At 48.7% G+C, this 117,952-nt stretch overlaps 11 non-coding genes across 11 annotated transcripts; all 11 read left to right on the forward strand.

Annotated features, from left to right (window-relative positions):
- Positions 1–1,250: 1,250 nt before the first annotated feature.
- Positions 1,251–1,323, forward strand: TRNAR-ACG (transfer RNA arginine (anticodon ACG)). Its single transcript has one exon. It is a non-coding gene; the product is annotated as a tRNA-Arg (tRNA).
- Positions 1,324–5,224: 3,901 nt separating this feature from the next.
- Positions 5,225–5,297, forward strand: TRNAR-ACG (transfer RNA arginine (anticodon ACG)). Its single transcript has one exon. It is a non-coding gene; the product is annotated as a tRNA-Arg (tRNA).
- Positions 5,298–24,154: 18,857 nt separating this feature from the next.
- TRNAR-ACG (transfer RNA arginine (anticodon ACG)) lies at positions 24,155–24,227 on the forward strand. Its single transcript has one exon. It is a non-coding gene; the product is annotated as a tRNA-Arg (tRNA).
- Positions 24,228–28,141: 3,914 nt separating this feature from the next.
- On the forward strand, positions 28,142–28,214 carry TRNAR-ACG (transfer RNA arginine (anticodon ACG)). The gene has a single exon. It is a non-coding gene; the product is annotated as a tRNA-Arg (tRNA).
- An 8,772-nt stretch (positions 28,215–36,986) lies between these two features.
- Positions 36,987–37,059, forward strand: TRNAR-ACG (transfer RNA arginine (anticodon ACG)). Its single transcript has one exon. It is a non-coding gene; the product is annotated as a tRNA-Arg (tRNA).
- A 3,877-nt stretch (positions 37,060–40,936) lies between these two features.
- Positions 40,937–41,009, forward strand: TRNAR-ACG (transfer RNA arginine (anticodon ACG)). The gene has a single exon. It is a non-coding gene; the product is annotated as a tRNA-Arg (tRNA).
- A 3,900-nt stretch (positions 41,010–44,909) lies between these two features.
- On the forward strand, positions 44,910–44,982 carry TRNAR-ACG (transfer RNA arginine (anticodon ACG)). Its single transcript has one exon. It is a non-coding gene; the product is annotated as a tRNA-Arg (tRNA).
- Positions 44,983–62,314: 17,332 nt separating this feature from the next.
- On the forward strand, positions 62,315–62,387 carry TRNAR-ACG (transfer RNA arginine (anticodon ACG)). The gene has a single exon. It is a non-coding gene; the product is annotated as a tRNA-Arg (tRNA).
- Positions 62,388–65,858: 3,471 nt separating this feature from the next.
- TRNAR-ACG (transfer RNA arginine (anticodon ACG)) lies at positions 65,859–65,931 on the forward strand. The gene has a single exon. It is a non-coding gene; the product is annotated as a tRNA-Arg (tRNA).
- A 4,508-nt stretch (positions 65,932–70,439) lies between these two features.
- On the forward strand, positions 70,440–70,512 carry TRNAR-ACG (transfer RNA arginine (anticodon ACG)). Its single transcript has one exon. It is a non-coding gene; the product is annotated as a tRNA-Arg (tRNA).
- A 3,870-nt stretch (positions 70,513–74,382) lies between these two features.
- Positions 74,383–74,455, forward strand: TRNAR-ACG (transfer RNA arginine (anticodon ACG)). Its single transcript has one exon. It is a non-coding gene; the product is annotated as a tRNA-Arg (tRNA).
- The last annotated feature ends 43,497 nt before the right edge of the window (positions 74,456–117,952 follow it).

Genomic DNA, 117,952 nt, shown 5'->3' on the forward strand with positions numbered 1-117,952 from the left:
ACTCGTCCTCGGCATCCCCCAACACGAACACATCATCCGGCACCGGCGTAACCTCCACTGGCTCCCCGTTAAAAAAAGAGTAACCTTCAAGATACTCACCCACACCTACAAATGCCTCCACAACACCGGACCCCAATACTTCAATGACAGAATCTCCTTCCACATACCCAAGAGGAACCTCCGATCTGCCGACCTCGCTCTCGCCAAACCCTCGCGCATCTGCAGAGCAAGAACGGGCGATAGAACCTTCTCCTACATAGCGGCCAAGACCTGGAACAGGTTGCTGATTAACATCAGACGCGTCCCCACCCTGCACATCTTCAGAAGACCCTGAAGACCAGGCTCTTTGATTGACCGGAGCTACCCTCCACACCCCAGCACCAGGCGCTCAACGCCCATTGGACTCACAGGGCTTCTGCCCCCCCCTCTCTCCCCCGTCGTTTGTGGCAGCCCGGGATGAGACCGCTTCCCGGGCACACACACAGCCGCAGCCGAGTACTTCACAGGTCTTTAACAGACCTTTTGCTTGTTAATGAGGCTTTGATGGTTTTCACCCCTGCTTAGAGCCCCTGCAGCTCCACTCTGCCTTTTGCTTGAAGAAACAGCCCCCCCCCCCAATTTTTTTCTTAGCCCCCCCCCGAAATTTGACTCTAGTTGCGCCTCTGTCCAGCACCATGAGACCCTCACGGGTGAGTAGCGCGCTTATAATTTCCCTGTTTGATTGAAGCCAATAGTCGTGGTAGTTGTAAGTTGTAGGTGTAATGTTAGTTGTTCTATATCTAAATGCAATGACAGAAGCAGCAAGATACCAGTCCGGCAGCACACTCTGCTAAGCACGGAGCCATGGGTTTGTGTATAGCATATAGTAGTTTGTTCGTAGTTCTAAAGTAGTACTGCAAAATGTTACATATTGTTATATATAACGGCAAGAATTGCAAGATGTCAGGCTCCAGCGGCATTTCTGCAGTTTCCCACGAGGGCAGCAGTCACCTCTACATTGTAGTAGAGTGAGCAGGGCTCTTAAGCTCCACAAACCTATAGGCTGGCTTCAGGGCAGTGATATTGTACTTAGCTCCTCGAACTGTGTGTTTTCTATTGTTAAAGAGGAATGTCTAGAGTACATCGCCACACTCTCACTGCCACACAAGCTTGTATTCCCTCTGCACGAGCCCGCCCTCGAGATGAAACTGATGAGGCGACTCCTGTCTGTCCTATTTTAGACCCTTGTTGTGACGTCAGCCTTCAGCAGCGGGCCAGTGGCGCAATGGATAACGCGTCTGCCTACGGAGCAGAAGATTCCAGGTTCGACTCCTGGCTGGCTCGATTGTGGCGGTGCCTTTTTACATCCAGCAATATAATAATACAATCATGTAGAAACATTACAAGAAAATACATCCCGTCGATAGACCATCGAGTTCAGCCCTGTGTGATAGTATCAGAAACGAATCTGTAAACTGCGTTACACAACAGCTAGGCAATTGAATTAAAATACATACCGGGAATTTAACGCCAATATTTTTATTTTAAAGTGAGCCATTCACAGTTTCTCTAGAGGTCTGGTTTTTAACTGCAAAACAGGTACCTCGATTTGCCGAAAGGCCCAATATGTTCATGGAAAAATAAATGATAGGGATTTTGTGAAAAAGCACATTTCCTGGCGTGCTCTCGGAATAGGCTTGGACCGTCATGAGGGCTGTCACGGCCGCAGTTGCAAGTGACTTATTCCATTTAAATTGGGCAAAATAACTTGGCCTCTGAGATATTGGCGCATGGCCACCGCTCTAGAAATATAAATAACAAAGGTATTGTGTGGGAGGAACAGTCGTTCTTTGCAGTTGCGATGTCTCACGTTGGTGCAAACAGTCGCATTTCCCGCCACACCGCGCCTGCGCACTTGCACTGCAGCAGAAAAGAGCGAGTTAAGTCGCGAGTTTTGAATGGCTGTTTCCGATCAAACCGAAAAGACTTTGATCCAATCAGAGCAGGGGACACAATATGCCAAGTGACGTCACTACTCTTTGCCCCAGAGAGCAGCAGGATGTTAAAGTTTTGGTGACTTCCATTGCCCAGATATTCTGTGAGTTCCTTAAAATAAATGCTTGTGAAAGACACATATAGCGCACTATTCTAGTTGAACCACATCTAACAGCTCTTGGAGCCACCGGCAGTGTGGGGAGCGGAGGGGGGTACAGCGTGTACTTTATATTTGTTTTCTTGAAACATGACTCACTGGGAGCGGTGTCAACGCGCGCCTGACGCTGCTCCTTGATGCAATACACCGTGTGGGGTGTGCACCTCCTACATTCGGGGAGCTCACCCTTTGCTCCTGTAGGTTCCCACTTTGGCTTTGAAGGACATGCTCACGCTCTAAACTGTTCACTCTCCACCCTCCCTGGAATGTGCAGCTCTATAACTCCGCCCCCACGCCTGTCCCCCAGGAAGGGCCTGCGGCGCAATGGATAACGCGTCTGACTACGGATCAGAAAGTTCCTGGTTCAACTCCTGGCTGGCTCGAACCAAGGCTTCTTTTAACATCTTTAGAAGAATACAAAATTAGCTAGCATTCGCGCCAAGAATTTTCAATTCTATTAAGGACACGGAGGCGAGGATTATGCTTCTCTTTCATTTACTGCAAACAAACAGCAGCCAATAATTTGGTATGAAATTCCTCAACATAATAAACCCACACTGATACCAGTGTTGTATTTATCACAAAATGCTCTCAGAGGGCATCTTAGAAAAAAGACTAAGTCCCTCGTGTCCAGCTGGCTTGTCTGCATCAGCCTGCCACACACAGGCATGTTTCTGACCCCCTGAGGTGGGACCACCTATGCTCTCGTGGGTCAGGGACAAAGACAGCTTGAGGTTGAGGTGCTTTACACCTACCCCCAAGCATGTTGACTGGAAGGATTCTACCCAGTCAGGTCAGGGGTTGCTCCCTACTGAAAGGAAGGGGACGTACAAGTGGTGTAGTCACCCTAAAACCCTAAAAGGCAAGTAGCCCATTGGCTACCAGCAGCTAGTGCCTGAAATACCCCTAAAGTCAGTATTTTGGGGCATCCCTAAACCTTGATGGTCAAATTCCTGCAACCAACGAAGAAGACGCTGTGTAGCAAAGCTTGAAGACGACAACTGACTTTGCCCCAGCCCTACTGGCCTGTCTCCAGCTTGAAGAGCCTGCGAAGAAGATGCCGACACCTGTCCTCTGGCAAGGGATTTCCAAGAACTCCAGGAAGACTGCCACTCTTTAACAAAGACCAGATCTCCAGAGGACAGCGGCCCTGTCAAGAAAACTCCAACTTCAAGGACTCAAGATCCAAGCGGATCTGTAACCCCTGCCCACTCTGCACCAGACGCCCATGGCCCAAGTCTGAGTGGCTTACCTGTCCAATTAAGTCTCCCCAGCGATCGAGACCTTCATTCCATCAGTAGCTGACCTCTCCTGGACCCCACAAAGTTGCCTGCAGCATCAACACGAAGGGTTCCCCTGACAATGACCGTCTCCTGTAACGAAAATCCGAGACCAAAAGGCCCCTCTGCATCCTCAGGCCCCCGACCTTGGAAAGCCCAGCCGACGGTGCCCAGGCCTTGTCCTCCATCCCAACTTACCGGTCCAGCCAGTGGTCACCTCTATCCAGCCTCCTGTCCCGTGGCTGCAGCCTCTTTGTGCGACCGAGATCCTCCATTCGTTTGCAATGGGTGTCTGACGCTGATTGCACCCGGCCGCCCCTGTGCCGCTGGTGGTGTAGATTTGGTGCTGCCATATGACCTGACAGATCAACACCGTCGCCTCCAACTGCTTCAACACCCTCCGCATCCTCCGAAAGGCCTTCAAATGGATCCCCCACGAATCATGGAAGACTGTTACCCACGCACTCATAACCAGCAGACTGGACTACAGAAACACAGTCCATGCCGGGATAAACAAGTCTCCGCTCCGCAAACTCCACACCATCGAGAACACCGCAGCTAGACTCGTCCTCGGCATCCCCCAACACGAACACATCATCCAGCACCGGCGTAACCTCCACTGGCTCCCCGTTAAAAAAAGAGTAACCTTCAAGATACTCACCCACACCTACAAATGCCTCCACAACACCGGACCCCAATACTTCAATGACAGAATCTCCTTCCACATACCCAAGAGGAACCTCCGATCTGCCGACCTCGCTCTCGCCAAACCCTCGCGCATCTGCAGAGCAAGAACGGGCGATAGAACCTTCTCCTACATAGCGGCCAAGACCTGGAACAGGTTGCTGATTAACATCAGACGCGTCCCCACCCTGCACATCTTCAGAAGACCCTGAAGACCAGGCTCTTCGATTGACCGGACCTACCCTCCACACCCCCCAGCACCAGGCGCACAACGCCCATTGGACTCACAGGGCTTCTGCCCCCCCCTCTCTCCCCCGTCGTTTGTGGCAGCCCGGGATGAGACAGCTTCCCGGGCACACACACAGCCGCAGCCGAGTACTTCACAGGTCTTTAACAGACCTTTTGCTTGTTAATGAGGCTTTGATGGTTTTCACCCCTGCTTAGAGCCCCTGCAGCTCCACTCTGCCTTTTGCTTGAAGAAACAGCCCCCCCCCCCAATTTTTTTCTTAGCCCCCCCCGAAATTTGACTCTAGTTGCGCCTCTGTCCAGCACCATGAGACCCTCACGGGTGAGTAGCGCGCTTATAATTTCCCTGTTTGATTGAAGCCAATAGTCGTGGTAGTTGTAAGTTGTAGGTGTAATGTTAGTTGTTCTATATCTAAATGCAATGACAGAAGCAGCAAGATACCAGTCCGGCAGCACACTCTGCTAAGTACGGAGCCATGGGTTTGTGTATAGCATATAGTAGTTTGTCCGTAGTTCTAAAGCAGTACTGCAAAATGTTACATATTGTTATATATAACGGCAAGAATTGCAAGATGTCAGGCTCCAGCGGCATTTCTGCAGTTTCCCACGAGGGCAGCAGTCACCTCTGCATTGTAGTAGAGTGAGCAGAGCTCTTAAGCTGCACAAACCTATAGGCTGGCTTCAGGGCTGTGATATTGTACTTAGCTCCTCGAACTGTGTGTTTTCTATTGTTAAAGAGGAATGTCTAGAGTACATCGCCACACTCTTACTGCCACACGAGCTTGTATTCCCTCTGCACGAGCCCGCCCTCGAGATGAAACTGATGAGGCGACTCCTGTCTGTCCTATTTCAGACCCTTGTTGTGACGTCAGCCTTCAGCAGCGGGCCAGTGGCGCAATGGATAACGCGTCTGCCTACGGAGCAGAAGATTCCAGGTTCGACTCCTGGCTGGCTCGATTGTGGCGGTGCCTTTTTACATCCAGCAATATAATAATACAATCATGTAGAAACATTACAAGAAAATACATCCCGTCGATAGACCATCGAGTTCAGCCCTGTGTGATAGTATCAGAAACGAATCTGTAAACTGCGTTACACAACAGCTAGGCAATTAAAAATTTGCAAACATTCGTGACAAGAATTTTCAATTCTATTAAGGACAAGGAGGCGAGGATTATGCTTTCTCATTTCTTTAATAGAAATGCCCAGCAGCCAATCAAAACAGTTTATAAAACGAAAAAACTACAGTACCCATGAGTACCCGGGTACCACGTGACAACCATAGAGTCTCTCCTATAAAAGGCACAACAGTAGATAGTACGTCCTCTTTCTTTGGTGAGGAGCAGTTCAAATGAAACATGAAATCCAATGGAAAAAGAAGCAAGCCAGGAACCAAGTCAATCAGCCACAGTCGGTGATCATCCTGACGTTAGAAACACAGCAAACGCCGAACAGAGGCAGGCAGCAGATGATCCAAGCGGAGTAAACAGGGTAAACAGTAGAAATCACTATTTCGGGTCAGAACCTGAAAAGAAAAGTATAGCCGTAATACTCATCCAATAAAGAGAGTGAAGGCAATAAAAGGGAAGGGTAAACATGGAGAAATACAATGCATTGTCATAAATCAAATGCCACTGTGACAATGATAAACATGATAATCAGACATGAATTTGGGTGGGATAATCCTCGCCTCCTTGTCCTTAATAGAATTGAAAATTCTTGTCACGAATGTTTGCAAATTTTTAATTCTATGTCAGGACAGGAGGCTCCGATTATGCTTGTTCAAAGCTGATCCACCACAACAGAAGCAATATGTTCAATAGGCTTGTAATAAAACGTTTTGAACATAGAATCAGAAGACCAATCTGCGGTTTTCATGATGTCCAGTAATGAAACACCCATCGAGAACGCTTTAGAGGCCATGGCCCCGCGAGCCGAGTGAGCACCAAAAATGGAAACATCAATTCCAGCCTCAGATAAGAGCCATCTAACCCAGCGAGCTAATGTAGCAGGAGTAACAGGACGAAAAGGTTTTTGCAAGGCAATAAGTAGTTGACCCTGTGTATCAGAACGTAAAGGTGCAGTACATACCTCGTAATCCTTGACACATTGAACAACGCAAAGGTTGGGATGATGAGGAAAGGAAGGATAAATAACCGAAGAGGTAGCAGTCTTGGTGCGTTTAGAGATTAGAAAAGTGACACCCTCAGGTGTAAATCTTCGACCTGCCAAGTCTAACGCCCGCACGTCAGACACTCGTTTACAAGAAACGAGACATAACAGCATAGTCAATTTAGCAGAGAGCTGTTTACGAGAAAGTAATGAATTAGGAGGCCAAGCCTCCAAAAATCTCAAAACAATGGAGACATCCCAAAGCGAGACATATTTAGGGCACGGAGGGTTCGCTAGACGAATGCCCTTAAGCAACTTGGAAATTAAAGGATGTTCACCCGCCGGTTTGCCATTAATGGGAACATGGGCGGCAGAGATGGCGGAGCGGAAGTTGTTGACCGTACGATAGGCCAGACCAGAAGAAGCGAGAGAAGCTAGAAAATTAATAATCAGAGCCACATCCGCTGAAGCGGGATCAACTTCCCGCTGAACACACCAGTCACACCAACGCTTCCATGAGGCTCTATATCTTTTGTGAGTACTGGGAGACCAGGCGTCACTGATGAATTTGGAAGCGTCGCATGAAAGGCCTGGGAGCGACCAGCGATCCCCGAAATTCGGCACGCCAACAGTAGGAGATTGCCGGATAGAACCAGGGGATGCGGATCGCCTAGGGGATCCAGCAACAGACTCCACTTCTGGGGAAGAAGGAACGGAACCGCACAACACATCTCCAGAAGGTCCGGGAACCATGGTTGAGCTCTCCACAGCGGAACAATGAGAATCAGCTCCGTTTGAAAACGTTTCGAGTAGGCCAGAACCCTGGGAATCAACATGAACGGGGGAAAGGCGTAGCACAGAGTGGACGGCCAAATCTGAAGAAATGCATCTGTGGCCAGGGCTTTCGGGTCCGGCCTCCAGCTGAAGAATAGAGGGAGTTGAGTATTCAGGCGAGATGCAAACAGATCTAGGTGACAATGACCCCAAGTCCGACGGAGAATGCGAAAAATGCGCGGGTGAAGGCGCCAATCGCTGAAGTCGCGAAGATGGCGAGAGTTCCAGTCCGCAATCTGATTGCGGCAACCGGGAAGATATTCGGCAATAACTGTGATCTTCTGTTGAAGACAGAAGTGCCAAAAATCCTTGGCGATCTCCGCCAAAATCTTGGATCGTGTTCCCCCCAACTTGTTGACATACCGGACCGCTGAAACGTTGTCCATGCGGAGAAGAATACAACAATTGGTCTGATGAGGGGAGAAACACCGAATCGCAAAAGACCCCGCTAGAAGTTCTAGGCAATTGATGTGAAGAGACAGTTCCTGGGGAGACCAGCGACCCCCGGTAGAGATTGGTCCGCACCTGGCTCCCCAACCCCAAAGGCTGGCATCCGATTCTATCACCAGATCCGGAGCGGAGCCGAACAGGGCTCGTCCATTCCAGGCCTCCATGTGGTCCAACCACCATTGCATCTCGCTCTTCGCATCCTCGGAAAGAGGAATCAGATCTGAATAGCGAAGACCTTTTTGGAGGTGACGAATCTTCAATCTCTGAAGTGCTCTGTAATGCAGCGGACCTGGGAATATCGCCTGAATTGAGGACGCTAGGAGACCTACTACCCGAGCTAACGACCTCAAGGACACAATCTGTCTGGAAAGAACAGACCTCAATTCTCTCTTGATGTACCGAATCTTTTGGCGTGGTAATAAGAGTTGACAGGATAGGGAGTTCACTTGAAAACCCAGAAATTCGATTACTTGTGTAGGATTCAAGATAGACTTTTGCGGATTGACTAGGAAACCCAGGGATTGTAGAAGGTCGATAGACCATTCCAGATGGGTTAATACTGTGAGGGGTTTGTCCGCCATGAGAAGAATGTCGTCGAGATAGATTATCAGGCGGACACCCCGAGCACGCAGACATTCCACTACCGGCCTCAGAAGTTTCGTGAAGCACCAGGGTGCTGACGAGAGGCCGAATGGGAGAACTGTGTATTCGTACCATATTCCTTGCCAACTGAATTGAAGAAAACGACGATGAGGCTCGTAAATGGGAATGGAAAGATAGGCATCCTTGAGGTCGAGCCGAACCATCCAGTCCCCTTCGCGCAGAAGATCGCGCAAAAGATGGATTCCTTCCATCTTGAAGTGTCTGTAAACTACACCTCCGTTGAAATCCTTCAAGTTGAGGACCAGACGATTGCCACCCCCTTTTTTCTGAACCAGAAAAACATTGCTGATAAACCCGTGAGGGTGGGGGACAGTTGACCTGATTGCCCCTTTGGCGAGAAGGGAGTCTATCTCTGCCGAAATAAACTTTTGGTCCTGAAGAGAAAAATGGAGAGGAGGAGGGGGGAGGGATTGATGTTGGGCCTGATAGAATTCTATTTTGAAACCCTGAACAGTTTGCAGAACCCAAGCATCGTTGGAGATTTGACGCCAGTTCTGGAGAAAAGAACGTATTCTGCCCCCCAGAACCACCTCGGAAAAACAAATCAAACTCACCTGAGGTATTAGAGTCTTGGTAAGCACCTTGGTTGCCACCGGAACGGCCTTTCCGGAATTGACCTCTTCCTTTTCGGGAAGGATAGAAGTTTGAGCGGGTGTTGTACCCGGAGTCCTGACCCCCGCCTCTCTGGGACTGATAACCTCTCTGGGAGGAGTTATTGGAGCCACGGCCGAACGAGCGTCCCCTATGTCGTCCGGCCCTGGCAAAAACCGGACGAAGTGCACGCTTGATAGAAGCTTGCGCCTTGTCCAAACCACTGAAGGTTGCTACAAATTTAGTAAGTTCCTTAAGGAACGGTTGTCCAAATAAAAGACCCTGTGCCACCGGGCCAGACTCGGAAGTTGAGAGTTCCGCCAATTTCGGGTCAATCTTTAGAAGAATAGAGCGGCGACGCTCACTAGAAATGGCACAATTTGCGTTGCCCAACTGGCAAATAGCCCTCTGAGCCCATTCTATGAGTTCATCTGGATCCACAAGAGATTCTGCTTCCTTGGCCTGAAATCCGAGATCAAGGATCTTGGTGAGGGGTCCCATTAAATCCAACATTTTATCTTGGCAGGACCGCCAAGATCTGTCCAGACCCTTTTTAGGGTCCTTAGCAAATTTCTTGAGATAAGAAAGCATCGTGGGGTCAATTTCAGGAGTGTCTGCCAGGTGATCTGCGAGATCCGGGCGAGGGCACTCGGAGCGGAGGCGAGCTCTAACCTCTTTTTCAAAAGGTTGTCGGATGTGCGCCTGGACATACTCAGCTACTGCAGGAGAAGGAAGCCATGAAGATGAATGGGGGTGATATATCTCCGAAGGCTCAAAGGTTAGGACTTGCGGGTGAGTAGGAGCGTCCACATAATGCTCCTTGCGAGCTTTCTTGCGTGGTGGAGGGACATCCTGGTCAGATGAGGAAGAAGGAGGACCGTCAGAATCAGTGTGACAGGCTGCCGAGGTAGAAGCGCCTACCAAAGGACTTGAGGAAGCCTTTTCTGAGGCTAGAGTTTTAGCCAGACGTTTGAAATCCGCCCTGTGTGGATTTATGGGGGATTTGGAAGAGCGAGAAGAAGGTAACCAACCTTGCTGCTTTGCATATTGCGTCAAATGACGCTTCAATGGGTTAATAGCGTGGACCAGGGCTTTGGTAACGGGGTGCTGAACTCCTTGGTCCAATGCTTCGACTAAATCTTGCTCAAGGAAACCTGAGCTCTCCTCTTCGTAAGAGTAATCCTCTTCATCAAAGTACTCCTCCATTTTTCTTAATTTCACTGGAAAAGTGAAAGTAATGCCCACCAAATGACAATTTAATGTCAAGTAATATTACAATGCCAAAGCACAATTCAGGGGGAGTGAAAAACCCCACAGCAAGCCAATTAATGGACAGAAAAAAGGCTGACCAAAAATAAATAATTAAATTAATTGTGGAGGGAGGGCTTGCTGAGTCACTCTAGGCAGAGCCTATGCGTAATTATACAGCCCCAGGCCTTTAACCAGCAAAGGGCGTCGATGGGGCTGAAGAGAAGCTGAGGCAGTGGGCAGCGGTGTGGAGAACAACCGATTCCTGTGCTCCGTGTGAAAACACGGTTTGTAAACAATGAAAATGGCCGCCGCGCATGCGCGGAACGGCCGCCTCAGTTCGTATGCAAATAGAGAAGCACGCGCGTTAGCGCGAGCTTCTCAGCCCCTATTCTCCCACTCCACTTAATTCTGGACACCGACGCTCGAGCGAGCGTCACGGTCAAGGGAGGTGAGCCCACGCTCCCTGCATGCGCGCCGCGCGAAGCGGAGTAAACGAAATAAGCGAACCGGGACAGCGCGCAACAATGTAGCAACAGCTAATACAATTCGGAAGCGAGCGCGTCCCAACAGAAGTGCACAGATAATAATGCAACAATGTAACAATTATAAATGGAAAAAGGCACTTAACTGGCTGCGGAGCAGCAAAGAAAGAGGACGTACTATCTACTGTTGTGCCTTTTATAGGAGAGACTCTATGGTTGTCACGTGGTACCCGGGTACTCATGGGTACTGTAGTTTTTTCGTTTTATAAACTGTTTTGATTGGCTGCTGGGCATTTCTATTAAAGAAATGAGAAAGCATAATCGGAGCCTCCTGTCCTGACATAGAATTGAATTAAAATACATACCGGGAATTTAACGCCAATATTTTTATTTTAAAGTGAGCCATTCACAGTTTCTCTAGAGGTCTGGTTTTTAACTGCAAAACAGGTACCTCGATTTGCCGAAAGGCCCAATATGTTCATGGAAAAATAAATGATAGGGATTTTGTGAAAAAGCACATTTCCTGGCGTGCTCTCGGAATAGGCTTGGACCGTCATGAGGGCTGTCACGGCCGCAGTTGCAAGTGACTTATTCCATTTAAATTGGGCAAAATAACTTGGCCTCTGAGATATTGGCGCATGGCCACCGCTCTAGAAATATAAATAACAAAGGTATTGTGTGGGAGGAACAGTCGTTCTTTGCAGTTGCGATGTCTCACGTTGGTGCAAACAGTCGCATTTCCCGCCACACCGCGCCTGCGCACTTGCACTGCAGCAGAAAAGAGCGAGTTAAGTCGCGAGTTTTGAATGGCTGTTTCCGATCAAACCGAAAAGACTTTGATCCAATCAGAGCAGGGGACACAATATGCCAAGTGACGTCACTACTCTTTGCCCCAGAGAGCAGCAGGATGTTAAAGTTGTTGTGACTGCCATTGCCCGTATATTCTGTGAGTTCCTTAAAATAAATGCTTGTGAAAGACACATATAGCGCACTATTCTAGTTGAACCACATCTAACAGCTCTTGGAGCCACCGGCAGTGTGGGGAGCGGAGGGGGGTACAGCGTGTACTTTATATTTGTTTTCTTGAAACATGACTCACTGGGAGCGGTGTCAACGCGCGCCTGACGCTGCTCCTTGATGCAATACACCGTGTGGGGTGTGCACCTCCTACATTCGGGGAGCTCCCCCTTTGCTCCTGTAGGTTCCCACTTTGGCTTTGAAGGACATGCTCACGCTCTAAACTGTTCACTCTCCACCCTCCCTGGAATGTGCAGCTCTATAACTCCGCCCCCACGCCTGTCCCCCAGGAAGGGCCTGCGGCGCAATGGATAACGTGTCTGACTACGGATCAGAAGATTCCCGGTTCAACTCCTGGCTGGCTCGAACCAAGGCTTCTTTTAACATCTTTAGAAGAATGAAAAATTAGCTAGCATTCGCGCCAAGAATTTTCAATTCTATTAAGGACACGGAGGCGAGGATTATGCTTCTCTTTCATTTACTGCAAACAAACAGCAGCCAATAATTTGGTATGAAATTCCTCAACATAATAAACCCACACTGATACCAGTGTTGTATTTATCACAAAATGCTCTCAGAGGTCATCTTAGAGATGCCCTCTGAAAAAAGACTAAGTCCCTCGTGTCCAGCTGGCTTGTCTGCATCAGCCTGCCACACACAGGCATGTTTCTGACCCCCTGAGGTGGGACCACCTATGCTCTCGTGGGTCAGGGACAAAGACAGGTTGAGGTGCTTTACACCTACCCCCAAGCATGTTGACTGGAAGGATTCTACCCAGTCAGGTCAGGGGTTGCTCCCTACTGAAAGGAAGGGGACGTACAAGTGGTGTAGTCACCCTAAAACCCTAAAAGGCAAGTAGCCCATTGGCTACCAGCAGCTAGTGCCTGAAATACCCCTAAAGTCAGTATTTTGGGGCATCCCTAAACCTTGATGGTCAAATTCCTGCAACCAACGAAGAAGACGCTGTGTAGCAAAGCTTGAAGACGACAACTGACTTTGCCCCAGCCCTACTGGCCTGTCTCCAGCTTGAAGAGCCTGCGAAGAAGATGCCGACACCTGTCCTCTGGCAAGGGATTTCCAAGAACTCCAGGAAGACTGCCACTCTTTAACAAAGACCAGATCTCCAGAGGACAGCGGCCCTGTCAAGAAAACTCCAACTTCAAGGACTCAAGATCCAAGCGGATCTGTAACCCCTGCCCACTCTGCACCAGACGCCCATGGCCCAAGTCTGAGTGGCTTACCTGTCCAATTAAGTCTCCCCAGCGATCGAGACCTTCATTCCATCAGTAGCTGACCTCTCCTGGACCCCACAAAGTCGCCTGCAGCATCAACACGAAGGGTTCCCCTGACAATGACCGGCTCCTGTAACGAAAATCCGAGACCAAAAGGCCCCTCTGCATCCTCAGGCCCCCGACCTTGGAAAGCCCAGCCGACGGTGCCCAGGCCTTGTCCTCCATCCCAACTTACCGGTCCAGCCAGTGGTCACCTCTATCCAGCCTCCTGTCCCGTGGCTGCAGCCTCTTTGTGCGACCGAGATCCTCCATTCGTTTGCAATGGGTGTCTGACGCTGATTGCACCCGGCCGCCCCTGTGCCGCTGGTGGTGTAGATTTGGTGCTGCCATATGACCTGACAGATCAACACCGTCGCCTCCAACTGCTTCAACACCCTCCGCATCCTCCGAAAGGCCTTCAAATGGATCCCCCACGAATCATGGAAGACTGTTACCCACGCACTCATAACCAGCAGACTGGACTACAGAAACACAGTCCATGCCGGGATAAACAAGTCTCCGCTCCGCAAACTCCACACCATCGAGAACACCGCAGCTAGACTCGTCCTCGGCATCCCCCAACACGAACACATCATCCAGCACCGGCGTAACCTCCACTGGCTCCCCGTTGAAAAAAGAGTAACCTTCAAGATACTCACCCACACCTACAAATGCCTCCACAACACCGGACCCCAATACTTCAATGACAGAATCTCCTTCCACATACCCAAGAGGAACCTCCGATCTGCCGACCTCGCTCTCGCCAAACCCTCGCGCATCTGCAGAGCAAGAACGGGCGATAGAACCTTCTCCTACATAGCGGCCAAGACCTGGAACAGGTTGCTGATTAACATCAGACGCGGCCCCACCCTGCACATCTTCAGAAGACCCTGAAGACCAGGCTCTTCGATTGACCGGAGCTACCCTCCACACCCCCCAGCACCAGGCGCACAACGCCCATTGGACTCACAGGGCTTCTGCCCCCCCCCCTCTCTCCCCCGTCGTTTGTGGCAGCCCGGGATGAGACCGCTTCCCGGGCACACACACAGCCGCAGCCGAGTACTTCACAGGTCTTTAACAGACCTTTTGCTTGTTAATGAGGCTTTGATGGTTTTCACCCCTGCTTAGAGCCCCTGCAGCTCCACTCTGCCTTTTGCTTGAAGAAACAGCCCCCCCCCCAATTTTTTTCTTAGCCCCCCCCGAAATTTGACTCTAGTTGCGCCTCTGTCCAGCACCATGAGACCCTCACGGGTGAGTAGCGCGCTTATAATTTCCCTGTTTGATTGAAGCCATTAGTCGTGGTAGTTGTAAGTTGTAGGTGTAATGTTAGTTGTTCTATATCTAAATGCAATGACAGAAGCAGCAAGATACCAGTCCGGCAGCACACTCTGCCAAGCACAGAGCCATGGGTTTGTGTATGGCATATAGTAGTTTGTTCGTAGTTCTAAAGCAGTACTGCAAAATGTTACATATTGTTATATATAACGGCAAGAATTGCAAGATGTCAGGCTCCAGCGGCATTTCTGCAGTTTCCCACGAGGGCAGCAGTCACCTCTGCATTGTAGTAGAGTGAGCAGGGCTCTTAAGCTCCACAAACCTATAGGCTGGCTTCAGGGCTGTGATATTGTACTTAGCTCCTCGAACTGTGTGTTTTCTATTGTTAAAGAGGAATGTCTAGAGTACATCGCCACACTCTCACTGCCACACAAGCTTGTATTCCCTCTGCACGAGCCCGCCCTCGAGATGAAACTGATGAGGCGACTCCTGTCTGTCCTATTTTAGACCCTTGTTGTGACGTCAGGCTTCAGCAGCGGGCCAGTGGCGCAATGGATAACGCGTCTGCCTACGGAGCAGAAGATTCCAGGTGCGACTCCTGGCTGGCTCGATTGTGGCGGTGCCTTTTTACATCCAGCAATATAATAATACAATCATGTAGAAACATTACAAGAAAATACATCCCGTCGATAGACCATCGAGTTCAGCCCTGTGTGATAGTATCAGAAACGAATCTGTAAACTGCGTTACACAACAGCTAGGCAATTGAATTTTATGGCAAGACCGGAGGCTCCTATTATGCTTTCTTTTCTTGCTTTATTCCAATAGCAGCAAGATAAAACTACTCTTCCCAGAAGGCTTGGAGAAACAACTACCAGCCAATGGGAAACAAAGAAGCAAATACTGACCAATCACAACATAGATAGCAGTATAAGGTGTATCGTGACTGCAAACAGCCCTCTTTTCTTGCTGCTCGCAGTCAAGATAAGTACCTTTTTCTGTTATATGCATTAATTTGAAGTACTTTTTGGTATTGTTCGGTTTAACTGTATTATTGGCCTGTGTAGCGCAACTCCGTTGCTTCTGTTTCTTCGCGCTCTCACGCGCGTATAAATCTTTCAGTTTTCGTTTCCCCCCGCGCCCTGCACGCTTTGCCTGCCCCTCGCGCGCCTCTCTCACCGGTCCCCGCCTCAACTGTGGCGCAGCGCTTCAGACCGGCTCCTCAGCTCGACGCGCAGTTACCGGCTCCTCTCCACGCTTCGTTTCTTCCTTCCCTCAGCCATATTTCACACGCCCCTAAGGGGAGGGGTTTTCTATTTTCATACGCCCACTCCTTTTTTCCTCTCATTAACCCTTTCTGGTCAGGTTTTGAGCAGACTCTCTGTCTTTGCTCACAATGCAGGTTTCTAATGAGCCTCATGACAATGAAGGGGACGAGTTCAAAGAGGATTTGAGCTCTTTTATTAATTCCTCAGTGGAGACTGCTGTCGAAGCTTCTATGAAGCGTTTTTCTAAGTCTATGGAGAACTCTCTCTTAAGTGTCATGACCAAAGCAATGGCCCAATCTGCGGGGGATAGCAGAAAACTTACAGTGGTACACTCCAAGGTTTCTTCTTTGGCGTCAAAAGTGGTTGGTGAGTCTTCCTCACATATGACAGAGGACTTGGTTCCTCCCAGGCCTCCTATTCAGGAGGGGTTAAAAAGTGTAGCTGGTAAACGTAAGGCTAAGTCTAACAACCCGGAGGTACCACAAAAATTGGTCATTTCAACAATTTATGACACAGATGACGATATGGGTGACGCCACTGACCTTGATGATATTTTTGATATTGTAAATCCTTCTTCCCCTCCTAAGAAATTAAAACTGGACGCCTTTGCATCGGAACCGGTGCTGGATCCTGACGGTACCCCTCTTTTTGACCCTGCATCTATCAGTCACCCTAATTCTACCGAATGGTTCCCTATTGACCATGTCGGGGAGTATATAACCTCCAGACTTCGTCTCCCTTTAGACAAAACTGTCCGGGCTAAATTGAAGTCCGAGTGTCCCAAGCCCTCTCTCCCTTCTCACATAACTTCTACCCCTGCCATTGATCAACCTCTCCTCACTTTCTTCTCGAAGTTTGGCAAGGATCCGCGCAAAGGCGTGGACAAAGCTTGGTCCTCCTGCCAAGACAAACTGCTTGATTTGGTGGGGCCACTGGCCCGCATATTTGATTTAGCTGAAACAGCTCGCCTGGATGGCTCGGACCTTAATCCAGAGGAGATTTCACTGTGGGTCCAACGCGCTTTTTGTCTCCTGGGCAATACTAATGCGGCCATGACTCATGAGCGCCGCAAAGGTCTCTTAATAAAGTTAGATCCCAAGCTTGCCAACCTTGCCCCCCTCGATCCTGGTGTCAAGGCTGATGGTCTTCTCTTTGGAGATTCGTTAGTAAAAGACTTAAATCGGTTCGTCACCACCTTTGCCTCCTTGGACAAGGCGCAGCAATCCATCAAGAAGGTCTTTCCTTCTCGGGTTTTTGGCAGGGCCGGAAGAGGCAGGAGCCGCTCTACCGGCCGTGGTTTCCAGTCCCAAGGCTCCCGTGGTACCTTCAACTCCAATCGACATGATTTCAAGCCCCAATTTTACCCCCAAAGAGGTCGAGGTTACAGGGGCAGGGGCCAACGTGGCTTCCGCCACAACAACAACAATTCCCAAGGTGAGTGCAGTTATTCCTGTGGGGGGTCGTCTAGCCCTTTTCCTGCACAGATGGCAGTCTCTCACTGCAGATCCATGGGTTCTCGACACAGTCCAAGGTTATCGTATCGAGCTTTACGCTCCTCCTTTTCAACATGTTCTTCCTTCTCCTCTAGTGTTCTCAACCGAAATGTCCCTGCTAGTCACCTCGGAAATACAGGCACTTCTTTCCAAAAGAGCTATTCTAGTTTCCCCCTTCGATCCCTCAGGCTTCCTCAGCACGCTTTTTCTCGTTCAAAAGAAGAACAAGAAGATGAGACCGGTGATCAATCTCAGATTCTTCAATCAGTTCGTGGTTTATCGTCACTTCAAAATGGAGACGATCCTTCACTTACGAGACACTTTGCGTCTCAACGATTGGATGGTCCGCATAGATCTCCAAGACGCTTATCTATCTATTCCTATTCACGAATCACACACAAAGTTCCTCCAATTTCAATGGCAAAACGTCACTTATCGTTTTCAATCTCTGCCCTTCGGACTTTCTTCAGCACCCTGGTGCTTCACAAAGGTAATGAGACCTGTCGTAGCTTACCTACGATCTCTAGGGATAAGACTCATCATTTATCTCGACGACATTCTCCTCATGAATCTAGACAAATCGGCACTATTGAACGATCTCAACACTACACGTTCTCTTCTTCTCGAGTTAGGTTTTCTCCTCAATCTAGAAAAGTCTTCTCTCATCCCGACTCAGAGCATGGAGTTTCTAGGCTTCCGTGTAGACTCCCCCCTGGCTTCCCTCTTTCTTCCTCAATCCAAGATCTCCACGATTCAAACGGAGATTTCCCAGGCTCTGCGCCGTCCACTCATTTCTCTCAGAACTCTGGCGAGATTAGTCGGACTTTTATCGGCCTCCATTCAGGCTATCTTCCCAGGCCCCCTCCATTATCGCGCTCTTCAGCGCCTAAAGATCAGGCATCTTCGGCAAGGTCTCGCTTATTCCGATCAAATAGAGTTAGATCTCGAATCTCACCTGGAACTGCAATGGTGGTTAAACCATTTGGAGGCCTGGAACGGCCGAACCATCTTCGCTTCCGCCCCAGATCTTGTATTAGAATCCGATGCAAGTCTGACGGGTTGGGGCGCCCGTTGTGGACCAATATCGACTGGCGGTACATGGTCAAAAGAGGAGTCCAAATTGCACATCAACTGTTTAGAGATGCTTGCAGGTTCCTTTGCAATCCAGAGCCTAGCAAAAGACAGAGTAAGCTGTACCATCCTCCTACGCATGGACAATGTTTCTGCGGTTCGTTATATAAACCATCTCGGTGGCACAAAATCAAAGGCTCTGGCAGATCTAGCAAAAAGCCTTTGGGAGTTTTGCCTTTCCAACAGACTATCGCTCTCCGCGGAATATCTCCCAGGAGATCTCAACGCTGTGGCCGATTGGCATTCTCGCTTCCTCCGGGATTCCAGCGACTGGAAGCTTCTTCCCTCCGTGTTTCTCTCCCTCTCTCAGTTGTGGGGTCCTTTCTCAATAGACCTCTTTGCTTCCCGTCTCAATTCCCAGTTGCCTCATTTCTTCAGTTGGCGTCCGGATCCTTTGGCTCTAGCGACCGATGCCTTCCTCCAAGATTGGTCCCTTCACCTCAATTATGCCTTTCCTCCTTTTCTGTTGATCAACAGGGTCTTATCGCAGGTGCGTCGCCAGATGACATCTCTGGTAATAGTGGTTCCCTTTTGGCAGTCCCAGATTTGGTTCCCGTCTCTCCTGGAATTGGCGGTAGACTTCCCCGTCCTTCTTTCTCCTTTCCCCAATCTTCTCTCGGATCCTCAGGGCAACCCCCATCCTTTAATGGTCAACCAGTCTCTGACGTTGTCCGCCTGGAAAATTTCCAGCCTTCCTCTTCTGATTTCGTCATTTCACAGGAAGCTTCAGTCTTTATTAGTCGAGCATGGGCCCCTGGCACCTCCAAGGCTTACAAGTCCGCCTGGTCTCTTTGGTCAAGCTGGTGTCTGCAGAAATCTGTCGATCCCGTTTCAGCCTCTTTAAACTTTATGGTTAACTTCTTAGCCTCTGAGGCTAGCTCGGGTAAATCCTATCGTACCATCAATCTCTATAGATCTGCCATTTCACTCAATCATTCCCACATTGATGGAAAACCTGCGGGGGCGCATCCCTTGGTATGCAGACTTCTAAGAGGAATTCGTTTTTCAAAACCTCCTTTGGCTAAGTATTCTAGTTTATGGGATGTCAATTTGGTTTTGCAATTGTTTTCTACCTGGCCTGATAACTCTGCTCTTTCATTAAAAATGATCTCAGCCAAACTTACTATGTTATTATGTTTAATTTCCATTAAACGAGTATCTGATGTGAAAGCCTTAGATGTTTCTTCTAGACAATTTACTCCTACCGGTGTAATGTTTCATGTTCATAAACGTACCAAGACCAATTTACAGTCTGTGTTCTACCCCTATTTTCCCTCCAATCCCAAATTGTGTGTAGGCCAATGTTTAAAAGTTTATGAAAGTAAGACCTCTGCTCTCAGGACTTCCTCCAGCTCCCAACTCCTTATTTCCTTTCGTAAACCCTTTCATCCTGTTTCTGCTGCTACCTTGGCCCGTTGGGTTCGTTGGGTCATGTCCCTGGCAGGTATTGACGTCTCCGTTTTCGGAGCTCATTCCACTAGAGGAGCCATGGCTTCTAAAGCCTTTTGGGCTGGCTCCCGTCTGGAGGATATCCTGAAGTCAGCAGATTGGTCTAATGATTCAGTGTTCCGTACATTTTATTGCAAACCTGTTCTTACTGCTTCTTCTATGGTGGTTGATATGCTTTAAACAAGCATAATAGGAGCCTCCGGTCTTGCCATAAAATGTAGATTTTCCTAATAATTTATGACGGAAAGTCCTAATTTTATTAAAGACACGGAGGCGAGTATTATCCCGCCACAACACTTCTAACTGGTGTTCTCCCTCCCCACAGGAACTCCAGCGCTGCCACCGGCATCATCCTGAGGTCCTCATGGATTCTATCAAGATCATTCCTTCTGATACGGCACCTTCTGTTCTTGGACTGGATCTTCTCTCCGACTCTCCTCTGGTGGTCTTCGGAAAAGAACTTTTTACGTGGACTTTGACCTTTTGCATTTTGTTCTCTGTTTCTCCTTTATTTTTCCATACTCTATGATTGCTCGCATAAGAAAAGAGGGCTGTTTGCAGTCACGATACACCTTATACTGCTATCTATGTTGTGATTGGTCAGTATTTGCTTCTTTGTTTCCCATTGGCTGGTAGTTGTTTCTCCAAGCCTTCTGGGAAGAGTAGTTTTATCTTGCTGCTATTGGAATAAAGCAAGAAAAGAAAGCATAATACTCGCCTCCGTGTCTTTAATAAAATTAGGACTTTCCGTCATAAATTATTAGGAAAATCTACATTAAAATACATACCGGGAATTTAACGCCAATATTTTTATTTTAAAGTGAGCCATTCACAGTTTCTCTAGAGGTCTGGTTTTTAACTGCAAAACAGGTACCTCGATTTGCCGAAAGGCCCAATATGTTCATGGAAAAATAAATGATAGGGATTTTGTGAAAAAGCACATTTCCTGGCGTGCTCTCGGAATAGGCTTGGACCGTCATGAGGGCTGTCACGGCCGCAGTTGCAAGTGACTTATTCCATTTGAATTGGGCAAAATAACTTGGCCTCTGAGATATTGGCGCATGGCCACCGCTCTAGAAATATAAATAACAAAGGTATTGTGTGGGAGGAACAGTCGTTCTTTGCAGTTGCGATGTCTCACGTTGGTGCAAACAGTCGCATTTCCCGCCACACCGCGCCTGCGCACTTGCACTGCAGCAGAAAAGAGCGAGTTAAGTCGCGAGTTTTGAATGGCTGTTTCCGATCAAACCGAAACGACTTTGATCCAATCAGAGCAGGGGAGACAATATGCCAAGTGACGTCACCACTCTTTGCCCCAGAGAGCAGCAGGATGTTAAAGTTGTTGTGACTGCCATTGCCCGTATATTCTGTGAGTTCCTTAAAATAAATGCTTGTGAAAGACACATATAGCGCACTATTCTAGTTGAACCACATCTAACAGCTCTTGGAGCCACCGGCAGTGTGGGGAGCGGAGGGGGGTACAGCGTGTACTTTATATTTGTTTTCTTGAAACATGACTCACTGGGAGCGGTGTCAACGCGCGCCTGACGCTGCTCCTTGATGCAATACACCGTGTGGGGTGTGCACCTCCTACATTCGGGGAGCTCACCCTTTGCTCCTGTAGGTTCCCACTTTGGCTTTGAAGGACATGCTCACGCTCTAAACTGTTCACTCTCCACCCTCCCTGGAATGTGCAGCTCTATAACTCCGCCCCCACGCCTGTCCCCCAGGAAGGGCCTGCGGCGCAATGGATAACGCGTCTGACTACGGATCAGAAAGTTCCTGGTTCAACTCCTGGCTGGCTCGAACCAAGGCTTCTTTTAACATCTTTAGAAGAATAAAAAATTAGCTAGCATTCGCGCCAAGAATTTTCAATTCTATTAAGGACACGGAGGCGAGGATTATGCTTCTCTTTCATTTACTGCAAACAAACAGCAGCCAATAATTTGGTATCAAATTCCTCAACATAATAAACCCACACTGATACCAGTGTTGTATTTATCACAAAATGCTCTCAGAGGTCATCTTAGAGATGCCCTCTGAAAAATGACCAAGTCCCTCGTGTCCAGCTGGCTTGTCTGCATCAGCCTGCCACACACAGGCATGTTTCTGACCCCCTGAGGTGGGACCACCTGTGCTCTCGTGGGTCAGGGACAAAGACAGCTTGAGGTTGAGGTGCTTTACACCTACCCCCAAGCATGTTGACTGGAAGGATTCTACCCAGTCAGGTCAGGGGTTGCTCCCTACTGAAAGGAAGGGGACATACAAGTGGTGTAGTCACCCTAAAACCCTAAAAGGCAAGTAGCCCATTGGCTACCAGCAGCTAGTGCCTGAAATACCCCTAAAGTCAGTATTTTGGGGCATCCCTAAACCTTGATGGTCAAATTCCTGCAACCAACGAAGAAGACGCTGTGTAGCAAAGCTTGAAGACGACAACTGACTTTGCCCCAGCCCTACTGGCCTGTCTCCAGCTTGAAGAGCCTGCGAAGAAGATGCCGACACCTGTCCTCTGGCAAGGGATTTCCAAGAACTCCAGGAAGACTGCCACTCTTTAACAAAGACCAGATCTCCAGAGGACAGCGGCCCTGTCAAGAAAACTCCAACTTCAAGGACTCAAGATCCAAGCGGATCTGTAACCCCTGCCCACTCTGCACCAGACGCCCATGGCCCAAGTCTGAGTGGCTTACCTGTCCAATTAAGTCTCCCCAGCGATCGAGACCTTCATTCCATCAGTAGCTGACCTCTCCTGGACCCCACAAAGTCGCCTGCAGCATCAACACGAAGGGTTCCCCTGACAATGACCGTCTCCTGTAACGAAAATCCGAGACCAAAAGGCCCCTCTGCATCCTCAGGCCCCCGACCTTGGAAAGCCCAGCCGACGGTGCCCAGGCCTTGTCCTCCATCCCAACTTACCGGTCCAGCCAGTGGTCACCTCTATCCAGCCTCCTGTCCCGTGGCTGCAGCCTCTTTGTGCGACCGAGATCCTCCATTCGTTTGCAATGGGTGTCTGACGCTGATTGCACCCGGCCGCCCCTGTGCCGCTGGTGGTGTAGATTTGGTGCTGCCATATGACCTGACAGATCAACACCGTCGCCTCCAACTGCTTCAACACCCTCCGCATCCTCCGAAAGGCCTTCAAATGGATCCCCCACGAATCATGGAAGACTGTTACCCACGCACTCATAACCAGCAGACTGGACTACAGAAACACAGTCCATGCCGGGATAAACAAGTCTCCGCTCCGCAAACTCCACACCATCGAGAACACCGCAGCTAGACTCGTCCTCGGCATCCCCCAACACGAACACATCATCCAGCACCGGCGTAACCTCCACTGGCTCCCCGTTAAAAAAAGAGTAACCTTCAAGATACTCACCCACACCTACAAATGCCTCCACAACACCGGACCCCAATACTTCAATGACAGAATCTCCTTCCACATACCCAAGAGGAACCTCCGATCTGCCGACCTCGCTCTCGCCAAACCCTCGCGCATCTGCAGAGCAAGAACAGGCGATAGAACCTTCTCCTACATAGCGGCCAAGACCTGGAACAGGTTGCTGATTAACATCAGACGCGTCCCCACCCTGCACATCTTCAGAAGACCCTGAAGACCAGGCTCTTCGATTGACCGGAGCTACCCTCCACACCCCCCAGCACCAGGCGCACAACGCCCATTGGACTCACAGGGCTTCTGCCCCCCCCTCTCTCCCCCGTCGTTTGTGGCAGCCCGGGATGAGACAGCTTCCCGGGCACACACACAGCCGCAGCCGAGTACTTCACAGGTCTTTAACAGACCTTTTGCTTGTTAATGAGGCTTTGATGGTTTTCACCCCTGCTTAGAGCCCCTGCAGCTCCACTCTGCCTTTTGCTTGAAGAAACAGCCCCCCCCCCAATTTTTTTCTTAGCCCCCCCGAAATTTGACTCTATTTGCGCCTCTGTCCAGCACCATGAGACCCTCACGGGTGAGTAGCGCGCTTATAATTTCCCTGTTTGATTGAAGCCAATAGTCGTGGTAGTTGTAAGTTGTAGGTGTAATGTTAGTTGTTCTATATCTAAATGCAATGACAGAAGCAGCAAGATACCAGTCCGGCAGCACACTCTGCCAAGCACAGAGCCATGGGTTTGTGTATAGCATATAGTAGTTTGTTCGTAGTTCTAAAGCAGTACTGCAAAATGTTACATATTGTTATATATAACGGCAAGAATTGCAAGATGTCAGGCTCCAGCGGCATTTCTGCAGTTTCCCACGAGGGCAGCAGTCACCTCTGCATTGTAGTAGAGTGAGCAGGGCTCTTAAGCTCCACAAACCTATAGGCTGGCTTCAGGGCTGTGATATTGTACTTTGCTCCTCGAACTGTGTGTTTTCTATTGTTAAAGAGGAATGTCTAGAGTACATCGCCACACTCTCACTGCCGCACAAGCTTGTATTCCCTCTGCACGAGCCCGCCCTCGAGATGAAACTGATGAGGCGACTCCTGTCTGTCCTATTTCAGACCCTTGTTGTGACGTCAGCCTTCAGCAGCGGGCCAGTGGCGCAATGGATAACGCGTCTGCCTACGGAGCAGAAGATTCCAGGTTCGACTCCTGGCTGGCTCGATTGTGGCGGTGCCTTTTTACATCCAGCAATATAATAATACAATCATGAATAAACATTACAAGAAAATACATCCCGTCGATAGACCATCGAGTTCAGCTCTGTGTGATAGTATCAGAAACGAATCTGTAAACTGCGTTACACAACAGCTAGGCAATTGAATTAAAATACATACCGGGAATTTAACGCCAATATTTTTATTTTAAAGTGAGCCATTCACAGTTTCTCTAGAGGTCTGGTTTTTAACTGCAAAACAGGTACCTCGATTTGCCGAAAGGCCCAATATGTTCATGGAAAAATAAATGATAGGGATTTTGTGAAAAAGCACATTTCCTGGCGTGCTCTCGGAATAGGCTTGGACCGTCATGATGGCTGTCACGGCCGCAGTTGCAAGTGACTTATTCCATTTAAATTGGGCAAAATAACTTGGCCTCTGAGATATTGGCGCATGGCCACCGCTCTAGAAATATAAATAACAAAGGTATTGTGTGGGAGGAACAGTCGTTCTTTGCAGTTGCGATGTCTCACGTTGGTGCAAACAGTCGCATTTCCCGCCACACCGCGCCTGCGCACTTGCACTGCAGCAGAAAAGAGCGAGTTAAATTGCGAGTTTTGAATGGCTGTTTCCGATCAAACCGAAAAGACTTTGATCCAATCAGAGCAGGGGACACAATATGCCAAGTGACGTCACTACTCTTTGCCCCAGAGAGCAGCAGGATGTTAAAGTTGTTGTGACTGCCATTGCCCGTATATTCTGTGAGTTCCTTAAAATAAATGCTTGTGAAAGACACATATAGCGCACTATTCTAGTTGAACCACATCTAACAGCTCTTGGAGCCACCGGCAGTGTGGGGAGCGGAGGGGGGTACAGCGTGTACTTTATATTTGTTTTCTTGAAACATGACTCACTGGGAGCGGTGTCAACGCGCGCCTGACGCTGCTCCTTGATGCAATACACCGTGTGGGGTGTGCACCTCCTACATTCGGGGAGCTCACCCTTTGCTCCTGTAGGTTCCCACTTTGGCTTTGAAGGACATGCTCACGCTCTAAACTGTTCACTCTCCACCCTCCCTGGAATGTGCAGCTCTATAACTCCGCCCCCACGCCTGTCCCCCAGGAAGGGCCTGCGGCGCAATGGATAACGCGTCTGACTACGGATCATAAAGTTCCTGGTTCAACTCCTGGCTGGCTCGAACCAAGGCTTCTTTTAACATCTTTAGAAGAATAAAAAATTAGCTAGCATTCGCGCCAAGAATTTTCAATTCTATTAAGGACACGGAGGCGAGGATTATGCTTCTCTTTCATTTACTGCAAACAAACAGCAGCCAATAATTTGGTATGAAATTCCTCAACATAATAAACCCACACTGATACCAGTGTTGTATTTATCACAAAATGCTCTCAGAGGGCATCTTAGAGATGCCCTCTGAAAAATGACCAAGTCCCTCGTGTCCAGCTGGCTTGTCTGCATCAGCCTGCCACACACAGGCATGTTTCTGACCCCCTGAGGTGGGACCACCTGTGCTCTCGTGGGTCAGGGACAAAGACTGCTTGAGGTTGAGGTGCTTTACACCTACCCCCAAGCATGTTGACTGGAAGGATTCTACCCAGTCAGGTCAGGGGTTGCTCCCTACTGAAAGGAAGGGGACATACAAGTGGTGTAGTCACCCTAAAACCCTAAAAGGCAAGTAGCCCATTGGCTACCAGCAGCTAGTGCCTGAAATACCCCTAAAATCAGTATTTTGGGGCATCCCTAAACCTTGATGGTCAAATTCCTGCAACCAACGAAGAAGACGCTGTGTAGCAAAGCTTGAAGACGACAACTGACTTTTCCCCAGCCCTACTGGCCTGTCTCCAGCTTGAAGAGCCTGCGAAGAAGATGCCGACACCTGTCCTCTGGCAAGGGATTTCCAAGAACTCCAGGAAGACTGCCACTCTTTAACAAAGACCAGATCTCCAGAGGACAGCGGCCCTGTCAAGAAAACTCCAACTTCAAGGACTCAAGATCCAAGCGGATCTGTGACCCCTGCCCACTCTGCACCAGACGCCCATGGCCCAAGTCTGAGTGGCTTACCTGTCCAATTAAGTCTCCCCAGCGATCGAGACCTTCATTCCATCAGTAGCTGACCTCTCCTGGACCCCACAAAGTCGCCTGCAGCATCAACACGAAGGGTTCCCCTGACAATGACCGTCTCCTGTAACGAAAATCCGAGACCAAAAGGCCCCTCTGCATCCTCAGGCCCCCGACCTTGGAAAGCCCAGCCGACGGTGCCCAGGCCTTGTCCTCCATCCCAACTTACCGGTCCAGCCAGTGGTCACCTCTATCCAGCCTCCTGTCCCGTGGCTGCAGCCTCTTTGTGCGACCGAGATCCTCCATTCGTTTGCAATGGGTGTCTGACGCTGATTGCACCCGGCCGCCCCTGTGCCGCTGGTGGTGTAGATTTGGTGCTGCCGTATGACCTGACAGATCAACACCGTCGCCTCCAACTGCTTCAACACCCTCCGCATCCTCCGAAAGGCCTTCAAATGGATCCCCCACGAATCATGGAAGACTGTTACCCACGCACTCATAACCAGCAGACTGGACTACAGAAACACAGTCCATGCCGGGATAAACAAGTCTCCGCTCCGCAAACTCCACACCATCGAGAACACCGCAGCTAGACTCGTCCTCGGCATCCCCCAACACGAACACATCATCCAGCACCGGCGTAACCTCCACTGGCTCCCCGTTAAAAAAAGAGTAACCTTCAAGATACTCACCCACACCTACAAATGCCTCCACAACACCGGACCCCAATACTTCAATGACAGAATCTCCTTCCACATACCCAAGAGGAACCTCCGATCTGCCGACCTCGCTCTCGCCAAACCCTCGCGCATCTGCAGAGCAAGAACGGGCGATAGAACCTTCTCCTACATAGCGGCCAAGACCTGGAACAGGTTGCTGATTAACATCAGACGCGGCCCCACCCTGCACATCTTCAGAAGACCCTGAAGACCAGGCTCTTCGATTGACCGGAGCTACCCTCCACACACCCCAGCACCAGGCGCTCAACGCCCATTGGGCTCACAGGGCTTCTGCCCCCCCCCCCTCTCTCCCCCGTCGTTTGTGGCAGCCCGGGATGAGACCGCTTCCCGGGCACACACACAGCCGCAGCCGAGTACTTCACAGGTCTTTAACAGACCTTTTGCTTGTTAATGAGGCTTTGATGGTTTTCACCCCTGCTTAGAGCCCCTGCAGCTCCACTCTGCCTTTTGCTTGAAGAAACAGCCCCCCCCCAATTTTTTTCTTAGCCCCCCCCGAAATTTGACTCTAGTTGCGCCTCTGTCCAGCACCATGAGACCCTCACGGGTGAGTAGCGCGCTTATAATTTCCCTGTTTGATTGAAGCCATTAGTCGTGGTAGTTGTAAGTTGTAGGTGTAATGTTAGTTGTTCTATATCTAAATGCAATGACAGAAGCAGCAAAATACCAGTCCGGCAGCACACTCTGCTAAGCACGGAGCCATGGGTTTGTGTATAGCATATAGTAGTTTGTCCGTAGTTCTAAAGTAGTACTGCAAAATGTTACATATTGTTATATATAACGGAAAGAATTGCAAGATGTCAGGCTCCAGCGGCATTTCTGCGGTTTCCCACGAGGGCAGCAGTCACCTCTGCATTGTAGTAGAGTGAGCAGGGCTCTTAAGCTCCACAAACCTATAGGCTGGCTTCAGGACTGTGATATTGTACTTAGCTCCTCGAACTGTGTGTTTTCTATTGTTAAAGAGGAATGTCTAGAGTACATCGCCACACTCTCACTGCCACACAAGCTTGTATTCCCTCTGCACGAGCCCGCCCTCGAGATGAAACTGATGAGGCGACTCCTGTCTGTCCTATTTTAGACCCTTGTTGTGACGTCAGCCTTCAGCTGCGGGCCAGTGGCGCAATGGATAACGCGTCTGCCTACGGAGCAGAAGATTCCAGGTTCGACTCCTGGCTGGCTCGATTGTGGCGGTGCCTTTTTTACATCCAGCAATATAATAATACAATCATGTAGAAACATTACAAGAAAATACATCCCGTCGATAGGCCATCGAGTTCAGTCCTGTGTGATAGTATCAGAAACGAATCTGTAAACTGCGTTACACAACAGCTAGGCAATTGAATTAAAATACATACCGGGAATTTAACGCCAATATTTTTATTTTAAAGTGAGCCATTCACAGTTTCTCTAGAGGTCTGGTTTTTAACTGCAAAACAGGTACCTCGATTTGCCGAAAGGCCCAATATGTTCATGGAAAAATAAATGATAGGGATTTTGTGAAAAAGCACATTTCCTGGCGTGCTCTCGGAATAGGCTTGGACCGTCACGGCCGCAGTTGCAAGTGACTTATTCCATTTAAATTGGGCAAAATAACTTGGCCTCTGAGATATTGGCGCATGGCCACCGCTCTAGAAATATAAATAACAAAGGTATTGTGTGGGAGGAACAGTCGTTCTTTGCAGTTGCGATGTCTCACGTTGGTGCAAACAGTCGCATTTCCCGCCACACCGCGCCTAGTTAAGTTGCGAGTTTTGAATGGCTGTTTCCGACCAAACCGAAAAGACTTTGATCCAATCAGAGCAGGGGACACAATATGCCAAGTGACGTCACTACTCTTTGCCCCAGAGAGCAGCAGGATGTTAAAGTTGTTGTGACTGCCATTGCCCGTATATTCTGTGAGTTCCTTAAAATAAATGCTTGTGAAAGACACATATAGCGCACTATTCTAGTTGAACCACATCTAACAGCTCTTGGAGCCACCGGCAGTGTGGGGAGCGGAGGGGGGTACAGCGTGTACTTTATATTTGTTTTCTTGAAACATGACTCACTGGGAGCGGTGTCAACGCGCGCCTGACGCTGCTCCTTGATGCAATACACCGTGTGGGGTGTGCACCTCCTACATTCGGGGAGCTCCCCCTTTGCTCCTGTAGGTTCCCACTTTGGCTTTGAAGGACATGCTCACGCTCTAAACTGTTCACTCTCCACCCTCCCTGGAATGTGCAGCTCTATAACTCCGCCCCCACGCCTGGCCCCCAGGAAGGGCCTGCGGCGCAATGGATAACGCGTCTGACTACGGATCAGAAAGTTCCTGGTTCAACTCCTGGCTGGCTCGAACCAAGGCTTCTTTTAACATCTTTAGAAGAATAAAAAATTAGCTAGCATTCGCGCCAAGAATTTTCAATTCTATTAAGGACACGGAGGCGAGGATTATGCTTCTCTTTCATTTACTGCAAACAAACAGCAGCCAATAATTTGGTATGAAATTCCTCAACATAATAAACCCACACTGATACCAGTGTTGTATTTATCACAAAATGCTCTCAGAGGGCATCTTAGAGATGCCCTCTGAAAAATGACCAAGTCCCTCGTGTCCAGCTGGCTTGTCTGCATCAGCCTGCCACACACAGGCATGTTTCTGACCCCCTGAGGTGGGACCACCTGTGCTCTCGTGGGTCAGGGACAAAGACTGCTTGAGGTTGAGGTGCTTTACACCTACCCCCAAGCATGTTGACTGGAAGGATTCTACCCAGTCAGGTCAGGGGTTGCTCCCTACTGAAAGGAAGGGGACATACAAGTGGTGTAGTCACCCTAAAACCCTAAAAGGCAAGTAGCTCATTGGCTACCAGCAGCTAGTGCCTGAACCACCCCTAAAGTCAGTATTTTAGGGCATCCCTAAACCTTGATGGTCAAATTCCTGCAACCAACGAAGAAGACGCTGTGTAGCAAAGCTTGAAGACGACAACTGACTTTGCCCCAGCCCTACTGGCCTGTCTCCAGCTTGAAGAGCCTGCGAAGAAGATGACGACACCTGTCCTCTGGCAAGGGATTTCCAAGAACTCCAGGAAGACTCCCACTCTTTAACAAAGACCAGATCTCCAGAGGACAGCGGCCCTGTCAAGAAAACTCCAACTTCAAGGACTCAAGATCCAAGCGGATCTGTGACCCCTGCCCACTCTGCACCAGACGCCCATGGCCAGAGTCTGAGTGGCTTACCTGTCCAATTAAGTCTCCCCAGCGATCGAGACCTTAATTCCATCAGTAGCTGACCTCTCCTGGACCCCACATAGTCGCCTGCAGCATCAACACGAAGGGTTCCCCTGACAATGACCGGCTCCTGTAACGAAAATCCGACACCAAAAGGCCCCTCTGCATCCTCAGGCCCCCGACCTTGGAAAGCCCAGCCGACGGTGCCCAGGCCTTGTCCTCCATCCCAACTTACCGATCCAGCCGGTGGTCACCTCTATCCAGCCTCCTGGCCCGTGGCTGCAGCCTCTTTGTGCGACCAACATCCTCCATTCGTTTGCAATAGGCGTCTGACGCAGATTGCACCCGGCCGTCCCTGTGCCGCTGGTGGTGTAGATTTGGTGCTGCCATATGACCTGACAGATCAACACCATCGCCTCCAACTGCTTCAACACCCTCCGCATCCTCCGAAAGGCCTTCAAATGGATCCCCCACGAACCATGGAAGACCGTTACCCACGCACTCATAACCAGCAGACTGGACTACAGAAACACAGTCTATGCCGGGATAAACAATTCTCCGCTCCGCAAACTCCACAGCATCGAGAACACCGCAGCTAGACTCGTCCTCGGCATCCCCCAACACGAACACATCATCCAGCACCTGCGTAACCTCCACTGGGTCCCCGTTAAAAAAAGAGTAACCTTCAAGATACTCACCCACCCCTACAAATGCCTCCACAACACCGGACCCCAATACTTCAATGACAGAATCTCCTTCCACATACCCAAGAGGAACCTCCGATCGGCCGACCTCACTCTCGCCGAACCCTCGTGCATCTGCAGAGCAAGAACGGGCGACAGAACCTTCTCCTACATAGCGGCCAAGACCTGGAACAGGCTGCTGATTAACATCAGACGCGCCCCCACCCTGCACATCTTCAGAAGACCCTGAAGACCAGGCTCTTCGATTGACCGGAGCTACCCTCCACACCCCCCAGCACCAGGCGCACAACGCCCATTGGACTCACAGGGCTTCTGCCCCCCCTCTCTCCCCCGTCGTTTGTGGCAGCCCGGGATGAGACAGCTTCCCGGGCACACACACAGCCGCAGCCGAGTACTTCACAGGTCTTTAAAAGACCTTTTGCTTGTTAATGAGGCTTTGATGGTTTTCACCCCTGCTTAGAGCCCCTGCAGCTCCACTCTGCCTTTTGCTTGAAGAAACAGTCCCCCCCCCAATTTTTTTCTTAGCGCCCCCGAAATTTGACTCTAGTTGCGCCTCTGTCCAGCACCATGAGACCCTCACGGGTGAGTGGCGCGCTTATAATTTCCCTGTTTGGAAGAAGCCAATAGTCGGGGTAGTTGTAAGTTGTAGGTGTAATGTTAGTTGTTGTATATATAAATGCAATGACAGAAGTAGCAAGATACCAGTCCGGCAGCACACTCTGCTAAGCACGGAGCCATGGGTTTGTGTATAGCATATAGTAGTTTGTCCGTAGTTCTAAAGTAGTACTGCAAAATGTTACATATTGTTATATATAACGGAAAGAATTGCAAGATGTCAGGCTCCAGCGGCATTTCTGCAGTTTCCCACGAGGGCAGCAGTCACCTCTGCATTGTAGTAGAGTGAGCAGGGCTCTTGAGCTCCACAAACCCATAGGCTGGCTTCAGGGCTGTGATATTGCCCCGATTACTTACCGGTAATCTTCATTACTCCGAGTCCTAGTCTTCCTCGCCACAGTATTCACACATGAGCCTCCGGCTCCACACAGAACTCCAAGTAAACTTAAAAGAGCAGCGCTCTAGTCTCCCCTCCCTCCTCCAATATGGCCCCCAGTGGCTTCAGCCAATCCCATAAAAGGATACATATCAACCATCTCGACCTGAGAAACAAAGCCGCAGACATGAAGCCACCACCAGGGCCGGGAGGGAAGGGAAACTATACTGTGGCGAGGAAGACTAGGACTCGGAGTAATGAAGATTACCGGTAAGTAATCGGGGCATTACCTCCTCGTCCAGTCTTCCTCGCCACAGTATTCACACATGAGCCGATACCAAAGCAATCAGCTTCATGCAAGGAAAATGAGCACACCAAAAGTGCAGTGAAAAACAAAATGTAATATACAGAGGTACAGCAATCAAAGATAACCGCTCAAGGCATCCCCGCAGTCAGGACAGAAGATGCAAATGAAACAGAACCCCCACCCCCAACCTGGAGGCGGTAATGGGACATGAATGCATGAGGTGAAGACCCAGCAGCAGCCCGGCAAACATCCTCCATGGACACCCCATTGAAGGAGGCCCAAGACACAGCAACAGGGCGGGTGGAACGACCCTGAACAGGAAGAGAGGGAACCTCAGAAACCGAAGCATACGCCAACAAAATGGCCTCCTAAATCCAGCGACTGATCGACGAGAGGGAGGGTTTCAGTCCCTGACGCGACAACCATAAGTGACAAACAAGTTGTCCACGTTGCCAAAGGAAGACGTGCGCGATAAATATATCAATAAAGCACGACGAACAACCAAGAGGTGCAACAGGGATTCCTCATCCGAGGAAGGATCAGGACAAAGACATGGAAACACCACCTCAGAAGACCTGTGAAAATAAGAATCCACCTTCGGAATGAACGTAGGATGAGGGCGCCATATCACACGGTCCGACAAAACCAACAAAAAGGGAGCAGAACGAAGGAAGGCACCCAACACACCCATACGTCTGGCAGAAGCAATCGCCATAAGAAACACCACCATGAGTGTTTAAAAACTTCAACCCCACCGACTCCAAAGGCTCGAATGGAGCCAATTGCAAGGAGCGCAAAACCAAAGGCAGGTCCCAAGGTGGAGGACACATGATAGGACGGGGGCGTCGGAAAGAGAGAGACTGAAAAATCCTAGCAACCAATGGCGAAACAGAAATCAAAGGGAGGACATGGAACGCCTGAATCGCAGCCCACTGAGCCCGAAGAGTCGAAATGGCCAAGCCCAGCACAAATCCATCATCCAAAAAACCAAAATGCGAGCCAGGTCCAAAGAAGCCACCGACAGATCGCGACACAGACACCAAGAAACAAAATTATCCCATTGCTTCGCATAGGATTTAAGAGTAGAAGGTCTCCTGGAAGGCTGAATGACCCCAGCCACAGCCAATGAACAGCCAGTGCGCATCAACGAATCCCTCTCAAGAGCCAGGCCCGCAGACCCAAGGAATGGAACACAGGCAGAGGAAGAAGAGCACCCAACAGAGGATAAGGAATGAACGGCAAGGCTCACCCCGGAGACACAGCCAATTCCAATAGCAGGGGATACCAAGGTCGACGCATCCAACCCGGAGCAAGTATCAGCACAAACGACCCCTCCCACTCGATCTTCTGCAAGACCGCCGGAATCAGGGGAACAGGGGGAAAGGCATACAAGAGACCCGTCGGCCAAGGGAACTACAGGGCATCCACTCTCCAGGCATCCCGGCAAGGCATAACCGTGCACGGAACACAAACATTACCATTTGCGAAATCACATAGTTCATGTGACAATCGAAGCGTCTGCCAGTGAGCAGCCATCTGAGACTGGGAAATATTTCCCAACCTCACTGAAGGAAATACCATTGCCTAAACTGTAGGCCGAGCAAACAGAGAATGACCAGGGAATGAACACCTAATCTTCAGATTAAGAGTCTAAGACCTCACCCAACAGGCCATAGTGACTCTGTTCACCACAGGGCCCTGGAAGCCAAGCATGGGCAGCAGGAGAACACACCCAAATACCAAGGCACAGCGCCCCAAAACCGTGGCAGCAAGCCACCCCTCCGTGCACCAAAACACCAGAGACGGTGCCACAGAGAGGAAGGAAGGGAACACCCTACCACCTCACCAGATCAACCGAATGAAATCAAGTCAACAACGGGCGAAGAACTCCCCACACAAACAGAATCCCCAACAACCTCGCGAAGGTGACACTAGAAAAAGAGGGTAACACAAAACCTCGAGGAGCAAGAAGCACCAACCACTAGGCCACAGCGAAACACGCACAAGGGAAGGCCCAACCAGGGCCCCACAAAACGCCAAAAAAACACACATGGCCATACCGCGAGACGGAAGCACCCCCCGGGATTAAGGGGATCCTGTGCCGCAAACCTTAGAAAGCAGATTGTGCAAATCCGCCATCCCAGGACACCTAGACAGCATCAGCAGGAGACCAACCCCTGCCCAACCAGACACATGTCCCACACAGGCACATGACCAACCCTAGAGCCATAGCTCGTGGTACCCAAAGACATAATAAAAATCCACCCCCACCAGGGCGGACAACAACAACAAAACATCCAAATGAAGAGAATCAATGGGAATTGAACCAGTAACCGTGAGATTAAGAGCCTCAGACTTGAACCAATAGGCCACTGAGACTATCGGAACCTTGAGTGCCCGTAGGAGACTCGGCGCCGAACAACAGACGTCCATTGACACCCAACTCAGCGACACTCACGAAATCGACCCCAGGAGGACGAAAGGCCAAAGTGGACCCGCTGGGAGGGCCAACCCGGAACTATGAGTGCAAACAGAGGGTCCCACAACGGAAGCAGTAGCGCACAAAGACAAGCAGCAGGGCAGAACCGCAACAAAATCAGTACACAGAAACCCAACAAACAAAGCACAAACATGCAAACTGTCAGGACCGACTACAAAAGGGTAAAATGGGGGAAATCAATCAACGAAAGGTGTCAGGCAAATACCACAGTAACAGGTGCCTAAAACCCCCCAGGAATGCAAATATGCAAAGCAACAGAAGAACACTCACCCAGAGGACGCAGGTCCCGTGGCACAGCACAACGAGACGGCAGAGTCAAAAAAACGACAGGCAGCAGAAGTGCCCAGTCAAACAACACACACACACAGACGTAAAGCACGAGTCTGTGTCGTAGCGTGATAGAATGGAGCGCGCAAGCGTGCGTGCAAGACACAACAAACGAAAAACACAGCCAGACGGGAAATGAAAGTTTTAGAGTGTGAGTGTTCGCCATCTTATGACACTTTGACAGCATAAGCGGGACTTGAACCCATGTCCTGTGAGACCCATTGCAACCAGAGGTACAAGACTTACCGTTGAGCTGTAGCTCCAGGTCAATACCGAAAGAAACCCACAAGGACATGAGCCAAAAAAAGAGTTGAAGCACACGCTAATAAAGTAAAAGCATAATTGCAAAAGAGTCAGATGCAGCACACAGCTTCTATTCTACTTAATACATTAGCTAAGTTCTTCCACTCCCAACGCTGTGAATTTGGTTAACATGCGTTTGATTGTGTGCAATTTTGTTGTTAGCGCCATTTGCCTTACACACCCTGCGAGTCGCCGTGTAAGGACATGAGCCACTCCAGGGTCACAAATACTGTACAGAACCACGTCCTCCAAGCGCGCGCCCCTGAACCCAGGAACGGGCGAGCGGGCAGCAACATTGGGACCGGGAACGCCAGAGGCAAACATAGCAGCGCGCGGCACCCGGGAGGGAGCGCGCGCCCACCCGGGCCCGGGGGAGCCATATGGAAAACCAGCCCCCGGCGCCTGCCGGGTCAGGTTTCAGGTCAACAAAAGCCAAAGCAAACATAGCACCAATACACACCAGGGATAATTGGAGCCCCGCAGCTGCCAGCGCCGGCCCCATGGAAGCAGCAGTGAATGTAGGCCAGGAGGCAGCCGTGGAACCAGCAAGACAGGCAGCACGGCTTCCGGGGCAGCAAAGGAGAAGCCTCACCGGACACAAGAAAGAACTGTAGCAAGCCGGTGCAGCCGTGGTCGCCAGGAATGCAAAGAAGTAGCAAGGCACAACAACAGAGAAGCCAGAGGTGCAGCACACAGTGAACAAACAAATACGCTGCCCACATGGACAAGGGGACATTCAGACCCCTTTGTCCAGCCTCCTGTACACCCAGGGCTTGCTAAAGCAGAACCCAACCGGTCCAGACCAGACACCGGGGGAAGGAAGGAGGACGGCCCAGAGCACCAACACGGCCTTGGCAGCAGGTAGGAATGTGACCGGGAGCCTCCGGCCCCCAGAACAAACGGACCCGGCCGCGCTACGTCCGCTCAGCAGGACGCACGGTCGGGAAAGGATACAAATACCCCCCAGCAGGTATGAAATACCAACCGCGACAGCGGTAGCAGGACTCGAACACCACTGGAAAACGCCCCGGCGCGCTCCCACAACATACATAGACGAAATCCCAAACACAAACGCCACGAAAGTCCGCTGAAGCAGGACCAGAGGCATGAAGGCAGAAGAAGGGGGAAAAGAAAAACCAATAACAATATATACAAACAACTACTTCCCCCAAACTTAATACCCAAGGGCAAAAACGGGTCTGCTCAAGCAGGACCCCAGCCCCACTTACCTGACCAGCAGGTAACACAGCACTCGGAGAAGTGCAGAAAAAAAGAACAGGTCGAGATGGTTGATATGTATCCTTTTATGGGATTGGCTGAAGCCACTGGGGGCCATATTGGAGGAGGGAGGGGAGACTAGAGCGCTGCTCTTTTAAGTTTACTTGGAGTTCTGTGTGGAGCCGGAGGCTCATGTGTGAATACTGTGGCGAGGAAGACTGGACGAGGAGGTAATGTACTTAGCTCCTCGAACTGTGTGTTTTCTATTGTTAAAGAGGAATGTCTGGAGTACATCGCCACACTCTCACTGCCACACAAGCTTGTATTCCCTCTGCACGAGCCCGCCCTCGAGATGAAACTGATGAGGCGACCCTTGTTGTGACGTCAGCCTTCAGCAGCGGGCCAGTGGCGCAATGGATAACGCGTCTGCCTACGGAGCAGAAGATTCCAGGTTCGACTCCTGGCTGGCTCGATTGTGGCGGTGCCTTTTTACATCCAGCAATATAATAATACAATCATGTAGAAACATTACAAGAAAACACATCCCGTCGATAGACCATCGAGTTCAGTCCTGTGTGATAATATCAGAAACGAATCTGTAAACTGCGTTACACAACAGCTAGGCAATTGAATTAAAATACATACCGGGAATTTAACGCCAATATTTTTATTTTAAAGTGAGCCATTCACAGTTTCTCTAGAGGTCTGGTTTTTAACTGCAAAACAGGTACCTCGATTTGCCGAAAGGCTCAATATGTTCATGGAAAAATAAATGATAGGGATTTTGTGAAAAAGCACATTTCCTGGCGTGCTCTCGGAATAGGCTTGGACCGTCACGGCCGCAGTTGCAAGTGACTTATTCCATTTAAATTGGGCAAAATAACTTGGCCTCTGAGATATTGGCGCATGGCCACCGCTCTAGAAATATAAATAACAAAGGTATTGTGTGGGAGGAACAGTCGTTCTTTGCAGTTGCGATGTCTCACGTTGGTGCAAACAGTCGCATTTCCCGCCACACCGCGCCTAGTTAAGTTGCGAGTTTTGAATGGCTGTTTCCGACCAAACCGAAAAGACTTTGATCCAATCAGAGCAGGGGACACAATATGCCAAGTGACGTCACTACTCTTTGCCCCAGAGAGCAGCAGGATGTTAAAGTTGTTGTGACTTCCATTGCCCGGATATTCTGTGAGTTCCTTAAAATAAATGCTTGTGAAAGACACATATAGCGCACTATTCTAGTTGAACCACATCTAACAGCTCTTGGAGCCACCGGCAGTGTGGGGAGCGGAGGGGGGTACAGCGTGTACTTTATATTTGTTTTCTTGAAACATGACTCACTGGGAGCGGTGTCAACGCGCGCCTGACGCTGCTCCTTGATGCAATACACCGTGTGGGGTGTGCACCTCCTACATTCGGGGAGCTCACCCTTTGCTCCTGTAGGTTCCCACTTTGGCTTTGAAGGACATGCTCACGCTCCAAACTGTTCACTCTCCACCCTCCCTGGAATGTGCAGCTCTATAACTCCGCCCCCACGCCTGGCCCCCAGGAAGGGCCTGCGGCGCAATGGATAACGCGTCTGACTACGGATCAGCAAGTTCCTGGTTCAACTCCTGGCTGGCTCGAACCAAGGCTTCTTTTAACATCTTTAGAAGAATAAAAAATTAGCTAGCATTCGCGCCAAGAATTTTCAATTCTATTAAGGACACAGAGGCGAGGATTATGCTTCTCTTTCATTTACTGCAAACAAACAGCAGCCAATAATTTGGTATGAAATTCCTCAACATAATAAACCCACCCTGATACCAGTGTTGTATTTATCACAAAATGCTCTCAGAGGGCATCTTAGAGATGCCCTCTGAAAAATGACCAAGTCCCTCGTGTCCAGCTGGCTTGTCTGCATCAGCCTGCCACACACAGGCATGTTTCTGACCCCCTGAGGTGGGACCACCTGTGCTCTCGTGGGTCAGGGACAAAGACAGCTTGAGGTTGAGGTGCTTTACACCTACCCCCAAGCATGTTGACTGGAAGGATTCTACCCAGTCAGGTCAGGGGTTGCTCCCTACTGAAAGGAAGGGGACATACAAGTGGTGTAGTCACCCTAAAACCCTAAAAGGCAAGTAGCTCATTGGCTACCAGCAGCTAGTGCCTGAACCACCCCTAAAGTCAGTATTTTAGGGCATCCCTAAACCTTGATGGTCAAATTCCTGCAACCAACGAAGAAGACGCTGTGTAGCAAAGCTTGAAGACGACAACTGACTTTGCCCCAGCCCTACTGGCCTGTCTCCAGCTTGAAGAGCCTGCGAAGAAGATGACGACACCTGTCCTCTGGCAAGGGATTTCCAAGAACTCCAGGAAGACTCCCACTCTTTAACAAAGACCAGATCTCCAGAGGACAGCGGCCCTGTCAAGAAAACTCCAACTTCAAGGACTCAAGATCCAAGCGGATCTGTGACCCCTGCCCACTCTGCACCAGACGCCCATGGCCAGAGTCTGAGTGGCTTACCTGTCCAATTAAGTCTCCCCAGCGATCGAGACCTTAATTCCATCAGTAGCTGACCTCTCCTGGACCCCACATAGTCGCCTGCAGCATCAACACGAAGGGTTCCCCTGACAATGACCGGCTCCTGTAACGAAAATCCGACACCAAAAGGCCCCTCTGCATCCTCAGGCCCCCGACCTTGGAAAGCCCAGCCGACGGTGCCCAGGCCTTGTCCTCCATCCCAACTTACCGGTCCAGCCAGTGGTCACCTCTATCCAGCCTCCTGGCCCGTGGCTGCAGCCTCTTTGTGCGACCGAGATCCTCCATTCGTTTGCAATGGGCGTCTGACGCTGATTGCACCCGGCCGCCCCTGTGCCGCTGGTGGTGTAGATTTGGTGCTGCCATATGACCTGACAGATCAACACCGTCGCCTCCAACTGCTTCAACACCCTCCGCATCCTCCAAAAGGCCTTCAAATGGATCCCCCACGAATCATGGAAGACCGTTACCCACGCACTCATAACCAGCAGACTGGACTACAGAAACACAGTCCATGCCGGGATAAACAAGTCTCCGCTCCGCAAACTCCACACCATCGAGAACACCGCAGCTAGACTCGTCCTCGGCATCCCCCAACACGAACACATCATCCAGCACCGGCGTAACCTCCACTGGCTCCCCGTTAAAAAAAGAGTAACCTTCAAGATACTCACCCACACCTACAAATGCCTCCACAACACCGGACCCCAATACTTCAATGACAGAATCTCCTTCCACATACCCAAGAGGAACCTCCGATCTGCCGACCTCGCTCTCGCCAAACCCTCGCGCATCTGCAGAGCAAGAACGGGCGATAGAACCTTCTCCTACATAGCGGCCAAGACCTGGAACAGGTTGCTGATTAACATCAGACGCGGCCCCACCCTGCACATCTTCAGAAGACCCTGAAGACCAGGCTCTTCGATTGACCGGAGCTACCCTCCACACCCCCCAGCACCAGGCGCACAACGCCCATTGGACTCACAGGGCTTCTGCCCCCCCCCCCCCCTCTCTCCCCCGTCGTTTGTGACAGCCCGGGATGAGACCGCTTCCCGGGCACACACACAGCCGCAGCCGAGTACTTCACAGGTCTTTAAAAGACCTTTTGCTTGTTAATGAGGCTTTGATGGATTTCACCCCTGCTTAGAGCCCCTGCAGCTCCACTCTGCCTTTTGCTTGAAGAAACAGTCCCCCCCCCAATTTTTTTCTTAGCGCCCCCCGAAATTTGACTCTAGTTGCGCCTCTGTCCAGCACCATGAGACCCTCACGGGTGAGTGGCGCGCTTATAATTTCCCTGTTTGGAAGAAGCCATTAGTCGTGGTAGTTGTAAGTTGTAGGTGTAATGTTAGTTGTTCTATATCTAAATGCAATGACAGAAGCAGCAAGATACCAGTCCGGCAGCACACTCTGCTAAGCACGGAGCCATGGGTTTGTGTATAGCATATAGTAGGTTCTCCGTAGTTCTAAAGTAGTACTGCAAAATGTTACATATTGTTATATATAACGGCAAGAATTGCAAGATGTCAGGCTCCAGCGGCATTTCTGCAGTTTCCCACGAGGGTAGCAGTCACCTCTGCATTGTAGTAGAGTGAGCAGGGCTCTTAAGTTCCACAAACCTATAGGCTGGCTTCAGGGCTGTGATATTGTACTTAGCTCCTCGAACTGTGTGTTTTCTATTGTTAAAGAGGAATGTCTAGAGTACATCGCCACACTCTCACTGCCACACAAGCTTGTATTCCCTCTGCACGAGCCCGCCCTCGAGATGAAACTGATGAGGCGACTCTTGTCTGTCCTATTATAGACCCTTGTTGTGACGTCAGCCTTCAGCGGCGGGCCAGTGGCGCAATGGATAACGCGTCTGCCTACGGAGCAGAAGATTCCAGGTTCGACTCCTGGCTGGCTCGATTGTGGCGGTGCCTTTTTACATCCAGCAATATAATAATACAATCATGTAGAAACATTACAAGAAAATACATCCCGTCGATGGACCATGGAGTTCAGCCCTGTGTGATAGTATCAGAAACGAATCTGTAAACTGCGTTACACAACAGCTAGGCAATTGAATTAAAATACATACCGGGAATTTAACGCCAATATTTTTATTTTAAAGTGAGCCATTCACAGTTTCTCTAGAGGTCTGGTTTTTAACTGCAAAACAGGTACCTCGATTTGCCGAAAGGCTCAATATGTTCATGGAAAAATAAATGATAGGGATTTTGTGAAAAAGCACATTTCCTGGCGTGCTCTCGTAATAGGCTTGGACCGTCACGGCCGCAGTTGCAAGTGACTTATTCCATTTAAATTGGGCAAAATAACTTGGCCTCTGAGATATTGGCGCATGGCCACCGCTCTAGAAATATAAATAACAAAGGTATTGTGTGGGAGGAACAGTCGTTCTTTGCAGTTGCGATGTCTCACGTTGGTGCAAACAGTCGCATTTCCCGCCACACCGCGCCTGCGCACTTGCACTGCAGCAGAAAAGAGCGAGTTAAGTCGCGAGTTTTGAATGGCTGTTTCCGATCAAACCGAAAAGACTTTGATCCAATCAGAGCAGGGGAGACAATATGCCAAGTGACGTCACCACTCTTTGCCCCAGAGAGCAGCAGGATGTTAAAGTTGTTGTGACTGCCATTGCCCGTATATTCTGTGAGTTCCTTAAAATAAATGCTTGTGAAAGACACATATAGCGCACTATTCTAGTTGAACCACATCTAACAGCTCTTGGAGCCACCGGCAGTGTGAGGAGCGGAGGGGGGTACAGCGTGTACTTTATATTTGTTTTCTTGAAACATGACTCACTGGGAGCGGTGTTAACGCGCGCCTGACGCTGCTCCTTGATGCAATACACCGTGTGGGGTGTGCACCTCCTACATTCGGGGAGCTCACCCTTTGCTCCTGTAGTTTCCCACTTTGGCTTTGAAGGACATGCTCACGCTCTAAACTGTTCACTCTCCACCCTCCCTGGAATGTGCAGCTCTATAACTCCGCCCCCACGCCTGTCCCCCAGGAAGGGCCTGCGGCGCAATGGATAACGCGTCTGACTACGGATCAGAAAGTTCCTGGTTCAACTCCTGGCTGGCTCGAACCAAGGCTTCTTTTAACATCTTTAGAAGAATAAAAAATTAGCTAGCATTCGCGCCAAGAATTTTCAATTCTATTAAGGACACGGAGGCGAGGATTATGCTTCTCTTTCATTTACTGCAAACAAACAGCAGCCAATAATTTGGTATGAAATTCCTCAACATAATAAACCCACACTGATACCAGTGTTGTATTTATCACAAAATGCTCTCAGAGGGCATCTTAGAGATGCCCTCTGAAAAATGACCAAGTCCCTCGTGTCCAGCTGGCTTGTCTGCATCAGCCTGCCACACACAGGCATGTTTCTGACCCCCTGAGGTGGGACCACCTATGCTCTCGTGGGTCAGGGACAAAGACAGCTTGAGGTTGAGGTGCTTTACACCTACCCCCAAGCATGTTGACTGGAAGGATTCTACCCAGTCAGGTCAGGGGTTGCTCCCTACTGAAAGGAAGGGGACGTACAAGTGGTGTAGTCACCCTAAAACCCTAAAAGGCAAGTAGCCCATTGGCTACCAGCAGCTAGTGCCTGAAATACCCCTAAAGTCAGTATTTTTGGGCATCCCTAAACCTTGATGGTCAAATTCCTGCAACCAACGAAGAAGACGCTGTGTAGCAAAGCTTGAAGACGACAACTGACTTTGCCCCAGCCCTACTGGCCTGTCTCCAGCTTGAAGAGCCTGCGAAGAAGATGACGACACCTGTCCTCTGGCAAGGGATTTCCAAGAACTCCAGGAAGACTGCCACTCTTTAACAAAGACCAGATCTCCAGAGGACAGCGGCCCTGTCAAGAAAACTCCAACTTCAAGGACTCAAGATCCAAGCGGATCTGTGACCCCTGCCCACTCTGCACCAGACGCCCATGGCCCAAGTCTGAGTGGCTTACCTGTCCAATTAAGTCTCCCCAGCGATCGAGACCTTCATTCCATCAGTAGCTGACCTCTCCTGGACCCCACAAAGTCGCCTGCAGCATCAACACGAAGGGTTCCCCTGACAATGACCGGCTCCTGTAACGAAAATCCGAGACCAAAAGGCCCCTCTGCATCCTCAGGCCCCAGACCTTGGAAAGCCCAGCCGACGGTGCCCAGGCCTTGTCCTTCATCCCAACTTACCGGTCCAGCCAGTGGTCACCTCTATCCAGCCTCCTGTCCCGTGGCTGCAGCCTCTTTGTGCGACCGAGATCCTCCATTCGTTTGCAATGGGTGTCTGACGCTGATTGCACCCGGCCGTCCCTGTGCCGCTGGTGGTGTAGATTTGGTGCTGCCATATGACCTGACAGATCAACACCGTCGCCTCCAACTGCTTCAACACCCTCCGCATCCTCCGAAAGGCCTTCAAATGGATCCCCCACGAATCATGGAAGACCGTTACCCACGCACTCATAACCAGCAGACTGGACTACAGAAACACAGTCTATGCCGGGATAAACAATTCTCCGCTCCGCAAACTCCACAGCATCGAGAACACCGCAGCTAGACTCGTCCTCGGCATCCCCCAACACAAACACATCATCCAGCACCTGCGTAACCTCCACTGGCTCCCCGTTAAAAAAAGAGTAACCTTCAAGATACTCACCCACACCTACAAATGCCTCCACAACACCGGACCCCAATACTTCAATGACAGAATCTCCTTCCACATACCCAAGAGGAACCTCCGATCTGCCGACCTCGCTGTCGCCAAACCCTCGCGCATCTGCAGAGCAAGAACGGGCGATAGAACCTTCTCCTACATAGCGGCCAAGACCTGGAACAGGTTGCTGATTAACATCAGACGCGGCCCCACCCTGCACATCTTCAGAAGACCCTGAAGACCAGGCTCTTCGATTGACCGGAGCTACCCTCCACACCCCCCAGCACCAGGCGCACAACGCCCATTGGACTCACAGGGCTTCTGCCCCCCCTCTCTCCCCCGTCGTTTGTGGCAGCCCGGGATGAGACAGCTTCCCGGGCACACACACAGCCGCAGCCGAGTACTTCACAGGTCTTTAAAAGACCTTTTGCTTGTTAATGAGGCTTTGATGGTTTTCACCCCTGCTTAGAGCCCCTGCAGCTCCACTCTGCCTTTTGCTTGAAGAAACAGTCCCCCCCCCCAATTTTTTTCTTAGCCCCCCCCGAAATTTGACTCTAGTTGCGACTCTGTCCAGCACCATGAGACCCTCACGGGTGAGTAGCGCGCTTATAATTTCCCTGTTTGATTGAAGCCGTTAGTCGTGGTAGTTGTAAGTTGTAGGTGTAATGTTAGTTGTTCTATATCTAAATGCAATGACAGAAGCAGCAAGATACCAGTCCGGCAGCACACTCTGCCAAGCACAGAGCCATGGGTTTGTGTATAGCATATAGTAGTTTGTCGGTAGTTCTAAAGCAGTACTGCAAAATGTTATATATTGTTATATATAACGGCAAGAATTGCAAGATGTCAGGCTCCAGCGGCATTTCTGCGATTACCCACGAGGGCAGCAGTCACCTCTGCATTGTAGTAGAGTGAGCAGGGCTCTTAAGCTCCACAAACCTATAGGCTGGCTTCAGGGCTGTGATATTGTACTTAGCTCCTCGAACTGTGTGTTTTCTATTGTTAAAGAGGAATGTCTAGAGTACATCGCCACACTCTTACTGCCACACGAGCTTGTATTCCCTCTGCACGAGCCCGCCCTCGAGATGAAACTGATGAGGCGACTCTCGTCTCTCGTATTATAGACCCTTGTTGTGACGTCAGTCTTCAGCAGCGGGCCAGTGGCGCAATGGATAACGCGTCTGCCTACGGAGCAGAAGATTCCAGGTTCGACTCCTGGCTGGCTCGATTGTGGCGGTGGCTTTTTACATCCAGCAATATAATAATACAATGATGTATAAACATCACAAGAAAATACATCCCGTCGATAGACCATCCAGTTCAGTCCTGTGTGATAGTATCAGAAACGAATCTGTAAACTGCGTTACATAACAGCTAGGCAATTGAATTAAAATACATACCGGGAATTTAACGCCAATATTTTTATTTTAAAGTGAGCCATTCACAGTTTCTCTAGAGGTCTGGTTTTTAACTGCAAAAAAGGTACCTCGATTTGCCGAAAAGCCCAATATGTTCATGGAAAAATAAATGATAGGGATTTTGTGAAAAAGCACATTTCCTGGCGTGCTCTCGGAATAGGCTTGGACCGTCATGATGGCTGTCACGGCCGCAGTTGCAAGTGACTTATTCCATTTAAATTGGGCAAAATAACTTGGCCTCTGAGATATTGGCGCATGGCCACCGCTCTAGAAATATAAATAACAAAGGTATTGTGTGGGAGGAACAGTCGTTCTTTGCAGTTGCGATGTCTCACGTTGGTGCAAACAGTCGCATTTCCCGCCACACCACGCCTAGTTAAGTTGCAAGTTTTGAATGGCTGTTTCCGACCAAACCGAAAAGACTTTGATCCAATCAGAGCAGGGGACACAATATGCCAAGTGACGTCACTACTCTTTGCCCCAGAGAGCAGCAGGATGTTAAAGTTGTTGTGACTGAAAAATTGTCTAGCAAGCGCGACAAAGAATTTTCAATTCTATTAAGGACACGGAGGCGAGGATTATGCTTCTCTTTGCTTTACTGCAAAACACAGCAGCCAATAAAAACAACTTTAAACTCCAGCATACCCCGGAAGTACAACCCCCTCCAGTAGTATGCCCCAATCACTGTCAACACTTTCGTATATAAAGTCCGAATCACGACATCACTTCCTCTTTCTTTGCATGAAAAAACTTTTCAACACAGTCCACCAACTTGACCGTTGAACACTGGACCACCGATTTCTCCATCGACGTGCGTCCAAACTTGAACCTCGAATATCCTCTCCGGAAACGTCGCCATCTGTTCTCTGCCCAGATGAATTGTCTCCCTGATGAGCCGTATCATCCTTGCCGATGCCAGAACTCCAGAACTTCAAGATTGCTTGGTCTGTTCTCCTGAAATGGAAACTGACATCGTAACACCCATACAAAACAACGTATAGGATTATCGGGTGGGTACAACATCATAGTAATTACATAAGAATGCCAACATTCCAACTGCTTGGGTGGGATAATCCTCGCCTCCGTGTCCTTAATAGAATTGAAAATTCTTTGTCGCGCTTGCTAGACAATTTTTCATTCTATGGCAGTCCACGGAGGCTCTGATTATGCTAGTTTAAAGTTGATTCACCACCACCGAAGCTACATCCACAATAGGTTTATGATAAAACGTTTTGAATGTGGAATCAGCCGACCAGTCCGCCACAGTCATGATGTCTTGCAACCGGGAACCCGCCCCCAAAGACTTAGAGGCCATAGCTCCCCTAACAGAATGAGCTCCAAATATGGAAACATCCACCCCCGCAAGACCCATTAACCAAGTGACCCACCTGGCCAGGGTTGCAGATGTGACCGGGCGAAAAGGTCGCTGAAGAGCAATTAACAATTGTCCTGAAACATCAGATCTAAACTCCCTAGTACAATCTTCATAAAACTTCAAACACTTGACCACACACAATTTGCTATGATGAGGAAATGCAGGGTATGTAATACACTGAGAATGCGTCTTAGTACGTCTGGAAATCGTAAAGGAAACTCCCGAAGGAGTAAATACTCTACCTGCCAAATCCAATGCTCGCACATCCGACACTCATCTACATGAAATTAAGCACAGTAGGACTGTCAATTTTGCCGATAATTGTTTCCAAGACAGGGCTTCATTATTCGTCCAATTCCTCAAAAAACGCAAAACCACCGACACATCCCAAAGTGCGGTGTACCTAGGTTGAGGAGGGTTCACTAATCGAATCCCTCGCACCACCTTGCAAACCAAGGGATGTTCCCCCACCGGTCTGCCCTCCACATGCGGATGGCCCGCTGAAATAGCCGATCTAAAGTTATTCACCGTCCGGTATGCCAAACCGGACTTGGCTAATTCCGACAAGAAATTCACGATTAGATGAATATCGGATCCCACGGGATCACTCTGTCGATCACCACACCAACTAACCCATCGCTTCCAAGCTGATTCATATCGCTTGTGTGTGGATGGTGCCCAAGCCTGGGATAAGAAGAAGAGAGTGTCTTGCGAAACTCCCGGCACCTGCCAGCGACGCCTGAAAGTCTCCAGGCCATGAGACCCAGCTGGTTCTGCAACACTAGCGGGTGGCGCAGCCCCTGAGGATCCGTGAGAATGTCCGGAAACGACCGAAGACGCACCGGAGGCGCACAGGCCAAACTCAAGGCGGTTGGAAACCATGCTTGCGCTTTCCAACAAGGTGTAACCAGGACTAGTTCTGCTTTCTGTCTGCGAACGTGAGCCAACACTCTCGGAATCATGGCAAATGGTGGAAAGGCATATAGAATGCCCGTCGTCCACGAGTGAAGAAAGGCGTCCGAGCCGACCGCTAGAGGATCGGGCCGCCAACTGTAGAACCGTGGAAGCTGACTGTTGAGTCTGGACGCAAACAGGTCCAACACACAGGGTCCCCACTTGAGATTCAACGCTTCGAAACTGCTGGGATGCAGTCTCCAGTCGCTGCTGTCCCGCAAATGCCGTGAATTCCAATCGGCAATCACGTTGGACGACCCGGGAATATACTCCGCCGTCACCACCAGACGATGGTCCAGGCAATAATGCCAGAAGTCCTTGGCTATCTCTGCCAAGAGGCGAGATCGGGTCCCTCCGAGTCGATTGATGTATCTCACCGCGGACACATTGTCCATGCGTAGAAGAATGCAACAAGACACCTTCTGCGGGGCCAGAGTTCGAATCGCGAACGCTCCCGCCAGAAGCTCCAAGCAGTTGATATGCAATTTTAGTTCCTCCTGAGACCAACGACCCCCTGTCTCCATGGTCCCGCACCGCGCTCCCCAGCCCCAGCGACTCGCATCTGACTCTATCACGACATCCGGGCTGGAGGAGAAAATGGCTCTGCCGTTCCAGGCCTCCATATGGTCTAACCACCAATTGATCTCCGTACGAGCCTCCGCTGAGAGGGCTATCTGTTGTGCATACGAGAGACCCTTGCGTAAATGCAAAATTTTCAATCTCTGAAGGGCCCTGTAATGCAAGGGACCCGGGAATATCGCCTGAATGGACGCCGCCAACAAGCCTACTAGGCGAGCTAATGTCCGTAATGATATTGTCGGAGAGGCAAGCGCTCTCCTCAATTCCTTCCTGATAACCACTCTCTTCCGCAAGGGAAGAAGTAATTGGCACGTGAGAGAGTTGATCTGAAAGCCCAAAAATTCCATCGATTGCGATGGAATCAGGACCGACTTCTCCAGATTCAAAAGGAAACCCAGATCCTGTAACAGTTGGAGAGTCCAAGCCAGGTGACTCATCAAGAGTTCCCTCGACTGTGCCATAATTAGAATGTCGTCGAGGTAAATTATCAGGCGGACCCCTCGTTCTCTCAACCATTGGACCACCGGTCTCATGAGTTTGGTGAAACACCAAGGGGCGGAAGACAGACCAAAGGGCATCGCGGAAAACTCGAACCACTGGTCGCGCCAGAGAAACTGGAGAAACCTCCTGTGTGGTGGGAAAATAGGAACCGCCAAATAGGCGTCCTTCAGATCTAAACGAACGAGCCAATCCTGCTCTAGGAGGATGTCCCTCAGTAAATGGATGCCCTCCATCTTGAAATGGCGATACACCACCCAAGCGTTGAACTCTCTGAGATTCAACACCAAACGGAACCCTTTGTCCTTCTTCGGGACCAAGAAAATCGTGCTTACAAAACCCCGAGGATGGGGAATAGACCTCACTATTGCACCCTTCTGGAGTAGTGCTTCCACTTCCCTGTCGATGAAACTCTGTTCTTGTAAGGAAAAATGTAGGGCGCCGGGCACCTGACTCTGAGTCGGAGTGGTGTAGAACTCTATGTGGAAGCCCTGCACTGTTTGTAACACCCAGGGATCGACCGTAATCTCCTGCCACCTGTGAAGGAACAACGCAATACGACCTCCCACCATGCATTCTGTGGCATTCAAAATCATTACCTGAATAGGAGTTATCTCCGGAATTTTGCTGTCCTCTATAGGTTCCTCTGTGGCCTCGACCACGTCCACCTCTATTGCGGGAGGGGTAAAACTGCGACCTCTGACCACTTCTGCCTCTTTGTTCCGCACCTCGGGAGGTCTGGTTGTAGCCTCGGCCGGACCCTCGACCTCTAGCGCGTCCGGCCCTATCAAAAACCCCAGTGTGGAACACCTTCTTGATGTTAGCCTGCGCCTTGTCTAGAGCTGAGAAAGTGGCCACGTATTTGCCCATCTCTTTGACGAATTTGTCGCCAAACAGCATGCCATTGGCCAAGGAACCCGGTTCGGTCGTGGCCATCTCCGCTAATTGAGAGTCTATTCTCATTAAGAAGGAGCGCCTCCTTTCGGTTGACAGCGCCACGTTGGCATTTCCTAAAAAGCACAGGGCCCGCTGAGCCCATTCCATAATATCAGAGGTGTCCAATGGAACATTCTGGTTTTTTGCGTTGACCACCGCGTCTAAAAGTTTTGTGAGGGGCCCCGAAACATCCAGTAATTTATCCTGGCACCCCCGCCAGGCTCTATCCAAACCCTTTTTCGGGTCTTTTGCGAACTTTCGCATAAATGTAGCCATATTAGGGTCTAATTCTGGCGTGTCCGCCACTTTGCCAGTCAGGGATGGTCTCGGACATTCCGATCTCAATGTGGCGCGCACCTCCTTCTCGAAACCCTGCCGTAAGTTTACCCCGACATAATGGGCCACTTCAGGACAGGGAACCCACTCCGAGGATCGCGGATGAATAAGACTCTGAGGGTCGAATAATAGATTTTTAGGGGCCTGGCTGTCCTCCGCCTTGTAAGCTGTATGCTTCACCTTTTTTGTTTTCTTTTTGGGCCTCACCGACTCCACCTCCGAGTCAGAAGTGTTAGTAGTAGATGGTAACGATTCATCCGTGGTATAAGCAGCCATGGAACCATGGTCTTTCATAACATTTTTTGCCATACGCGCCAAAACTTTGGCCGAAGACTGCGAAGTGCCTGCGTCACTATGCTGGGTCTTCATTTTCCTCTTGCCATACTTAAGGAGGGGTTTAGTAAAAGGCTTGAGGGCTTTTATCAAGGCCTTGTTAACTGAACCCTGGACGTGGGTATCCAGGGCTTCCACCAAATTCTCCTCCAAGTTTTCAGGTTCCTCATAGTCCTCATAATTATCACACTCTACCCACTGATCCTCCTCTTCGGCGTAGTACGCCATTGCCTGAAGCAGAGAGGGTTGGAGGAGATTCACGGGGGGGAGCAGCCCAGGGGTCTGACAGAACCTGGTCCCTAACAAGAGCACCAACGAGAACAACCTAAACTAAAGGTTCTGTGATAAAATCAAGGTGGAAGGAGAAACCCCAGTACACTCCCCTAGAGCAAGGCTCTATTCCGGTCACACGCTCCGGTAAGCGTTCAATTATTGAGGCCAGAGATGTGTGCAGTCTTTCTGGTCTGTGCGCGAGGAGCCGTTACTTCAAAGCAGCTGAAAACGAGTTCGCGCGCACAGACAGAGCGTCCTGGTAACGACGCGACCGCTCTCTGCGCACGAGCGTGTCGCGTCTGCCTCCTCCTTCTCCACCGCCCCCTAACGCCCGCAACTGGCCAGCGACGCGCGCGCGCTGCGAGGCGCCACTACCTCAGCGAGACCGGAGCCGAGAGCACACGCTTCGGGACCGATTCGCCGATCACGCAACCAGATAACAAGCCTCCAGCACAAGCCTGAAATAGAAGATATTAGCGACAAATATCGTTCAAACAAATATATCCCCACACTCTACCAAACTGATAAAAGGTAAGGGAAAAGCACTTATCTGCTGCTGCAGCAGCAAAGAAAGAGGAAGTGATGTCGTTGTGAGAAGTTGGCCTGATATGTAGTGCTCACTATTCTAGTGATCACTGTGTATCATTCCAAACGACCCTTATTGATGATTGGTTGTAAGTCAACCGTTTAGACCAGCTATCCTAGTAGCGTGGATACGAGCAGTCTTTAGGCTAAACTCTAGAGGGCGTGTTAAGCCGGCTGTTTACCATCACATATACCCCTTGAACGTCAAGTGAAAGGACACCACACAAGTTGTTATGAAAATAAAGGATATTTATTTATAACAAGACTACCCTGGCTCTTTATGAGTCAGGGAGCTAAGCACACTACAAAACTCTTAGAAAATACTTCAGTTGCACAATTTACACAAATGCCCGAAGGGCACGAGAAACCATCTACGCTAACAGTGAAATGCGAGTGGTTAGAGTCTGGAGTTACTGATTCCGGAGTGATCCGATCAGTGGGACTAAACGAAAAAGGAACTGGACACTTGTAGAGCGAACCTGCGATGGAGCACCGAAATGCTCGAGTTACCTAGCCCAGAGGCTGCGGCTGCGTGGGGTTCGGCAAGATGTCGGGAATCCTCGTTGTAGTCTCAGGAGCCTGAAAGAAGAAGTTGCTGGCAGGCGACCAGTGTCGATGTTTCAGCGAGATCCAAGCCTGGATCGGTGTTGAAGGAAACCTGAAAGCAGAGGGGACTCAGTTCTCAACCGCTAGCCAGCGATCGTGTGGGTACCAGGAAGGTACCGGCTGAAGTCACCTCGACCAGGTGAGTGGATGACGTCGGACTCGGCTGTTCCTCGGACCAGGAGGCGCGGCGGCGACCAGGATGGAGGGCGAGCTGTCCCACGAAGGTGTCTGCTGTCGATGATGCTGGGCCCGGGAGTGGGGCAGCAGGTCTTGGCAGTGGCAAACCCACGCGGGGGAGTCAAGATGGCGTCTGGAGTGGACCAGGAGGGTCCAAGGTACTCCTCTGTTGAAGGTGAGCAAGGGCCAGTCTGGAGCAACCAGACCAGTGATGAAAACAAACTATCGTGGTGCGTCGTGAAGAGGGCCACAAGCCGGTCGGCGAGTGGTCGGACAACGCGGTGAACAGCAAGGAGCAGAAGGGCCCCCACGCAGATCTCGTGGATGCTGGGGAGGCGGACTTCGGTGCTGGAGCCGCTCAGGGTTAGGGCTTCTCAAACCCTAGGTACACTCACTCGAGGGTCCCTCGGTGGGCGTGTTAGATAAGCGTCGTGCAGGTTCTGAAGATGGCCGGTCCCGCAGGTCTCGTCACACCTACGAATCTCAGCTGGGCTGACGATGTAGGTCGAGGTCAGAGATGGCAGGGAACCCGGGTCTCGTCGAGCTGGGCAGTCTTGATCCGTGGGAGAGACGTACAGCGAACCGCAAGCGCTTAGTTGGTGCCTGCTGGTGCAGGGTGGCTACTCCTTAGCCACAAGGGAGAGTCTTCAGAAAAGTCAAGAGTTCCTTTCGTGGAAAGTAGTTCAAGATTCAGAATTATCCAATTTGGGAAGGGGACCCGCTCCCACCTTTATTCTAGGAAAAAGGGGCTGGCCCGTGACTAGGTCCTACCTATGGGTGGGACCAGGAGGGGGGTGGTTACACCCCTATCCTTTGTCCGGCTTCGCCCCAGCTCAGGGGCTGGTGTGCCCCCGAAACTGGTTTGAGCCGGGCTATGCACAGTGAGCACTGGGGTGCCACTTGCAATCACCTTCCTTTCAGCCCTGCCTACCTGGGATACACAAACCCTGTCTGGGACGGTGCTAACACCGCCCTCGACAGGAAACCCTGTGTCCAAGCTCCCCTCGCTGGAAGGTCTCCCAGCAGCAGGAGGTCAGACTTGTGTCTGGTGGCAGCATCCATTTTGTGATGCTGAGGATTGAGTCAACTTTAACCGGGGTTCAAGGTTACTTCCATGTCGGGTCCCTCTAGAAGGGTGGAATGCTAACCCCGTCGCCAGAACTGGCGAGGGGTTCGTATTCCAATTCGTATGACACCTTACTCGACATGTTTGGGTGATGCGATGCCAAAGTTAGCAAATAACCGCGAGGATTATAATGCACTTTAAGGTAGTTGGCCCGCGTCACCATGGAACGGCTATTTAGGATTTGGTTCCGCAAGCCGTCGACGGGCTCAGCTCGTGCCAGAGCACCATCTCACATGATTCCCAGCACTCTGCCTTCAGGATTGTTAAGGCCTGCCATAGGAGTGACTGACAGGAATCCATGCGTCCATTTTAGGGTTAGGTATAGGAATACTACACCTACAGCAACGGGTGATTACACCACCTTGCCCCAGCTGTCGTGCAGCCAGTTGTGTCAGATTTGGGCGGCCATCCAGGGGTGGCATAATACATGCTGCAGCCCCTGGTAGGCCCTGGGTACACCGATGCCCTGGATACCTGTGGTATGCTGAGACAGGGACTGACAAGGCGGCCCAGTTCCAATTAGTGGATGCACCTAATGTACATGTGTGTTAATTTCGAGAGAGAACAGCTAGGCTGTGGGTCTGATTGGCAGGCCCACAGCCGGGGAAAGTCGTAAACCAATGAAGCAAAAGCAAAAAAATCTGGGTGATCATAGGATTGCAGACCCTACTCTCCTACAGTCGTGATTCGGACTTTATATACGAAAGTGTTGACAGTGATTGGGGCATACTACTGGAGGGGGTTGTACTTCCGGGGTATGCTGGAGTTTAAAGTTGTTTTTATTGGCTGCTGTGTTTTGCAGTAAAGCAAAGAGAAGCATAATCAGAGCCTCCGTGGACTGCCATAGAATTCCATTGCCCGTATATTCTGTGAGTTCCTTAAAATAAATGCTTGTGAAAGACACATATAGCGCACTATTCTAGTTGAACCACATCTAACAGCTCTTGGAGCCACCGGCAGTGTGGGGAGCGGAGGGGGGTACAGCGTGTACTTTATATTTGTTTTCTTGAAACATGACTCACTGGGAGCGGTGTCAACGCGCGCCTGACGCTGCTCCTTGATGCAATACACCGTGTGGGGTGTGCACCTCCTACATTCGGGGAGCTCACCCTTTGCTCCTGTAGGTTCCCACTTTGGCTTTGAAGGACATGCTCACGCTCTAAACTGTTCACTCTCCACCCTCCCTGGAATGTGCAGCTCTATAACTCCGCCCCCACGCCTGTCCCCCAGGAAGGGCCAGCGGTGCAATGGATAACGTGTCTGACTACGGATCAGAAGATTCCCGGTTCAACTCCTGGCTGGCTCGAACCAAGGCTTCTTTTAACATCTTTAGAAGAATAAAAAATTAGCTAGCATTCGCGCAAATAATTTTCAATTCTATTAAGGACACGGAGGCGAGGATTATGTTTCTCTTTCATTTACTGCAAACAAACAGCAGCCAATAATTTGGTATCAAATTCCTTAACATAATAAACCCACACTGATACCAGTGTTGTATTTATCACAAAATGCTCTCAGAGGTCATCTTAGAGATGCCCTCTGAAAAAAGACTAAGTCCCTCGTGTCCAGCTGGCTTGTCTGCATCAGCCTGCCACACACAGGCATGTTTCTGACCCCCTGAGGTGGGACCACCTATGCTCTCGTGGGTCAGGGACAAAGACTGCTTGAGGTTGAGGTGCTTTACACCTACCCCCAAGCATGTTGACTGGAAGGATTTTACCCAGTCAGGTCAGGGGTTGCTCCCTACTGAAAGGAAGGGGACGTACAAGTGGTGTAGTCACCCTAAAACCCTAAAAGGCAAGTAGCCCATTGGCTACCAGCTGCTAGTGCCTGAACCACCCCTAAAGTCAGTATTTTGGGGCATCCCTAAACCTTGATGGTCAAATTCCTGCAACCAACGAAGAAGACGCTGTGTAGCAAAGCTTGAAGACGACAACTGACTTTGCCCCAGCCCTACTGGCCTGTCTCCAGCTTGAAGAGCCTGCGAAGAAGATGACGACACCTGTCCTCTGGCAAGGGATTTCCAAGAACTCCAGGAAGACTGCAACTCTTTAACAAAGACCAGATCTCCAGAGGACAGCGGCCCTGTCAAGAAAACTCCAACTTCAAGGACTCAAGATCCAAGCGGATCTGTGACCCCTGCCCACTCTGCACAAGACGCCCATGGCCAGAGTCTGAGTGGCTTACCTGTCCAATTAAGTCTCCCCAGCGATCGAGACCTTCATTCCATCAGTAGCTGACCTCTCCTGGACCCCACAAAGTCGCCTGCAGCATCAACACGAAGGGTTCCCCTGACAATGACCGGCTCCTGTAACGAAAATCCGAGACCAAAAGGCCCCTCTGCATCCTCAGGCTCCCGACCTTGGGAAGCCCAGCCGACGGTGCCCAGGCCTTGTCCTCCATCCCAACTTACCGGTCCAGCCAGTGGTCACCTCTATCCAGCCTCCTGTCCCGTGGCTGCAGCCTCTTTGTGCGACCGAGATCCTCCATTCGTTTGCAATGGGCGTCTGATGCTGATTGCACCCGGCCGCCCCTGTGCCGCTGGTGGTGTAGATTTGGTTCTGCCATATGACCTGACAGATCAACACCGTCGCCTCCAACTGCTTCAACACCCTCCGCATCCTCCGAAAGGCCTTCAGATGGATCCCCCACGAATCATGGAAGACCGTTACCCACGCACTCATAACCAGCAGACTGGACTACAGAAACACAGTCTATGCCGGGATAAACAAGTCTCCGCTCCGCAAACTCCACACCATCGAGAACACCGCAGCTAGACTCGTCCTCGGCATCCCCCAACACGAACACATCATCCAGCACCTGCGTAACCTCCACTGGCTCCCCGTAAAAAAAAGAGTAACCTTCAAGATACTCACCCACACCTACAAATGCCTCCACAACACCGGTCCCCAATACTTCAATGACAGAATCTCCTTCCACATACCCAAGAGGAACCTCCGATCTGCCGACCTCACTCTCGCCGAACCCTCGCGCATCTGCAGAGCAAGAACGGGCGACAGAACCTTCTCCTACATAGCGGCCAAGACCTGGAACAGGCTGCTGATTAACATCAGACGCGCCCCCACCCTGCACATCTTCAGAAGACCCTGAAGACCAGGCTCTTCGATTGACCGGAGCTACCCTCCACACCCCCCAGCACCAGGCGCACAACGCCCATTGGACTCACAGGGCTTCTGCCCCCCCTCTCTCCCCCGTCGTTTGTGGCAGCCCGGGATGAGACAGCTTCCCGGGCACACACACAGCCGCAGCCGAGTACTTCACAGGTCTTTAAAAGACCTTTTGCTTGTTAATGAGGCTTTGATGGTTTTCACCCCTGCTTAGAGCCCCTGCAGCTCCACTCTGCCTTTTGCTTGAAGAAACAGCCCCCCCCCCAATTTTTTTCTTAGCGCCCCCCGAAATTTTATTCCAGTTGCGCCTTTGTCCAGCACCATGAGACCCTCACGGGTGAGTAGCGCGCTTATAATTTCCCTGTTTGATTTAAGCCATTAGTCGTGGTAGTTGTAAGTTGTAGGTGTAATGTTAGTTGTTCTATATCTAAATGCAATGACAGAAGCAGCAAGATACCAGTCCGGCAGCACACTCTGCCAAGCACAGAGCCATGGGTTTGTGTATAGCATATAGTAGTTTGTCCGTAGTTCTAAAGCAGTACTGCAAAATGTTATATATTGTTATATATAACGGCAAGAATTGCAAGATGTCAGGCTCCAGCGGCATTTCTGCGGTTACCCACGAGGGCAGCAGTCACCTCTGCATTGTAGTAGAGTGAGCAGGGCTCTTAAGCTCCACAAACCTATAGGCTGGCTTCAGGGCTGTGATATTGTACTGAGCTCCTCGAACTGTGTGTTTTCTATTGTTAAAGAGGAATGTCTAGAGTACATCGCCACACTCTCACTGCCACACAAGCTTGTATTCCCTCTGCACGAGCCCGCCCTCGACATGAAACTGATGAGGCAATTCTATGGCAGGACCGGAGGCTCCGATTATGCTTCTCATTTCTTTACTAGAAATTCGCTCAGCAGCCAATCATATTACAATATAACAAAAAACTACAATACCCATGAAACCAATGGGTATGACGAAGTAACCATAGAGTATGCACATATAAATAGTCAGCCAGAGAATGTCACATCCTCTTTCTTTGCTGCTCCGCAGCCAGTTAAGTGCATTTCTCTTTCTCTTTACAGTTATTTGTTTATTTATTTATACCGCTTGTTTGGTATTGCTCTGTTCGTTGCATTCTGCATTGGTTTATCTTTTCAGCGCTGTGCGCCGCTTGCGGACCTTGTTACGCTGTTGGTTTTTTCTTCTTGGCTTGGTATCGGTCCCGTCGTTGCAGGGAGCGCGTGTCTGCCTCCCCGGTTCGGGCGCTCTGCGCCCGCGTCTCTTTTCTAGTGGAGCGGGAGTGAATTAAGGGGCTGAAAGGCTATGCGCGTGTCGCGTAGGTCTTTCCTCGTTTCATTTCAGGCGGCCGTTACCGCGCATGCGCGGCGGCCATTTTTCCTGGGAAAAACTTACTGTTTCCTCAGGAGTTCAGCGCGAGAGCAGCGCTTCATTTGCTCATGCCCACTGCCTGATTTCTCTTGCCCCTGTTGACGTCCTGCTGCAGGTTTGAAGCAGTTGGGGCTGTAAAATTTTGCATAGGCTTTGCCTAGAGTGGCTTTCATTTGGCAAGTCCTCCCTCCACATTTAAATAATTCATATTTCAGGTTCATTTTTTTTTTTTTGACCTGTTTGTTTAAACTTGCCTTCGGGGTTTGTGCCGCTCCCCCTTTATTGTGCTTGGCATACCAGATTTACTGTTGTTTTTCCTTCCTCTTGTGGGCATTATTTGCGCCAGGTTCTGCCATGGCTGATTATTATGAGGAAGACGACTACTATTATGATTATGAAGATGAAGACGCCTCTGGCTCTATGGAACAGGACTTGGTAGAGGCTCTGGATTTGGGTGTTCAGTCATCTGTGAATAAAGCGCTGGTCCGCGCTATTACACCTCTAAAACGTCATTTATCGCACTATGCTGTGCAACAGGGTTGGTTGCCCTCGTCCTCTAAGTCTTCGAAATCTTCTCAGTCCTCCAAGTCCTCTAAATCTGCTAAATTGACTAATCCTCACAGGTCAGATTTTGTAAAGCTGGCTAAGGCCCTTTCCTCGGAACATTCTTATGGTCAACCTCCTAAGGAGCCTTCCTCCCCTTCAGTTCATCCAACAGACGATGACGGTACCTCTCCATCTTCTTCTGACCATGGGGTTTCTTCTTCTCCTCCTCGTAAAAAGGCTCGCAAGGAGCATTTTGTTGATGCGCCGTCGCATCCCCAGGTTCTCACGTTTGAACCTTCAGATATCATTCATCCCAATTCCTCTTCTTGGCTCCCGTCTCCTGAGGTGGCGGAGTACGTCCAGACGCATATTCGTCAACCTTTTGACAAGGAGGTACGTTCCCGTCTTCGCTCTGAATGTCCCCGTCCTGACTTGGCTGATAAGTTAGCGGACACCCCTGAGGTGGATCCCACTATGGTGACCTATCTAAAAAAATGTGCCAAGGACCCTAAAAGGGGCATTGACAGAGCATGGCGCTCTTGTCAAGATAAACTTTTGGATTTATTGGGACCCCTCACCAAAATTTTGGATTTAGGTTATCGGGCCAAGGAGTCTTCATCTGCCATTGACCCGGATGACCTTATTGGTTGGGCTCAAAGGGCAGTTTGTCAATTGGGTAACGCCAATTGTGCTATGTCTTCGGAACGTAGGCGTTCTATTTTACTGAAATTGGACCCAAAATTGGCCGAACTTTCTTCTTCTGAGTCTGGTCCTTTGGCACAGGGTTTGTTGTTTGGACAGTCTTTCCTCAAAGAACTCACTAAATTTGTGGCCACTTTTAGTGGTCTTGATAAGGCGCAAGCATCGATCAGACGGGCTTTTCGCCCGGTTTTTGGAAGGGCCGGTCGATATAGGGGACGATCGTCCGGCCGAGGTTATAACCAATCTAACCAACGTGGTTTCCAGTCCCACCGTGGAGGAGGTCAGGACCCCAACTACTCCACCAACAAGCCTTCCTTCTACCCTTCCCGTCGAGGTCGACACCAATTCCGGAAGGGGCGTACCATCGGCAATCAAGGAGGGCACCACGATTCCTCCGCTTCAGGTGAGTCTGATCTCTGCTTCAGAGGTCATGTTGGGGGGCAGAATTCAGTTTTTTCTTTCCAATTGGCGTTTGATCTCCAACGATGCATGGGTGTTGGAGACGGTCCAGGGTTTCAGGATAGAGTTTTTCAGTTGCCCAAGTCAACCCGTCCCTCCTTTACCCTTGGTTTTTCCCTTCAGGATCAGGCGATTATTTCCGCAGAAATAGACTCCCTTCTGACAAAAGGGGCGGTTGTCCGGACTTCTCCTCACCCGCAGGGTTTTTCCAGCCACATTTTTCTCGTTCAGAAAAAAGGAGGCGGTTCCAGGTTGGTTCTCAACCTGAAAGAGTTCAACGGCTGGATTGTTTATCGCCACTTCAAGATGGAGGGCATCCATCTTTTGAGGGATCTTCTTCAGGAAGGGGACTGGATGGTTCGTCTGGATCTAAAGGATGCGTATTTGTCAATTCCCATTTACGGTCCTCATCGCCGGTTTCTCCAATTCCAATGGCAGGGTGTCTGGTACGAGTTCCAGGTTCTCCCGTTCGGCCTCTCGTCAGCACCCTGGTGCTTCACGAAACTTCTGAGGCCTGTGGTAGAGTCTCTACGATCTCGGGGAGTTCGTCTGATAATTTATCTGGACGACATTCTTATCATGGCGCACTGTCCGCGTCTGTTAATGCTCCATTTGGACTGGGCAATAGATCTTTTACAGTCACTCGGGTTTCTAGTCAATCCTCAGAAATCTATGTTCCGCCCTTCCCAGTCGATAGAATTTCTGGGTTTTCTGATCAATTCCCTCTCTTGCCAACTGTTCCTGCCTCTTCAGAAGATCAGGATGATCAAACGGGAGTTGCGATTGATTTTACACAAACAGCTTGTGTCATTGAGGTCTCTAGCTCGGATTGTCGGTCTGTTAGCTTCTTCAATTCAGGCCATCTTCCCGGGGGACACGCTCCAAGATTCTGGCAGAAATTGCCAAGGATTTTTGGCACTTTTGCCTCCAGAGAAACATCACGGTGATTGCGGAGTACCTGCCGGGTCACAGCAATTTGATAGCAGACTGGAATTCTCGACATCTTCGCGACTTCAGCGACTGGAGACTTCACCCTCGAGTGTTCAGATCTCTGTCTCGAATGTGGGGCCCCTGCCAGATCGATCTTTTTGCCTCTCGCCTCAACACTCAACTTCCTCGGTTTTTCAGTTGGCGTCCGGATCCGGAGGCTCTTGCCACGGATGCATTTCTTCAGACCTGGCCGTCTCTTCTGTGTTATGCCTTTCCCCCGTTTGTCATGATATCCAGGGTTCTGGCACGCATGAAACTATATCAGACGGAGTTGATTCTGATCACCCCTCTCTGGAGGGCTCAAGCTTGGTTCCCTGTTCTCCTGCAGTTGTCTTGTGCAGTTCCAGTTCTTCTTCCCCAATTGTGGAATCTGTTATTGGACCCACTCAACAATCCTCATCCTCTCATAGAGTCGGGTCAACTCTTTCTAGTGGCATGGCGGGTTTCGGGGATCGCTGGCAGATCCCAGGCCTTTCGCGAGACGCTTCCAGATTTATCGTCGAAGCTTGGTCTCCCAACACACACAAACGTTATGCCGCAGCATGGAGACGTTGGTGTGATTGGTGCACTCAACGGCAAGTGGATCCCTCTTCTGCGGATGTCGCTTTGATTGTAAATTTTTTAGCTTCTCTGGCATCCTCCGGCCTTGCATATCGGACTGTCAACAATTTCCGTTCGGCTATCTCGGCGGGGCATATTCCTATTAATGGTAAACCTGCGGGTGAACACCCTTTGATTTCCAAATTACTCAGAGGCATCAGATTGGTAAAACCTCCTTCTCCAAAGTATGTTGCGTTATGGGATGTGTCTATTGTCTTACGTTTCTTGGAGGCTTGGCCTTCCAACGACACTTTGTCCCGCAAACAGCTTTCAGCAAAGTTAACTATGCTGTTGTGTCTAGTCTCTTGCAAACGTGTGTCTGATGTTCGCGCGCTGGATCTTGCAGGTCGTACTTTTTCTCCTGAAGGGGTTACTTTTTCCATTTCCAGACGTACTAAGTCTAATACTACCTCCATCACTTACCCAAGTTTTCCCAATAATCCAAAACTCTGTGTGGTGCAATGTCTTAAGGATTATGAGGTAAGTACTGCTCCTTTTCGTCAAGATTTACATGGTCAATTGTTGATTGCGTTGCAAAAACCCTTTCGCCCTGTGACCCCGGCTACTTTAGCCAGATGGGTCAGATGGCTCATGGGTGAAGCTGGTATTGATGTTACTACTTTTGGTGCACATTCAACTCGTGGAGCTATGGCTTCCAAGGCCTTTTCTATGGGTGTGACCTTAATAGATATTATGAAAGCAGCTGATTGGTCAACTGATTCTATGTTTAAGACTTTTTATTATAAACCTATTCTGGATATTGCTTCTGTTGTGGTGGCTCAGCTTTGAACAAGCATAATCGGAGCCTCCGGTCCTGCCATAGAATTAAAAATTTGCGAACATACGTGACAAGAATTTTCAATTCTATTAAGGACACGGAGGCGAGGATTATCCCACCCATTTTTTCTGTTATGTATTTTGCATATGATAATTTTTCAATTATATATTTCTGGTATACTGTTATGATGTATTTGGATACAGTCCTTGTTTTTTCTCTTCCCTCCCTAAGTATTTTATGCTTTCTTTTCATTTCGGAATGGTATATTACCACTTTATATCTTTTTCAGGGTCTGATCCGAAGTGAGCTGCGCTTCTTTCTTTACCATGGATTATTTTTTGGACGTCTGCTGGTTCCTGTTTTGGGGGATGTTGTTTCACGCATCAAATCAGCTGTTCTATCCTGTTGGTCTTCAGTTGAAGTGTTCGAGCTACGATTTTATCTTCCACGCCTTTTTTCCAGTTGTTGCACTTTTTTCTTCTTCTGACTGTTGCTATTTTCCAAAGAAAGAGGATGTGACATTCTCTGGCTGACTATTTATATGTGCATACTCTATGGTTACTTCGTCATACCCATTGGTTTCATGGGTATTGTAGTTTTTTGTTATATTGTAATATGATTGGCTGCTGAGCGAATTTCTAGTAAAGAAATGAGAAGCATAATCCTCGCCTCCGTGTCCTTAATAGAATTGAAAATTCTTGTCACGTATGTTCGCAAATTTTTAACTCTTGTCTCTCCTATGATAGACCCTTGTTGTGACGTCAGTCTTCAGCAGCGGGCCAGTGGCGCAATGGATAACGCGTCTGCCTACGGAGCAGAAGATTCCAGGTTCGACTCCTGGCTGGCTCGATTGTGGCGGTGGGTTTTTACATCCAGCAATATAATAATACAATCATGTAGAAACATTACAAGAAAATACATCCCGTCGATAGGCCATCGAGTTCAGTCCTGTGTGATAGTATCAGAAACGAATCTGTAAACTGCGTTACACAACAGCTAGGCAATTGAATACAAATACATACCGGGAATTTAACGCCAATATTTTTATTTTAAAGTGAGCCATTCAGAGTTTCTCTAGAGGTCTGCTTTTTAACTGCAAAACAGGTACCCCGATTTGCCGAAAGGCCCAATATGTTCATGGAAAAATAAATGATAGGGATTTTGTGAAAAAGCACATTTCCTGGCGTGCTCTCGGAATAGGCTTGGACCATCATGATGGCTGGCACGGCCGCAGTTGCAAGTGACTTATTCCATTTAAATTGGGCAAAATAACTTGGCCTCTGAGATATTGGTGCATGGCCACCGCTCTAGAAATATAAATAACAAAGGTATTGTGTGGGAGGAACAGTCGTTGTTTGCAGTTGCGATGTCTCACGTTGGTGCAAACAGTCGCATTTCCCGCCACACCGCGCCTAGTTAAGTTGCGAGTTTTGAATGGCTGTTTCCGACCAAACCGAAAAGACTTTGATCCAATCAGAGCAGGGGACACAATATGCCAAGTGACGTCACCACTCTTTGCCCCAGAGAGCAGCAGGATGTTAAAGTTTTGGTGACTTCCATTGCCCAGATATTCTGTGAGTTCCTTAAAATAAATGCTTGTGAAAGACACATATAGCGCACTATTCTAGTTGAACGACATCTAACAGCTCTTGGAGCCACGGCAGTGTGGGGAGCGGAGGGGGGTACAGCGCGTACTTTATATTTGTTTTCTTGAAACATGACTCACTGGGAGCGGTGTCAACGCGCGCCTGACGCTGCTCCTTGATGCAATACACCGTGTGGGGTGTGCACCTCCTACATTCGGGGAGCTCACCCTTTGCTCCTGTAGATGCCCTCTGAAAAAAGACTAAGTCCCTCGTGTCCAGCTGGCTTGTCTGCATCAGCCTGCCACACACAGGCATGTTTCTGACACCCTGAGGTGGGACCACCTATGCTCTCGTGGGTCAGGGACAAAGACTGCTTGAGGTTGAGGTGCTTTACACCTACCCCCAAGCATGTTGACTGGAAGTATTTTACCCAGTCAGGTCAGGGGTTGCTCCCTACTGAAAGGAAGGGGACATACAAGTGGTGTAGTCACCCTAAAACCCTAAAAGGCAAGTAGCTCATTGGCTACCAGCAGCTAGTGCCTGAACCACCCCTAAAGTCAGTATTTTAGGGCATCCCTAAACCTTGATGGTCAAATTCCTGCAACCAACGAAGAAGACGCTGTGTAGCAAAGCTTGAAGACGACAACTGACTTTTCCCCAGCCCTACTGGCCTGTCTCCAGCTTGAAGAGCCTGCGAAGAAGATGACGACACCTGTCCTCTGGCAAGGGATTTCCAAGAACTCCAGGAAGACTGCCACTCTTTAACAAAGACCAGATCTCCAGAGGACAGCGGCCCTGTCAAGAAAACTCCAACTTCAAGGACTCAAGATCCAAGCGGATCTGTGACCCCTGCCCACTCTGCACCAGACGCCCATGGCCAGAGTCTGAGTGGCTTACCTGTCCAATTAAGTCTCCCCAGCGATCGAGACCTTCATTCCATCAGTAGCTGACCTCTCCTGGACCCCACATAGTCGCCTGCAGCATCAACACGAAGGGTTCCCCTGACAATGACCGGCTCCTGTAACGAAAATCCGACACCAAAAGGCCCCTCTGCATCCTCAGGCCCCCGACCTTGGAAAGCCCAGCCGACGGTGCCCAGGCCTTGTCCTCCATCCCAACTTACCGGTCCAGCCGGTGGTCACCTCTATCCAGCCTCCTGGCCCGTGGCTGCAGCCTCTTTGTGCGACCGAGATCCTCCATTCGTTTGCAATGGGCGTCTGACGCTGATTGCACCCGGCCGTCCCTGTGCCGCTGGTGGTGTAGATTTGGTGCTGCCATATGACCTGACAGATAAACACCGTCGCCTCCAACTGCTTCAACACCCTCCGCATCCTCCGATAGGCCTTCAAATGGATCCCCCACGAATCATGGAAGACCGTTACCCACGCACTCATAACCAGCAGACTGGACTACAGAAACACAGTCCATGCCGGGATAAACAAGTCTCCGCTCCGCAAACTCCACACCATCGAGAACACCGCAGCTAGACTCGTCCTCGGCATCCCCCAACACGAACACATCATCCAGCACCTGCGTAACCTCCACTGGCTCCCCGTTGAAAAAAGAGTGACCTTCAAGATACTCACCCACAGCTACAAAGGCCTCCACCACACCGGACCCCAATACTTCAATGACAGAATCTCCTTCCACATACCCAAGAGGAACCTCCGATCTGCCGACCTCGCTCTCGCCGAACCCTCGCGCATCTGCAGAGCAAGAACGGGCGATAGAACCTTCTCCTACATAGCGGCCAAGACCTGGAACAGGTTGCTGATTAACATCAGACGCGTCCCCACCCTGCACATCTTCAGAAGACCCTGAAGACCAGGCTCTTCGATTGACCGGAGCTACCCTCCACACCCCCCAGCACCAGGCGCACAACGCCCATTGGACTCACAGGGCTTCTGCCCCCCCCCCTCCCCCGTCGTTTGTGGCAGCCCGGGATGAGACCGCTTCCCGGGCACACACACAGCCGCAGCCGAGTACTTCACAGGTCTTTAAAAGACCTTTTGCTTGTTAATGAGGCTTTGATGGTTTTCACCCCTGCTTAGAGCCCCTGCAGCTCCACTCTGCCTTTTGCTTGAAGAAACAGCCCCCCCCCAATTTTTTTCTTAGCCCCCCCCGAAATTTGACTCTAGTTGCGCCTCTGTCCAGCACCATGAGACCCTCACGGGTGAGTAGCGCGCTTATAATTTCCCTGTTTGATTGAAGCCATTAGTTGTGGTAGTTGTAAGTTGTAGGTGTAATGTTAGTTGTTCTATATCTAAATGCAATGACAGAAGCAGCAAGATACCAGTCCGGCAGCACACTCTGCTAAGCACGGAGCCATGGGTTTGTGTATAGCATATAGTAGTTTGTTCGTCGTTCTAAAGCAGTACTGCAAAATGTTACATATTGTTATATATAACGGAAAGAATTGCAAGATGTCAGGCTCCAGCGGCATTTCTGCGGTTTCCCACGAGGGCAGCAGTCACCTCTACATTGTAGTAGAGTGAGCAGGGCTCTTGAGCTCCACAAACCTATAGGCTGGCTTCAGGGCTGTGATATTGTACTTAGCTCCACGAACTGTGTGTTTTCTATTGTTAAAGAGGAATGTCTAGAGTACATCGCCACACTCTTACTGCCACACAAGCTTGTATTCCCTCTGCACGAGCCCGCCCTCGAGATGAAACTGATGAGGCGACTCCTGTCTGTCCTATTTTTGACCCTTGTTGTGACGTCAGCCTTCAGCAGCGGGCCAGTGGCGCAATGGATAACGCGTCTGCCTACGGAGCAGAAGATTCCAGGTTCGACTCCTGGCTGGCTCGATTGTGGCGGTGGCTTTTTACATCCAGCAATATAATAATACAATCATGTAGAAACATTACAAGAAAATACATCCCGTCGATAGGCCATCGAGTTCAGTCCTGTGTGATAGTATCAGAAACGAATCTGTAAACTGCGTTTACACAACAGCTAGGCAATTGAATAAAAATACATACCGGGAATTTAACGCCAATATTTTTACTTTAAAGTGAGCCATTCACAGTTTCTCTAGAGGTCTGGTTTTTAACTGCAAAACAGGTACCTCGATTTGCCGAAAGGCCCAATATGTTCATGGAAAAATAAATGATAGGGATTTTGTGAAAAAGCACATTTCATGGCGTGCTCTCGGAATAGGCTTGGACCGTCATGAGGGCTGGCACGGGCCGGCCGCAGTTGCAAGTGACTTATTTCATTTAAATTGGGCAACATAACTTGGCCTCTGAGATATTGGCGCATGGCCACCGCTCTAGAAATATAAATAACAAAGGTATTGTGTGGGAGGAACAGTCGTTCTTTGCAGTTGCGATGTCTCACGTTGGTGCAAACAGTCGCATTTCCCGCCACACCGCGCCTAGTTAAGTTGCGAGTTTTGAATAGCTGTTTCCGACCAAACCGAAAAGACTTTGATCCAATCAGAGCAGGGGAGACAATATGCCAAGTGACGTCACCACTCTTTGCCCCAGAGAGCAGCAGGATGTTAAAGTTGTTGTGACTGCCATTGCCCGTATATTCTGTGAGTTCCTTAAAATAAATGCTTGTGAAAGACACATATAGCGCACTATTCTAGTTGAACCACATCTAACAGCTCTTGGAGCCACCGGCAGTGTGGGGAGCGGAGGGGGGTACAGCGTGTACTTTATATTTGTTTTCTTGAAACATGACTCACTGGGAGCGGTGTCAACGCGCGCCTGACGCTGCTCCTTGATGCAATACACCGTGTGGGGTGTGCACCTCCTACATTCGGGGAGCTCCCCCTTTGCTCCTGTAGGTTCCCACTTTGGCTTTGAAGGACATGCTCACGCTCTAAACTGTTCACTCTCCACCCTCCCTGGAATGTGCAGCTCTATAACTCCGCCCCCACGCCTGTCCCCCAGGAAGGGCCTGCGGCGCAATGGATAACGCGTCTGACTACGGATCAGAAAGTTCCCGGTTCAACTCCTGGCTGGCTCGAACCAAGGCTTCTTTTAACATCTTTAGAAGAATAAAAAATTAGCTAGCATTCGCGCCAAGAATTTTCAATTCTATTAAGGACACGGAGGCGAGGATTATGCTTCTCTTTCATTTACTGCAATCAAACAGCAGCCAATAATTTGGTATGAAATTCCTCAACATAATAAACCCACACTGATACCAGTGTTGTATTTATCACAAAATGCTCTCAGAGGTCATCTTAGAGATGCCCTCTGAAAAATGACCAAGTCCCTCGTGTCCAGCTGGCTTGTCTGCATCAGCCTGCCACACACAGGCATGTTTCTGACCCCCTGAGGTGGGACCACCTGTGCTCTCGTGGGTCAGGGACAAAGACAGCTTGAGGTTGAGGTGCTTTACACCTACCCCCAAGCATGTTGACTGGAAGGATTCTACCCAGTCAGGTCAGGGGTTGCTCCCTACTGAAAGGAAGGGGACATACAAGTGGTGTAGTCACCCTAAAACCCTAAAAGGCAAGTAGCCCATTGGCTACCAGCTGCTAGTGCCTGAACCACCCCTAAAGTCAGTATTTTGGGGCATCCCTAAACCTTGATGGTCAAATTCCTGCAACCAACGAAGAAGACGCTGTGTAGCAAAGCTTGAAGACGACAACTGACTTTGCCCCAGCCCTACTGGCCTGTCTCCAGCTTGAAGAGCCTGCGAAGAAGATGACGACACCTGTCCTCTGGCAAGGGATTTCCAAGAACTCCAGGAAGACTGCCACTCTTTAACAAAGACCAGATCTCCAGAGGACAGCGGCCCTGTCAAGAAAACTCCAACTTCAAGGACTCAAGATCCAAGCGGATCTGTGACCCCTGCCCACTCTGCACCAGACGCCCATGGCCCGAGTCTGAGTGGCTTACCTGTCCAATTAAGTCTCCCCAGCGATCCAGACCTTCATTCCATCAGTAGCTGACCTCTCCTGGACCCCACAAAGTCACCTGCAGCATCAACACGAAGGGTTCCCCTGACAATGACCGGCTCCTGTAACGAAAATCCGACACCAAAAGGCCGCTCTGCATCCTCAGGCCCCCGACCTTGGAAAGCCCAGCCGACGGTGCCCAGGCCTTGTCCTCCATCCCAACTTACCGGTCCAGCCAGTGGTCACCGCTATCCAGCCGCCTGTCCCGTGGCTGCAGCCTCTTTGTGCGACCGAGATCCTCCATTCGTTTGCAATGGGCGTCTGACGCTGATTGCACCCGGCCGCCCCTGTGCCGCTGGTGGTGTAGATTTGGTGCTGCCATATGACCTGACAGATCAACACCGTCGCCTCCAACTGCTTCAACACCCTCCGCATCCTCCGAAAGGCCTTCAAATGGATCCCCCACGAATCATGGAAGACCGTTACCCACGCACTCATAACCAGCAGACTGGACTACAGAAACACAGTCTATGCCGGGATAAACAAGTCTCCGCTTCGCAAACTCCACACCATCGAGAACACCGCAGCTAGACTCGTCCTCGGCATCCCCCAACACGAACACATCATCCAGCACCTGCGTAACCTCCACTGGCTCCCCGTTAAAAAAAGAGTAACCTTCAAGATACTCACCCACACCTAAAAATGCCTCCACAACACCGGACCCCAATACTTCAATGACAGAATCTCCTTCCGCATACCCAAGAGGAACCTCCGATCTGCCGACCTCGCTCTCGCCGAACCCTCGTGCATCTGCAGAGCAAGAACGGGCGACAGAACCTTCTCCTACATAGCGGCCAAGACCTGGAACAGGCTGCTGATTAACATCAGACGCTCCCCCACCCTGCACATCTTCAGAAGACGTTGAAGACCAGGCTCTTCGATTGACCGGAGCTACCCTCCACACCCCCCAGCACCAGGCGCACAACGCCCATTGGACTCACAGGGCTTCTGCCCTCCCCCCTCTCTCCCCCGTCGTTTGTGACAGCCCGGGATGAGACAGCTTCCCGGGCACACACACAGCCGCAGCCGAGTACTTCACAGGTCTTTAAAAGACCTTTTGCTTGTTAATGAGTCTTTGATGGTTTTCACCCCTGCTTAGAGCCCCTGCAGCTCCACTCGCCTTTTGCTTGAAGAAACAGCCCCCCCCCAATTTCTTTCTTAGCCCCCCCCCGAAATTTGACTCTAGTTGCGCCTCTGTCCAGCACCATGAGACCCTCACGGGCAGGGCTCGAGTCAGGGTACCACGCGGGTGGACGGCGTCCCCCCACTTATTTTACCAGGTTTTTCCGGGTGGACGCCGTCCCCCCTGCCCAAAAGCTGGACAGCATTGTGTGAGCAGAGAGCCCGGGTGGGAGGGAAGTTTCCCGTAAATTACCAAAGATATGCTAATATTTGTAATTGGAGACTTTAAGAGGCACCGGTGGTGTGTGCAGGCTGGAGTGATTGGGAGGCGGAGCGAGCAGGCGTTGGCGGTTAACTCTTGGAATGTGTGTCCTTCTGTATCTTGTGCACTTTTGAGCACTTCGTTGTGCAACTGGGGCACCCCCTCGGGGGAGTGGGGGGGAGGGGGGGTTGCAAAGGACATCGAGGAACAGACCAGGGGTAGCAGTGCTGTGAAATGCCCCGTCATCTAAAGGCATATGAATACTCATGAGATTCCTGTTGTGACGTCACTTCCGGTGACAGCGTCCCCCCACTTCTTTTCATGAGATTCCTGTTGTGACGTCACTTCCGGTGACAGCGTCCCCCCACTTCTTTTCATGAGATTCCTGTTGTGGCGTCACTTCCGGTGACCGCGTCCCCCCACTTCTTTTTTTAGGACTTGTGCCCTGCTCACGGGTGAGTAGCGCGCTTATAATTTCCCTGTTTGATTGAAGCCATTAGTCGTGGTAGTTGTAAGTTGTAGGTGTAATGTTAGTTGTTCTATATCTAAATGCAATGACAGAAGCAGCAAGATACCAGTCTGGCAGCACACTCTGCTAAGCACGGAGCCATGGGTTTGTGTATGGCATATAGTAGTTTGTCCGTAGTTCTAAAGCAGTACTGCAAAATGTTACATATTGTTATATATAACGGCAAGAATTGCAAGATGTCAGGCTCCAGCGGCATTTCTGCGGTTTGCCACGAGGGCAGCAGTCACCCCTGCATTGTAGTAGAGTGAGCAGGGTTCTTAAGCTCCACAAACCTATAGGCTGGCTTCAGGGCTGTGATATTGTACTTAGCTCCTCGGACTGTGTGTTTTCTATTGTTAAAGAGGAATGTCTAGAGTACATCGCCACACTCTTACTGCCACACAAGCTTGTATTCCCTCTGCACGAGCCCGCCCTCGAGATGAAACTGATGAGGCGACTCTCGTCTCTCCCATTATAGACCCTTGTTGTGACGTCAGTCTTCAGCAGCGGGCCAGTGGCGCAATGGATAACGCGTCTGCCTACGGAGCAGAAGATTCCAGGTTCGACTCCTGGCTGGCTCGAGTGTGGCGGTGCCTTTTTACATCCAGCAATAGAATAATACAATCATGTAGAAACATTACAAGAAAATACATCCCGTCGATAGACCATCGAGTTCAGTCCTGTGTGATAGTATCAGAAACGAAGCTGTAAACTGCGTTACACAACAGCTGGGCAATTGAATACAAATACATACCGGGAATTTAACGCCAATATTTTTATTTTAAAGTGAGCCATTCACAGTTTCTCTAGAGGTCTGGTTTTTAACTGCAAAACAGGTACCTCGATTTGCCGAAAGGCCCAATATGTTCATGGAAAAATAAATGATAGGGATTTTGTGAAAAAGCACATTTCCTGGCGTGCTCTCGGAATAGGCTTGGACCGTCATGAGGGCTGTCACGGCCGCAGTTGCAAGTGACTTATTCCATTTAAATTGGGCAAAATAACTTGGCCTCTGAGATATTGGTGCATGGCCACCGCTCTAGAAATATAAATAACAAGGGTATTGTGTGGGAGGAACAGTCGTTCTTTGCAGTTGCGATGTCTCACGTTGGTGCAAACAGTCGCATTTCCCGCCACACCGCGCCTAGTTAAGTTGCGAGTTTTGAATGGCTGTTTCCGACCAAACCGAAAAGACTTTGATCCAATCAGAGCAGGGGACACAATATGCCAAGTGACGTCACCACTCTTTGCCCCAGAGAGCAGCAGGATGTTAAAGTTGTTGTGACTGCCATTGCCCGTATATTCTGTGAGTTCCTTAAAATAAATGCTTGTGAAAGACACATATAGCGCACTATTCTAGTTGAACCACATCTAACAGCTCTTGGAGCCACCGGCAGTGTGGGGAGCGGAGGGGGGTACAGCGTGTACTTTATATTTGTTTTCTTGAAACATGACTCACTGGGAGCGGTGTCAACGCGCGCCTGACGCTGCTCCTTGATGCAATACACCGTGTGGGGTGTGCACCTCCTACATTCGGGGAGCTCACCCTTTGCTCCTGTAGGTTCCCACTTTGGCTTTGAAGGACATGCTCACGCTCTAAACTGTTCACTCTCCACCCTCCCTGGAATGTGCAGCTCTATAACTCCGCCCCCACGCCTGTCCCCCAGGAAGGGCCTGCGGCGCAATGGATAACGCGTCTGACTACGGATCAGAAAGTTCCCGGTTCAACTCCTGGCTGGCTCGAACCAAGGCTTCTTTTAACATCTTTAGAAGAATAAAAAATTAGCTAGCATTCGCGCCAAGAATTTTCAATTCTATTAAGGACACGGAGGCGAGGATTATGCTTCTCTTTCATTTACTGCAAACAAACAGCAGCCAATAATTTGGTATGAAATTCCTCAACATAATAAACCCACACTGATACCAGTGTTGTATTTATCACAAAATGCTCTCAGAGGGCATCTTAGAAAAAAGACTAAGTCCCTCGTGTCCAGCTGGCTTGTCTGCATCAGCCTGCCACACACAGGCATGTTTCTGACCCCCTGAGGTGGGACCACCTATGCTCTCGTGGGTCAGGGACAAAGACAGCTTGAGGTTGAGGTGCTTTACACCTACCCCCAAGCATGTTGACTGGAAGGATTCTACCCAGTCAGGTCAGGGGTTGCTCCCTACTGAAAGGAAGGGGACGTACAAGTGGTGTAGTCACCCTAAAACCCTAAAAGGCAAGTAGCCCATTGGCTACCAGCAGCTAGTGCCTGAAATACCCCTAAAGTCAGTATTTTGGGGCATCCCTAAACCTTGATGGTCAAATTCCTGCAACCAACGAAGAAGACGCTGTGTAGCAAAGCTTGAAGACGACAACTGACTTTGCCCCAGCCCTACTGACCTGTCTCCAACTTGAAGAGCCTGCGAAGAAGATGCCGACACCTGTCCTCTGGCAAGGGATTTCCAAGAACTCCAGGAAGACTGCCACTCTTTAACAAAGACCAGATCTCCAGAGGACAGCGGCCCTGTCAAGAAAACTCCAACTTCAAGGACTCAAGATCCAAGCGGATCTGTAACCCCTGCCCACTCTGCACCAGACGCCCATGGCCCAAGTCTGAGTGGCTTACCTGTCCAATTAAGTCTCCCCAGCGATCGAGACCTTCATTCCATCAGTAGCTGACCTCTCCTGGACCCCACAAAGTCGCCTGCAGCATCAACACGAAGGGTTCCCCTGACAATGACCGGCTCCTGTAACGAAAATCCGAGACCAAAAGGCCCCTCTGCATCCTCAGGCCCCCGACCTTGGGAAGCCCAGCCGACGGTGCCCAGGCTTTGTCCTCCATCCCAACTTACCGGTCCAGCCAGTGGTCACCTCTATCCAGCCTCCTGTCCCGTGGCTGCAGCCTCTTTGTGCGACCGAGATCCTCCATTCGTTTGCAATGGGTGTCTGACGCTGATTGCACCCGGCCGCCCCTGTGCCGCTGGTGGTGTAGATTTGGTGCTGCCATATGACCTGACAGATCAACACCGTCGCCTCCAACTGCTTCAACACCCTCCGCATCCTCTGAAAGGCCTTCAAATGGATCCCCCACGAATCATGGAAGACCGTTACCCACGCACTCATAACCAGCAGACTGGACTACAGAAACACAGTCTATGCCGGGATAAACAAGTCTCCGCTTCGCAAACTCCACACCATCGAGAACACCGCAGCTAGACTCGTCCTCGGCATCCCCCAACACGAACACATCATCCAGCACCGGCGTAACCTCCACTGGCTCCCCGTTAAAAAAGAGTGACCTTCAAGATACTCACCCACACCTACAAATGCCTCCACAACACCGGACCCCAATACTTCAATGACAGAATCTCCTTCCACATACCCAAGAGGAACCTCCGATCTGCCGACCTCGCTCTCGCCAAACCCTCGCGCATCTGCAGAGCAAGAACGGGCGATAGAACCTTCTCCTACATAGCGGCCAAGACCTGGAACTGGTTGCTGATTAACATCAGACGCGGCCCCACCCTGCACATCTTCAGAAGACCCTGAAGACCAGGCTCTTCGATTGACCGGAGCTACCCTCCACACCCCCCAGCACCAGGCGCACAACGCCCATTGGACTCACAGGGCTTCTGCCCCCCCCTCTCCCCCCCGTCGTTTGTGGCAGCCCGGGATGAGACAGCTTCCCGGGCACACACACAGCCGCAGCCGAGTACTTCACTGGTCTTTAAAAGACCTTTTGCTTGTTAATGAGGCTTTGATGGTTTTCACCCCTGCTTAGAGCCCCTGCAGCTCCACTCTGCCTTTTGCTTGAAGAAACAGTCCCCCCCCCAAATTTTTTTCTTAGCCCCCCCGAAATTTGACTCTAGTTGCGCCTCTGTCCAGCACCATGAGACCCTCACGGGTGAGTAGCGCGCTTATAATTTCCCTGTTTGATTGAAGCCATTAGTCGTGGTAGTTGTAAGTTGTAGGTGTAATGTTAGTTGTTCTATATCTAAATGCAATGACAGAAGCAGCAAGATACCAGCCTGGCAGCACACTCTGCTAAGCACGGAGCCATGGGTTTGTGTATAGCATATAGTAGTTTGTCCGTAGTTGTAAAGTAGTACTGCAAAATGTTACATATTGTTATATATAACGGCAAGAATTGCAAGATGTCAGGCTCCAGCGGCATTTCTGCGGTTTGCCACGAGGGCAGCAGTCACCTCTGCATTGTAGTAGAGTGAGCAGGGCTCTTAAGCTCCACAAACCTATAGGCTGGCTTCAGGGCTGTGATATTGTACTTAGCTCCTCGAACTGTGTGTTTTCTATTGTTAAAGAGGAATGTCTAGAGTACATCGCCACACTCTTACTGCCACACAAGCTTGTATTCCCTCTGCACGAGCCCGCCCTCGAGATGAAACTGATGAGGCGACTCCTGTCTCTCCCATTATAGACCCTTGGTGTGACATCAGTCTTCAGCGGCGGGCCAGTGGCGCAATGGATAACGCGTCTGCCTACGGAGCAGAAGATTCCAGGTTCGACTCCTGGCTGGCTCGAGTGTGGCGGTGCCTTTTTACATCCAGCAATATAATAATACAATCATGAATAAACATTACAAGAAAATACATCCCGTCGATAGACCATCGAGTTCAGCCCTGTGTGATAGTATCAGAAACGAATCTGTAAACTGCGTTACACAACAGCTAGGCAATTGAATACAAATACATACCGGGAATTTAACGCCAATATTTTTATTTTAAAGTGAGCCATTCACAGTTTCTCTAGAGGTCTGGTTTTTAACTGCAAAACAGGTACCTCGATTTGCCGAAAGGCCCAATATGTTCATGGAAAAATAAATGATAGGGATTTTGTGAAAAAGCACATTTCCTGGCGTGCTCTCGGAATAGGCTTGGACCGTCATGAGGGCTGTCACGGCCGCAGTTCAAGTGACTTATTCCATTTAAATTGGGCAAAATAACTTGGCCTCTGAGATATTGGCGCATGGCCACCGCTCTAGAAATATAAATAACAAAGGTATTGTGTGGGAGGAACAGTCGTTCTTTGCAGTTGCGATGTCTCACGTTGGTGCAAACAGTCGCATTTCCCGCCACACCGCGCCTAGTTAAGTTGCGAGTTTTGAATGGCTGTTTCCGACCAAACCGAAAAGACTTTGATCCAATCAGAGCAGGGGACACAATATGCCAAGTGACGTCACCACTCTTTGCCCCAGAGAGCAGCAGGATGTTAAAGTTTTGGTGACTTCCATTGCCCGGATATTCTGTGAGTTCCTTAAAATAAATGCTTGTGAAAGACACATATAGCGCACTATTCTAGTTGAACCACATCTAACAGCTCTTGGAGCCACCGGCAGTGTGGGGAGCGGAGGGGGGTATAGCGTGTACTTTATATTTGTTTTCTTGAAACATGACTCACTGGGAGCGGTGTCAACGCGCGCCTGACGCTGCTCCTTGATGCAATACACCGTGTGGGGTGTGCACCTCCTACATTCGGGGAGCTCCCCCTTTGCTCCTGTAGATGCCCTCTGAAAAAAGACTAAGTCCCTCGTGTCCAGCTGGCTTGTCTGCATCAGCCTGCCACACACAGGCATGTTTCTGACCCCCTGAGGTGGGACCACCTGTGCTCTCGTGGGTCAGGGACAAAGACAGCTTGAGGTTGAGGTGCTTTACACCTACCCCCAAGCATGTTGACTGGAAGGATTCTACCCAGTCAGGTCAGGGGTTGCTCCCTACTGAAAGGAAGGGGACATACAAGTGGTGTAGTCACCCTAAAACCCTAAAAGGCAAGTAGCCCATTGGCTACCAGCTGCTAGTGCCTGAACCACCCCTAAAGTCAGTATTTTGGGGCATCCCTAAACTTTGATGGTCAAATTCCTGCAACCAACGAAGAAGACGCTGTGTAGCAAAGCTTGAGGACGACAACTGACTTTGCCCCAGCCCTACTGGCCTGTCTCCAGCTTGAAGAGCCTGCGAAGAAGATGACGACACCTGTCCTCTGCCAAGGGACTTCCAAGAACTCCAGGAAGACTGCCACTCTTAATCAAAGACCAGATCTCCAGAGGACAGCGGCCCTGTCAAGAAAACTCCAACTTCAAGGACTCAAGATCCAAGCGGATCTGTGACCCCTGCCCACTCTGCACCAGACGCCCATGGCCCAAGTCTGAGTGGCTTACCTGTCCAATTAAGTCTCCCCAGCGATCCAGACCTTCATTCCATCAGTAGCTGACCTCTCCTGGACCCCACAAAGTCGCCTGCAGCCTCAACACGAAGGGTTCCCCTGACAATGACCGGCTCCTGTAACGAAAATCCGACACCAAAAGGCCCCTCTGCATCCTCAGGCCCCCGACCTTGGGAAGCCCAGCCGACGGTGCCCAGGCCTTGTCCTCCATCCCAACTTACCGGTCCAGCCAGTGGTCACCTCTATCCAGCCTCCTGTCCCGTGGCTGCAGCCTCTTTGTGCGACCGCGATCCTCCATTCGTTTGCAATGGGCGTCTGACGCTGATTGCACCCGGCCGCCCCTGTGCCGCTGGTGGTGTAGATTTGGTGCTGCCATATGACCTGACAGATCAACACCGTCGCCTCCAACTGCTTCAACACCCTCCGCATCCTCCGAAAGGCCTTCAAATGGATCCCCCACGAATCATGGAAGACCGTTACCCACGCACTCATAACCAGCAGACTGGACTACAGAAACACAGTCTATGCCGGGATAAACAAGTCTCCGCTCCGCAAACTCCACACCATCGAGAACACCGCAGCTAGACTCGTCCTCGGCATCCCCCAACACAAACACATCATCCAGCACCTGCGTAACCTCCACTGGCTCCCCGTTAAAAAAAGAGTAACCTTCAAGATACTCACCCACACCTACAAATGCCTCCACAACACCGGACCCCAATACTTCAATGACAGAATCTCCTTCCACATACCCAAGAGGAACCTTCGATCTGCCGACCTGGCTCTCGCCGAACCCTCGCGCATCTGCAGAGCAAGAACGGGCGATAGAACCTTCTCCTACATAGCGGCCAAGACCTGGAACAGGTTGCTGATTAACATCAGACGCGCCCCCACCCTGCACATCTTCAGAAGACCCTGAAGACCAGGCTCTTCGATTGACCGGAGCTGCCCTCCACACACCCCAGCACCAGGCGCACAACGCCCATTGGACTCACAGGGCTTCTGCCCCCCCCCCCCTCCCCCGTCGTTTGTGGCAGCCCGGGATGAGACAGCTTCCCGGGCACACACACAGCTGAGTACTTCACAGGTCTTTAAAACACCTTTTGGTTGTTAATGAGGCTTTGATGGTTTTCACCCCTGCTTAGAGCCCCTGCAGCTCCACTCTGCCTTTTGCTTGAAGAAACAGCCCCCCCCCCAATTTTTTTCTTAGCCCCCCCCCCGAAATTTGACTCTAGTTGCGCCTCTGTCCAGCACCATGAGACCCTCACGGGTGAGTGGCGCGCTTTTAATTTCCCTGTTTGATCGAAGCCATTAGTCGTGGTAGTTGTAAGTTGTAGGTGTAATGTTAGTTGTTCTATATCTAAATGCAATGACAGAAGCAGCAAGATACCAGTCAGGCAGCACACTCTGCTAAGCACGGAGCCATGGGTTTGTGTATAGCATATAGTAGTTTGTTCGTAGTTCTAAAGTAGTACTGCAAAATGTTACATATTGTTATATATAACGGAAAGAATTGCAAGATGTCAGGCTCCAGCGGCATTTCTGCAGTTTCCCACGAGGGCAGCAGTCACCTCTACATTGTAGTAGAGTGAGCATGGTTCTTAAGCTCCACAAACCTATAGGCTGGCTTCAGGGCTGTGATATTGTACTTAGCTCCTTGAACTGTGTGTTTTCTATTGTTAAAGAGGAATGTCTAGAGTACCTCGCCACACTCTTACTGCCACACAAGCTTGTATTCCCTCTGCACGAGCCCGCCCTCGACATGAAGCTGATAAGGTGACTCTTGTGTCTCCCGTGGCTTATAGACCCTTGTGACGTCAGCCCTTAGCAGCGGGCCAGTGGCGCAATGGATAACGCGTCTGCCTACGGAGGAGAAGATTCCAGGTTTGACTCCTGGCTGGCTCGATTGTGGCGGTGGCTTTTTACATCCAGCAATATAATAATACAATGATGTATAAACATTACAAGAAAATACATCCCGTCGATAGACTATGGAGTTCAGTCCTATGTGATATCATCATAAACGAATCTGTAAACTGCGTTATACAACAGCTGGGCAATTGAATAAAAAGACACACTGGGAATTTAACGCCAATATTTTTGGTTTAAAAGTGAGCCATTCGCGGCACCGTTTGAGAAGGTTCTTCCACCCCATCTAACTCTCCTAGTCCTGTTCACCTGAAGAAGGCCCAAGGTACTAGATCTTACGGCACGACCGGGAGTATAGGGGATCAGCATTTTTTGGATATCTTTAGCTCCTCCCCCGAAGATAGCTTTGTGGACCAGGCATAACGCCTTAAATTCCACACATTGTTGTACAGGAAGCCAGTGTAGAGCTCTAATTCCCGCCAAGGTGGATTGGTCTCTAGGAATGTTCAGAAGCAGTCTCGCGGCAGCATTCTGTAATGACTATAACCTACTCAGCTGGGCCTTGTTTATCCCCAATAGTAGGGCATTACAGTAGTCAAGCTTGGACAGCAGAAGGGCCACCACCACTGCCTTTCGTAGTTCCTGCGCCATTAAAGGGAAGATCTTTCTCAAGGTCCTTATTAGGAAAAAGCATGACGAGGTAAGGCTATTCACCTGGGCCGAGAAATTTAGCTGACTGTCGAACAGAACACCAAGGTTTCTCACCTTGGACACGGGGTGGGGGCATTCGCCAGCCTTCAGGGGCCACCAGGAGTCATTCCACAGGGATTGCCCCTGACCAAACTCAATGATCTCTGTTTTGTCTGTGTTGATCTTCAGGAAGCTATGGTTCATCCAGGTCATGATTTCCAGAAGACACGTGTGAAATCTAGCGGCTGTATCATCTGACTGATTGGCCGTCGCGATTATAAGCTGGGAATCATCCGCATAGGACACTAGGGCAAAACCATGCTTCCTGATGAGTCTGGCCAAGGGGGTGACATAGATGTTAAACAGCGTAGGTGACAACGCTGATTCCTGAGGAACCCCACAGGGAAGATGGAAACTGTCAGACTGAAAGCCGTCCCAGTATAGGCTCTGTTCCCTGCTCTCCAGGAACGATGAGAGAAGGGACAGAGCTGGGCCCTCAATGCCGACCTCCTGTAGTCTCTGTATTAACACCGTGTCGTTCACGGTGTCAAAAGCTGCTGACAGATCTAGCAGAACGAGAATAGCCCTACCCCCTCTGTCCACTATTCCTCGGATCTCCTCGGCTGCTACGAGCAGAGCTGATTCCGTGGAATGCTGTGAGCGAAAGCCATGCTGCATGGAGTCTCGCAAATTGTGGGTATCGAGATAGTCCTTCAGTGCCCTGTTTACTGAGTTCTCCAAGATTTTAGCTGCTATGGGCAGAGCAGCAATCGGGCTATAGTTCTTGGGTTCAGAGGGGTCTAAAGTGGGTTTCTTCAATGTTGGCCTGATCGTAGCTCTCTTCCAACTGGATGGATAGCTACCTGACTCCAACACTTGGTTGATTAAGGGAGTTAATTCATCTCCGATTCTATTTGCAGCCAAGTGCAAAATCGTAGGAGGACAGGGGTCTTTAGGTGAGCCTGATTTTGTAGCAGCAATAAGTTTACATGTTTCTTCATTAGTGATTGCTGGGAAGTTCATCAGACTGGGATGTATTATACCCTTCTCGACCAGAGGTTGCGCTAGCTTATCTGGGCTCTGGCGAGTGTTCAGAAGATCATTGTAAATTAGTTGGACCTTGTGCCGGAAAAATGTGGCAAATTTATTGCACATGTCTTGATCAGGCTGGAACATGTTAGCCTGCTGCAGTTTGGAGAGCAGGGTAACTGTTTTGAAGAGCTCCTTAGTGGAGTTACCTGCTTCCTCAATCTTGGTGGTATAGAACAGTCTTTTGGCAGCAATTATTGCGTCTCTATACCGTTGAAGGGCACGATTGTAACTTATTTTCTTGTCTGAACTATAGTCCAACGTCCAAAGGCGCTCAGCCTTTCTGCAGATTACCTTTAAACCTTTGAGCTCAGAGCTATACCATGGAGCGGAGGGTTTTGATCTCCTAACAGTTAGCAATGTTTCAGGAGCCACCGCGTCAGCTGCTGTCGCGAGCCATTTGTTGAAAACAAGTGCTGCCTCAGTATTGTCTTTACTGAGCAAGAGAGGAGATTGGCCAAGGGCCATATTCAGACTATCGGCTTGGACCCTAGTCCATTGTCTGGTCTTTACCTTTGATGGTTTCGGATGGGATTGATGTGTTGGTAGGACAGACTTAATAATGAAATAGACCGCTTTATGGTCTGACCAAGGAATAGCGATAACTCTGATCAGGTCCATATCTATGCTATTAGCGAAAATACCATCTAATGTATGGCCTGCTTGATGGGTGAGTTCGTTTACTAATTGGCTGAAGCCAAACGCTGCCAGATTGTCAAGAAGTTTGCTGGAGTCCGGGTGGTTAGTTAGTTCCAAAAGATAGTTAAAATCACCAAGAATAATGAAGGGCTGGGGGTCGACACGGGATTCCAGATGTGTCATTAGTGCTTGTGAAATAGAGGTCCTAGGACCAGGTGGGCGATAGATCAAAAGTCCCTGAAACTTAAAGAAATTACTTAGGTATATAGTGAAGTAAAACGCTTCTGCAGGTAAGTCAGAGATAGTTTCTATTCGCATCTTCAAGTGGTCCCGGTGGACTATCGCTATACCACCCCCTCTCCCACTCACTCTATCGTGTGTGGTAACGGCATAGCCCTTGGGAAGTGCTCCGTTCCAGTCTGGACCCGAAGCGTTGTCGGTCCAGGTCTCAGTCAGGAAGTCTATATCAGGCGTGGTGTTTTTACTGACGGACCGCACGTTTAGCAAAGCGCAGAGTAGTTGCTGTTCCTGACCTAACTTAGTGACTGCATATGGGTATTGCCTAGGCTAAGTCTTGAAGGAATGTAAAGCAGCTTGTTTTATCAGTCTATAATCTCTTGAATGGTCAAATGAAAGGACAACCACACCAGGTATATATTCAAAATATATGTATTTAAGATAAAACACACCCCTCTAGTCTCTTTATGAGACTGGAGTTCGAAGTACTTAGTTTACAAGTGAGCAATCATCAGTAATAGCACAAATACACGTTTGGGCCCTAGGGGCGTACCAAACCATATACCAAAAAAGTGGTATAAGAACCACGGCTGAACTGGACACAAGGCCTAGAGCCTGTAGAATCGCTGGGACCCCAAGGAACCACCCAAGGTAGTGACAAAGGGGACCCACGGGGAATGTATGCAGGGAGTGAACCCAACAACGGGTTCCCGTTATCTTCTATGGGCAATGTCGCGGTTGGAAATTTAAAGATTAGGGACACTTAGAATCGAGTCAGGACCAAACCCTTTTGGACTTAAGAAGTTCTAGGGCTAGTACCCACGGGAGCACCGGAGTACTCGAGTTACCTCACCCAGGGAAGCCGGGTGCATAGGTGTCTTTTGGTGTTGGGTCGCGTCGTCGATTGCAATGGAAGCCTGCAAAAAAACTGCTGCTGCCATGAAGAGGAGAAGTGTCCGAAGAGATCCAAACCTGGATCTGGGATGGAAGGAACCTGAAAGCAGAGGGGACAGAGTCTGGGTCACTAGCTAGTGACCGAGGGCAGGATGGACCAATGCCCACATATGTCAGGTGCTTCAGGTGAGTTGACGGGTGTCTTGACTCTTCAGCCACGAGGTCCAGGAAGCGTCAACGAAGTCCATGAGCCGGAGTCGAGCTGTCCTACGAAGTCTGTCGAGTGCTGCGGTGTCGGCGACCAGATTGGACCCAACAAACTGAAGTACTGGGTATTTTAAGCCCAGCGGTGCAGGGGAACACACCCTATGACTTCGGGGTTCTTCCTGTTTCAGACCTACAGAAACACAGAGTCTTCTGGGTGAAGTCAAAGATCAGTTTATTGGCTGCAGACCAATTACAGGCGTCCTAGAAGTACAACAGCGTGTATGTTCTCAGGAGACTGCTAAAAATCACAGAAACGGGCTTCTCCTTAAATACAGAATTTCCTGCCTCAGGCATACATTCTTTAGTTTATGATATGGCCATTACATGTATACATTTCAAACGAAAAGGCAGAGTCATGATGACCCTCCCACATTCCAGTTAAGCCAGCCCGCAATTATTTACACAGCAAAGCTCAGATCCCACATCAGATATCGATAGGCCCCAATAAACATGAGCATCTCCTGTTTTGGGAAACAAGCCATAAAGCAGGAACAGTCAGGTGTGAAAGAGATTAGCTGGAGGCTTGTGTAGGATGAAAAGACTTTATGGTGTGTCAAGCCCTGATGCTAATCACAGGTGGCCAGAGGACGGGGAACTCGTGAGACCAGTTTGACCTGGGGCAGCGGAGCCAAGCTGCCCAGGTCACAGAAAAGTCAAAGAAAGCCACATGTGCTCTGAAAGGCCCGTTTTCGCTTCATGCTATATAGCCTATGTGAGGGCAACCATAAGATGGCCACCGATACAAAATGGAACCCACGCAGCGATGTAAAATAGCGTATACACAGTGCATTCATAGCTAAAACGTTACAAAAAGCACTTGTACATACTGCATTAACCATTCGCGGTTCACTATTACCGAGATAGACAGGGGTAGGGCCCTGCCTCCTACGCGGTCCCAAATTCTAAAGTACGACAAAGCCTTGGCAACGGCAAGTCACTGGAATTCAGAGAAAGGACTGCGGTGCAGACCAGCAAGGTCTGAGGGACTCACCCAGCAAGGGTAAGTCAGGGCATGTCTGGAGCAACCAGGAAAGCCCAAGTAGAAGAGGAGTTGCCTTCGTGGGGACCTAGTAGCCAACGGGCTAGCGATCGCGAAGGATCCTTGAGCGGTCGCACTTGAAACTGGCCCATGGGTCACTCGTGGAGTGGATGCCAGCAATCTTCGGTGCAGGAGGTGCTCAAGGCTGGGGCTACTCGGAGCCCAAAGCAAAACTTCGAGGAAGTCCCAGAAGATAGTGTTGCTGCAAAAGTTCACGGTGTCCAGGGGTCACTCCTTGACCCCAAGGTAGATTTCTTCCGTCTTCTAGTCGAAATAGAAAGTCGAAGGTCCATGATATATGATGCAGAGTTGCGTCCAGGCTAATCTAAAGTCGCAAGGACCGGGTTCCCATACTTATACTAAGTTTGGGGGTTGGACCTACTCTAGGGATCCACCTATGGGAGGGTTTGGAAAGAGGGGTGGTTACACCCATTTCCTTTGTCCAGTTTCGCGCCAGAGCAGGGGCAGGTAGCCCCTGCAACCGGTTTGAACTGGACAATGCACAGGGACACTAAATGTGCCCCCAGTGCAGGACTTCAAAGCACCAGAGAGTGCTCCCGCTCAGCCCCAATACACATCTGCCTGTCTGGGGAGGTGGTTACACCTCCCTTCAACAGGAAACCTATTGTCCAGGCCTCCCCTGCTGGAGTTACGGTCAGCAGCAGGAGGCCAGACCAGTGTCTGTGGCAGAGACATCCATTTTGTGATGCCAGGGCTCAGGAAAGTCCTACCGGGTTAGACCAGTGTGAACATGTCTCTCCCTCTAGAAGGGTGGAATGCTACCCCCGCCACCAGAACTGGCGGGGGGGTAGTATTCCAAAGCGTTTGACACCAAACACGAATTGTTTTGATGCAGCTACTCCAAAGTTAGTATTTACTGCGAGGTTATAATGCACTTAAGAGTATATGGTATGGCTGTAACACAGAACAGCCATAAGGAAGGATTTCCGAAAGCTGCAGAGGGGCTCAGCTCATGCTTGGGCACCCTCTCACACAAAAACAAGCACTCTCCCTTCAGGATTGTCAAGGCCTGCCATAGGAGTGACTTATAGGTTTATATGTGTCTGTATATATATGTGGATATAGGTAGCCTATACCACTGTAAGGGATGAAAGCACACCCTTACCCAGGCTGCAGTAGCAGACCTGTGGTGTCATTTTGGAGTGCTTCCCAGGGGTGGCATAATACATGCTTCAGCCCCTGGTAGGCATCTGAGGTACCTATGCCCTAGGTACATAGTATACCATATACTAGGGGCTTATAAGGCACTCCAGAATCCAATTATATATGTTCCTAATGTACATGGAAACTATTTTAGAGAGGAAGCAGCTAGGCTGGGGCCCTGATTAGCAGGGCCACAGCCAGACTAAGGTCGAAAAACAGTGAAACACCAGCAAAAAGTGGGGGTACCCATGTGAAGCAGATCCTATTCTCCTACACAACCCCCCCCAACGCAGGGACATTAAACTAACCTTGATCAGTAGAGTCTTCATGTTCTAAGTGGAAATACCTAGAGAGTCCATCTCCATTGGCATGGTTACTTCCAGGTCTATGTTCCAATGTAAAGTCCATCCCCTGTAGGGAAATGGACCACCTAAGCAGTTTGGGGTTTTCACCCTTCATTTGTTTTAGCCATAAGAGGGGCTTATGGTCTGTCTGAACAAGGAAGTGAGTACCAAACAAGTATGGCCTCAATTTCTTCAGATCCCAAACCACAGCAAAGGCCTCCCTCTCAATGGCTGACCAAGGTTTCTCTCTAGGGGTCAGCCTTCTGCTTATGAAAGCTACTGGCTGATCCTGACCTTCATCATTCAATTGTGACAGTACAGCCCCTACCCCCAATTCAGATGCATCTGTTTGGACAATGAACTTCTTGGAGTAGTCAGGACTCTGCAGAATGGGAGCAGTGCACATGGCCTGCTTCAGGTCATCAAATGCCTTTTGACAGCTAGCTGTCCACTGAACCTTTTTGGGCATCTTTTTAGAAGTTAAGTCCTTCAAGGGTGTCACTATTGATCCATACCCATTGACAAATCTCATATAGTACCCAGTCAGGCCTAAGAAGGCTCTGACCTGAGTCTGGGTAGTTGGAGCAACCCATTCCATTATGGTTTGGATTTTGCTCTGCAATGGTTGAACCTGGCCTCCACCTACAAGGTGGCCCAGGTACACAACCTGACTCTGCCCTATCTGGCACTTAGTAGCCTTGATAGTTAGACCTGATTTTTGCAGGGCCTCCAGAACATTCCTCAGGTGCACCAGGTGATCCTCCCAGGTGGAGCTAAAGACAGCAATATCATCTAGATATGCTTCACCAGGCCTGTAAGGACTTGATTCACCAACCTTTGGAAAGTGGCAGGTGCATTCTTCAAACCAAAGGGCATTACCACAAATTGATAGTGCCCACTAGGGGTAGAAAATGCTGTCTTTGCATCCTCAGCTAGTCTGATCTGCCAGTAGCCAGCTGTCAGGTCAAATGTGCTTAGAAACTTGGCTGAGGCCAAAGTATCTATTAACTCATCTGCCCTGGGGATGGGATGGGCATCAGTCTTAGTGACTGCATTGAGACCCCTGTAGTCTACACAAAACCTCATCTCTCTTTTCCCACCACTGGTGTGAGGTTTAGGTACCAGGACTACTGGGCTAGCCCAAGGGCTAACTGAGGGTTCAATCAAACCCTGATCCAACATCTTTTGGACTTCTGTCCTTATACAGTCCCTGACACGGTCATGTTGCCTGTAGATCTTATTCTTCACAGGTAGACTGTCCCCAGTGTCCACTTCATGAGTGCACCAGGTGGTCTAACTTGGAGTCAGAGAAAACATATGTCTAAACTGGCTGAGAAGGTTTCTACAGTCAGTTTGCTGCTGGGTAGTGAGGCTGCCTGCCAAGGCTACACCATCAACTGACCCATCATCAGGGTTCTGAAACAGGAGGTCAGGGAGTGGGTCACTCTCTTCCTCCAGTCCTTCATCAATAGCCATGAGCAAGCCCATGTCTGCCCTGTCAACATATGGTTTAAGTCCGTTGACATGGAGTACCCTATGGGGACTCCTAGGGGTTCCAAGGTCTACCAAGTAGGTAACCTCCCCTTTTTGTTCAACAATTGTATGGGGGCCACTCCATTTGTCCTGGAGGTCTGCTGGGGCAACAGGCTTCAACACCCACACTTTCCGTCCTGGCTGGTAAACAGTCAGTACAGCCTTTTGGTCATGCCAGGCTTTTTGCAGCTCCTGGCTAGCCTCAAGGTTTTGGTTTGCCTTTTTCATGTACTCAGCCATCCTGGAGCAGAGACCAAGTACATAGTCCACTATGTCTTGCTTTGGGGGCTTGAGAGGTAACTCCCATCCTTCCTTCACCAAACACAATGGACCCCTGACAGGGTGTCCAAACAAAAGTTCAAATGGGCTGTAACCAACCCCCTTTTGAGGCACCTCCCTGTATGCAAATAAAAGGCAGGTCAAGAGTAGGTCCCATTTTCGCCTAAGCTTCTCTGGGAGTCCTTTAAGGTTTTGTTGAATCTCTCAACTAAACCATTGCATTGTGGGTGATAGGCTGTGGTGAACTTGTAGTTCACTCCACACTCCTTCCACATAGCAGTCAAGTAACTAGACATGACGTTTGCATCTCTGTCAGATACTACCTCCTTAGGAAAGCCTACTCTTGAGAATACACTCAAGAGAGCTCTTGCCACCACAGGTGATGTAGTGGTCCTTAGGGGAATTGCCTCTGGGTACCTGGTGGCATGATCCACCACCACCAGTATAAATCTGTGCCCAGATACTGTTTGGGGATCCATGGGACCAACAATGTCAATCCCTACCCTTTCAAATGGCACCCCCACCACAGGTAGTGGTATCAGGGGGGCCTTTGTAGTGCCACCTGCTTTGCCACTGGCTTGGCAGCTTACACAGGAGCGACAACACTCCTTTGTGTCTTCAGACATGTGAGGTCAGTGAAAGTGAGGAACAATTCTGTCCCAAGTCTTGTTCTGGCCTAGGTGTCCTGCTAGGGGAATATCATGGGCTAGTGTCAATAGGATACCCCCTACACTTCAGAGGTATAACCAACCTCCTGGATGCACCAGGCTTGGGGTCTCTACTCTCTGAGCATAGGAGTATATCATCCCAATAAACTTTACGGGTGCCACTCCCAACAGCCTCATCAGCAGCTTGCTGTCTGAGGGTTTCAAGAGAGGGGCAGGTTTTCTGCTCCTGGCTCAGATCAGACCTGGAAGGGCCCCCTGTCCCCAAGAACTCAATCTGGTCAGGTTCAAGCTCCTCTGGGACAGTTCCTTCTTCAGGATCAAGATCATCTCCCTGAGGAGACTGATCAGCATTCTGAGTCAGGTGGGAAGGCTCCACATTAACCTTACTGCTCCTCCTCTTGTGAGGCACCTGGTCCATTATTCCAGAATCCAGGGCCTGTCCAGTTTTAGACATTTTAGCCTGTGACCTGGTCACAACAAAGACATGTGCAGAGATCCCTAACATTTCTGCATGTGTCCTGAGCTCCACTTCAGCCCAAGCTGAAGTCTCTAGATCATTGCCAAGCAAGCGCTGTACTGGTAGGTCTGCACTTACCACAACCTTCTTAAGGCCAGTTACCCCTCCCCAGGAGAAGTTAACAACTGCCAGAGAATGGTCTGTTCTGACATTGCTAGCATTGGTCACTTGGTACATTTCACCAAGTATAATCTACCCAGGATCCACAAGATCTTTTGTCACCATTGTGACACTTGCTCCTGTGTCCCTGAATGCACAAGCTTCTACTCCATTTATTAAAGGCTGCTGTCTGTATTTGCCCAAGTTACTGGGACTCACACAGGGGGACATATCCATGCCCCCATCACAGACAAGCACAGCCTGAGTTGGAACTCTGACTAGGCCAGAGTCCATCTCAGAACCCATGGTCAACCCTACTACAACCTTATTCTGTGTATTCCCACCACCAATTATAACTGCACTAGGGGGAGCAGGTGCCTTAGGGGCATTGGTGGGTGTAGGAGAGTAGGGTCTGCTTTCTATGTTCACCCCCACTTTTTGCTTTTGCTTCACTGGTTTTCGACTTAGATGTGGCTGTGGGCCTGCCAATCAGACCCACAGCCCAGCTGTTCTCTCTCTAAATTCATACTATGTACTTTAGGTGTATAACCCAATTGGTAAGGATCACCTTATTGGACCCTGTATAGTGTACCTCAGGTACCCAGGGCATAGGTGTACCATAGGCCTACCTGGGGCTGCAGCATGTCTTGTGCCACCCCTGGCCTGGCCTTCCATTATGACACAACTGGCTGATCACTCAGCTGGGGAAAGGTCATGTAATCACCCCTTGCTTAGGTGTAGTATTCCTATACCTACCTTATATATAGACACATGTGTACCTATCAGCCACTCCTATGGCAGGCCTTAACAATCCTGGAGGCAGAGTGCTTGGTAACATGTGAGATGGTGCTCTAGCATGAGCTGAGCCTGTCTGCAGCTTAAGGAACCATGTCCTTATAGCTGTTCTATGATATAACCTACCATATACTCTTAAAGTACCTTATAATCTGAAACGGTTATGGTAACTATGGTTTGGCTTTATCAAAAAAATGTCGTGTAAGGTGTCTAACACTTTGGAATAATACCCCCATACCATTTCTGGCGATGAGGATATTATTCCTCCCTTCTAGAGGGAGAAGACATGTTGGAACCTACTTTCCCGGTTAAAGTTAACCAGAACCCCAGCATCACAAAATGGATGCTGCTGCCACAGACACAAGTCTGACCTCCTGCTGCTGGGAGTCCTTCCAGCGAGGGAGGCTTGGACAGTAGGTTTCCTGCCTTTGGAGGTGCGAGCACCACCCCAGACAGGACTTAGTGTATTGGGGCAGGGAGGGATGAAAGGAACTAGACACTGCCTGGGGCACACAAGGTGTCCCATGCATAGTTCAGTTCAAACCGGCACTGGGGCACTCCAGCCCCAGCTCTGGCACGAAACTGGACAAAGGAAAGGGGGTGTAACCACTCCCCTTCCTGGTCCCACCCATAGGAGGGACCTTGCAGGTAGCCCAGCCCACTAGCCCAGTATATCAGTAGGTAGCTGAGCCCTGCAGAATTAGATTATCCTGAATCTGCAACTTGAACAGAAACTCTGGACCTTCGACATTCGACCTCAGGAAGAAGACTGAAGAATCTCCCTTGTGGCCAAGGAGTGACCACCCTGGGCAACCAGGCACCATCCAGCGACCGCTGCTTGCTTTGCGACTGATCCTACGAGGGACGACTGCAGAGACTGACCAGCGCCGAGACTTCCAGACACCTCTGAACCAGATCCACATCTACAGCCAAGCTGAGACCCGTGGAGGCGACGAGGGACGTGGGACCGGCGACTTGGGAAAAGTGGCTAGTAACTGACGAGCGCGACTTCTGAGGCTTCCTCGAGGCTGTGCTTGGGGAATTGAGAAGCCCCCATCCCGAGCACCATCTGCAAAGAAGATCAGCTCCCCAAACTTCACGTGTTCTGCGTGGGGCCCTTCTGCACCTGAGTTGCTCGACGTGTTGTCCGGTTGCTGGCCCGTTGGCTAGTGACCTCTGTGACGACGAACCTTTGATTTCACCTTGCTGGTCCGGCTCCTCCAGACTGGCACTCGCTCCTCTGTGAAAGAGAAGCACCCCAGACCTTCCTGGTCTGCACCAGAAACAAGTCCTCCATTCTGCGTGGGTTCCGCTTGCCAAGGCTTGTTGGGTCCCAACTCGACACCGACAACAGCAAGAGCCTTCGTGGGACAGCTCGCCTCCTGGTCCTGGTCATCCTCGATGTCTCCTGGTACCCGTGGCTGCTGCGACAAACTTCACCTCTTCACCTGCATCTGCATGACATCGCCTGGTTCCTTCCTGGCTCCTGGCTGGTGACCTAGACTCTGCCCCTTCTGCTTGCAGGTATCCTTCCTTCTTGATTCCATCCTTGGGATCCACCGGACACTCTTCACTGACTGCCTGTCAGCAACTTTCCTTCAGGCATCCATAGGAGTCAACGACGAAACCCGACGCAAGTTCCCACCTATGCACCCGCAGCCCGTGGGCTAGGTAACTTGAGTACTCCGGTGCTCACAAGGGTATTAACTATCCTAGGGTCTAGTTTCCAAGTCTCGAACTCCTAGCTATTCCAGAAGTGTCCTAAAACTCTTAATTTCTAATAACTACTATTTCTATTGACTTTTACGCATTACGCGTGAGTGTTTCCACTCTGCACCTGAATTCCGTGGGCCTCCCACTTCCTAACCTTTGGTAGTATAGTGTAGCCCCAGCGATTCCCTAGGCCTAGGCCTATCCTGTGTTCGTGACAGTGGTTCTTATACCACTTACTTAGTATATGGTTTGCGTGGCCCCAGGGCCTAACTGTATTACTTACCTGTGTGACTTAATGTATGCTTAAATAAGACTGTGTTGTACTTACCTCGAATCTCATAAAGAGTGCTGAGGGTATTTTGACTAGAATAAATACATTCTATTTTTTATATATATCTGTTGTGGTGTCCTTTCATTTGGTATTCAAGGGATTACAAATGGTATAACAGCTGGCTTCACATGCCATAAAGAGTTTAGCCTAAGACTGCTCTTGTCCATGCTACCACTAGGATAGCTGGTCTATAAGGTTGACTTTACAACCAATCACCATAAGGGTTGTTTGGACTGATACAAGGTGTACACTAGAATTAGTGACATCATATATCAGGCCAACTTCTCACAGTGGTGAGCAGCGGTTGGGATCTGAGCTTGCTGTTGTTAATACCATTGTAATCTTGAGATACTAAATTGAAAGATCACACAGATATTGTTAGGTACATATAACATAGATTATAAATACTTAAGTCCTACTGGACTTAGTTGTTGTAGGTTGAAGGGCCTAGCACACCCTGACTACAACTACTAGAGAGGTTTAGTAGGTACAACTAGTGTAGGTAGTTGCACACACCACACCCTCACTAGATCATGTCTCTGAGAGGAGATCAAGTTGATTCTCTCTCAGGAGGGGTAGATCCTAAAAAGATATCCTCTAGATATGATACCCTAACTTTTCAGGAGATGAGACAATTGTGTACCTCCAGAAAGTTAAAACAGGGTTCAAACCCTACCCTCATTCAACTAGTGGAGATCTTAGAAGAGCATGATGCTCAGAGAGCCTCCCAGGTTAGTACCCTAGGTACAGGTGAGGGTCTACCCTCTACAGATGAGTCAGAAGGGACTTCAGAAGATGAGGTAGACAGCCAGGTCCAAGTTGGAAGACTTAGCAAGGCTAACTTAAGCCTACATGGGAGTCTGACTGGGGTCCCCCCATTCAGACCCTCAAGTGGACTTAACCAGAGAAGCAGGAGAGGAAGATCCCCTTCAAGGGAATCTATCCACTCCCATGTCTCTAATAGCTCCGATGCCTCTTCTCACAGGGGAATGACTTCTCCACAGAGAAAAGAGCATCAGGCCAGAATGAGGGAAGTCAATCTGAGGATTGAAAGGGAAGAACTTGCCCTTGCCAAAGAGAAGCTTGCTCTGGCCAGAGAGCAGAAGTTAGATCCCACTGGTGGCAACAATATCCTTAAGGATAGAGACAGGACCTATGACAATAGAAACCTGAGCAAGATTGTCCCTCCCTACAAGTGTGGGGATGACATCCAGAAATGGATAACTGCTTTGGAGAGAGCCTGAAAAGTACAGCAGGTACCCCAAAGTCAGTGGGCATCTATCCTGTGGCTCTCCTTCTCTGAGAACGGTAGAGACAAGCTCCTCACAGTTAGTGATGAGGATGCTGACAATTACACTGTCCTGAAGAGTGCTCTGATTGATGGGTTTGGCCTAACCACTGAACAATACAAGTTGTTGTTCAGGGACACCCAGAAGATACAGACTCAGGACTGGACTGACTTTGTAGATTGTGCCACTAAGGCTTTGGAAGGCTGGTTATTGGGGAGTAAGGTTAAGGACTATACAGGATTGTATAATTTGATCATGAGAGAACAAATCCTTAATAACTGTCAAAACCAGCTGCTGCATCAACACTTGATTGACTCTGACCTAACTTCTCCCCAGGAATTGGGAAAGAAGGCAGATAGGTGGGTCAGGACTAGAGTTAAGCAGAAAAACCAGAACCAGGGCGGTGATCAGAAAAAGGCAGACCAGAAGGGTAATGATCAGAAACAAAAAGACCAGAAGTCTTCACCAGGCACCCAAAAGGCTCAGGGGGAGGGTGGTCCCAAAAAGGATAAAAAGAAAGATGGCCAAAAGAAACCCTGGTGTAACTATTGTAAGTCAAACTCACATTGGTTTAGTGAGTGCACCAAAACGGATAAGCCCCCAGCCACCATTGCCCCTAAGGCAACTGTACCCCCTAGTCCAGCTGTAAGTGGTGGTTCCCAGCAAAAGGGTGTAGTAGGGTTAACCCTGAGAGCTGAGGAGGATTCTGGCCTAGTCAGGATACCAACTCAGGCTATTCTGATCTGTGATGGGGACATAGTTTTGTCCTCTACTGTGGGTCCCAGTAACCTGGGCAAGTACAGACAGACTCCTTTTATCAATCATAGAATGGCTCAGGCCTACAGGGACACTGGGGCTAGTGTCACAATGGTGACACCTGCCTTTGTGGACCCTGGACAGATCATGCTAGGTGAGAATTACCTAGTGACCAACGTTAGCAATGCCACTACTTCCCATAGTGTGGCAATTGTTAACTTCTCCTGGGGAGGGGTAACTGGCCTTAAGAAAGTTGTGGTAAGTTCAGACCTTCCTGTAGAGTGTCTGTTGGGAAATGACCTTGAAACTTCAGTTTGGTCTGAAGTGGAGTATAGGACCCATGCAGAATTGCTGGGGATAGATGCACATGTCCTTGCTGTGACCAGGTCACAGGCCAAAACGTGTAACACTGAACAAGTGCTGGATCCTGGGACAATGGACCAGACACAACCCAAGAGAAAGAGCAGTAGGGTAAAGGCTGTGCCTTCCCCCCTGCCTCAGATGGTGGATCAGCCCTCACAGGAGGATGATTCTCAGAGCCCTGAAGGAACTGTCCTAGAAGAACTGGAACCTGATCAGGTTGAGTTTCTTGGGACAGGGGGACCTTCAAGGGCAGATCTGAGGCAGGCACAATTAGACTGTCCTTCTCTTGAACCCCTCAGACAGCAGGCTGCTGCTGAGGCTGCAGGAAATGCTCAAGGTACCCATAGAGTGTATTGGGATGAAGGGCTGCTGTACTCAGAGGCTAGAGACCCCAAGCCTGGTGCATCCAGGAGGTTGGTCATACCATTGAGTTTCAGAGGCTTCCTTCTTACCTTGGCCCATGATATTCCCCTTGCAGGACACTTAGGCCAGAATAAGACCTGGGACAGACTTGTCCCTCACTTTCACTGGCCTCACATGTCAGAAGATACCAAGGAGTTTTGTCGCTCCTGTGTCACCTGCCAAGCCAGTGGCAAATCAGGTAGCACCACAAAGGCCCCCCTCATACCACTACCTGTGGTGGGGGTTCCCTTTGAGAGAGTGGGGATAGACATTGTAGGACCAATGGACCCCAAACAGCGTCTGGGCACAGATTCATACTGGTGATAGTGGACCATGCCACCAGGTATCCAGAAGCTATACCCCTAAGAACCACAACAGCTCCTGTTGTGGCAAGGGCCCTACTTGGAGTATTCTCCAGAGTGGGCTTTCCAAAGGAGGTTATTTCTGACAGAGGTGCCAACTTCATGTCAGGATATTTGACTGCAATGTGGAAGGAGTGTGGTGTTAACTACAAATTCACTACACCCTATCACCCACAGTGCAATGGGCTTGTGGAGAGATTCAACAAGACCCTAAAAGGGATGATAAAAGGTTTACCAGACAAGCTTAGGCGAAGATGGGACATCCTTTTACCCTGCCTTCTGTCTGCTTACAGAGAGGTCCCACAAAAGGGGGTTGGCTACAGCACTTTTGAGCTTTTGTTTGGGCATCCTGTAAGGGGACCCCTGTGTTTAGTAAGGGAATATGGGAGAGACCTCTCAGACAACCCAAACTGGACATAGTGGATTATGTACTTGGCCTCCGCTCCAGGATGGCAGAGTATATGAAGAAGGCTTCTAAAAACCTTGAGGCAAGCCAAGAACTCCAATAAGCTTGGCATGACCAAAAGGCTGTGCTGACTGTGTACCAGCCAGGGCAGAAAGTGTGGGTGTTGGAGCCAGTGGCCCCAGCAGCACTCCAAGACAAATGGTCTGGACCCCACACTATTGTGGAGCAGAAGGGAGAAGTCACCTACTTGGTGGACCTTGGGACTCCCAGAAGCCCCCACAGGGTGCTTCATGTCAACAGATTGAAGGCATATGTTGACAGGGCAGACATGGGCTTACTCATGGCTACAGATGAGGGGCAGGAGGAAGAGAGTGACCCTCTCCCAGACCTGTTGACTCAGAACCCTGATGATGGCTCAGTTGATGGTGTGGTCTTTTCTGACTGCCTCACTGATCATCAGCAACAGGACTGCAGACAAGTTCTGCAGTCCTACAGACATATGTTCTCTCTGACCCCAAGTCAGACAAACTGGTGCACTCATGAGGTGGACACTGGTGACAGTCTGCCTGTGAAGAGTAAAATCTACAGGCAACCTGACTATGTCAAGGACTGCATAAAAGTTGAGGTACAAAAGATGTTGGAGCTGGGAGTCATTGAACCTTCAGAGAGCCCTTGGGCTAGTCCTGTAGTCCTTGTGCCAAAACCTCACACCCAAGGTGGTAAGAGAGAGATGAGGTTTTGCGTGGATTACAGAGGTCTCAATACTGTCACTAGGACAGATGCCCACCCAATACCTAGGGCAGATGAGCTAATTGACAGATTGGCAGCTGCCAAGTTTTTGAGTACATTTGACCTGACAGCAGGCTACTGGCAAATCAGACTAGCTGAGAATGCAAAGGCCAAAACTGCTATCTCGACCCCAGGAGGACATTATCAATTTGTGGTAATGCCCTTTGGTTTGAAGAATGCACCTGCCACTTTCCAAAGGTTGGTGAATCAAGTCCTTACAGGTCTGGATGACTACTGTGCAGCTTATCTTGATGACATTGCTGTCTTTAGCTCCACCTGGGAGGATCACCTGGTCCACCTGAGGAATGTTTTAGAGGCCCTGCAAAAGGCAGGCCTCACTATCAAGGCCACTAAGTGCCAGATAGGGCAGAGCAAGGTTGTATACCTGGGCCACCTAGTTGGTGGGGGTCAGGTTCAACCACTGGAGAGCAAGATCCAGACCATAAAGGACTGGACTCCTCCAACTACCCAGACTCAGGTCAGAGCTTTCTTGGGCCTGACTGGGTACTACAGAAAGTTTGTTAAGAACTATGGGTCCATTGTGACACCACTTAATGACTTGACCTCTAAGAAGATGCCAAAGAAAGTTCAGTGGACAGTAAGCTGTCAAAAAGCATTTGATTACCTGAAGCAGGCCATGTGCAGTGCACCTATTCTGAAAAGTCCAGACTACTCCAAAGAGTTCATAGTCCAGACAGATGCTTCTGAGTTAGGTGTGGGAGCTGTTCTTTCACAACTGAATATAGATGGTCAAGACCAGCCCATTGCTTTTATTAGTAGAAGACTGACCCCTAGACAGAAACGTTGGTCAGCTATTGAGAGGGAGGCCTTTGCTGTGGTTTGGGCCCTGAAGAAGCTGAGGCCATACTTGTTTGGCACTCACTTCAAGATTCAGACAGACCATAAGTCCCTCTTGTGGCTAAATCAGATGAAGGGTGAAAATCCCAAACTTCTTAGGTGGTCCATTTCCCTCCAGGGGATGGACTTCACAGTGGAACATAGACCTGGGACTGACCATGCCAATGCAGATGGACTCTCCAGATATTTCCACTTAGAACATGAAGACTCAACTGGTCAAGGTTAGTTTAATGTCCCTAAGTTTGGGGGGGGGGGGGTTGTGTAGGAGAGTAGGGTCTGCTTTCTATGTTCACCCCTACTTTTTGCTTTTGCTTCACTGGTTTTCGACTTAGATGTGGCTGTGGGCCTGCCAATCGGACCCACAGCCCAGCTGTTCTCTCCCAGAATTCATACTATGTACTTTATGTGCATAACCCAATTGATAAGGATCACCTTATTGGCCCCTGTGTAGTGTACCTTAGGTACCCAGGGCATAGGTGTACCCTAGGCCTACCTGGGGCTGCAGCATGTATTGTGCCACCCCTGGCCTGGCCTTCCATTATGACTAAGGCTCCCTGTTTTCCGTTTTTACGGATTTTTACAGATAAATACAGACAGAAAACAATGTGTTTTCTGTCTGCATTTATATTTAAAAGTGGATAAATACAGAAAATTGTGCTGCTTTTAAGGGACTCTCCGTGCTGACTTTCTTGAATTATAGCCCAACAGCTGAGCAGATGGACAGCATGGGAAATTAAAAAACAGGATGAAATTTTCTTAAATAGCAGCATGTGTCAATATACATTTGTGGTATAATGCTAGTATTTACCAGTGGATGTATTGTCATTTAATATGTGCAGCTTAAATAGCTAAAACACGACAGACATCAAAGTATGAGTGCACGTCTATCAGGTAAATAAATATGGAAATATACAGTTTTGCACCTTCATTTATACGCAAAACACAAAATAAATATGGATAAATACAGATGAAATATCCCCAAAATAATTATGGATAAATACAGACAGAAATGTTAAAAAAATAAATACCATAAAACCGGGAGCCCTAATTATGACACAACTGGCTGATCACTCAGCTGGGGCAAGGTCGTGTAATCACCCCTTGCTTAGGTGTAGTATTCCTATACCTACCTTATATATAGACACATGTGTACCTATCAGCCACTCCTATGGCAGGCCTTAACAATCCTGGAGGCAGAGTGCTTAGTAACATGTGAGATGGTGCTCTAGCATGAGCTGAGCCTGTCTGCAGCTTAAGGAACCATGTCCTTATAGCTGTTCTATGATATAACCTACCATATACTCTTAAAGTACCTTATAATTTTAAACGGTTATGGTAACTGTGGTTTGGCTTTATCAAAACATGTCGTGTAAGGTGTCTAACACTTTGGAATAATACCCCCATACAATTTCAGGCAATGAGGATATTATTCCTCCCTTCTAGAGGGAGAAGACATGTTGGAACCTACTTACCCGGTTAAAGTTAACCAGAGCCCCAGCATCACAAAATGGATGCTGCTGCCACAGACACAAGTCTGACCTCCTGCTGCTGGGAGTCCTTCCAGCGAGGGAGGCTTGGACAATAGGTTTCCTGCCTTGGGAGGTGCGAGCACCACCCCAGACAGGACTTAGTGTATTGGGGCAGGGAGGGATGAAAGAAACTAGACACTGCCTGGGGCACACAAGGTGTCCCATGCATAGTCCAGTTCAAACCGGCACTGGGGCACTCCAGCCCCAGCTCTGGCGCGAAACTGGACAAAGGAAAGGGGGTGTAACCATGCCAATTCCTGGTCACACCCATAGGAGGGACCTTGCAGGTAGCCCAGCCCACTAGCCCAGTATATCAGTAGGTAGCTGAGCCCTGAAGAATTAGATTATCCTGAATCTGCAACTTGAACAGAAACTCTGGACCTTCGACATTCGACCTCAGGAAGAAGACTGAAGAATCTCCCTTGTGGCCAAGGAGTGACCACCCTGGGCAACCAGGCACCATCCAGCAACCGCTGCTTGCTTTGTGACTGATCCTACGAGGGACGACTGCAGAGACTGACCAGCGCCGAGACTTCCAGACACCTCTGAACCAGATCCACATCTACAGCCAAGCTGAGACCCGTGGAGGCGACAAGGGACGTGGGACTGGCGACTTGGGAAAAGTGGCTAGTAACTGACTAGCGTGACTTCTGGGGCTTCCTCGAGGCTGTGCTTGGAGAATTGAGAAACCCCCATCCCGAGCACCATCTGCAAAGAAGATCAGCTCCCCACACTTCACGTGTTCTGCGTGGGGCCCTTCTGCACCTGAGTTGCTCGACGTGTTGTCCGGTTGCTGGCCCGTTGGCTAGTGACCTCTGTGATGACGAACCTTTGATTTCACCTTGCTGGTCCGGCTCCTCCAGACTGGCACTCGCTCCTCTGTGAAAGAGAAGCACCCCAGACCTTCCTGGTCTGCACCAGAAGCAAGTCCTCCATTCTGCGTGGGTTCCGCTTGCCAAGGCTTGTTGGGTCCCAACTCGAGAGCGACGCCGCCGACAGCAAGAGCCTTCGTGGGACAGCTCGCCTCCTGGTCCTGGTTGTCCTCGATGTCTCCTGGTACCCGTGGCTGCTGCGACAAACTTCACCTCTTCACCTGCATCTGCATGACATCGCCTGGTTCCTTCCTGGCTCCTGGCTGGTGACCTAGACTCTGTCCCTTCTGCTTGCAGGTATCCTTCCTTCTTGATTCCATCCTTGGGATCCACCGGACACTCTTCACTGACTGCCTGTCAGCAACTTTCCTTCAGGCATCCATAGGAGTCAACGACGAAACCCGACGCAAGTTCCCACCTATGCACCCGCAGCCCGTGGGCTAGGTAACTTGAGTACTCCGGTGCTCACAAGGGTATTGACTATCCTAGGGTCTAGTTTCCAAGTCTCGAACTCCTAGCTATTCCAGAAGTGTCCTAAAACTCTTAATTTCTAATAACTACTATTTCTATTGACTTTTACGCATTACGCGTGAGTGTTTCCACTCTGCACCTGAATCTAGTGGGCCTCCCACTTCCTAACCTTTGGTAGTATAGTGTAGCCCCAGCGATTCCCTAGGCCTAGGTCTATCCTGTGTTCGTGACAGTGGTTCTTTTACCACTTACTTAGTATATGGTTTGCGTGGCCCAGGGCTTAACTGTATTACTTACCTGTGTGACTTAATGTATGCCTAAATAAGACTGTGTTGTACTTACCTCGAATCTCATAAAGAGTGCTGAGGGTATTTTGACTAGAATAAATACATTCTATTTTTTATATATATCTGTTGTGGTGTCCTTTCATTTGGTATTCAAGGGATTACAAATTGTATAAAAGCTGGCTTCACATGCCATACAGAGTTTAGCCTAAGACTGCTCTTGTCCATGCTACCACTAGGATAGCTGGTCTATAAGGTTGACTTTACAACCAATCACCATAAGGCAGAGGTATTCAATCTGTGGGGCGCGACCCCCAGGGGGGCCCTGGAGGCATGGGAAGGGGGTCGCGCTCTTCATTTGATAAAGAAAACGGCCCAGGCGGTTGATTCCGGTAGTTAACATGTTTTCCCCGAAGTGTTATTCAGGGACTCTCCTCTGCTGGGAAATCGAAGGAAGACAGACAGATAAACACACCTTTCTACGAGTGTGTTGCTGGCCAGAAAGAAATGCAAATGTGCACAACCAGTTAATCTGCAAATGTAAAGGATTTGCAGATTAACTCGTTGTGCACATTTGCATTTCTTCCACACTGGCAAAAGGTGTGTTTAGTTGTCTGCCTAACTTTGATTTCTCTGAACAGGAGAGCTCTGCTACAGTTAATTGATCAAATAGCTTTTTTGAGTGGTAGTGCACAGAGTTTACTGAGCTGTGAAGTGCTTGCTCTTAATAGTTATTGTATTTACTATCCCTGAGAATGTGTTGAAGGGACAGTTATGTAAAACAAATTGCATTACATAGGGTCTGGTTATTACTAAAATCTATGGGTCTTATTTCCAAAGAAAAGGTGTAGGGCAGCTCTGCAAGTATTTTTGCTGCACTACCCTATGCCAATTCAAAAGTACAGGAATGGACTCTATTTATAAGATACAGTGCACACCTGTCCTTTCTGCCGGCGCACAATTTGGTGCCTAGCGCCAATGCAGGCACCCTTGCACCATGGTGCAAGGGTGTTTGCATTGAGGGCAGGATTGTTTTTGTGCAAGAAGGCACGTCTTCCTGCGCAATATAAAGAGGAAACAATTGAAGAGAAATAAAGATATTTCTCCTTGCTACGCATCCCCTGGTGCAGGGTGCAGTTTTGACCCAGCCTCAGGTTTACAGATCCTTGTAAATCTGGGAATGTGTCACAACCCATTGGTAAACACACTGCAACACCCATGGAATGACCCCCCACGCAATGTAAGACAACGCACCAACTTGCGCTGCGTTGCCTTACACCATATCTTGGAGGCCATGAAAAGCCACCCAAAGGGACCTTGCGTGACCTCGTAGATATGGGGCTGCTCTCTCCGCAACCAGAGCGTCATAAAAAATGATGCACTGGCAGCACAGGGGGCTTATAAATAAGCCCCTATATTTTGGAAGCAGCCAGTATATATTTGGATGCACCATTTTATCGTAGAACATTTTGCACATTTTGTAGAGGTCTGTTTTATACTGTGTGTAATGCAAGTATAAAATAGCGACTTAAATAGTCACAGTGCTTTCTGTCGCAGGCTGTGACCTCATAGCACTAAAAATACACGAGTCACTATTCTCAACTGCACCAACCACGATTTAATTCTGTGGCGCTCTACTTTCACACAGACGTTTGCAATGCATTAACTAATAGAGGTTTTCTAAGTTATTATATTGCATTTCCCACTGAGTAACAACTTTTTCAGATGTATTTATTATTCTTTGAAGCTGCCCGTTATTTTTTATGTAGCTACCCGACGGTGAAAGACCTAAAAAACGTACGTATGTTATAATTATGATGAATTTTGTTCAGCTATCTCCAGTTAACTGCAGCTGTAAATGCCAAGCTGTCAGCATCCCATGAAATATAGCATGGTTTTCCTCTAATGCCGTACAATGAAGTTGCAGCCCATGCATTATAGCTATTACACCAAGGGCCACTGGAATTATGTGACTGTGCGGCCGTAGCAATTTTAGCATAATTATAAATTTGCCGCATTTGCCACATAATCCATCATCTGCCTCATAATCTGCTAATTTTAACACAAAAAAAATGTATTTACTCAAAAGGTTTAAAAGTTACTAAAAAGCAGCAACAGGTGTTGCCGCTCTGTAGAAGGCACATTTGTGTTGCTTATTGCTATATTTTGGTGTTAAACTGGTACTAATGATGTGCAACCACAGATTGACCGTTTCTCTGGAGAACATTTATGGTTGTCAATGATAAGGACTACCAGATTCTAGAATTGTTTTTTTGGGAGGGGGTCCTTACGCCTAATACATTTTGATGGGGGGTCTTGGCATCAAAAAGTTTGAAGACCACTGCCATAAGGGTTGTTTGGACTGATACAAGGTGTACACTAGAATTAGTGACATCATATATCAGGCCAACTTCTCACATTGGGGGCTGGAGTATTTTCTTTGGCCTTGGTGCAGTCACTGGTCCAGTGAGTTTTCTGCTTACAGATTTTGCACCAAGGTTTCTTTTGGCCTTTACCCTTACTTGACTGTGACTCCCCATTAGAAGAAGATTTTTGGGGCCCTTGAGAAGACTTCTGGTCTTTGCCCTTGTCCCCACCCTTGTCAGAGTTCTTGGAATCTTGCTTCTTAGGGTCACCACCTTGGTTCTGTACCTTCTGCCTCACCCTGGATCTGACCCATTTGTCTGCCTTCTTTTCCAATTCTTGGGGAGAGGTCAGATCAGAGTCTACCAGGTACTGGTGCAACAGCTGATTTTGACATTTATTACGAATCTGCTCCCTCATTATCAGATTGTACAATCCTTTGAAGTCACACACTTTACTGCCCAATAACCAACCTTCCAGAGCCTTATCAGCACAGTCAACAAAGTCAACCCAGTCTTGATTTTGTGCTTTTTGGGTGTCTCTGAACTTTAACCTGTATTGTTCAGTGGTTAGGCCAACCCCATCTATCAGTGCACTTTTCAAGACCTGGTAATCATCAGCATCCTCTTCTCTTACAGAGAGGAGCTTGTCTCTCAGACCTTTGTCTGCAAAGGAGAGCCATAAGATTGCTGCCCATGGACCTTGAGGGACCTTCTGTACTTTACAGGCCCTCTCCAAGGCAGTTATCCATTTGTGGATGTCATCCCCACTCTGGTAGGGAGGGACAATCTTACTTAGGTTTCTATGGTCATAAGACCTCTCCCTATCTCTAGGGACATTGCTGCCACCAAGGGACTCTAGTCCCTCCTTTTTACTAGCTCTGTAGAGCTCTAGGACTTCCCTATCTAAGGCCATCTGCTGCTTTCTGAGGTTGAACTTGTCTTGCTCATACTTCAGCAGTCTCTCTTTCCTCTCCTGGGAGGTTTCCCTCCCTTTGTGAGAAGAGACAGAGGTCCCTATAGAGGAGTTAGACTGGACAGATCCCCTTGACAGAGATCAATCCCTTCTAGCCCTGTTTCCAGGTCTACCTGTAGGAATAAAGGAAGGAGCATTATTGTCATCCTCCTCATCCTCATCCAGGAGATCTGTGTTCACCAGAGTCTGGTCATTGTCACCAGTCTGGTCAGCATTAGAGGTAGGGTCAGGGGAATTGCTACCCCTAGGCCCACCCTCGCCTGCTGCCCCACCCACACTGTCTATCCCATCAGGCCCACTAGGCTCTGTGATATCATCCAGCTTAAGTATCTTTATGAGATGCTGGGTGGTTGGGCTTTTGCCTGTCTTCAGCTTCCTAATGGAACATAAGGCCCTAAGCTGAGCAACGGAGAGATCCTCATATTTATAGGGAAGGAGCACACTGGTTCCTGGTAGGAACCCAACGGTTCCTGGCTGACTAGACATTACTAATGTGGTGTGGTGTATTGCACTACCTACACTAGTGTGGCCTACTAAACTCTCTTGAGTTGTAGAAAGGGTGTGCTATCCCTTAACCCACAACTCTAAGTTCAGTAGAACTTACTGTAGCTAAATTTGATATTATGGGCCATATGTAGGTAATTTCTATTTACCGATTCCTAAATACCGAATTTTACCGATTTGGTATTTAAGAATCGGTAAATAGAATGTAGGTAAAAAAATCGGTAAATTTTACCGATTCGGTAATATTCGTTATTACCGATTCGGTATTTACCGAATCGGTAATAAGGAATACCTTCCTAGTCATTCCTATGGGCCTGGAGGCCCATAGGAATGAATAGGAAGCCATTCACTATTACCGATTCGGTAAATACCGAATCGGTAATAGGAGGAGCATATTCAAGGGTGGCAGGGTGTCACATTAACACCCTGTCGCACCCCTGAATTGTGCATGTGTGCACATGTTGCGCACATACATGCCCTAAGGGCATGTATGTCTGCCACATGGCATTTCTAGAAAAGCACACAATTGCTTTTTAAAAGGTATTCGCTATTTACCACCAACCTGTAGTTGGTGGTAAATAACGAATCCTTAAAACAAAAATGCACTACATAGGATTTAAGGATTCGGTAATTTACCGATTCGGTATTTTACCGATTCCTTAACATAACGAATCGGTAAATTACCGAATCCTTAAATCCAGCCTCCTACATCTCAATTGCCTAAATACCGGTCGGTAACGGGAAATGTACCATTTTTTTCGGCCGTTACCGACCGGTATTTAGGTACCTACATATGGCCCTATATGTACCTCAGGTACCTTTAATGGTTTTCAGTTGATCAATTCAATTGAGATTATCTGGTAAACAATGGCAAGCTGGAATCCCACACGCTGCGCACCAATGTGAGAAGGTGGCCTGATATATGCTGTCCACTAGTTCTAGTGGGCACCTTGTATCAGTCCAAACAACAGCTTATGGTTATAGGTTAAAGACAACCTTTATTGAAAGCTATCCTAGTGGTAGCTATGGAGAGCAGCCTTCAGGCTAAGTCTTGAAGGAATGTAAAGCAGCTTGTTTTATCAGTCTATAATCTCTTGAATGGTCAAATGAAAGGACAACCACACCAGGTATATATTCAAAATATATGTATTTAAGATAAAACACACCGCTCTAGTCTCTTTATGAGACTGGAGTTCGAAGTACTTAGTTTACAAGTGAGCAATCATCAGTAATAGCACAAATACACGTTTGGGCACTAGGGGCGTACCAAACCATATACCAAAAAAGTGGTATAAGAACCAAGACTGAACTAGACACAAGGTCTAGAGCCTGTAGAATTGCTGGGACCCCAAGGAACCACCGAAGGTAGTGACACAGGGGACCCACGGGGACTGTATGCAGTGTGTGAACACAACCGCGGGTTCCCGTTATCTTCTATGGGCAATGTCACAGTTGGAAATTTCAAGATTAGGGACACTTAGAATCAAGTCAGGACCAAACCCTTTTGGACTTAAGAAGTTCTAGGGCTAGCACCCACGGGAGCACCGGAGTACTCGAGTTACCTCACCCAGGGAAGCCGGGTGCATTGGTATCTTTTGGTGTCGGGTCGCGTCGTCGATTGCAATGGAAGCCTGCAAAGAACTGCTGCTGCCGTGAAGAGGAGAAGTGTCCGAAGAGATCCAAGCCTGGATCTGGGATGGAAGGAACCTGAAAGCAGAGGGGACAGAGTCTGGGTCACTAGCCAGTACCTGAGGGCAGGATGGACCAATGCCCACAGATGTCGGGTGCTTCAGGTGAGTTGACAGTGTCTTGACTCTTCAGCCACAAGGTCCAGGAGGCGTCGACGAAGTCCACGAGCCGGAGTCGAGCTGTCCCACAAAGTCTGTCGAGTGCTGCGGTGTCGGCGACCAGATTGGACCCAACAAGCCTTGGCAACGGCAAGTCACTGGAATTCAGAGAAAGGACTACGGTGCAGACCAGCAAGGTCTGAGGGACTCACCCAGCAAGGGTAAGTCAGGGCACATCTGGAGCAACCAGGAAAGCCCAAGTAGAAAAGGAGTTGCCTTCGTGGGGACCTACTAGCCAACTAGCACTTGAAACTGGCCCATGGGTCACTCGTGGAGTGGAGGCCAGCAATCTTCGGTGCAGGAGGTGCTCAAGGCTGGGACTACTCGGAGCCCAAAGCACAACTTCGAGGAAGTCCTAGAAGATAGCGTTGCTGCAAAAATTCACGGTGTCCAGGGGTCACGGTTCCACGTCACCCACGATAGCCACGGGCCTCAGCTTTGCTGTGGTTTCAGGGTAGCCTCGGGGAAGTCTGGAAATCCACCTCTGGTGATGCAAAGACTTCGGCGTCCGGCGGGAGCTTCAGCGATGCAGACCGGTCAGTTGCTTCTTTGGTGCCTGCCAAGCAGGGGAGTCACTCCTTGACCCCAAGGGAGATTTCTTCTGTCTTCTAGTCGAAATAGAAAGTCGAAGGTCCAGGATATATGATGCAGAGTTTCGTCCAGGGTAATCTAAAGTCGCAAGGACTGGGTTCCCATACTTATACTAAGTTTGGGGGTTGGACATACTCTAGGGACCCACCTATGGGAGGGTTTGGAAAGAGGGGTGGTTACACCCATTTCCTTTGTCCAGTTTTGCGCCAGAGCAGGGACAGGTAGCCCCTGCAACCGGTTTGAACTGGACTATACACAGGGACTCCAAATGTGCCCCCAGTGCAGGACTTCAAAGCACCAGAGAGTGCTCCCGTCCAGCCCCAATACACATCTGCCTGTCTGGGAAGGTGGTTACACCTCCCTTCGACAGGAAACCTATTGTCCAGGCCTCCCCTGCTGGAGTTTCGGTCAGCAGCAGGAGGCCAGACCCGTGTCTGTGGCAGAGGCATCCATTTTGGGATGCCAGGGCTCAGGAAAGTCCTACCGGGTTAGACCAGTGTGAACATGTCTCCCCCTCTAGAAGGGTGGAATGCTACCCCCACCACCAGAACTGGTGGGGGGTAGTATTCCAAAGCGTTTGACACCAAACACGACATGTTTTGATGCAGTCATTCCAAAGTTAGCATTTACCGCAAGGTTATAATGCACTTAAGAATATATGGTATGGCTGTATCACAGAACAGCCATAAGGAAGGATTTCCGAAAGCTGCAGAGGGGCTCAGCTCATGCTTGGGCACCCTCTCACACAAAACCAAGCACTCTGCCTTCAGGATTGTCAAGGCCTGCCATAGGAGTGACTTATAGGTTTATATGTGTCTGTATATATATATGTGGATATAGGTAGCCGATACCACTGTAAGGGGTGCAAGCACACCCTTACCCAGGCTGCAGTAGCAGACCTGTGGTGCCATTTTGGAGTGCTTCCCAGGGGTGGCATAATACATGCTTCAGCCCCTGGTAGGCCTCTGAGGTACCTATGCCCTAGGAACATAGTATACCATATACTAGGGGCTTATAAGGCACTCCAGAATCCAATTAGATATGTACCTAATGTACATGGAAACCATTTTAGAGCGGAAGCAGCTAGGTTGGGGTCCTGATTAGCAGGTCCACAGCCAGACTAAGGTCGAAACACAGTGAAACACCAGCAAAAAGTGGGGGTACCCATGTGAAGCAGATCCTACTCTCCTACAGTCTCACTGCAGAGGCCACATATTTCTCCTGGAATGCTCGACCAGCAGGATGCAGGAAGCCTTCAGTCCCAGTAGTCTCAGAGTCTTAGCCTGATTTCCTGGACACTCTTTCCTGGGGAAAGGCACAAAACCAAACTGTGTCCGGAATTGCTCTATTGAAGGGGAGTGTCTGAGAAGGAGTCAGGTGTGACTTCAGCATGTTGATAGTGAACCCCAAAGATGACAGGAGGTTGCCATAGTTTGGAGGTGGCTGACGACTGCCTGGAGCTCGCTCGCCTTCAACAGCCAGTGGTTGAGGTAGGAGAAGACAGCACCTCTGACCTCCAAAAGTATTCTGACATCACTTTCATGAACACCAGAGGGGTACACATCAAACTGAAAATGATTCTGTCGCACCACAAACCGCAGATGTCAGTGGGCAGGCAGGACGCGTATGTGTAAATAGGCATCCTGCACTTCCAACACTACAATCCAGCCTCTAGGGTCTAGGGCAGACAAGACCTGGGCCAATGAGAGCATTTTGAATTTTTCCTCTTGGAGGAAAACGCTGAGGGCGCAGGTTTAAAATAGGCCTGAGACCACCAGTTTTTTGGGCACATGGAAGTAGCTGGAATAGCAACTACATCCCACTTCTGGCACAGGTACCTTCTCAATAGCCTCTTGTCCACAAGGGACTGCACTTCCTGCCTGATGTTATGGCTGCTAATCCAGCAACAAAAGTTGGATCCTGCCTCCCACCTGGTGCCCGTGCTCCACTCAAGGCACGCTAAAGGGATTTTGCGGGTGGGGTAGCGGGGGGGGGGGTTTAAGCCCACTGGGCGGCCCACTGACCTTCGTTTTGGGGGCAGTGGGCATCACAACTGTGACTACAAACCTGCTGGTGCCATGGTGAGGAGTTATTGGGTGGTGGTATGGAGTACCTCTGCTTAAACCACGAAAGGAGTGATAGGGCTGATAAAGCTGGAGTGTTGTGGTAGATAAGTCCCAGGAGCGTACTGTAGCCCTGCTCACCTTCGGACGCTTGAGAGCAGACTCTGCCTTATCCCCAAACAGCTGAGTCCCATCAAATGGCATGTTCATGAGGGACGACTGGCTATCGCCTGAAAAACCGGTGGACCGCAATGAAGCATGGCGGCGAATGGCAACACTGGTGCTGATGGCCCGCCCAATGGAATCTGTTGTGTCCAAGCCACAACAAATTGTTAAGTTGGCAGCCTCCTGGCTGCCTGAAGGGCTTGGGTAAGGACAGGGCAGAGATCTTCAGGGACACCTGGGAGGACTTTAGCCACCAAGTCCCAAAGGGCATAGGGCTGCAGCAGGCATCTGGTGTTCATGATGGAGCAGGTAAAAAAATATTTTTTATACCTCCTCTAATTTGAATAGAATTAATTACGTAATCACTCTAAAATTAATTTACAATAACATGTTTGCAGTGAAAATGTATTCATCAACCTTTGCACCTTGATAAACACGAAATACACGTGGGACTAAATTGCTAATTGCATAGCAGAACAATTAATTAATTAACTATGGTATGCAAAACTAACCTTAGATTGTGGTGAAATAGTAAAAATACATGATTTATGCTGCTTTGTGATCGTTTGTGTTTTAAAAGTCATAAAATGGTAATTAGTATCGCTTTAAATGCTGCTACAGCTAGGAAAATACTAATATATATATTGGGATTAGTGTGGGTTTAAACATTAGCATCTTCATTTCTATATTTTAATTACTGTTATGTTTATTTTTGCTTAATTTGGCATTCAGGCCTACTAGGCCGCAGTACCCAAGATGGCGTTCTCTGAAGCAGATGCCACCATGTGAGCCCAATGATTTCTGCGCATGCCCAGATGGCTCTGGAGATCACCAAGTGACATGAACTCCTGACATCGTGTTCCCTGCCAAGGACAGAATTTTAGGGGCTTGACCGGAAGCCAATAGATGACTTTGTGGGAACAGCGGAAAGGACAATAAAGAACACGTGGAATATGACTTTTTCATCTTGAGAAGATACATTCGCTGCTCTCGCCTGAGAAACATTTACAAATTGTGCCTTCCTATGCCAAGTTACCATGAAGAACCAGTTAGCACTGGGAAAAAATGAAATGAACCGATGATAACCCCGAACTGTCCAATCAGAACATTTTCTCTGCCCCTAAATGTCGCCATATTTTGTATGAAGTAAGGGGAAAAAGGGTATAAAATTGGCCCCTCATCTGTCAATGGGTTAATGTTAGGTTGGCTTTGTTCCTGCTCGTTTCGTGGTGTTGGTTGCATTGGGCTTGTTGGCGTTTGGGAAAAGAGATTTGTGGTGCATCAAATATTTTGCCTGATGGTTTGATCCCTCGGTGTGGGTCAGACGGCCATTCGAGGGAGTTTGACTTGAGAATACGGATAACTCTCTGTTTGATCTGGAGCCATCGTCGTTTGCTAATTAGTAATTGATTAACTGCATTTTAAAAATGTATGCCTATTTTTTAAATGCTTGATTTCTCTTTAATAAAACTACAATTTGAGATTATGAGCTGCAGTTAATAAATGCAAACGTAAGAAATTTTATTAATTAGATAAACATCGATTGAAATAATAAGAATGAGTTTTGTGATTCTTTAAAGTTATGATGAAATTAAATGATTTCTAGACCTTATTTGTGTTTTATCTGGTTCTAATTCACCATCAACCAGTCCAACTAATTGGTCCATCGACCAAATAGTGGAGTGCCTTGATGTTAAAGTCAGGATTCTGAAAGTTGTATATAAAAGTGTATATAATGTAATAATCAAATTAATCCTGATAGGGAATAAGGTACCCATGTGTCCAGCGCATTTTTCTCCTGTGTACAGATTCGAGTGAGTTTGGTTGAATGATGAGAGTGTTGGTGTTATGGGCCCCACCAATGAATGAGTGTATGAATGAGCTGTTGTGAATAAGAATCTGTGACATAAGGAGAATATGTAAATCTTGTCCCATGCGCTGCATCAGTTTTTCTTGGTAGCAGATTGATGGTTATTATTGTATTGGTTTGGTGATTATTGATTTATGATTAACACTTTATGTTGAGTATTGTTAATGTCAAGTGTAGTTGGAAAATTTGAAGCTTCCGGGAAGTAGGAAGTGGATTCATGTGACAAGAGAAGTCACATGGAATTGAACAGTGTCTGGTTTCAAGAATTGTAACAACACAGAATTGTGTTATATTAGGGAAATCTCTGTATGCATGTGTGTGAGTGGAATAGTAATAGGTTCTCTTGTGAAACTCTGGCCTTAATTCTCAGGAGCATTGTAGTCTCCACATGTGTTTTATCCCCAGAGAAACAGGTTTGCCTCTTGCTTGATAGAAGAATAAGGTAGAGGAAAGTGCTACTTTATCGGCGTAACGGAAAATTCTGTGGTAGGGTCGAGGTAAGCGCTGCCTACTGGAAAGACAGAATTCTTGTGTAAATGGACAAGGCTATCTCTTTGGTTTAGCAAAACAGGCAATGGAGATGTTTTATGTTGTTACTAACAGATTTTGATTAAAGAAAACGTAAGAAATGTTTGCTGATAAAACTTTGTAAAGGAGGGGTCAGAAAGAGCAGGAGTAGTGAGGAAGGCTGACATCAGAGAGACCGCGCTGGGATTGGTCAGCCGTAGAAAGACGAAGCTTTCACTGATTGGTGCGTTAGTGTGAGACACGCTGGGATTAGAGAATTACCAGAGTGACGTAGACGCTCCGGATTGGTGTGTTAGTGTGAGTCGCGCTAGGATTGGTCAGAATATGGAGAAGCCGTGAAGAAGTGATTTGAAAAGCTTAGTTAAGAACTTTTGAAAATAAAAAATGATGTACTACGATCCACCTGAGAAAGAGAAAAAATCATGGTTTGGGAAAAATCAAAGACCTATTTAAAAAGGATAAGCCGATTGTAACTAGGGAAGGACAGATACTTCCTCCACCGAAAACGCCTGCATCATTTATGGTGGCGAAATATGGTTATCATACATGTACTTGGTTGGAGAATTGGGCAAAGTATACCAAAGATGATGGAGTGTTAGCGTTTCCGGAAAATGGTTCATTTAGTTTGGCAGTACTACGAAATTTAAGAAATAGAATGATGAGGTTGGAACCAAAACCCCGACCTACCCAATTCGAGGCTTTGACTGAATGGGAAGAAGGGATGTATGAAAGAGAAAGGCATCAGAGTGGGAGAAGGTATAATTATGTATTTGGTAGACATTGTGGTCAAGAAAGTCATGATGACAGAATGAGAAGATGGCGAAATGCAAGCATGACTGATGGTATGTTTCCTCTGAGAAACGCTGGAGAGATGAGTGGCAGAAAATGCACAGAAAAGAGAAATAACACAGAGTCAGAAGGTTACAGATATGGAGTGAGTGAATCAGAGGATGAAGTTCTGGAGGACATGTTCTATAAAAAAAAACTTCCATATCAGCAGGATTCTGCGTTGGTGAGGCCAAGTGCACCACCACAAGAGACTGCAACGAATACAATTTTTGAACAAATGCCAAATCATTTTGGGAAAAAAAATCCATTTAAAGATTTAGAAATGTCACAGTCAACAAGAACTGAAAATGAAAAATCTGCAGAATTAGCGAGAACTACACTAGAATTAACTGAAAAGATTAGAGAATTAACAAAGAATATGGAAGCAGTGACTGTGCCTGTAACTATAGGACCAGTGATACCTGTTTTTGATAAACAAAAAGATAGTGAGCATTGTTTAACAGTCTTATATAATTGTGGTATGCAAAAGGAGAAAGAAAGGAGTAGTTCAGGAGAAAATGAATGGAAGGTCACTGCAGGAATATCAGGATAAAGTACCCCTAAAAATGTAACTGTAAATCAAAGTCCAGCGAGTAAGACACCTATGGCAACAGAATCAGCAACGGAAACCCCAGAGGGAATGGCAGAATAAATGATAATAGCGACTACCCCTGATGGACCAACATCTGAAGAATTAAGTGATTAGTTGAGAAGTTTACAGAAAAAAGATACAGAACCACAACCTTTAAATGTGGCAAAATTAAAAGTGACTTTAGAAGAGTTAATTGTAGGAACAATTCCAACTGAAAAATTAAAAGCATACCAAGATGAGGAATTAATGTTTTTGTGTAAAAGCATAACTTGGAGAGCAAGGACTTTGCATGAAAAGTTAGAAGAGACAGCAAGTGAAATGGGAATAGATTTTGAAAAAATAAGATCATTACAGAAGCCATATAGGGTAGATTTTTCTGAAAAGGATATTGGAAACTTGAATACTGCAGGGAGATTGACCCAAATTAAAGAATTAATTGCATTGTTAAGCAAATGGGGTGATGTGGATCGATGGAAAAGTAGATGGTTTAGAAGGAGAGAGGAAACTACAGATACGGCCTCTCTAGCTTTCCCAATGAGAGAAAAAGAGCCAGTAGTAACAGAATGTCCCATGAGAGAAATTCCTGGAGGAGGATGTGTGCATGTTCCATGGACTAGACAGGATATTTTGTCATTTACAAATGATTTTCCGAGGTTGAGGGAAAAAACAGTTGAATGGTACAGGCAGGTAGACAGGTTTGTCAAACATTCAAAGGTGTTGTGGGTAGATTTGAATGGTCTTTTGATATAATTGTGCCTGCAGATTTATGGGCAGAATGTAAGATTACAATAGATTGGCCAACACAAGAGTATCCTAGGGATCCTAAGACGGGAGCCCCTGATCCAGAAGTGATGAAAAACTATGATCAGGTAATTACTTTTTTGAAAAATAAAGTACCTACGAAAGAAACAGATTGGGTAAAGATTGACAGAACTCACCAGGAGGCTAAGGAATCAGTGCATGCATATTACGAAAGGTTATTGTTGGCTTTTAAACAATACAGTGGAGATGAGAAATTAAGTGAAAAGGATGTGAGTCATTTTGTGTACAGATTTGTTTATGGTTTAAGGCATGAAGTTAGTGAAATGATTAAACAGCATACAGTAGATTGGCAAAACAAAAAGATAGAAGAAGTGTTACGACATGCAAACTATTTTAGTGATGAAATTGCAGCCAAACAGCGTAAGTTGAAATAAAAGGCAATGTGGGCACAGGTTAAGGTAGCTGAGCGACAAGAAGCCCAGTTAATCGAACAAGCTAATGGAATAGGGCAAGCTAAACCAAAACCTAATATTGGAAAAGGAAAAGGCCAGATTAGCATAGATGAACCAAAAAAGAAATGGCCATGTCATAATTGCGGGAAATTAGGGCATTGAAAATCCGAGTGTAAATTGCCACCGAAAGCTAATGGTGATAGTTCATCATTAAATCCACAGGTGCAGAATGAGGTGAGTTGCCAACTGCCGCAACAGCAGCAGGATGTTAACAGTGTCAGGTGCCAAAGCCACCTTTTCCACAGAACGTAAATCCTCAAAGATACAGTAATGAGACAGGATTCTACAATGAAGAACAGGTAACAAAGCTACCACGCGCTGGTGCCATTTCGCAGTATTGGCTGCAACGCGATGAAAGTGAGTCAGAAGAGAGTTATTGATGGTGCCTAGGAGAGGAAGAAGAGTGTGTACTTGGCGCAACTCTAGAGGTAGACCAGACAGGGCCCTTTGTGGATGGAAAGGTGAATGAAGTAAACATTACTTTCCTAGTGGATACTGGTGCTACTCGTTCAACTGTTAGATCAGCTGAAGTGAAAAATCTTCCTCTCTCGGGTGAAACAATCCAAGTGGTTGGAGTTTCTAATAAATAGATAAAAGCTTATCTTACTGATCCTGTAAGGGTTAGAATAGGGAAATTTACTGATATGCATCGTTTTGTAGTTTGTGACACTAGTCCTGTAAATCTGTTAGGGAGGGACTTACTTTGTAAAATGAACTGTACCATCTTTTGTACACCTGATAGTATAGCCTTTGAAACTCCAGACGATGATGTATTGTATAAAATGACAATGGCAATCATAGAACCAGAAATTACTGAAGCATTTGTTGTATTTGATCCAGAAGGATTATCTCAAGAGTTAAAAAAAATAGTGAAAACAGAAGTGTGGGATTTCACAGGAGAGGATGTTGGATTAATGAAAAGAGTCGATCCTGTGAAAATAACTGCAAAAGAAGGAGTAAATTACCCGAACATTCTTCAATATAAATTAACATCAGAAATAATTGCAGGAGTAACGCCTGTAATAGACAGAATGATTGAACAAGGAATTCTGAGAGAGATAATGAGCAGTCCATATAACTCTCCGATCATGGGTGTGAAAAAGCCAAATGGGACCTTCAGCATAGTACAGGATTTGAGAAAGGTGAATAAAATTGTTGTTCCTTGTCCCATTGTGCAAACCCTTCAGTAATTCTATATCAGATTCCACATGCTGCAGAATGGTACACAGTCATTGACTTGTGTCATGCTTTCTTTTCTATTCCATTGCACCCTGATAGTCAACAAATTTTTGCGTTCCTGTTCGGAGAGCGTATTTTGGCATGGTGCCATATCCCTCAAGGGTACACAAAGAGTCCTTAAATATTTAATCAGATTCTAAAGAAGTCACTGGAAGATTTAAAGATGCCAGAAAGTTCAGTGCTTGTTCAATATATTGAAGACCTATTGGTGGCTTCGAAGACGCGAGAAGCATGTGTGGTTGACACAGTTGTGCTGTTAAATCATTTGGCAGATGGAGGACTTAAAGTATCACCATCAAAATTACAGTTTTGTCAGAAAGAAGTACAATACTTAGGTCATAAGATTGAAAAAGGCTTGAGAAAAGTAACAATGGACAGAATTAAAATCATTAAAGGAATGAGAGCCCCAATGACACAGAGAGATGCCAGAATGTTTCCTGGAATGGTGGGATGTTGTCGTCAGTGGATCAGCAATTTATCGTTGATTGCAAAACCACTAGTACGACTGACAAAGAGTGATGTGAAAGATCCACTTGAGTTCCATAAGGAAGAGATGGAATCTTTTAAACAATTGAGAGACAGTTTGTGTGAAGCACCGGCTCTTGGAATGCCTGATTATGAAAAAGAATTTGAGATTTATTGCAGTGAAAGAGATGGATGTGCTCTTTCCGTATTAGTGCAGAGACATGGAAGATTGAGACTACTGATTGCTTATTTTTCAGCCGTACTAGATCCAGTAGCTGTAGCATTGCCTGGATGTTTGAAAGCAGTAGCTGCCACCTGCAAGAGTTTGGAACAAAGTAAAGGAATTGTAATGGGATACCCTGTCAGAGTGTCTGTTTCACAAGATGTGGCGATCCTTTTGACAAGAAGTAAAACACAGTTCATGACGCATAGTCGTCTAACTAAATATGAAAAGGTGATTTTGGGTGCTACAAATGTGAGTCTTGTAAGATGCACTAATGTGAACCCATCGACATTACTGACTGATGCTGTGAATGCAGAAGTGAAAGATGATGTTGATCATGATTGTTTGGAAGACCTTGATTTTTGCACCAAACCGCGTCCGGACATAAAAGATGTGCCTCTGAAAGAAAGTGACTATGTGATGTTTGTGGAGGAGGTGTGGCGCCACGGCCAGGGCGACTGACTCCGGAATCTGGGGATCACGGTTTGATCCCTGGCGCCGGCGGCAGATTAGCCCAGCACCATGTGACTCTGGGCAATAGCTTGCTTAATCTTCCCGACGGCCCTCAGCGCCTAGAGACCCTTACGGGTGATTGTTCGCACTTTACAAATGTGAATTATTATTGGTGGATGGCTTGTGTCTCAGAACTGGAGAAGGAATTTTGGGTGCTGTGTGGACTGTAGCGACTGTGTTGGAAGCATCTTGTTTTAGAGGAGTACGATCTGCTCAAGTTGCTGAGTTGTTTGCACAAATTAGAGCATGCAAGTTGGGAAAGAATTTGCGAGTCACTGTGGTTACTGACATTCAGTATGGGTTTGGACTGGTGCATGATTTTGGGGAAATTTGGTACCAAAGAGGTTTCTTGACGTCGAGTGGAACTCCAATCAGAAATGCAGAAATAGTTGGAAAATTACTTGAGGCGATACAGCTGCCTAAACAGATCGCTGTTATAAAATGTAGTGCACAGAAAAGAGGAACTTTTTACGTGTCAGCAGGTAATGAATTTGCCAATGATCTAGCTCAGTACTGTGCACGAAATCAGACTTCATTAAATCGTAACAGGGAAAAAGGAATGGATTCATGTCCCTTGCTTTTTACTAACACCGTAAGTACATGGGATGAAGTGAGACAGTTACAGGAAGAGGCAGGGGAAGAGGAGAAGAAACAGTGGATAAAATCAGGATGTACACAACGAGACATAAACAGAGTTTGGGTTTACAGAGATGGAAGACAAGTAATGCCTGATAGCATGATCTCCACCATGGCACGGATGTACTATGGGCAGGCCCACATAATCGGGGATGCCATGATTAGACTTTTTAAACAGACCTGGTTGAATGCAAAGTTTCGGCTTATAGCTGAGAGCCTTTGTCAGAGATGTTTCATATGCCAGCAATTTAATCCAGGAAGGAAAACTGTGGTGAGCTTGAGATTCATAGGACTGGAGGGAGGTCCTTTCACTCGTATGCAGCTTGATTTCATTGAAATGGCCTCAGGCAACAGGCTAAGATATGTACTGGTGATTGTCTGTCTGTTTTCTCGTGGGGTTGAGGCTTACCCGACCAGAAGCAATGATGGTAACAATTGAAACAGATAGAGGGACACATTTCCAGAATGAGGTATAAAATTGATTTGTGAAGCATTGAATGTACAACAAAAAATGCATTGTGCCTACCGACCAGAGGCTTCTGGAGTGGTGGAACAAATGAATGGCACCATAAAGAACAGATTGGGAAAAATGTGTTTGGCCACAGTTCTAAAATGGACAGATGTCTTGCCTCTTGTTCTGATGAGCATTAGATCAATTCCTGATAGGAAAACTGGTATGAGCACCCATGAAATTATCATGGGCAGAGCAATGAGACATGTTTTCATTCCTGTCAACAAACTGCTGCCTATATCTGATGACTTTGTCTTGGATTATTGCAAAGGATTGTCTGATATGGTACATTCTGTGTTTCATCAGGTTGGACCAGATGCGACCACTCTTGGAAAGAAGCCAGCCCATGACTTGAATCCTGGAGATTGGGTCAGCACAAAAGTATACCGAAGAAGAAATTGTCTGGTTCCACGCTGGGGAAGACCACGACAAGTGATTCTGATAACAACAAGTGCTGTGAAGTGTGCAGGGGTGAAGAACTGGATTCATGCCAGTCACACTCTTCGAGTCCCAAATCCGGAATACCAATCTGAAGAGGAACAACGGGAAGTATTAGATACCAGTTCAGAGAATCAGAAGAAACAAGACAAAACCCAGATGCAGGTGAAAAAGGGCTAAGTCAAATTGCTGGACAAGAAGATATACCACTAAGAAGGCGACTTGAAATGTCTGATACAAGCTCTGAATCTAAGACAGAACCAGTAGGAATACAAGAAAGAATAAATCAGGATACTGGAAAAACTGAACAAGTAATCTTTGGAAAAGAAATCCTGAGTACAAACACAAGAGAAATTCCCCCTGAAGTCATAGAGATAGAAGGTGAGGAATTAGATACAGAGAGTGAGGGTGAAGTATTTGCAGAAGAACCCTGAGGAGGTGTAGGGACACAACACACACAGGTAGAAAAAGGGTCAGATAGACAGCAGGAAGATTGTGTGGCAGAAACACGAGGAGGGATAGATACAGACAGTGAACCTGAAATCTTGAGACAGAATCAGAAAAGAGTGAAGCAGAAAATAAAGGTGGAAGAACTTTGAGGAAAAGAGTTTAGAAAACAGAGCGAGAAGGGAAAGGATCTAAATTGAAAAGACCTTTGAAAGAAGATATTTGGCCCAACAAAATCAAGAGGTTGAGATACTGGCTAACCAGACTAAAGCCTGATAAGGCTGAACAAGTGAATGAAGTGTCTAGTCAAGAGAAACAAAAGGACACAGATCAGAAGCACTTGCAAAGCACAAAGAGGATAAAGAAACCAAACCCGAAGTACAAGTCACCGGAATGGACATATGTGGCACTTCCTGATATACAAGAGGAAGCTGATAGCCAAGAAAGTCTACGAGTGACTGTGCAAGAGGTGGACAAAGGAGAAGAAGATTCGGAAATCCTGAGAGTTATCTTGTCTGACACCAGAGAAGAAACGGATGATCAGGAAATTCTGAACAAAGACTGTGAACCTAAGGATAAGGACGATTCATACATGGATTGAGTGATAAAAAGAAATCGAAAGGAATTAAAACCCGGACAAGATACAAGACCAGAAAAGAACCAAGTAGGCAATTAAAGCCTTTGGTTTAGACAAAGGTAAATTGTTGAAGAAAGAGGCTAAGTCAAAAGACACTGATCATTACCAAAATAGCAAACAATAAAAATAGAAATCCAACATGTGGATTTCTTCGGAGATGGTGTAAAATGTGTTTTTGTTGTACAGGATTATTAAGGCTTGTGTGGATCATATTAGCAATAACAATTTCATTTAGAATAACATTTGAAAATATAGGTGGACATGCAGTAAATGGAACCTATGATGAAAAGGCGGATGACAATCATGTCACAAAACTGGTAGATAGAACAGAATTTCACAAAGATAAGTCCATAAATGATTTTTCTAACAATATTTTTTCAAAGTTATTGTATGAATATGTAAAAACAATGGAGGTCTGAGACTGCTATGTAGGCATGCAGTTACCTGCATCTGTATCAGAAGGTGTCACTTATTATCACCTTCCTTCGACATATGGGATAACTTGTAGTGTTTTAGCCAGTTTGTTTTATAAAACAGGAAAATTAGAATACTATTACACTGATATAGATAATATTTTCTCACAGATTCCTGTAGTTCCTG

Source organism: Triturus cristatus, chromosome 8 (genome assembly GCF_964204655.1).
Source record: "Triturus cristatus chromosome 8, aTriCri1.1, whole genome shotgun sequence".
Taxonomy (NCBI): Eukaryota; Metazoa; Chordata; class Amphibia; order Caudata; family Salamandridae; genus Triturus; species Triturus cristatus.